The sequence below is a fragment of the Myotis daubentonii genome, chromosome 3, assembly GCF_963259705.1.
Source record: "Myotis daubentonii chromosome 3, mMyoDau2.1, whole genome shotgun sequence".
Classification (NCBI taxonomy): Eukaryota; Metazoa; Chordata; class Mammalia; order Chiroptera; family Vespertilionidae; genus Myotis; species Myotis daubentonii.
In genome coordinates, this window is record NC_081842.1 from 72,100,936 (window position 1) to 72,245,114 (window position 144,179).

Below are 144,179 nucleotides of genomic sequence, written 5' to 3' on the forward strand. Positions count from 1 at the left end.
GAGTCAGCATATAAAGCAAGACACTCCCAGAGTCAAAATTACCTCTGAAAATTCTTTAGGAAAATCTCTTAACACATAAGAAACAGACAGAAGCATCCTGAGTTCATCAGAGAGTTTGTCTTTTGGGGTTTTATTTTTTAAGCACGGAAACAGATTTCGATTTCTTTAGTTTAGATTAGTACTTTTCAATTCAGAGCCCAACCTAACTGGCTTGCATTGAGGGGATATATGGCACACAAAAAAAATCTATTTAAAAGCAATATGTCCTTAATCACTATGAAATAGTTGTCCTCAAAATTTTGCAGCATGACTTTTGGAAAGTCACAATGTGTGGTTTCAATTACCTGTAAAATTGAAACAACACTTGAGGTCATCCTCTACTCCAGGCTCTGGTCTGTGAGATAGGGCCATTTCTATGTGGAAGAAAGCAGTCAGGAAGTATTGATCAAAATAAAGAAAACAGAAAACCCCAGGGCAGAAGGCTACAGTTTGACCTATCACTACTAAGACACTAGGTCAGTACCCACACCAATCATCTAAGTCTGAATTCATAGTTTGGATTTTTAACTCAACCTCAGAACTGAAGATCCTCTGACACAGGGCTGAGTCAATAGTTTGGGTCAGTTTTGAGTATAAGCTTTAGCAAATGAGAGACCTTCATTTGAACCTCAGAATCATTTTTTTAAAATAACTTTTTATTTTGAGATAATTGTAGATTCACAAGCAATTGTAAGAAATAACACAAGGAGATCCCATGTACCCTTTATTCCAGTTTCCCTGAAAGGTAACATATCTTGTAAAATTGTAGGTAATATTATAAGTAGTGCATTAATTTGTGAGGGCTGCCATGCCCACTATCGGTGGGTGGCTTGAACACATCAATTTATTTCCTCATAATTCCGGAGGCTGGAAGTCCAATATCAAGGAGTCATCAATGTTGTTTTCTTCTGAGGCCTCGAGGCCTCAGAAGCTGAAATTCAGGGGAGCTGAACACCTCAAGGCCTTGGCAGGCTTGATTTCTCTTGATTTGTAGATCACTGTCTTCTCGCCATATCTTCCCACTATCTTCCCTCCATATGTGCCTGTGTCCAAATTTTCTCTTCTTATAAGGAAACCAGTCATATTGGATTGGGGTTCACCCTAATGACCTTATTTTAACTTACCTCCTTAAAGGCTCTATTTCCACATATGGTCACATTCTGAAGCTTTGGTGGTTAGGACTTCAATATATTAATGGGGGGTGGACATAATTGAGTCCATAACAAGTCAATATCGGTATTTATACAGTAAAGATATAGGACATTTCCATCACTACAAGGATCCCTCACAGTGACCTCGTATAGATAGACCTCCTCTCAATCCATTGACCCTGGGTTTCACTAATCTTTTCTCCATCTTTATAATTTTATCATTTCAAGAATGCCTTATAAATGGTATCAGACAGTATATAACCTTTGGGATTGACTTTTTAAAACTCAGCATAATTCTCTAGAGGTTCATTCAGGTTTTTGCATGTATCCATAGTTCTTTCCTTTTGATTGCTGAGTAGTATTCCATGGTATTGATATATTACCATTTGTTTAATCATTTAGTAGTCAAAGGACATCAGGGCTATCTTCCTTTTATGACTGTTACAAGTTGGGCTGCTATACATATCTATGCACAGGTTTCTGAGTGAACACAGGTCTTTACTTCTCTGGGATAAATACCTAGGGATGCAATTGCTGGGATATTTAGTTTTTAAAGAAACTGCCTCACTATTTCCCAGAAGGGCTATACCATTTCTATCCCCTCCAGCAATAAAGTGATTCACTAGAAGTATGAGTGATCCAGGTTTTCTAAATCCTCACCAGCATTTGGTGCTACCACTATTTAGCCATTCGGATACATGTATAGTTGTGGTTTTAATTGCATTTTCCTGATGTCTAGTAATATTGACCATCTTTTCTTGTGCTTATTTATCATCTGTATATACCCTTGGGTGAAATTTCTGTTCATTTTTTTGCCCATTTTCTATTGGAATTGCCTTTTCACTGTTGAGTTTGGAGAGTATTTTATATATTCTAGATACCAGTCCTTTGTCAGATTTGTGGTTTGCAAATTTTCTCTCAGTCTGTGGCTTGTCTTTTCATCCTCTTAATGGAGATTTTTGCAGAGCAAAAGATTTTTATTTACAAGACTCTGGATCTTATTTCTTTATTGTATTTTAATGGCTTTTCCTGTCACAGCTCCAGCAGAGAAGGCAGAGATGCCATCTCATCACTACCAACTGGGGGTGGAAGTCCAGACTCCCCAGATAGTCTCCACTGATGCTTGGGGAGGCAAGATTTGCCTTACTGCCTAGGAGGGATGAAAGTCCCAGTTTCCAATGTAGCTTTCCAGTGGGAGGGTGTGGTACTTCCTTACAGTCTCTAGAAGATCGCAGTCTAAGCTCACCACCATAGCTTTTCTGTAATGTTTGGTATGAATAGAGAAGTTATTGCCTAAAAGTTTTCTGTCTCATCCTGACTGGCGTGGCACAATTGGCTGGGCATTGTCCCACGCACTGAAAGGTTGCTGGTTCAATTCCTGGTCAGGGCACATATCTGGGTTTGGGGCTCCATCCCTACCTAGTGTTGGGCATGTAGGAGGCAGCCAATTCATGTTACTCTCTCGGCCTCCCTTCCCTTCTCCCTTCCTCTCTCTCCAAAAATCAATTTTTAAAAAATCTAAAAGTTTTCTGTCTTGCTAAGTTTTCCCCTTCCTGATCTTCCTAGTAGAGAGAGAAAACGTTTGTTTGGGACTTTTGGTCTATGCCTGTTGGAATTTCCTGTTTGCCAGCCTCTTCAACTCCAAGTCTGGGATATGTGAGGCTAAAGGAAAACCCAGGGAACTAACTCCTCAGTGTTTTCTTCAGGACCCGGGCTTCCTAGCCTGTTGGCTTTCTTTTCTCTATTTTTCAGAGCCTTATGTTTATTTTCCATACAATGTCTGGGATTTTCACTCTACTTAGTGGGAGGAAAAGAGACAAGCACTTCTACTTGGTATTCCTGGAAGAAATTGAGACTAGCTACTTGACCTTTATACTGCAGTTTCTTCATCTGTGAAGTATGGAAAACATCTACCTCATAGGGTGGTGCAGAAGATTAAACAAAAACGTACATAAGGCATTTGACTCATTGTAGACACTGAAATATTGGCTTGCTTCTGTTTTCAGTGAACTATGAATTAATCACCTGATTTTTCAAGTGCTTATTATAAGACTTCCTCTGACTCATTTAGTTCCAAAAAGATTCAATATCTGCCAGACCCCTCATATCCTCTCAATACCATTAGGACTATTCCTGACTTCCCCCTTGGAATTGGCGATTTTGCTCTGTACAGGAATGTGATTGCATTAGCCAAGCCTCTAGCACATATTAGACTTAAATGTCTACCCAAATGCAAGTTCCTCCTAAGCTATTGTGATGTTATAGTGTGCTTCGGACCAAACCTCAGCAATATGGCCATTTTCTCAGTAACAGAATGGGATAACACCCAGACATCTATCTCATAGGAACAAAATGGTTTACATATGCAAATAACTCTCTTCTGAATAATACCCTCAACTTTAACCAAAAAGGGGGGAGGGGCTATTACTCCAATGATGCAATAACATCCCACCACTGTCATCAGTCTTGCCCTGTCTCTATTCCCAGTTTCTCATTGTTTTACAGCAGGGTGAACGAGAGTTATAGTGAGGTCAACAGAACAACAGGTGGACAATTATCAACAGAGTCAATGACTACTGCGTAAGGGAATTACAGCCACCACAGGGGAAACTCAGGCCTCCATTCTAGCAGTCACAAATCTGGCTTTCCTTTACTATAAAACAGCCATGTAGATACATAGCTAATGTAATGTACAAATATAGAGTCTTATTTCTTTTTTGTTAAATTCTTGGATGAGTGTTACGCATAAGCAAATCTAAATTATAACATTCCAAAAGCATATAACTTATTGGGTGAAGAATACTAACTTTTAGTTAATTTTAGACCTCTAAAACAATGGAGTACATGATAGATTCTTTAAATTATTAAGTGGTTCAAAGTTTTAGAGCTGGAGACAGGTGTAATGAATACAGTCACAACCCTAGGGTTAACTGGTTCAGCTTCTGTATATTAACAAGTAAAATAATCTGAAGGTAAAGATTCTTTTAGGCATTTGGGGGAACCTTTCAGTGGTCTGTGTAAATATTTAGATTTCTTTAAACATAGTAAATAAGTCTGTCTAACTTTAACACATCCAGTTTTCTTTATTTTTCTGTAATTGTAAAGTTTCCAGAGGGTCCTTCCCTATTTTGGAAGGGAATCACAGGATAAGATTCCATAAGAACAGCCTATTTTGTGTGAAGACCAGATGTCTTCCTCTGTTGGAATGTATTTTGTCTCTGCTTGTTGCAGAAAGCACTCCCAAATTCAGAAACATATGTTTGCCACCTCTGCATGAGTCAGATGTACCCTCGTATTTTCTCCTCCTATTCATCTGTAGAGGCCAAGTTTATCCAAACTTAGGTTACATATATTTCCTCAGATACAAGGGGATGTGAAGAATGTCTCAAATCACACGGAACCATTTACTTCTCTAAAGGTTCCATGAAGACAGGGGTCATACTCATTTACCTTTGTTACTTTAGCACCCAGGCTGCTCATTGCCTAGCAACTATTAAACAATTATTGAATGAAAGGGCATGAAAGTAGAAAACAACAACATACAAACAAAAGGAGATAGCTCAAGCATTTATTTAAAGGTTGCAACATATGAGTGCTCAAGTTGAATGCTCCAGGCAGAACAAGACACTTAAAGACTTTACAGGCTACATTAAGGAAGATCAGATTTCATTGTTCAAATTCTTGAAAGGTATGGGGAAACAGAGGTTGTGTTAATCATAGGACAAGAGGCAGGGACAACTAGATTAGGGCCATGACTTAGCAGCCATTGGTGGGACCACTGGGTTTACTGAGGGAAGTGACTAGTTGGGGCCAAGGTCTTGCAGGGGGGCAGTGGAAAATGTTTACTCCTCTAGGATCTTTCACAGGATTAATGTAAGTGGGATCCTTAGAATGGATGATTTTACTTTCCAATGGATTGAATGCTGCTCAAGCACAAGAGTATTAACAACAGAACATGGAATTTTGACTCTAGAGAAAACAGAAAAGAGCAGGTCAGAGAAGATGCTCTAGAAGTAGAGCAGAGTATGAGTAAACCAGAAGAGGGTAAAATTTTGTTAACATCAAGACTGTATTAGATAACAAAGGCAAGCAGCAAGCAGTAATAAATTAGTTTTATTTAAAGTATCCAGTTACCAAAATATACAATTTTACTTTATAGGGAGAAACAATTGAAAAAAAATTTAGGATTTCATTAAAACCATGACAGAAAAAGAGCTATGACTATTCATATTTTTAAAAGTATGATAGATTAAATATCCAAAACAACCCCTCCTAACTGAATCAAAGAGAACAAATAGAAATATAAAAAACATATTGTATAAAGTGTCAATAAGCTGATACAAAATTAAGGAATATGAAAGATTCCCCAAATTTTTTAAAGCCAGGAAGTTTAATGACAAGGCTCATATCAAACCAGTCTCTTGACCTGTCAGTTTCTGGTGAACCCTGGAGATTCCTGAGCTTCCTCTTTGTGAGCTAATATGAGAAAAATAACTAAACCTCATGTCCCATCCATTAGGGTACCTTGCATAAGATTTTAACTCCTTCAGAATATAAGAGAAAAAAAACATTGCCAAAAAATATGATATCAATGATGCTTAGTGAAGGGAAAAGAAAACAAATTTTTCCCTGAAAACACATAAGCACAAACTAGTCCTCAACTTTACTATTTACATTCAAGTTACGTTTGTGGTCCGAGAAAACCCCAAACACAGAATTTAATTTGCATTTTTCCTGGATTAGGCATACCTCCAGGATACTGAGAAAAGAAAATACCAATCCTCTCTGAGAAACTTAACAACAAGCCAGAACTCTAAGAATTTCCACAGATAAAACTCCAAGGAAACTGAGCAACTCCATACATACAACAAAATACAAGCCACAAACTAATAATGAAAACATAATACAAGTAAAAACCAGCAGAAGTAGACTCACAAACATTCCAGATATCAGAATTATCAATCAGAATAAAATAAAAAATATGTTTTAAAAAATGAGATCCTTGAGGATGACCTGGGAAGGAGAGATTTTTAGAAAAAGAACAAACAGATTTAAAACATAACCAAATAGCCCAGTCAGTATGGCTCAGTGGTTGAGCATCAGGAGGTCATGGTTTGATTCCCAGTCAGGGCACATGCCTGGGTTGCAGGCTCAATCCCCAGTGTGGGGTGTGCAGGAGGCATCCAATCACTGATTCTCTTTCATCACTGATGTTTCTATCCCCCTCTCTCCCTTTCTCTCTCTGAAATCAATAAAAATATATTTTAAAAAAATTTAAAAAAAAGTAACCAAATAGAATATGTGAAAAGAATAATACAGTACATAAAATGTAAAATTTATAGTATGAATTTTAAAAATGATTAATTTTATTTGGCTTTGTGTACACTGGAAGTACAATTTGAAGAAAATTTCTGCAATGCATTGATGTATAAATATAAAAGAGAAGGCAAGAGACGCGGAGAATAAAATGAAAAGTCCGTTGCCTACTCCAACCCCCACAGTACAAGAGCATTGTTCATTTCTCTACCTCCCCAAAATATGTATTCCAGTACATTACTGTCTAAAATTATTCAAGGATCCCTTGAAAGAACAAACCCAAAAGGCTTCAGCCCTTGAAAATTTCTGACTTTGCAAGCATCCTATATAATAAAAGCCTAATATTCTAAGTGTCTGGTCATCTGGTCATCTATTCAACCAATCAAAGCATAATATGTTAATGATATGTTAAGGCCACTCAACTGCTCGCTATGATGTGCACTGACCACCAGGGGGCAGATGCTCTGACTGGTAGGTTAACTTGCTGCTGGGGTCCGGCCAATTGGGACTGAGTGAGATGGGCCAGATATGCCCTGGAGCCCTCCTGCAGTCCCTCCTCAGCTGGCCAACCTCCTGTGTTCCTCCCCAGCTCTGATCATTCACCAGTGGGGTCCCTTGGCCTCGCCTGAACCCTCTGATAATCTGGGACCCCTTGGGCCAGTTTCGGAGAGCCAGTTTCAGCCCAATCCCGCAGGCCAGCCTGAGTGACCCACTGGTGCACGAATTCATCCACCAGGCCTCTAGTATTTTGATAAAAGATGGGTTTGCCTACTTATATATGCTTTATACCAGAGTGAAAGGGTCAGACAAGAAGGCAAACTATATGAAGTTTATCCTCAAGATTGCTACAATTGTAGCAAAGGAAAAGAGAGATACTCAATATTTTAGTTTTACATACTGATGTTTTAGATTTTTTTATTCATTTAATGGTACTTTACCATGCTATATTTGGTAACTGACTTAGAAATATTGGATCTTAAGAGAAATTGAACCAATTAATTGTCTTCTAACTCAGTAACACAGGGGAATATAGTCTAGTAAGCAGCAGGAGCTCCCAATTCCCAGTTCTATTAATTACTCATCTTGGAGACAAGAATGCCTGGATCAGTACACAAATAAGTACTTAGAAGGAGGTGTTACCATAACAAAAATATCAGGTTATTTGGTTTAAGAGTTAGACAGCCAGAAAATAAATTTTGCAGGATGGAAGAATAGAATGAAAGGGAAGAGAAAGGATTCAGAAAGTCTAAGACTTGCAAAGTTGGGAGAGGTATTGCTTCTTATCCCCAGTTGGTAAAAGCTAAAAATAGAGAGGCATTTTAGGAAAAAAACACACAACTTATTAGAATTCGGCCTTGCAGCAAGAACCAAATTGAAGGCAGGCTGTAGCTTAAAACTTCTGAATGTTTTGGTTATTTCACAGCACAGATCTAGTTAAGGTTACAGTACCCACTACATCATTTTAAGAGGACAAAGTGGCTCAGTTTTAAAAAGAGACAAATTCATTTTCCCACTAATTCCTTGTAGGTTCCAGCTGGGTATTTAATTAAATGTAACCTAGTATTTAAAATAATGTGGATGTGGCCGAAACCGGTTTGGCTCAGTGGATAGAGCGTCAGCCTGCGGACTGAAAGGTCCCGGGTTCGATTCCAGTCCAGGGCATGTACCTGGGTTGCGGGCACATCCCCAGTGGGAGATGTGCAGGAGGCAGCTGATCGATGTTTCTCTCTCATCGATGTTTCTAACTCTCTATCTCTCTCCCTTCCTCTCTGTAAAAAATCAATAAAATATATTTAAAAAAATAATAATAAATTAAAAAAATAAAATAAAATAATGTGGATGTGTCTTTTGGCATATGCTACCGATTAGAATCAAACAGATGAGAACCCAACTTGTAGTTATAGTCCAAACAACAACAAGATGAGACCAAAATTTGGTGACTTTTTTGAAACTTAAACTGACTTGTGGGCCCTAAAGAACAAGCTGAGAAAACTTCTCAAGCCCTAAGGAGGGTATGTTCTACAAAGCGTTCCTCAAATATAATCAAGGAAGATAATGGAGAAAGAAAGAAACACCCAGGCCTGATGTCAAGGACCTTGGAAAATGATAGACTAGGAAGCCCAAGTTCCTCCCGGGAAGTAGAATTAAGTCCTACTTAGAAACATCCTCTACTCACAGCATAAAGGCCCCTCACAACACATTCTCAGAGTGATTTTAAACATACTATTGATTCCCAAATGTCCCTCTCTTTTCAAATCAGAATGACATTGTTGTCTCAGTTATTTTTTTTTATTCTACCAAAGTATATTGGGTAGGTGAGAAACAAATACCTTGTCATCTTAAGTCTTAGGTTTCCAGATAATTCAGAACCACACCTGGATCTGTTATAAAAATTTTCATCACAGATGCTGCGCTTTGAGTTTGATATACTGACTGGAATTGACTTTTGGGTTGTATCTCTAAAGAAAGGTCAAAGTGTTTGGGATGCAGGAAAAAAAAGTGATGACCTGCATATTTGGTGGCTAGAAGGGCAGATGTGATTTCTGCTATTTGTGAAAGAACAAAGCAGAACTGACTATCCCCATACTTGTAGAGCTGGGTCTTCAGCCTGACCCCCTGCCCACTAGGGAGTGACCACAGGAATGCCAGAAATGTCCTAACTCCCCCAACCACCGCCTGAGTGGACCAATGAAGCTCAAGGAATGCAGCTAAGGTCCTAATAAGGCTATACTATAAAATGTTCCCTATGCGTCGCTGTTGACCAATCAAGACGTAGTGAGGGATGGCTCAAACCTTAGAATGTGTTGGTCACTTCCTGACCACTGTGCTGTAAGACCCTGCTGAAAGACCCTGACCAAAGTGACCAGTCTCTGTAACCCACGTCACTTACCTAAGCCCACCCAAATGACTAGCCCTATATAACCTTTGTTCTCCTGGGGCTTGCTCTCTTGTCTTGCTGCTACATCGGTAAAGAGGCTGGGAGCCAAACCCGGGTTTGAATAAAGACTCTATGTTTTTGCATCGGAAGAGGCTCCCTTGTGGTTGATTCTTGGGGACCCTGAACTCTGGGCATAACATTTGCATCTCTCTCTTTCTTGTGCAATGGCAGGATTATACTCCCTGGCACCCTTGAAAATGAGTAAGTCCTCATGACTACTCCGGAAAAATGAGTTGTGGACAACAGGGGTCACTCCCAAGCCAAGTACTTAACTGCCAGTCCTAGACCCTCCAGAATCCTATCTTTCTCTTTGTCTTAGCGACCAGCACAGCTTCATGTGGTGGCTGATCCATCAGTCCCTGAGCGACTGTGACAAGCAGAACTCCTCTGCTCATCCATAGTTGACATGTTCATTTCTCACTCAGGCATGCTGTCTGTTTTTAAGCCACAAAGTTATGGGGATGTTTAGCATTGCAACATAATCTAATCCATCTTGACTGACAAAAGAACCAATAGGGAGGGTGGAGGGCAAGGTAATGGGCACAGTTTTCTTCTTGGCATACTATGAACAAAAGATATGAAATTACTGGCTTCTAATTTTAGGGCCTGAATATTTAAGGTACTTACATTTGTTTCTCCAGATAAATTTTCAGCATATGAAATTGACCAAAAAACATATAGAGTGTATAATGCAGAGAGAGGAACTCTACAGGGGAAAAAAAAATATCTTTGTGAAGTATATACCCACAGGTTACTTATGGGAAAGAAAACCACAAGCTAGCAAATATATAACAAAATGCTCAAACTCATTAGTAATCAAAGAAATGTAGATTAAGAAAATATATGATTTAATACCTGGAAATAGATAGCCAGATAATTTTCAAGTATTGGCAAGAATGTGGGAATATGGGAATCCTCAAGAAATGTTGATGGGAAAGACTAGTGAAGTCTTTCCAGGGGACAACTAGTTACAACATAGTCAAATTAAGAATCCATAAAACTAATTCTGGGTGTACAAGGTATAAAATAGAATAAAATATCCAGAGTGAGACAAAATCATTTCTGTAAGTGTATATATATATATAGAACAGTACACATTTTCAAAGAACCTAGACATAAGTATAAACATTTTCTCAATTAAAATGTTTGCCAATATCAGCAGAGGGCAATGGGAGTAAAGTAACGAGGGTAAATGGAAATAGCAAAAGCCTTAATGATAATGATCCACAAACTGATTTACATCACCATCTGCGCAGGAAATCTTTTCCCAAATAAGTAACTTCGTTACTTGCCTCATCCCAACTGAAAGTGGGTTATGGCAAAGGAGCAAATAATTTTCTCAGTAGTTGCCAAATGGCCAAAGATGTCAAGCCCCAGAAAAATACCCTGAGACATTCAAGATCTTTTGAGCATCAATAAGTGTCAATGGCCAGAGTGGAACCATTTTATAACTTTTAAACAGCAGTATGCAAATAAATGTTTAACAATTAACAATTGGTTCTGGGATGGGGGAGTAGAGTCTCAAATGTTCCCATCATAGCTGATTTCAAAGTATCAAGGATTTAAAAAACAGATGGCAAAATTCCTGAAAATTTAACAATCGGCCCTAATGAGCTTGTTCCAGATGACTGCCTTTGACATTCCAGAATTACAGCACAAGACCCACTGATTTAAATATAGATCTTGCCAAGGGTGGTACATAAAGTAAACATTTAAAGGTTTTCCGTCCATAATCTCTCAAAAAGTAACTCATTTCATTGAATCTTTAATCTGAGCTAAGAGGAACTTCTCCCATCTTCCAGTTTGAAATCTCTAATTATCACAAAAAAACCAGACCCCATTATTCAATGGGGGGTCTAGCTACAGCTAGACCTGGATTAAAAGGCTAAACCTTTGGTGGTGTATTCTTGTTGGCGCTCTTGTCCCAGCATCAGAAAGGGCTCAGGAATCTGGAGAAGGCTGTGCGTAGATGTTAAATAGGAATCCAGAGACTAATGAAGAGTCCAGAGACGAAAGATAATTTTGAAAGCATTGGGGGTCAGAGGAGCTTAGCTAAAGGAGCTAAGATCCAATATCTTAAGTCTAAGGCCTTAGGTTCTCTTTGTCCCCAGGACCCCATGCTTTTTATTAACACAACTTGTCCTGAGGCGAGGCAGAGATATACACCTCAAAGGGTCAGGGTTTGGTACAGAGTCCATTGTCAGAAGGGGGAATTAGTTCAGGTGTTTGGCCAGTAGGAGGCAATAACATGTAGATTAAGATGCCTTTTAGCTGTCTGGCAGCCACGAATCAATTTAATGTATCCTATTCAGGTTTGGGGAAATGCCTTCAGCCATTCCCAACCCTGTTGAATCTCCAAGTCTCATCAACTTTTTGATGAAACTCTTGAAATTATGACATGCTGGAATTGGTTTCCGGCATATTCTGTTTCTGCTTAGGGGATAGTCTTACCACTTGGACAAAAGACCTTAGATCAGGTTAGGTGATAGAGAGTTTCTGGACCTACCATTTCACAAAGGCTTTCTATTTTCCCCAAACACCGATATCTTTCACCTAATGAGCCTGCTTGCCTATTTAACAGCATGAGTATTCAAATCTGTTCTATTTCCAATGTCCAGTTTTCTCCTTGTTCCTCGTTTAGCAGATACTCTTTTTCAAGAGAGGCAGGAAAAGTTACATAATTTCTCAGGATCCCAGTTTCCTCTACTATTAAATGAGAAGAGTGCAACCTGCTCAGAGCTTTTATGAAGATTAGATGTGGAAGTATCAATAGTGCAATACATGCTTGCATTTTAGTTTCCTTTTCTTCTTGATTCTCATGCCCTAACCCAGTTTGGACAAATTGAGAGCAAAATTAGTTTCTGACCTTACTTTCTTCTTTGCTAATAGTCAGTTTACTCCTGTAGGGCATTTTTGCACCCAACTTTGCAATATATGACATTTAAACATTTCAACTCAGCATTAAAACTCCCATGTCATGAAACACATGATGGCCTCGCCAGTAACCAGGAAATAATTACAAAATCTATTTGTCCAGACTTCACTCTATAGGCTCAAATAGCAGAAACGTATAATACTCCTCTTAAGTGGGCAGAAACCATCAATTTAGTTGAGGTTCTCAACAAGGCAGGTACTCTAGCCTAGGGTACCTCTTGGAAACATTTAAAAAATGTTGTTATTGATTTTAGAGAGAGGAAAGGAGAGGGAGAGATAGAAACATAGATTCTAGAGAAACATCAATTGGCTGCCTCCTGCACGCCCCCCTACTGGGGATTGAGCTCACAACTGGTTATGTGCCCTGATAGGAAATCAAACTGGAGACCTTCTGGTGCTTGGGACAATGCTCAACCAACCGAGCCACACCATCTGGGCCATGGCAACATTTTTGCTTGTCTGATGATTGGGGACAGAGACATGGAGTCTTAGGGTCCAGGGATGTTACATATTCTAAAACACACAGGACAATCTCACAAAGAAAGCATCTTCCTGAACACTTTTTTAAAATTCATAACTGATTTTATTTTTTCCCAATATCACTATGTTCTGTTAAAAGCAAAGGAACAACAACTGGAGGAGGGTAAACAGCTTTCTTCCACGATCCCTGAGGGAGACAATGAGCAAGGAGCCCAAATGGCCACTGTCAGGGAAGGTGTAGATTACTGACTAGGCTGCTGAACAAATGTTTTATATCCATGGTGCCAATCTCACTACAAGTATAAATTAATAATACTTTAGTAGATGAGATACTGGAAATATTTTACATATGTTTATACAAAAAGTCAACATAATTTAAAAGAAGCATGTTATAGAAAGAAAAGCTTAAGTGGGACAAAGACTATTCTAAAACTATTGAATGATTTACTTTCTCTTGACTTTTCTATCCACTAAATGCTTCATAGCACTTCAAGTGCAGGCGCTGGTGCCCGGGGTCACGGGGCAGACGGCTTGTCCCTATCCCAGGCCGCAGGCACAGGCGCTGGTGCCTGGGACCATGGGGCGGGAGGCTTGTCCCTCTCCTGGGCACAGCCTGGCTGGTCCCCATTCCTCTCTCGTGGGCTCATTTGTGCCTGGCTGGTCCCCATTCCTCTCTCCCCAGTGTTGAATGTCTGAGCCATTACAGAGTGATGGCAATTTGCATATTAGCTCTTTATTATATAAGATATATATATATGTATATATATATATATATATATACATATATATATACATATATATATAGAGAGAGAGAGAGAGAGAGAAAATATATATAAATATATATATATATATATATATATATATGGGTAAGGAGAGAGAGATAGAAATGTGAATGATGAGAGAGAATCATTGATTGGCTGCACTGGGGATTGAGCCCAAAACCCAGGCATGTGCCCTTGACCGGAATCAAACCTGAGATCCTTCAGTCCGCAGGCCAAGACTCTATCCACCGAGCCAAACCAGCAAGGGCTATATCCTATTTAATAAAGAGGGAATATGCTAATTGACTCTCACGCTGTTGCAAAGATGGCAGCACCCACAGCCAATAAAGAGGGAATATGCTAATTGACTGCCCCAACCTCAATGATGGTGGCGCCCACAGCCACAAGATGGCCAGCTGGGGAGGGCAACTGTGGGAAACCAGGCCTGCAGGGGAGGGCAGTTAGGGGTGATCGGGCTGGCAGGTGAGCAGCTAGGCATTGATCAGGCTTGTAGCGGAGTGGTTAGGGGGTGATCATGCTGGCAGGCAGAAGCATTAGGGGCAATCAGGCAGGCAGGCAGGTGAGCAGTTGGGAGCCAGCAGTCCTGGATTGTGAGAGGGATGTCCCAGATTGGAGAGGGTGCAGGCTGGGCTGAGGGACACCCCCTTCAGTGTACAAATTTCATGCACTGGGCCTCTAGTAAATATGTGGAATCTAATGAACAAAATAACTAATAAGCAAAATAGAAACAGATTCTATCTATGAGTCTGTGTGACAGCTGTTGGTGCGGTGGTGGAAGGATTGAGAGGAGAGAAAGAGAGAGAGAGAGAGAGAGAGAGAGAGAGAGAGAGAGAGAGAGAGAAAGAGAAACTCCTGGACACAGACAATAGTGTGGTGATTGCCAGGGTGAGAGGCAGTGGGGGGAGGTGGAGAAGTGTATAGGGGAATAAAGTGATGGATGGAGACTTGACTGGGCATGGTGAGCACACAATACAGTGTACAGATGATATACTATAGAATTGTGCAACCGAAACCTGTAGAATTTTGTTAACCAGTGTCACCCCAATAAATTCAATAAAAAGGAAAAAGAAGGGTTTCAGTGCAGCAGTACAATTACAGTGCTACAGAAATGAGGAGGCAGTCTGCAACTATGTAATAGCTTTGGGACTCCTTTTAAGATACTTGATGCCAAATATTACTAAATTAGCAGAACATATGGGGACCTCACTACATTTCATTATAAAAATGTTTTTTAAATTTCACAACCTTACCATCTTACATTATTTTTATAGTACAAGGACAAAAACTTATGTGGTGAAAATAGCATTGTAATTATTGTGGGGTTGCCTGTTCTCAGCTCTTACCACAATGTTGTCCCTAATGGTTCATTACATAATGTCCCTATAGCTTCTTGTTTTACAGTTTATTTCCAATCCTTCTTATAGTCCCTATTGCTTATTGAGGAATATAGCCTCCCAGGCCATTTTCACTGAGACTGAGCATATGCCCCAACAGGTAATGGAATTTCAAAATAGGATGAGATGTGACACTATGTCACTATCATATCCTATGTCATAAGATAGGAAACTTTAACTCCATAGTTGGATTGTTGAGCTCCTTTGCAAAAATTACATATCCCCTACTGTTTTCACTTTAATAATATGTAATTTATTTTAGTACTAGAGGTCCAGTGCACGAAATTCTTGCATGGGGATGGGGGATGTCCCTCAGCCTGGCCTGCACCCTCTCACAATCTGGGACTGCTGGCTCCTAACTGCTCACCTGCCTGCATGATCGCCCCTAACCACTCTGCCTGCCTGCCTGATCATCCCTAATAGCTCGCCTGCCTGCCTTATTGCCCTTAACCCCTCTGCCTGCCTGCCTGATCACCCCTATCCCCTCTGCCAGCCTGCCTGATCATCCCTAACAACCTCTGCCTGCCTGTCTGATAACCCCTAACCATTCGCCTGCCTGCCTGCTCACCCCTAACCACTCTGCCTGCCTGCCTCATTGCCCCTAACCACTCTGTCTGCCTCATCACCCCTAACCACTTGCTTGCCTGTCTGATCACCCCTAACCACTTCTGCCTCGCCTCCCCTCCCCCACACCACGGCTTCATCCAGAAGGGCCTCTGGAATGACATCGAAAAGATTGTTCAGCTGTCCAGTCTAATTAGCATATTATGCTTTTATTACTATAGATGTTATTCCTGCTTCAATTGGGGCTGTTCTCTCCCATTATATATAAATAAGTTCTCGTTCTCTTAAACACAAGAGTAACACTAGCTTTTATTCTAGTGTCCACCAGTATCACTGCTTCAGTTTCCCTATACGTCTTACGTGGAATGACTCTGATCTTCTCACTCACCTATTCAAGAAGGTTCTAATACTTAACAATTTCATTGTCTGTTAATGCAGTCATTACTGAACATTTTATGTGTTGGAATATATAATTTATTTTAAATTTAAAAAAATTCTTCCTTATATTAAATTAAAAAGTGATAGCCAGAGGCAAAAGTGGGTGGGGAGTTGGTGGAGGTGGACCAAGGAGTGGGGAAATGGGGACAGAAAAAGACTTTTCTAGGAGCAATGGGTGCATGATATAGTGAGTTGTACACTTGAAACTTGTATGGTTTTGTGAACCACTGTCATCCCAACAAATTCAATAAAAAACTATTTAGTTAGGTTATATTACTGGTTACTTTCATTTTAGCATAGAAAAGAAGGCATTACAAACATTTGTTGTAATGGTAGGGCATGATAGGGCTAAGAACTATGAATTTAAGGGAGCGTTTACAAACATGGGCTCTCCTGGATCTTGAAGCAAATTTCTTAGCAGTGAGACCCCTCTTCAATTCTGTGAAGAGGTAAAGCCAATGGTTATTAGTGCTTTAATTCTCCTGCCCTGCAAAATAACTGTCTTCCAGTATATTGTTTTAAATGAAAATATACACATCTGCTACACATCTGTTATAATGGCAAATTTTTTTAAAAAAACCTGACAATACTAATTGCTTGTGAGGATACAGAGCAACAAGAATACTCAATCATTGCTGGGGGCATTGCAACAAGGTACAGTCACTTTAGAAGACAGTTTGGAAGTTCCTTACTATACAATCCAATAAGCAAACACCAAGATATTTACTCAACTGACCTAAAAATGGATGCCCACAAAAAAATGTACTCATGAATGCATATTGCACATTTATTCACAGTCACACACAAAAACTGAAAACAACCAAGGTGTCCCTAACTAAGTAAATGGAAAAACAAGATGTGTACAACCATACAGTGGAATATTAGGCAGCTATAACAAGGAAAGGAACTATCAAACCAACAAAAGACATGGATTAACCTTAAATGCATATTACAAAGTGAAAGAAGCCAGTATGCAAAGGCTACATACTGTATGATTCCAATTATAAGAGATTCTGGAAAAGACACAACTATATAGTTCATATGTAGATCAGTGGTTGCCAGGGAGGAGGGAGAAGATGGAAGGTTGAACAGGCAAAGCACATGCATTCTATATTATAATGTAATGGCGGATACATGAAATGATGCATTCGTTAAAACCCATGGAACTCAATAACATTACAGAGGAAACCTTAATCTGTGCACATTTTAAAAAAATCACTTGGAAGTACAGGGATTCCAGGATGGAATGCACACTGTGACAAAACAATCTAATTATACTACAAATGCATGAAACAACTTCACTGATGGATGTGGAGGGAAAGGTGCTGATTTAAATAACTCTGGAAATGAGTAGAGAATCTCTGACACTAAAGCTAAAGAAACCATATATAAGAATTATCCTCTAATAGATAAGTTGTTTCCCACTGGGGTACAGATGAACAATTCTGATACCACTATGCATGTATACTAGAACTGAACAATTAAATACATAGATGATTGATGATGAATGTCATATTTCCCACTGTTGGAAATTTACAGATAAGCCAGAATAACCCATATGTTAATGGATTAGAGTTAGAAATATTACTATAAACTTGGGTTTAGCTTAATATAGCTATAGGTGGTTACAGATAAAAATATTTATAGATATGTACAGGAAAATTTTAGTACATGCTTTAGTGTAACACATATTTCCTTGCTCTGTAGGCCAAGAGGACCTAAAATCAATGACACTCCAGTAACCAATCCACGTATTACCTAGGTCCTTGGTTTCTAATACAATTCTCCAATAAAAAAAAACAACCAAACAAACAGAGCTCCGAGGACAGAGGCAGGAAATATCCTAGAGTGGTTGATTTTAGTATTGAAGCAAAAAATGAACTTGGACTTATATATAAACTGCAAACCTGTAAAACTTTTAGAAAAACATATAAGAGAAAATCTTCAGGAATTAGAGCTAGGGAACTCTAATTCTGAGATTTGACCCTAGAAGTATTCTTCATAAAAGGAAAAAATTTACAAACTTGACTTCATCAAAATTTTAAACTTTTGCTTAGCAAAGACCTTTTTAAGAGGATGAAAAGACAAGCTACAGACTGAGAGAAAATATCACTAATGCAATCTCTATAACCAGACCAGTGATAAAAAAAGTCACACATCTAACAAAGAAGTTGTATCTAGAATACAGAAAGCATTTTTAAAGCTCAACAGTAAAAATGCAAAGAATCCATAAGAAAAATAGACAAAGGACATTAAGAGACATTGCATCCAAAAGGATATATAGAAAGCAAATAAGCACATGAAGAGATGCTCATCATTAAACATGAGGGAAATGAAAAATTAAAACTACAATAAGATAATCACTATACAAAGAAAATTTAAAAGAAAATAAATAAAAATTAAAAAATAGTGACCACTAAAGATTAAAAAAATAATGACAATACCAAACACTGGTGAGGATATGGAAGAACTGAATCACTCATACATTGCTGATGGGGACATTAAATGGTAGAATCAGTTCAGATAACAGTTTGGCAGTTATTGTAAAAATTAAGCATGCAACTATAATATGGCTCAGAAATTGCATCCCTGTGAATTTATCCCAGAGAATGAAAACTTATGTTTACACAAAAACCTGAAGAGTAATGTTCATAGCTGTTTTATTTGTAACAGTCAAAAATAAGAACTAACCCAGATGTTCTTCAGTGTTACACTGTGGTGTATCTATACCATCGAATACTCCTCAGTAGTAAAAAAGAACTAATTAATCATACATACAACAACCTAAATGACTCTTAAGAAAATTATGCTGAGTTTAAAAAGCCAATTCTATTATATAACATTCTTGAAATGACAAGTTACATAAAGAGAGAATCTTTTCATAATTGTCAGGAGTGACATGGGCAGGGAGTGAGGCGGATGTGACTACAAAAGATCAACATGAGGGATTCTTGTGCTGATGTATCTTGACTGTATCAATGACAATATCCTGGTGACCATATCTACACTAATAAAAGACAAACATGCAAATTAACCATATCTTCTCTATGCCTTAAGCCACACCCACCAGCCAATCAGAGCAATTATATGCAAATTAACCCAACCAAGATGGCGGCCGGCAGCCACAGATCTAGAGCAAGCAGGAGGTTTGGTTGTCCCAATGATGGAAGGAGCCAAGCTTCCCACTTGCTGCGGCCGGCTCTGAGCTCAGCAACAAAGTTTCAATTATAGAAGGTAAATAAACCCCAGATACCTGCTTTCAGCCAGCTGTGGCCACGGAGCTGGAGCAAGCAGGAGGCTTCCCTCCTGCCCGCCCTGGCCGGCTCTGAGCGCCTCTCAATGCTACAAAGTTTCTATTATAGAAGGTAAATAAATCCCAGAATAAAAAAGAAAAAAGAAAAAAAGGAGAGGCTGGGAGCTTCCATTGCCAGGGGGGCTTGGCCAGCCTAAAATGGCCCTCAGCTCCTCATCCAGACTGGCCAGACACCCCAGTATGGACCCCCCATCCTAAAGGGGGTGTGGCCAGCCTGAAAACAGCCATCAGCCCCTCACCCAGGATGGCTAAACATCCATGGGGTGAGGGTCCCCACTGGGGAGGGCTTGACCAGCCTCCAAACAGCCATCAGCCCCTCACCCAGGCTGGCCAGGCACCCAAGTGGGGACCCCCACCCTGATCCAGGACACCCTTCAGGGCAAACCAGCCGGCCTCCATCCATGCACCAGGCCTCTATCCTGTATAATAAAAGGGTAATATGCAAACTGACCCTAACAGCAGAACAACTGGGAATTACTGGTCACAATGACACACACTGACCACCAGGGGGCAGACACTCAATGCAGGAGCTGCCCCCTGGTGGTCAGGGCGCTCCCACAGGGGGAGCTCTGCTCAGCCACAAGCCAGGCTGATGGCTGCCAGTACAGCGATGGTGGTGGGAGCCTCTCCTGCCTCCTCAGCAGCACTAAGGATGTCCGACTGTAGCTTAGGCCTGCTCCCCGCTGGCAAGTGGACATCCCCCAAGTGCTACCAGGCTGCCAGAGGGATGTCTGACTGCAAGCTTGGGCCTGATCCCCCAGGGAGCAGGCCTAAGCCAGCAGTGGACATCCTCCGAGGGGTCCCAGACTGCAAGAAGGCATATGCCGGGCTGAGGGACCCCCTCGAGTGCACAAATTTTTGTGCACCAGGCCTCTAGTTCTATATAATAAAAGACTAGTATGCAAGTAGACCGAACATGGAACCGAACAACCAAATGACCAGTTGCTATGATGTGCACTGACCACCAAGGGGTGCATGAACATGGCAGGTGTCGGCAGCAGGTGGCAGAGTGCAGAATATGGCGGGTGTCCGACACGGTGGGTGGTATGGTGGAGCAGGTGAGTAGAGGCACCAGACCAAGGCGGTGCACCAGTCGTTGTAATCGAGGAGAGCCTCTGATGGTTACTGAAAATTATTTGAGCCCACATGCCATGGTCCCACCTAGTACTCACCCCTGTGCCTTCACCGTAGCCCCCGATTGCTCAGTGCCATCAGCAGGTGCGAGCTGCAGCTGCTGGCCCCAATTGCCCCTCAGGGCTTCTCCACCTCCTCCTGCTCCTGAGGGGTGATCGGGGCAGCAGCCACCACTCACAACTGCTGATGGCTCTGGCCCCAATCACTCCGGGCCATCAGTGGGTGCAAGCAGGGCTGGCACCATCAGCGCATGGGAGCAGCGGCGGTGGGAGTGGGGCTGCTGGCAGACAGGGGACCAGGGGCCACAGCGGGAGGGGCTGAATGGGGGTGCAGAGTATGGGCCGAGACCTGCCTCTGTGCCCACCGCAGCCTCACGGCCCACAGTTCCTTTCAAGGTGCATGAATTCTTACACTGGGCCCCTAGTTGTACTATACTTTTGTAAAATGTTACCATTCGAGTATACTAGGTAAAGGGTACATAGATCTTTGTAACATTTCTTACAACTAACTGCATGTGAATCCACAATTACCTCAAAACAAAAAGTTTAATTTAATTTAATTTGAAAAATCTAATTGAAGGCTGGGTAATGGAGAAATTTTATTATAGACACAAATAATACTGCTAGGGGCTGCTATATTATCCAAATGCTATCGGGCAAGCATGGTACTGTTCATTTTGTAATGGAAAAGAAAGATTATGAGCTTTGGTCAAATATAGCTCACCTACATATCAGTTGTATGACCTGGGACAGTCTCAGCTTCCATGTCCTCATATATAAAATACCAGATTTGTTTTAAGGCTTTAGGAGGTAGTGCCTAAATTAGATGAATAAAATGCTGTGTACTTCATACCCTTGACACTGTGCCTAGCACATGGTAAGTACAAATGCTAGCTATCATGAAGGAGAAAGAATCAAAACTTTATTTAGCAAGCAACTGTTTCCTCTGTCCCAATATTATACCTGATAAGTGATCATAAAACAGATTCTAAAACAAGATGTGAAAGTGATAGAGAACCCCAACAAAGCAGTCATCCACTAAAGAAGTAGATGATTTTAAAAAAGGTCTAATAACAACTTTTTCTTATTTCTAAAGTCATATATGATTATAGAGACTTTGGAAAATTAAAAAAAGAAACAATGCAATCATTGCAAAATAACCTTTGTTAATCTGATTATTATTTTTTGTATGCATATATTTTTAGAATATATTATGTTCTTAGTACACGGTTTTCAAACCTACTTTTTGACTGCATGAGTATTTTCCCATGCCATTAAATATCTTAAACCATCTTTGTTTGAGATTGCCTAAATTAGAGCTCAGTATACAATGAAGTATTAATTATATTAATAATGGACTTGTCCTCATGGTGGCAAGATGGGCAAGAGCAGTTCTAGGCCCAAATGCTCACAGTGAAGTCCAAGCACACATCCTGTCATGCTCATTGGCTCTAACTAGCTCACGGGACCATTCTTGGGACAATCAATATGTCTCAGGGAATATAGTGCTTGGAATGCCCAGGCATGATCATATGGTCACCCCAAAACTTTGGATGGGTAGAGACGGAAGAGGGCACAGAGACGATAAATGGTGATGGGGAACAAGAATCTCCACAAGGACTTCCTCCAGCTTCGATGGAGTGGACCATGGATATTAATTCCTGCATTGCAAGGTCAAAAAGTACTGATCCATGAATTTATGTTTTTCTTTTTAAAAGGCTCCCAAAATTATACTTCATTCACTTGATTGAACACCCCAGTCTATTGGAGACCTCAAATTAGACTTAGCCAGAGCTTGGTTTTTGCCTTGACAGTTTTACATTGAATGGAATGTCTTATCGTTGAATCTGTATTTATCTTGCTGAAAGAGATCAGAAAATGTTCTATTTGGTTGGTATTATTTCTTAAGTAACTATTAATACCAATTTTATAAATGGATATAATTAACTAATAGACTGGCAGCTTTTCTTGAAATTCTCTCTCTCTTCTCCTTTCTGAGCTTATGCTAATCTCTGACTAGAACTTGTAAACATCTGTCTAGAATGGATGAAATGAGCCTGTTTGGATCCCAGTCAGCTCAGCAACAGAGACCGTCATGCTTAGGAGCTGAGTATCATGGTTATAAGGTAAAAGTAACAAACTAAAGTGTTGTAGAGGGAAAAGCTCACAGACTAATCCCTCTAAAGATGCTCTTTACACAGAGCTGAGACTTTAGGAGGGAAGTGTTAAAGGAAAATAATTACTAGAATAATGTGTACATATGATTAAAACACTCGAACTGAAAGAGCGAGGTTTCTTTGAAGATTAGTTTGATACATAATACGCCAGAGGCTCCCCCTAAGTGTCCTCAAGCCTGCCTGCTCCCTCTGCTTCCAGAAAGGGCAGAATTTGCCCCAACGTATTACCTCGCCCTTTGTACCCTACAGAAATTCTTTCATCCAGAGGTTTCAGTGTGTTTGCGAATGTAAATTACCAAGCCTCATCATCATTTCTCTCCCCAGAAATGGCTCATTTAAGTAACACAGAAATTTACCCAAATGGCCAGCTCAAGGTCACCTGAGAAGTCCTCTGTGTAATCTGTCAATGGATATTCCAAGGGTAAAAATATGTTGCAGCCTCATTGCAGATCAAAATTCATTGCATCCTTTGGCAAGTACCACTGAAGGGATGAATCCTTTCCCTTTAATCTTTACAGCAAGACTCCTACCATTGGCCTTTCCTCAGCCTCAGGGGATTCACATCAGGAGGGTACCTAGCAGCTCCAAGGTCTTCAGAAGCATCTTATCCAAAACTAGAGGCCCGGTGCACAAAAATTTGTGCACTCGGGGTTGGGAGAGGAGGTCCCTCAGCCTGGCCTGTGCCCTCTCACAGTCTGGGACCCATCAGGAGATAAGGACCTGCTGGTTTAGGCCTGCTCCCGGGTGGCAGAGGGCAGGCCTAATCCTATGTGTAACCCCTGGTCGGGCTCAGAGCAGGGCCCATTGGGGAGTTGGGGCCCCGCCTCCTGTCATGCACAGAGCAGGGCGGATTGGGAGGTTGCCATGCCACCCTCAGTCATGCTCAGGGTAGGGCCGATTGGGGGGTTGGGGCACCACCCCCTGTCACACTCAAGGCAGGGTCCATAGGGAGGTTGCAGCGCCACTCCTGTCATGCACAGAGCAGGGCCCATCAGAGGGTTGGGGCTCCGCACCCTGTCACACTGATCCCGGTGCTGGGAAGCCTCGCTGCTCCGCTGATCCCAGGGCCAGGACGCCTCTCGGCTCCCCTGATCCCTGGCCCGGAGGCCTCTCGGCTCCGCTGATCACCGGGCCGGGAGGCCTCTTGGCTCCCCTGAACGTGGGGCCGGAGGCCTCTCAGCTCCTCTGATCACCAGGGCGGGAGGCCTCTCTGCTCCGCTGATCGCGGGGCCTCCGACTCCGCTGATCATGGGGCCGGGAGGCCTCTGGACTCCGCTGATCACCGGGGCTGGGAGGCCTCTCGGCTGAACACCAGGCCGGGAGGCCTCTGGACTCCGCTGATCACCGGGGCTGGGAGGCCTCTGGACTCCGCTGATCACCGGGGCTGGGAGGCCTCTCGGCTGAACACCAGGCCGGGAGGCCTCTGGACTCCGCTGATCACTGGGGCTGGGAGGCCTCTTGGCTGATCACCGGGGCCGGGAGGCCTCTGGACTCTGCTGATCACCGGGGCTGGGAGGCCTATGGACTCCGCTGATCACCGGGCAGGGAGGCCTCTGGACTCCGCTGATCACCGGGGCTGGGAGGCCTCTGGACTCCGCTGATCACAGGGGCCGGGAGGCCTCTCGGCTGATCACCGGGGCCAGGAGGCCTCTCGGCTCCGCTGATCACCGGGGCGGGAGGCCTCTCGGCTCCGCCGATCGCGGGGCCTCCGACTCCGCTGATCACCGGGGCGGGAGGCCTCTCGGCTCCGCTGATCACCGGGGCGGGAGGCCTCTCGGCTCCGCTGATCACCGGGGCTGGGAGGCCTCTCGGCTGATCACCGGCCGGGAGGCCTCTGGACTCCGCTGATCACTGGGGCTGGGAGGCCTCTCGGCTCCGCTGATCAACGGGGCCGGGAGGCCTCTCGGATCCGCTGATCACCGGGGCCGGGAGGCCTCTCGGCTCCGCTGATCCCAGGCCCTGAGGCCTCTCTGCCCTGCTGCTTCAGGGCTGTTTGGCTTCGCTCTGCTTGGAGCCTGAGTATGCAAATTAACCGCCATCTTTTAGCTTCTATAATTGAAACATTGTATCTTTTGGAGTTGTTGCTTCAGGAGCTCAGAGCCCCGGCAGCTGCGGGGATCCTTGACTTTCTCCATCGCTGGGGCAACCAAGCCTCCTATTCTCAGCTGCCTGGCTGCCAGCCGCCATCTTGGCTGACAGTTAATTTGCATATCTCACTGATTAGCCAATGAAAAAGGTATCGGTTGTACGCCAATTACCATTTTTCTCTTTTATTAGTATAGGATACCTGCTGAGCTTGGAAGACTGCTTGGCGCCCCCTGGAGGTCAAGAGGAAGTGCCCTCGCTGTGGGTCCACCCCTCAGCCCCCACCTGAATAAAACTTCAGAGGCTGGACTTTTTCCTGGGTCCCTTTCCTCCCCTTTGCTCCCATGTTTGTGGGGCTTATTAAAGTATTTGGTTCTCTCAAATTTTGTAATAAATTTGATGCTCCAGAAAGAAAAAATAATAATAATTGTTAGTTGATTCCATTTTTTTTCTATTGTAGAAATGAACAGAAATATTCTATTTACATAAAACTTTGAGTTGACTATTGGTGTAGGCATGGTTCCTTACTGAGGGGATATTGAAAAAAATATACTCTAAAATGCCTGACAAATACTTCTGAAATGATGAAGCAGGATTTTTAAGAAGCTGCTTTTCTGGAAGAAAGTATTTGCTTCCCTTGAATTAATTTCACTCTTACCAACATAAATTAATGTGTGGGTTTTTTTTGAAGTAGAAGTAGAAACTTCAGGAGAAAGTGAAAACACCTCAGAACCTATTTCAACCAAAGAAAAGAACATCAAATACATTGTGAAAAGTACACCCGATATTAGCAAAGTTTATTTCAAAGCATTCAGAGCATTCACATACCAGACAATCTGTTATTGTGAAAGACAGTTTGGGCCTGATGAGAGGCTCAAACTAAACTCTGAATCATTTGGGAGGCAACAGAGGGAAGAAAAAGGGAAATATACATAAATTCAACAACTCAGATTATACTTTCAGGGGATAGGCATATAATCAAAAAACAGTAAGAGATTGCATCAGGAAGTCGAAATTCAATTGGCAAAAGAAAGTAATAAAGGCAGGCTAGACTCCACTGCTTGAAGAATATAATTTTTAAAAGCAATCATTCTGTTGAAGGCAGAACTACTTAATTTTGGTTTATTTCTTCTTCATAAAGGAGAAAATCTTTACTTTAGTAGAACAGTATTAATAGGAAGTTGAAGCCCAAGATAGATAGAATGAAAGGATAACTAAGGGAGGAAAATTCACATTCCAAAATGTCACAGGGCAGTGTGGTTAACCTGACAAGCAATATTTTGTGCAAAATAAAGAAGGTAGTTCTGAATTTTTATCCACAGAAACCTGATTGAAGATGGAAGCCACTGCCTTGGTTTGAGGACTTTCCTGAGAGGATGATATAACTACTAGTTGCATTTCAGGTTCAACTGTGGAGATTTTACTTATTTATTATTATTATTTTAAATATATTTTTATTAATTTCAAAGAGGAAGGGAGAGGAATAAACATGATATAGAAGCATCAGTGATGAGAGAGAATCATTGCTCAGCTGCCTCCTGCACGCCCCACACCGGGGATCAAGCCCACAACCTGGGTATGTGCCCTGACTGGGAATCAAACCATGACCTTCTGGTTCATAGGTCAACACTCATCTACTGAACCACACCGGCCAAACTGGGGAGATTTTAAACACATAAATGCACAGGTCTCATCAAATTGCAGTGAGTCAGAATGTTCTTCTTGGTGGGGGATGGGCACCTTCAAAGCAGCGTAATTGTTGTTCAGTAAACTAATTTTTGATATAAGAGGATCATGTACACCACACATTTAAGAAGACACCACATCGAGTGTTAGTTTTGATATCTAAAAGGATTAATCCAGTTAATTACCTTGACTTTATAGCCAGAAACTACCAATGACATATAGGCATCACAAAATACATATATTATTGATGTGTATTGAATGATTATGCTCTTTTAAGACTCCTGTAAGTTCAATTAACCTCTCAAACTAAAACAATCTTCCCTTGCCCTGGCCAGGAGGCTCAGTTGGTTGAAGTGTGTTCCATACACCCAAAGGTTGCAGGTTCAATCCGGTCAGGGAGGCAGGCAATTGATCCATGCTTCTCTCTCACATCAATATTTCTCTCTCTCTCTCTTTCTCGCTCTCTAAAAATCAATGAAAACATAACCTCGTATGAAGAATTTTTTTATAAAAAAAAGGAACTTCTCTTTAGTTTTGTAGTCTTAATTGAGATCAGACATCCCTCACTTCCCCTTTCTCCATAACTCTTAGAATTGGTCTCTAATCAGGATATAGGTATCCAATCACATCTTTCTGGATTCATGCTACTCTTCTCTATTATTTTAAGCTTTTAACTCAGTAGATTTTATGCTCAAACAAAATTAAATACCTACCTCCCATCTCCATATACATATTCCCTCTGTGGCCAGACCTGCCAGAAGTGAGATGGAGAGTGAGGAAGCAGTCTACTTTGCTCTACAAAAGCCAAAGGGAATACAAGAAAGACAAAGGTATATTCACACCAATTTTCAGTCCCAACTTCAATAATTAGATTCTATACAATTCAAAATAAACCTATTGCTTCATCAGATCAATGATGAAAAATCATGGATTGTCAGGAAAGCTGTTTCTAATGTCAATGGATATTTGTTCTCTTTAAAATTCTGTAAATTTTTTTCTTAAGTTACCAAGATATGCAGATTGTCACAGGCAAAATAAAAGTCATAAATAAATGGGTATCTATTGCTGCACAAGAATGAAATAAGAACTTTATCTTCATGGATAGGTCAAACCAAGTTTCCAATAAGGATTTCATTCATAATATAACTTTGTATTGAGTTTTAGCTGGTCTCTGAGCCAATTTATTTTAAATGGTGGATTTTATCTTCCCAACTCATTTTAGTTTGGAAAAACCGCCTTCACTCTGACACCTCTGAGTTCTCCAAACAATACCACAAATTAGCTGGCTCTTCATGTATAAATCACATGGAGATTAAACAAACTCAAGGGTATTTTGACACAGCCATAGCTATAGTTTGGTTTGATCTTGTTCATTTCCCTTTTGCTGCTTCTGTTATTTTGCACTTAACCACTATGCAGATAGAGTTGAAATAATCTAATCCATTTTATTATCTAAAATTTTCTAAGGAAAATAGGAGTAGGGAAAGGTTAAAGAATTGTTCTGAACGTCCTTCTTCCTAATTCTCTTACAGTTTTCCTAATTGTTTTCCTAAGAATGCTGTCATTCTTCCTTCGTCTCTTACAGTTTTCTTACAGAGGTAAACACATTCACTTGAATGTACAAAGGACATCTTTCAGTCATTAATTACTTATTAAGGCCATTTAATTGCCTTTGGATAAGAAGTCAGCTCCCTAATTCCCAGTTAGAAAGGCCATTTCAGGAGGCAAGTTAGGATTTTAGTATTTTGGAATTACAGATCAGACTGTAGTTGGAAGAATCCTGAAATAGCTCTCTATAGTTCATTATCTGGATAATTCCTGGTGTTCATTAACCTGAGTTTAATTAGGAGGAGGGATAAAAGAAGACTTAACTCTTATAGTACAACTTGAACCTCATAAACTTTATTGTAATTTTATTGTCCTACATTGTTACTAGTTTATATGTTAGTTTTGCTCCCAAAGTAGGTTTCAGGAAGGAACAGTTAACTGAATGCCTATTAAGCACCTGTGTGCCGGGTGCAGGGGAACAGGAAGACTGAAACAGAAGTAGACAGGCAATTACAAGTTGAAGAGTGCTATGATGAGTAGAAATCCAGAAAGCTAGCAATGGCAATATATTGAGCTGTGGGTTTTCTACGGCCTCCTTTACAGAAACCAACTGACCAGTTGTGGTTTTAAAAAAAACGGCCAAAAAATTATGTTACTCCTCCCATCAAAAGGTGTGGGGGGAGGGGGAGGAGTAGGGAGGCTGTCCCCTCCCCATGAGACTGGATGGGCTTGTGACTGCTTTGACCAATACAGTACAGTAGAGGTTGGATCATAAAAGGGGTTCCTTGATCACTAGAATGTTTACCCTTGGAGCCTCAAGCCACCCTGTAATAAGCCTGACTACCCTGAGATAGTCATGTTGCAAGGAAGCTAGGCCACATGTAAAGGTCACGTGTAGGCATTTAGCCTGCCCTAATCCTCACACCATCCCAATCCAGGTGCCTGTTATGAGTGAATTACCCTTCAGAGGAATCCAGCCCTGAACCATGGAGTCACCCCGGCCTTCAAGGGAGGCCTGAAACATTCCGGAGCAAAGACCAGCCACGCTTGATATGCTCTGTTTGAGTTCCGGACCCATAGAATCTACTGCCCAAAGAAAATCCAGAGGGCATTACTTGATACGAACATTTTACTGCAAAAACAACAAACTGTTTGCAAATAGGGTGACAAACCAAAATCAGTATGAAGCTCAGGACTCAGCTGTTACAGCTCAGTTTACAAGTCATGGATGAGAAAATACAGTTTTCTATTGCAATTGGTTACCAGAGACTTACATTCCTTTCAGGGTGTAACACTGTGTATGTTTATTTGTAGCTGATTGGTGAGGAAACTATCAGGCCACCCTGACATGAAACTCAAGTTTTGTTTAATGTCAGAGTCAGCATTTTAGGGAAATCGGGACGGTTTAAATTTTGAGTGTTTGGTCTAGGGCAGTGGTCGGCAAACTGCGGCCCCTTGAGTGTGGCTCTTCCACCAAATACCACGTGTGGGCACGCACGTACAGTGCGATTGAAACTTCGTGGCCACACTCAAGGGGCCAAAGAGCCGCATGTGGCTCGCGAGCCGCAGTTTGCCGACCACTGGTCTAGGGGTATATTCAAGTTGTGGTCTCCAACTTGGAGTACAAGCATAATAGAATGGTGCCAAGCTGCTAAGCTTCGGTGTATATTGTTATGCATAAATAGTAACTAAAACACATTAAGCCATGGTGGCCATGAGAATGAGCCAAATTGACCAAAGGCTCTGACTGCTGCCCTCTGAGAACCCACTGCCTGGTTCGTGCAGAGGCGATGCTTCAGAAGGGCTGCTTCCAGGCAACGGCGGCGTGACCTGGGAGACATGGGACTCCGGGTCGTTTGGTCTGGGTTTGAGGGCTTCTTGATGGCCTTGCTGAACCTTCCTCAAGTTGGAACCACATGCTTCCACTCAAACTTCCTTCTGCTCCTCCTCACTCAGGTCAGACTTGCCCATGTGTCAGCTCTTCTAGTCTTTTCCATCTCCCTCATTCTTTTTTCTCATACAGGCATTTTCTCTAATAAAATCCTTTTATATTTAATCCAGTCTTGATTTATTTTTCTCAGAGGACTCCAATGAACACCAATGGTACCAGGAATGGTCCAAAAAACAGGCTGCAAGATGGGGGTTTGGTAATGACTTACCCCCTACCAGGCAGTGACAAAATTGCTGGACTTCAGGGACCTCTCACCCAGGTGTTCCCGAGGGCCTGGTGCATGGTGTGCTCTTTGGAAAACGTTCAAGTGGAGGTGAATACTGTGACATGAGGGGATGACACGGGCATCTGAAAAATATGACGGAACAATGCTTACAAAGAGAGGGGAGTTGGCTGGTTAGTACTAAGCTGTACTGACACCATGCAGAGGGATAGTAGGAGATGAGGGCTAGCAGTTAGGAGCTAAATATGAGATCCAGAGAACCCAGGTAGTAGCTTACAAAGAGGCCCATCTCCTGCTGGGAGGCCAAATTTGTGTGGAGCACCACAGACGCTTGAATTCTCAGCCAAGGAAGGTCAGTTGTGTGATGGTCAGGGATGCACTGGTGAGAGGGACACCAGCACCACTAAGAAATTCTGTGGTGCCTTTCCTCTTCCGGCCAATGATGTTAACACTGGGAGCAGTTACATAGCTGGACTGGTTGCTATCCTTGGAGACGATGGGGCATTGGAGTAATAGAGGCCAGGTGGCAGGTGGCAGTGCTTGTCTGTCAGGAGCCAGGAGGCTATAATTACCGTGATGACTGGCAAGGCCAGAGGGCAGCCGAGGTTGCTTGACCCACAGGGAGTTGTAAAGATAGAGCATAGTGTTGGTAGGGACAGGTAACAAGGGTGGTGTTGCTTAATACCACAACCAAAGAAAGACAAGAATGAAGGAGTAGGATGCTGAGAGTGGCTGTCCAATCACTTGCTCATTTCCAAGACCAGGACAAAGGTTCACATCTGTAATCCATTAACTAAAGAAGGGATTAGAGCTCTGAAAGGAAGGACACCATGGCAAGTATGTGCCATGACGATACTGTGTCTGTATGCATGATTCCAACTGATACACTTGATAGTTGGAGCAATCCCCACATTATGTCCCTGGTCTCTGGAATAAGAGCCATCATAATGTGAACAGTCAAATGAAAACCTCTGAAACTGCCTCCACCAAGATAGTAAATCAAGAACACTATCATGTCCTATGGAGGGTTATGGCAAATACAAGAACCAATATTAAATATCTCAAGGATGCAGCAATGGTGGCTCCGATCATATCTCCATTAAACTTGATTCTCTGGCCTCTTCAAAAGCCAGAAGGATCCTGGAGAATTACTGTAGAATGTCACAATGTCAGCCAAGATATATCTTAATTATAGCTACTATACCAGGCATAGTATGGTCAATAGAGCAAATTAATATAGCATCAGATACACAATATATAGCTTTAACCTAGTGAAGATATTCTATTCAATCCCAATCAGGAAAGAGGATCAAAAAGAGTTTGCATTCACATGGTTGGACAACAACATCCATTTAAAAATTTCCCTCAGGGCTATGTTAACTCTTCTGCCCTCAATTTTAGTCTTAAAGGACATCCCACAGAACATCACACCTATCCATCACATCCATGATATAATGGTGACTGCCTGGCAGTGTAGAGTGAACTCTTCCATTCCCTTATTCTTCACTTGGGGTCTGTCTTGTGCCCCATGTTTTGCAAGCTCCCTTCCCATTTTCCATCCCTGGCATATAGCCTAATAAAATTCTTGCATGTCTAATCCCATTTCTGCCTCTGATCCTTAGAAGATGTGGACTAACACAAGTGCTTTAGAGAAAAGTCACCTAAAGAATAAGGAAATATTACCATCTTTAAAAAGTGGCTCTAGAGCAGTGGTTCTCAATCTTCCTAATGCCGTGACCCTTTAATACAGTTCCCCAATTTCACTGTTACAAATTGAACATAATTAAAGCATAGTGATTAATCACAAAAAATATCCTACCTAATAATAGACAAACATGGTTAATTAACCATACCTCCGACACGCTTCCCATTGGCTAATCGGGGTGATATGCAAATTAACTGCCAACCAAGATGGCGGCCGGCAGCCAGGCAGCTGAAGCAAACAGGAGGCTTGCTTGCTCCAGTGATGGAGGAAGCCAAGGTTCTCCGCCTGCCGCTGCCGGCCTCTGAGCTGGACTCTAAGAAACAATGTTGCAATTATAGAAGCGAAACAAACCCAGATACCTGCTTTCAGCAGCGGAGGTCTCAGAGCTGGAGCCGAGCCTCAGAGCTAAAGCTGGCTCTCAGTTCCAGTGACAGCCATAGAAGGTAAATAATCCCAGAATAAAAAAAAAAAAATGAAAAAAAGGAGAGGTTGGGAGCTTCAGTCACCCACCAGCCTGAAAACGGCCCTCAGCCCCTCACCCAGACTGGCCAGGCACCCCAGTGGGGACCCCCACCCTGAAGAGTGTGTGACCAGTTGCAAACAGCCATCATCCCCTCATCCAGGCTGGACAGGCACCCAAGCGGGACCCCCACCCTGACCCGGGACACCCTTCAGGGCAAACCAGCCGGCGCTCACCTGTGCACCAAGCCTCTATCCTATATAGTAAAAGGGTAATATACAAACTGACCCTAACAGCAGAAGGACTAGAAATGACTGGTCACTATGAGCACAATGACCACCGGGGGCAGACGCTCAATGCAGGAGCTGCCCTCTGGTGGTCAGGGCGCTCTCACATGGGAGGAGCTCTGCTCAGCCACAAGCCAGGCTGATGGCTGCCAGTACAGCGATGGTGGTGGGAGCCTCTCCTGCCTCCTCAGCGGCGCTAAGGATATCTGACTGCAGTTTAGGCCTGCTCCCCGCTGGCAAGTGGACATCCCCCAAGGGCTGCTGTGCTGCCAGAGGGATGTCCGATTGCCATCTTAGGCCCAATCCCCTGGGGAGCGGGCCTAAGCCAGCAGGTGGTCACCCCCGAGGGGTCCCAGACTGCGAGAGGGCACAGGCCGGGCTGAAGGACCCCCTCTCCCCCCCGAGTGCACAAATTTTTGTGCACTGGGCCTCTAGTGTCATCATATAAGTGTTTTCCGATGGTCTTAGGCGACCCCTGTGAAAGGGTCATTTGACCCCCAAAGGGGTCGCGACCCACAGGTTGAGAACCACTGCTCTAGAGGAAATAAAAGGGAGAAGCCGAATTTACACAGCTATGGACTTAATATTCTCCTACTGTGGTGACTATAAAAAGGGCTCAACATCACTATCTCAGGTTAGGAAGAACCACCCTGGTCATAGGTAGCCACCTGGTCTTCTGATATAATCAGAGATCTCTACGCTAACAGTGATCTAGAGTATGAAAATACGTGAAAATACGCCACATTGGCATAAGAATTATTTTGAGTTGAAGACAACTGAGAAATAGCAAATACCTCAAAAAAATCTCTGCCCTCCCCCACATTTGTTAAAGTCAAACTTAGACTCTTAATCACCAGAGACTCTTACCAGCCCAGAGACAATACTGGGAGAAATCTACATAATAGGCCTTACTAAAACAATCCTTATTTTCCAATAGTTTCCCCTATATAGTTATCTTGGAAGCCTAAAACCCTTTTTCTTTGTCTTGCTACTTCTCTACACATTTATTGTTCTTGATTAAGATGCTATACATTATAAGTCCAGGTCCTAACCACCCCTTTGAGTTACTACGCATCACTGAGTAGCCCCACAAATAATCTCACTGTACTTATTAATTAATAAACTGTTTGTTTGTATTTTGTTAATCTGTTTTTTTCCAGTTTAATTTGCAGGGCTTCAGACATAAAATGTAGAAGGGTAGAGGGAAAAAAAATTTTTTTTTCAATTTCAGTGGGTTGGATACTTTATCTTGGTCATTATATATTGACCCAGGAACCTCATCTCATTTGGGATAAACCAATTCCCTTTGTAGAGGAAGACAGAGCAGGAAATTAGTGACATTATGCTCCAGGGAGCCTCACTTGCATTGTCCATTCAAAGGCCCTTTAGCTGATTTTGAATTAAAAATTTTGCATTTATTCTTATTAAAAAGGACCCCCATGCCTAATTGCATAAGCTTCAGGTCCCCCAAAGCCTGGATTTGTCCCTGGAGGCCTATATAGCGGGATAGAAAATTTGGATGTTTTCCCAAAATGGGGATCCATGTATGAATGTCAGATAAGCCGATGACGTGTCCACATTTGCATTTTAGAAAGATTACTCTGGGAACAACGTAGACAAAAATATAAAAGGGGACCAGATCTGCTGGGAAAACTGTAAAGAAGCTGTCATTGTATTTCAAGCAAGAATAAAGGCCATTTTCATTTTATTTCGTAAAAGGACTTGGTGTTTCCTTTGAAAGAGCAAGATCTTCTGGGGCAGTTCTAATTTTACTTACAAAAGCTCCAGCCTACCATTTCAGAAGTATTATTCTTCCTGTAAGAAGCTGAGGAGATTCAAATCTTTTGCAGTGTAACAATCTGTCCTTGCCTTCAGAAAATAAAATATGGAGTTTTCATACTCAACAGTGCTAAGTTACTAGCATAAGAAAAATAGCAAGAATTTCTGTTTAAAAATCGACTGTCAGATTAAAAATAGAAAAGTTTTTCAAAGATATTTTTAACCCAATAAGAGATTCAAGTAGAGTATATGCTATATCCCTGGAAGGTAAAGTCAGTATTACAACACATATTCTAAGAATACATATTTGAACATTAAATAAACTTAGAGTTCATCTGGAGGAACAACTATGTGATAACCAAGAAGATTGAGAGGATTAGAGAAGTGGCTTGTTCTATCAGAGTAAGTCTTATTTTTAAAGCCACACAAACAAAAACAATTTAACAGGCATGAGAATAAGGAAAGAGATGACTGTTCAAAGTTTAAAGTCTGGAAATGGACCAAATAAATATAAGCATTTCACATCAATAGGAAAAGAACGGGCTGGTAGATGGTTAGTCATTTTTTCACAGCACTATGGGGTGAAAGGAAAACCATTAGTTCCTAGTCTCTGGGGGAACAGTGGGGAAGATCTTTCCTTCTTCCTCTGGGCTTAGACCACCACACAGTCTATGTTCCAACAACGGTCTACTGTTCCTCAGAAAGTAACTAGGACAAATCCACACTACGCCTTGGGGTACTGGGGAGAAGGAAGTAAAGTTTTACACAGAGTTTATGAGTATTCCTCTGAACTCTAAAGCTAACATTAAAAAAAAAAAAAATGTATACTAGGCATATAGATCAAGCACAAAGACTTCCTGAAAATGGTAAGTTGTTAGAAGGTAATAAAAATAATGTTTAAGCTATGTTCTTGGTTTAGGGCTATTTTAGGGTGAGTTCTTTGTAATGAACTTAAACACATTCCAATTTGAATTCTTAGCAGATGGGCCCCAGATGCATATTCTTTCCAAGATTCTGGAAATTTCTGACTATATATGCAGACCCCTTGCTAAAGTTCATAGGCAGAGTTAGCTTAGGCTCCTGCACACTAAAAAAGCTAAAGGGCATCAGCCCTCACATTAGATACAAAGGAGAGGAGCCATCATCTTCACTCTGAAGCTTGGCTCTCCAGGTAAGAGATCTACCTTAATAATATTGGTGTCCCTAACTAATTCTTCCTACCCCTTCAGAGCCCAGGAGAAACATGGGACTCGAGAAAGAGAAGGTATAATAGACTATGGGGATACAGAAGAGGCCCAAACAACTGGGGAAGGGTAGGAAGAAAGTCTGGAGAGCCTTCCTCCAAAACACATGTATACCCCGCATTAGAGTATGAGTACCCCGCATTAAGCACAGACACCAGGCTCACAAGTCTTTGTAGCACCAGGCCCAAGAATAGTGCCTAACACATTATATGGACTCAAATATTTGCTGTGCAAAAATCTAGAAAATACTCTCTGTGGTTGTCAAAAGCAAAACACTGATCTCTGGATCTAATAGTTTGGGCTTTCACATTCACACCTTCAGAAAGAAAAAAGTTTTCTCATTGTCAAAATCTCACTAGATGCAAACAAAGGCAGAATGGGTTCCTTGTTCTATTCATGAAGCAAAATATGTAGGTATGGAGTATGAAAGCACCTCTACTAAATAGTGGGAATAAAAATAAGGCATTTGGATTTAATGTTTTATTACCATGTAATAGTCTGGGCAACAAGTTCCAAAGCCTCATGCCAAGGTTCCAATAAACATTTGGGAAACAGGCCATCAGAAAGCCTGGTGTACTGTGCACTGAGATGCAGAGTTATGTCATGAAAGTGGAGCATCGAGCAGATTTGGCTTTTATTAGGCTCAAGCCCCATTAAGAAATCTTTTTCTTATAACATTTATTGTTTAGTTTCCATCTCGAATCTAATTTTTCCTTAGGAGAAAAATGCCATCCTAGACTGTAAAATAAATTGAATTTTTGTAATCTAGCCCTTAAAGAATAAACCCATTTCTGTTTAATCTTCAAAACTCTGACAAATAAGATCAATTCTTTTTTGTTAGTACCAAATATGTATCAAACCAAAGTGTTACTAACATATATATGATGGAATAGAGCTCTCTTATCAAGAAACTAGAATGAATGTTTCAATGTATGCAGTTACTTATCTGCTATTTCCCCATATGATACTGTACTGTAACTGATCAATGGTTTATACTTTTACAAATCTCCCTTCCTTCCTTCCTTCCTTCCTTCCTTCCTTCCTTCCTTCCTTCCTTCCTTCCTTCCTTCCTTCCTTCCTTAGCTTATTTTATGGCCATCTTCATTACTTCAGTACACATCCCACATAATGAAACTCAGATGTGTGACAGTTTAATGTCAACTATTATAGCAAAAGCTGCTGGTGTCTACCTAGATCTCCTTTTACCAGGCTGATGTACCAGTTCCCCAGTTGCTATGAGTACTGACTGCTCAGTATTCACAGCTGTATCCATCTCCAAAAAATTACCTGGGGCCAACAGAAGCAACCTCACCCAGAGGTGCCTGAGGCAGCCTACAGCCAATGACTGAGTGGGATGGGGCATCAATGCCCCAGAGAACATCTCATGGTGCCCATTACTAAGTTCTGTTGAATTTCCTTCCTAATTTCTACCATTTTTTCACTATTCTAATTGCTACCTCCTAGTTAATGAGATATCACCTAACTATTCAAATTGCCTTCTGAATCAATTTTCACCTTACTATCTACTCTCTCTACTATACTGCCAGAACACGCTAAGATGCAAATTTAATAATTGTCCACCCCCATACCCTAAACACACACACACACACACACACACACACACACACACTCACACCAGTACTTGAAACCTTTCACTAACCATCCTGAATCACTTGCTAGAGGCAGTAAGCTAAACGTAGTTCACACATGCACTTTGCTTCTCTACTCTCCCCTCAAAAATGAGGCCATGAAGCAAAACAAAGCCTTGAAATATGTACAGTATAATTAGATGGCATTCTCCCATGACAGCCAGTTAGCTGAAGCAGTTAACTATAATTTTAGTGGAGTGAGAAGACTTTGATTAGTAGAGAAGAACTATAAAACAAAGTAAACCTAGGAGAATGGGCTACAAAACTAGATCCCTTTCTAATTTAGGGGGTTTGTTACAGCAAATTAGGGCTTAGTGCGTCCCTTTGGTATTTCCAGCAAAAATCTCTTCTACCTCTGGCCCAGGAATCTCTTGGTATATTGGATGGCAAACTTCACAGGTTCAGGTTAGGATGATGAATAGTTCCAGGTGGGTGACTACATTTTGATCCTGGAAAATTGCAACACTAAGTACAAACCCACTAAGTACTAAGTAATGATAAAGTCGAGCCCATGGTAGTAATAATTATGTTAAATAATAATTTGTGCATATTTAGTACTTAAGTATCTAATATTTGAAAATTTGGCCTATCAGAGAAGCAGACTAACTTATGATTCTAATTTATAATATGTAACTGAATAACTAATTTAGACAGATTTGGTTTTACATTGACATCTATGTTTACAAACAGTATTTGAATACTTAATAAATCTTGTTCCTTTCTCCTCTTACTTTTTAAAAAAAACACTTTTAGCTTCAGGAGATTTAACTATCTGGAATGGTTTGTCAACAATATTAAAACAAATTAGTCAGTTTATGAACAGTTTTAAACCTCTACAGGAATTTAACTTGTAAATTCCCATGCCCCCTTAAACTTGACTCTAACAAACTTACAACATTTACAAATTGAATACAATTTTAATATAAAAAGGAAAGTGAAGAACAAGCGTCTCAATTTTGAACTTCAGTGTATTAATAAATCAAATATCTTTAACAACTAAAGTAGCTCTGAAATAATATTTTCTGTGTAGAAAGCTCATTCTCAAGTATATTAGCATTTTATACTGACATGCAAATCTAGGTTCAGATCCTTATAAAATCATATGACAACATTGGCCAAATTCTTGCATGGCAGTAATGCCCCCTCTTTGAAATGGTGCATTAATTTTCTAGTTCACCATAGTCATTCCTTCCTCCCCCTCTACCCCCTTTCCCTCAGTCATTAATTTACCTTTGCATTCCTGGTCTTTATAAAGGCATTTGCATTTCAACTCAGGCATCTAAAGCAGTGATTCTCTACCAGGGGTGATATGTCCCCCAGGGGCCAGTTGGCAATGTCTGAAGATATTTTGGTTTATTACAACTATGGATGGGTGCTACTGGCATCTAGTGGGTAAAGGCCAGGAATGCTGTTAAACATCCTACAATGCACAGAACAGGCCCTAACAATAGAAAATTATCCAGTCTAAAATGTCAATAGTGCTAAGGCTGAGCAATGCTCACATAGAAACAATTCTAAATTCCTGTGTATCCTGGAGACTAACCCACTGACATTATATGGGTCACAAATGACTTTTTTTTCCACTTTTTATGAGGGAGGAAATATAAGACAATTGGGGGGGAGGGGCTAGCAACCTGAATCTGTGCCAGTAACCAGTATTCTGACCCACATTCTTGCTAGTATATTTAAGCCCCATTCTTACATATAAAGCTTGTCCAGCTTTTCAGAACCTGTTTCCCAGAATAGTCCCATTTTATAGAGGCCATAAACCATGGTATACACAACCAGGCCTTTGGGTGTAATCTCACTTCCCCCATCCCAACCCATGGGGGACTGAAAAGCCCACAAAAAATTTGGAAGCCTGGTTCATATCTGGGGGACAAAGAAACTAAGGGGATAAAAGGAAAGCTTCCTCCATATTCATCATTCAGGCTTTGGAGAACGACTCCCCTGAGTCACCACACTAGTGCATCTGCAAATAAAGAGTTTTTCCTGAATCTTTCGAGTACCCTTTGTGTGTTTTCTGGTCGCCTGATAATTTCGGCAACATTTATAGAGTCCTCTTTTGTATCTAAGTTCTTAAATTGTGATGAGTTTCTCTTTTCTTTAAAATTTGTTCCTTCTGTCCTTCAAGAAATCCTTCCCTACATTGAGGTTTAAGATACTCTACTTTGTTTCCATCTACACATCCTACCAGTATTTCACATTTATGTCTTTAATCTATCTGGAATTTATGTGCTGGCATTAGAGATATAATTTGGTTTCCACATGAATAGCCCATAGCTTCAATAGCATTTATTGAGTAGTTCATCTTTCTCTACTAATTGATAACACCAACTTTGTTGTATACTGAATTTTAAAATAAGCTTTCACCTATTTCCAGGCTATTTTCTACTTATTCCTGTGATGTCATTTTAAATTACACTTTTATTAGGAAACTTATTAATATCGTGATTCCTTCCTCATGCTTCTTTAAATTTACTTTTATGTATGAATTTCAGTATCAGCCCTCTTGGAATTTTAGTTGAAATTGTACTGAGTTTATAGATTGGATAAATATAACTGATTTTTCTCATTCATGAACATTGTATCCCTATTTAGATTTTTCCATGACTTTCAGGAAAGTTTAACAATTTCTCTCTAATGATGATAGACTTATTACTGGGTGCTATATTTGTTTTGTTTTTGTTTTCCCAGTGACTTTTCTTTAATTTGGATCTCATATATGGCACAGTTGCTGAGGTATCTGAAGCACTTGTCTATAGATTCTCTTGGATTTTTACTTAATCTTATCACATATCATAGTTTTTTCTGCAATACTTACTATTAATTTTTGTCTCAGTGTACTGGCTCTGATGTTCCGTTTCAAAGAGTGCATGCCTTTGTCTTGTTTGTGGCTTTACAAGGCATTGCTTCTATGTTTCACATTTAAATATGCCTTTTTTCTTTCTATATTTTTGGCAAATACTTTTTATTAGGTTAAGGAAGTTTTATTCAATTAGCGGTTTTCTAAGTTTTTAACATACCGACTGAATGGTACTAAGTCATTTATAACAAAAAGCAGCTTTGCTCGTTAAGTCTGCCCAGTCTTCTCGGAGGACTTGTTCTTATATTTGGAGATGCAACTGGGAAGCTGTCCTCCATCTTTGAACCTGCTTCCTTTTCCTCCGCAGCCTTGCTCAGCATCTATCAGGGAAAGCCCTTTAACTTAAATCACCTTTCATTGAGATGCTGTTCAGTTTTCAGAGATTGGCCCAATCACAGAAAGATCATAAGGGCCTTAAAAATTACTTCCAATTATTTCACAGTTTGCAAGAGGTCAAAATCAAAATCAGAAGCCAGACTATAATTGTGGTCAACACACAGATGAAGGGATAAAGTTCTCTCAAGATTCTTGAAACCTTAACTAATAATAATTAAAAAAAATAGAAAAAAAAAGATTCTTGAAAAGAAGTGTGAACATGGCTCAACATTCCATTCTCTTCAAGCTCTTATCTATCTCCTCAGTCAGTGGTTCTCAACCTGTGGGTCGCGACCCCTTTGGGGGTCGAATGACCCTTTCACAGGGGTCTCCTACGACCATCGGAAAACACATATATAATTACATATTGTTTTTGTGATGAATCACTATGCTTTAATTATGTTCAATTTGTAACAATGAAAATACATCCTACATATCAGATATTTACATTATGATTCATAACCGTAGCAAAATTACAGTTATGAAGTAGCAACGAAAATAATTTTATAGTTGGGGGTCACCACAACATGAGAAACTGTATTAAAGGGTCGCGGTATTAGGAAGGTTGAGAACCACTGTCCTTAGTCAACGTATGAGCTCATCCTGCAAAAATACTAACAAAATGTACCCTAAAGCTTCCAAGAGGCTGAGACAGATGGAAGAGAATTTGGGTGTACATTCTTACACATGTGAAGAAAAATACTTCCATCAGGGAAAAGACCTCTTAAAGTATTAACGATTATGGACTTATGAACAAAGATTCAGCAAAAGTAATTCCTGGGGCCTTATAAAAATGAAATGACATTTCAGTGTTCTTTCTGTGGGAAACGCAGAGCTGAACAGTTGGCTTTTCCTTCATTATTTCTGTGCCACAGCTACTGGAGGACACTTTATATTTTAGTCTTTTTCTTCTTCTTTACAGCAATTAAGGGGGGAAATAGTTCTTCATACTGCTTTCAAGACACCTTACATCACTAGGGTACCTGGGAATGGAATGGCTAGGTTGTGGGAGAGTTGTCCCTTCCCCCACCCCCAAGACAAAGTACATGTTGTTGGAGGATTCCTCTCAGCCAAAAGACAATGCTTGACTATTTCATCCTGAGTGCTTTATATAATTTCGGAAATGTCAGAACGTCTTATGTAGGCAGCATCTCCCTGTGTGTAACCAATTAACCTGTCAAGTCCAACACCTTTTCGAGAGTCATTTTAAAGCAAGATTTAGAACTTAAAATCTTTTTCAATCCTAAAAGGTTGTACATCTTCTTGTACTCTGAAAGTTATACAGGCATGTCACAATGTGGTGGTTGGAGTGGGGATGTATATGGGGAAGAAACACCGTTCTAAGGAGGCAAAGAAAAAGACCAATTCGGCAAGGGAGTGCAGTCAAATCCAATTTTCCCACTCATCTTTATTAAAAGCAGCTGGTTAATGACTTGTAGTAAGCAAATAAACAATGTCATTTATTTAAAAAGTAATTCTCAATGGCCTTCCCCTTTGGGTTGTTTTCTACACAAAGTAGTTATTTTATGTATTTCCTTTCATAAATAGAAAGGTATTTGCCTTTCCGATTTTTCACTTTGATACCTTTATTAGTATCAGAAACAAGGTAGGTCTAGTGCACTGGTTCTCAACCTTGGCTGCACATTAGAATCACCTGGGAATCTTTTTAAAATCCTGATTTCTGGGCCTCATCCTCCAGAAATTCTGTTTCTTTGTTATGGGGTGGGGCCACAACATTAGTAACAAAGAAACAGAACTTCCAGAGGATGAGGCCCAGAAATCAGGATTTTAAAAAGATTCCCAGGTGATTCTAATGTGCAGCCAAGGTTGAGAACCACTGGTCTAGAGTCTGATATTAAAATGAAAAGTGCTCATCTGCCCATTTTTTCTAACAGAACCCAAGAGATATTACAGATAAATTTCAAACTTCGGCTACGTCCAAAACTGTGACTCTTCTATATTCCCTAGTAGCAGTATAGGAGATCAGAGATGCTTCAAAAACCACATTATAAACACAAACACATGCTCAACTTCTTGCCATAAGTTTTCTTCTCCCAGGAAACCTCCAAGCATCTACTACTTACCTAATTTTTTATGTAGCTGTTGGGAAAACTTCTTGAGACACAGGATTTCTTGGAGAACTGTAAAAGTGTGGTGAGATTTGTCCCCTATCTTGTATTTTCTAGGTCAGTAGCTGCCAAGCACAGTAATAATACTGTCTTTAGCCACATTTAGAGCTATAGCGCAGGGAAATAAATTCAAGATTATCCCCTCTATTTTAACAAGGAACGCCAAAACGTTATACTGCCTTGTAATGGGCTTGACACAGGTTAGGAGCAGAAGGATGTGAGTTTAGAATTCCTGTTTCTGAGGTAGAACAAATCCTTCCGAATGGCTCCTTTTTTGCTCATCCTGTGCCATTCTTTCCCCCCACCGCCTCCCAACCAACAACCCCTTTCCTAGCCCTGGAGCAGTACTAGCCGGGGATGGTCTAGTCCTGTAATACACTGTGAAATCAAACACAGCATTCCCTCATGAAAGACTAAGTTTAAGGGGAAAAAAAAGACCCTCCTTTGGAAAGTTGCTGTGTGGTAAAGGGGAGCATCAGGGTACCGACTATCTTTACAACTGAAAACTTTCAACGTTGAGAAGAAACATAAAAAAGCAAACAGTGGGCTAGCACAGCCTCCAATACCGCTAGTCTTCCTGGTTCTTTAATCTTTTAAGCTGCTACCAGTGGACTCAGACGCCCGCTCAGCTGCCCTTGGTAACCACCAGGTCTAGCCAGCCCCAAGCCGACCAAGGGCCGGCGGGAAAGCCCAGCAGACACGGCAGCCGATCCTCCTCCGCTTTCCAGCAGCAGCAGGAGGAGGCGAGGCACAACGTGGGTCGCTGGACGCCACGCCCCCACGAGGGGCGGGGCTGCCTCCGAGCCACTTCCTCCGCCGGGGCCGGGGAAGGGGCGGGCCTTGCGTGACGTAATCCAGAAAGCCCGCTCTGGTTGGAGGACATTTAGTAGCGATCTGGGCGGGAAGGAGGCGGAGTCTAGTTTCCCGGGGGACGGGTTGCTTGGCGGTCGCCTAGTAACCGGTCGCGGCAGTCCAGGCGGCGGCGGCGCAGGCCGCGGAAATCTGTGTGCTGGAGCCCACGCTGGGCTCTTTCTGTCTGTGGTGCGATGGCGGCCGCCGCGGCAGTGGTCACGCCGTCGGGTTTAGAGGACGCGGTGTCTCGGTCCCATGGCGAAGGGGCTGGGGAGGCGGTCGTGGAGCGGGGGCCCGGCGCGGCCTACCACATGTTCGTGGTGATGGAGGACCTGGTGGAGAAGCTGAAGTTGCTCCGCTATGAGGAGGAACTCCTCCGGAAGAATAACCTGAAGCCCCCTTCCAGGTGGGTGCCCTCGTCCCTGGCACCTGGGTGCCGCCTGGGAAGGTGCCTCCCTCCTCCGGCCTTTTGGGGAGCGCCTCGCGCGGGTTAGCAAGCACTTGCCTCCATCTTCCTATCCTGGAAGGCACTTCACCCCAAACTTGGCGACGCAGGGCCGCCGTGGAACTCACGGAGTTTTGACTTGCTTTTTAGTAGAAAGAATAAAGTTTTGAAACAGCAGAAAGGATTGGGAGACAGCTTGCCTGGTCGTTAAAGCACAAACGCACCTCCACAAAATAACAAAGTTTTTTTTTCTGGTTATAAAAGTAATAAAATACATTGTAGAGAACTCAGAAAAACACAAGTAAATTTGTAGAAAAATACCAAGATCACCCGTAATCTCATTCCCAAAGATGAAGGCCGTTATCGTCTTAGATCTCTCGTTTTTGTTTTCCTGGAAGAACCTACCCCTGCAGCCGGTAACCATGGTACCCAGGACCTTGCTGAGCACTTTATGTGCAGTTTAGTGAACTTGTTGACTAATTGTTGTGGTCGAAAGGACCGCTGCCTTCGCAATAACAGTACTCTCAGAAACTGAGAACTGGAAAGACAAATGAAATGGCAACGGCTGGAATTGTCTCTTTGTCGTAGAACCTAAAGTTCTGTCGTTCTGGTGGGGAAAAGTTCATCAGATGCTGAAGCCAGTGCCCTTGGTTGCTGAGGATAATGGGCAGCTAGCACTTTGTCCTCCCATCGATGTAGCTTAGCGATTGACGGATAAATAAGCTTTATAGCTTTTCCTTCTCATTAACACATGCTTACATTTGTTTATTGTATAATAGACAATTTAGGTTAAAACTCTGTAGTACTTTCTCTTAAGGGCCATAGGTAGGGTCACATAGTTTCCCTTAACAGTTTTGATCTCATTCCCTGCTCTCTTTCAATAACTTGAATAAGATGAGCAGGCTTTAGGTAAACTGTCCATATTGCCAAGTCTGTCCATAATAGAAGAAAAGTTAGAGGGAGAGGTAGTATTGTTTGATCCATGGTGGAAATTGTAGAATTGGGAGTTATTACGTAAATGAATTGATCAGGATAATATAAACAATCAACATTTTATGCTAAAAAATGCATATTTTCTCTAGTATATTTTTTAAACTAAAAGAAGATGGCCTTAAGGTTCTTATTGATAAAACCTCTGCTATTTCCTCCGAAGTACCCTTGAATCATGGATTTGCATGGAGATATCTTGGTTTAATGATTCTCAACATGTGGTCTTCAGGGCAGCAGCAGCAGCACCTGGGAATTTATTAGAAATGCAATCCCCCAGGCCCCTTCTGGGGTCTCCTATATCAGAAATTCTGGGGGTGGCACCTACTAGTCTGTGTTTTGACAAGTCTTCCAAGTGATTCTGAGCGTGCTGAAGTTTAAGAACCACTGCCATAGGTCAACAGAATGTGTCAGAATCCATTCCTCTTTTCTGGAATTATCAGGCAATAAGAAAAAGATGAGTTGTTACCAGTAGGTGCTTCAAAAGGATTGTAAACGTATACCTGCCAGGACTTCATGGGGTTACCTGCACAGATTTTATGACCTTTATTTCTTCACGACTTTCTGCTATCTTCGAGAACATTTATACTTATCCTGCAGGAAAAAAATTGGGAAACATGAAGTAGACTTCTGAGTCTTATGAAAGATAGCTATAAATACAATTAGAAACATAATAGTAACAGCTGCACATAAAAAAGCAAAATAAGGTCTTTAATTAAACTGAATTGAATATTTTTGCTAGCAAATTTTATTTCTAACATGTTTAGATAGAAATCATATTGATCCTCATAGTACTGTTTTTAGTTGGCTAGATGATGTGGCAAAAGTCAACAAATGTTTCTTAGATTGGGGATGTGATATTCAGTGGTTCTTAATCCTGGCTATATCTAGATCTCTCTAGGAAGGTTTTGAAGTATACCAATATTGGGGCTTCACTCCCAGAAGTCCTGATTTAATTCATGAGAAAAGAACTGTTTGGTCAGGTAGCAACAGTTTGAGGAGTTTCTTGGATGACTCAAATATGCAGCCAAGATGAGAACAACTGTTGAATGGAGCTGATAGAGTAGAAACAGTAAGTAAAGTTACCAGTGACATTGTAAAAAATGTAAAAATGCATAGTGAATAATCATTAAGGTCTTGTTTTAAAATTCTGAGATTCTCTTAATTTCAAATTACCATTTTCAGTAAGTACTCTCATTAATTATTCCTGACATAAATTATTTTGGCAAACGTTCTATATGCTATGTTTTATAACATGCCCTGCATTTTCTGGTGTACGGTTTTTGATCCAGTATTTTTTTGGACAGTAGTTATTGTCCTAATCCTGTTGATTAAAAACTTTAATGTGAGTACTGTGGATTCCTAGAAACTTCAGAGTGTCTTTTGATTTTAAAGCCATTTGAAAAAAAAAAAAGTCTTTTGGCAATTTTGTACTCCACTATTTAGATGTGTGTGTATAGATAGATTTTGCAACATTTCATATTCCACCCTCCCCTCTTGTTTTGAACAGACATTATTTTGCACTGCCTACCAACCCTGGTGAACAGTTCTACATGTTTTGTACTCTTGCTGCTTGGTTGATTAACAAAGCAGGACGCCACTTTGAACAGCCTCAGGAATATGATGACCCTAATGCAACAATATCTAACATATTATCTGAGCTTCGATCATTTGTAAGTGTAAACAACTCTCTTCTTTCTGCATGTTCTCAAGTTATGAATTTTAATATTGATAATTCAACAACATAAATGCTAGCCTTTTAGATGAACTCTCTGTGAAAAACTATCTGTCTATACACACACATTTATATGCATACATAAATCCATACATATAACATTACATCTGGATTTATTTTCAGGTAAAACCTAAGAATAGTTGATATTATAACAACGCCACTTCTAAAAATGCTTAGCATATACCCTTTATAGCCCAAAGTAATAATATTTTTCTTAATCTTGATATGTCTCAGAGATAAATTTGTGGATACTTAATTCTCCTTAAAAATGATTTTAAAAACCACAACTAGGAAGCTGAAATACTATGTTGAAAGAGAACTTTGATTTAATAGACCATGATATCAGTTGTACTTTCCATTTCTGACTTTTCTTGGGTACTCTTCACTTCTAATTTTTTCTGGGGATAGGCAATAAGAATTTTTGTCAAACATATTATGTGTTTTTGACAAGTGAATCACTCTGTCCTGCATATGGTTGTTTGATGATATGATACCAAGCTAGTAGTTGTATTGGTTTTTACCCTAACAATATCAATGGTTTGTTCTGCCATGATGAGGTCTTAGTGCCTTTTAACTTGATACTTTGACAATAAAAAGTCTTCATTTTTCTTTAGTGTTTTATGCACGAATGGCTATAGAGATGGATTTTTAAGAAACAATGTAATTACAGTTATTTTTAATCATATTTGTAAAATAGAGAAATGATTATTTTATTCAGTAGTACTTTGCTTAAAATATTTTGACATTTGGGATATAAATAACAAGTAATATCCTGTTTATCTTTTGTATTTCAGGGGAGATCTGCAGATTTTCCTCCTTCAAAATTAAAGTCAGGTTATGGAGAGCATGTATGCTATGTTCTTGACTGTTTAGCTGAAGAAGCATTAAAATACATTGGTTTCACCTGGAAAAGGTAAATATTAACCAACCTGGCAATCATAGTTTTATGTGTATAGCTTTTTCCAATAAGGGTACATAGTTATTTAATAGAGCAGGTAAGAAGTATTTCCTCTAAACAATTCTAAATTGAAAATGCCACGGGTGATTAGAAAAATCAGTATAGACAAAAATTGGAATATCTGGTGTCTTCAAAGCCAATTCTGATATTATTGCATCCCTCCCCTGTTCAAATATACAGTATAATTATTAAAGGTTTAACTGTTAACTGTTTATCTTTGTCAATTTAGGTGTTTTTTTTTAATCCTCACCCAAGGATATGTTTTTTTATTGATTTGAGAGAAAGAGAGAGGGAGGGAGGGAGGGAGAGAGAAAAAAACATCCATGTGAGAGGGAAACATCCCGTACTAGCCCTGACTGGGGATTGAACCCCCAACCTAGGTATGTGCTTTGGCCAGGAATCAAACCTGCAACCTTCTGGTGTATGGGATGGCACTCTAACCAGCTGAACCACCCAGCTAGGACAATTTAGGAAATTTTTTAGAAGTCATTTGCATGTATTTATTTCTATAACCAAACATGGTATATGTATACAGATAACTGATAGCTGCAGATTTAAGAAAAAAAACGGAAGTCAATATAGTACTTTAAATGGGATTTTTTTACCTTAGCTTAAAGTGACTAGGCAAGAATAATACTGAAGAAGCCAACTGATACTGTTCTTAGACATTGTTCATTGCTTCTTTCTCTGACCTGAGACTGTTTTGTTTATATATCTATTATTGTAGTTATCAGATAGTATTCATGTGTACTCTATGGCTGGTAGCATAGTGCTTGGTATATTATAAATGCTCAATAAATGGATGAAAAAATAAAATATTCTGAAACTAAATTTATATGGTTATAACTAGTATATATAAATTTATTCTGATGAAGATTGAGATTATTCATAGGTAGAAATTGTGGAAGGCATTATTCAGGTAAAACATGAGCAAACAGTGATTTTGATTAGAATTAACTTCTGCAGAAAGGTGTATATTTTGTTTCCTGTTAACAGTTTAATGTGTATTCAATTACATTCTTTCAGGTAGATAATCTATTCTCATTAATAGATACTTTTAAAAATTTACTCGAATTGGTTTATCATCTGGTTGAAGTATATGAAATTACTGATATTCATTTATTTTTTAACTAAAAATGGCTATTTCAATTCTCAGTCCAAACATTACCACATAGTACAACATAAAGAATGACTACATGATCCACATTACTTTTTTTGTATTCTCACGCAAGGATATGTTTTCATTGATTTTTAGAGAGAGAGGAAGGGAGGGAGAGAGAGAGAGAGAGAAACGTTGATATGAAAGAGAAACGCCAATTGGTTACCTCTCTTATGTGCCCCAACTGGGGATCGGACTTACAACCTAGGTATATGCCCTGACTGGAAATCAAACCTGCAACCTTTTGGTATACAGGATGATGCTCCAACCAACTGAGCACCTAGCCAGGGCACATTACTTCTTTATTAGAATCCAAGAAGTTGTAAGTTGTCTTGCTGCATTTAACATTTTTTTTAAATATATTTTTATTGATTTTTTACAGAGAGGAAGGGAGAGAGATAGAGAGCTAGAAACATCGATGAGAGACACATCGACCAGCTGCCTCCTGCACATCTCCCACTGGGGATGCGCCCGCAACCCAGGTACATGCCCTTGACCGGAATCGAACCTGGGACCCTTCAGTCCACAGGCCGACGCTCTATCCACTGAGCCAAACCGGATTCGGCATGCATTTAACATTTAAAAAAATTATTAAATCTATTGCCTGGTGTATTCTAAATTGAACAGAAGCTATTGATTTCTCATCCACAGTTTAATTTTGTACTTCCTTTGCTTTTGGACATATCTTATTCATGGCCATGTATTGTGATTTGGAATATATATATATATGTGTGTGTATATATATATATATATATATATATATATATATATATATATATACACACATATATATATGGAAATATTGAAAATAGGAAGTAGGGAATATATCAGCTATGTAATATGTAAATTATGTAGAAGTTACATATTTACAGATGATTATTTTCTGTATCTAAATATACCAAAATAAATCCTACAAGAATATTGCTTATGAGATTTCTATAAAAAAATAGGAAATTAATTGTTTTAGAAGATTGATTTGGTTTTCAGTAGTTTACTTTCTTAATATTAAGTGTTGATTTTTATATTTTGTTAACCTGTTCAGATATGAACTTATTTTAAAATAAGTTTCCAGTATTTTTAATATGGGAATACATATTGTTAATCTTGATGGAGAAATAATTGTCCAATACTTAATGTTAGGACTACTGATTTGATTTTGGAAATAAGAATAAAGCTGGAGCCCTAGCTGGTTTGTCTCAGTGGATAGAGTGTTGGTCTACGGACTAAAGTGTCCCAGGTTCAATTCCAGTCAAGGGCACATCCCAGGTTGTGGGCTCAATCCCCAGTTGGGGGTGAGTGGGAAGCAGCCGATCAACGATTCTCCCTCATCATTGATGTTTCTCTCTTTCCCTCTCCCTTTATATTTAAAAAAAAAGAATAAAGGTGGAGCTCTTATTCTACAGAAATAAATTTCAGATCAATCAAAGATGTAAATATGAAAAATGAAACTATAAATGGTACTACTAAAAGACCAAAGGGTTGTGGCATGTGTTGTGTGATTTTAAAGCTAGAATCCATGCACAAAAAGATTGCAAAGTCAATGTAATAAGAATTGTAACAGTTGTAAATAGCCATGATTATCCTATACTAGAGGCCCTGTGCACGAAATTTGTGCACTAGGGGAATCCCCTCAGCCCAGCCTGCACCCTCTCCAATTCGGGACCCCTTGAGGGATATCTGACTGCCGGTTTAGGCCCAATCCTAGGGATTGGGCCTAAACCGGCAGTCGGACACCCTTCTCAAAATCCTGGACCACTGGCTCCTAATTGCTCACCTGCCTGCTGGCCTGGTCGCCCCTAATTGCCCCCCACTGCCAGCCAGGTTGCCCCTAACTGCCCCCCTGCCACCCTAGTCGCCCCTCACTGGCCCCCTGCCAGCCTAATCATCCCCAACTGCCCCTCCTGCCAGCCTGGTCACCCCCAACTGTACCCCCTCCCCTGCTGGCCTGGTCACCCCTAACTGCCCCTCCCACCGGCCTGCGGCCTGGTTGCCTCTTACTGCCCCCCCTGCTGGCCTGGTTACCCCCACCTCCCCCCCTCTGCCAGCTTGGTTGCCCCCAACTGCCCCTTTCCTGCTGACCTGGTCAACCCCAACTGCTCCCCCTGCCAGCCTGGCCACCCCACACAGCCTGCTGTTCAGTTGTTTGGTTGTCCCTCACTAATCTCCCTGCTGACCTGGTCGCCCCATGCAGCCTGCTTGTTTAGTCGTTTGGTCATCCCTCCCTAATCTCCCTGCCGGCCTGGTGCTAGGCAGCCATCTTTTGAGGGTGTAAGGGTTAATTTGCATATTACCTCTTTATTATACCTACTAGAGGCCCGGTGCACAAAAATTTGTGAACTCGGGGGGGTGGGGGGTCCCTCAGCCGGGCCTGTGCCCTCTCACAGTCTGGGACCCCTCGGGAGATAATGACCTGCTGGCTTAGGCCTGCTCCCGGGTGGCAGAGGGCAGGCCCAATCCCTAGGTGCAGCCCCTGGTCGGGCTCAGAGCAGGGCCGATTGGGGAGTTGGGGCGCCTTCCCCTGTCATGCACAGAGCAGGGCAGATTGGGAGGTTGCGATGCCACCATCAGTCACACTCAGCGTAGGGCCGATTGGGGGGTTGGGGCACCGCCCCCTGTCACACTCAAGGCAGGGTCGATGGGGAGGTTGCGGCGCTACCCCCTGTCACGCACAGAGCAGGGCCCAACGGGGGGGTTGGGGTTCCGTACCCTGTCATGCACAGAGCAGGGCCAATCAGGCAGTTGGGGCGCTGCCCCCTGTCACGCACAGAGCAGGGCCCATCGGGGGTTGGGGAGCTCCCCGCTGTCAAGCACAGAGCAGGGCCGATCAGGGGGTTGAGGAGCTCCCCCCTGTCACTCACAGAGTAGGGCCGATAGGGGAGTTGGGGCACTGCCCCATGTCGCACTCAGGGCAGAGCGGATCAGGTGGTTGGGGCGCTGCCACTCTCACACTCAGGGCAGGGCCGATGGGGAGGTTATGGCTCTACCCCGTCACACACAGAGCAGGGCCCGCGTGTGTGTGTGTGTGTGGGGGGGGGGGGGGTTGGGGCACCGCACCCTGTCACACACAGAGCAGGGCCGATCAGGGGGTTGAGGCGCCGCACCCTGTCACACACAGAGCCGCAGGGCGATCAGGGGGGGCGATCAGGGGGTTGGGGAGCTCCCCTCTATCAGGCACAGAGCAGGGCTGATCAGGGGGTTGGGGTGCCTTCCCCTGTCATGAACAGAGCAGGGCAGATAGGGAAGTTGTGGCCCCGCCCCCTGTCACACACAGCCACAGGGCGATCAGGGGGTTTGGGCGCTGCCCCCTGTCACTCTGATCCCGGTGCTGGGAGGCATATTACCCTTTTACTATATAGGATAGAGGCCTGGTGCATGGGTGGGGCTGGCTGGTTTGCCCTGAAGGGTGTCCCGGATCAGGGTGGGGGTCCCCACTGGGGTGCCTGGCTAGCCTGGGTGAGGGGATGATGGCTATTTGCAGTTGGTCACACACCCTTCAGGGTGGGGGTCCCCACTGGGGTGCCTGGCCAGTCTGGGTGAGGGGCTGAGAGCTGTTTTCAGGCCAACTGAAGCTCCCAACTGCTCCTTTTTTTCTTTTTCTTTTTTTATTCTGGGCCAGCTTTAGCTCTGGCTCCAGCTCTGAGGCCTCTGCTGCTGAAAGAAGGTATCTGGTTTGTTTGGGTTCTATAATCGAAACAATGTATACCTCCAGCTCTGAGATCCCGGCTTGCTGAAAGCAGGTTTCTGGGGTTTTGTTTAGCTTCTATATTTGTTACAATGTTTCTTAAACTGCAGGCTCAGAGGCCGGCAAGGCAGGCGGGGAACGTTGGAGTCCTCCGTCACTGAAGCAAGCAAGCCTCATGTTAGTTTCAAGCTGCCTGGCTGCCGGCCGCCATCTTGGCTGGCAGTTAATTTGCATATCTTCCTGATTAGCCAATGGGAAGGGTAGCGGTCCTACGCTAATTACCATGTTTCTCTTTTATTAGACAGGATGCTAATAAAAGGGTAATATGCTAATTAGATCAGAATTCTTCTAGATGTCCTTCCGGACAAAGCCACAGTGGCAGGGGCCAAGGCAGAGGCAGTTAGGGGCGATTAGGCAGACAAGCAAGTGGTTAGGAGCCAGCGGCCAGCGGATTTCAGATTGGAGAGGGTGTAGGCCAGGCTGAGGCATCCCCCCCACCTCCTACCTCACCCCCGCCCTGCACGAATTTCATGCACTGGGCCTCTAGTAGGATAATAAAAGGGTAATTGCAAATTGACCCTAACGGAGGAACAACTGGAAACAGCCAGTCTCTATGATGTACACTGACCACCAGGGGGCAGATGCTCAACACAGGAGCTGCCACTTAGTGGTCAGTGCACTACCACAGGGGGAGCTCTGCTCAGCCACAAGCTGGGCTGATGGCTGCGAACTCAGTGGCAGTGGTAGGAGCCTTGCCCACCTCCTCCACAGTGCTAAGGATGTCTGTGGCTTAGGCCCGCTCCTCTTGGGTCTAAGCTGCAGTTGGATATCCCCTGAGGGCTCCCAGGCTGCCAGAGGGATGTCTGACTGTCAGCTTAGGCTCGATCCCCCGGGGAGTGGGCCTAAGCGGGAAGGTGGACAACCCCCCAAGGGGTCCCAGCCTGCTAGAGGGTGCAGGCTGGGCTGAGGGACTCCTTCCCCCCCTCCCCCCGCCCCCCCCCCGAGTGCATGAGTTTTTGTGAACAGGGCCTCTAGTATATAATAAACTAGGAAAATATTTTTAATACAGTTTAGGCTATGCATTAATTTTCTTCATATATAAAAGTTCAAAGGATATAAATAGGCCTTTCCCTGAAAAAGAAACACAGATAATCAATTAAAACATTAAAAAGTATTCAACCACTTCAATGTAATTTCACTTAAATGATTGGCAGATATTAAAGTTTGTTTACCACATTGGTGAACATATGGAAATGGAGTCACTGTTGTTGGAAGTGCAACATTATAGCAATAGTTTTTGGCAATATTTATCAAAACAATAAAATGTACAAAGTTGTTGATCCAGCCATTCTACGTGTACAATTTATTCTAATGATGTAGACAATGAAAAATATACAATGATGACCTTAGTAATATTGTCTAGTTAGAAAACTGGAAACAACCCTAATGTTCAGCCATAGGTTGTTAGTTAAGTTAATATTATGGTACTGCTGTTAAGTGGAATACATGCAGATAATAGAGACAGGGAGAGATGTATGTATAGGTACTTAAATGTGGTATATTAGTAAATGAAGAAAGTACATTGGGTAACAATATGCATGGTATTAGCCTATTTGTGTAAATTTATTCTTTAAATTTGGAGATAAGTATTTTGCATCTTTACATAGAAAGTTTCAGGAAGAATACATGAATCATTTAACAGTGATTTTGTAAGTGGGGTGGAAATGGACAAAATCTGTTGTAGAGGAGATCCTTAATATTCATATTGTATATACCTTTTTGTCCTGCTAGAATGTTTGTTTTCAATTCTCAACTCATATTAGCTTTATTATTTTAGACCAACATACCCAGTGGAAGAATTAGAAGAAGAAACTGTTCCAGAAGATGATGCAGAATTAACATTAAATAAAATGGATGAAGAATTTGTGGTATGAGTGTTACTGAACTTATTGTTCATTTTCACCTTTGAATTCTTTTTTCTTCTTTTAATTCTCCCAGGCTTCCATTTTCTGACATATATTTTATTTCATTTTTTGAGAGACAAGAAGCTTATACAGTACCATGTTCAGTTGTTTAGACCTTTGGTTAAATTAATGCTCATGTTCTCTACTGACTGAGATCTAGATTTTAACAGATGTTCCTAAATTATAGACAGGAAATAAATAGTAGACCCCTAGTAAACACTATTCACAAGTATTCATGATCTTAAATAGGTCATAAATAATAAACAATTTAAAACAGAACAATAGACTTTAAGATTAATACATTCTTCTTAAGAACACCATTCATTTCTCAGAAACTTCATTATGCTTCTAAAATAAGGATAAATACTAATATTAGAACTTTAAAATTTTAAATGCAGGAAATTTAAAAAATACTCATAAATACCAACATTATTTAAATTGTTGGCAGCATCTGGGCTTTTCCCCAGTCAATATTCTATCCATAGTGTGAAACTAAATGATCAAGTCTTTAGAACAGACTAGACTAATAAAATGATAGAAGCAAAGGGCTCTTAAAATCAGAGTTGGATTAACCCTGGTTTTTAGGAAGTATAGATAAGATAAAAAATTAAAATGCCAGTGTATTTTATTCTCATAAACCAGTTGAATTTTCCAGGTGATTGTACAAATCTATATATATGTAAAAGCCTACGTGACTGAATGACTGATCAACTGGTCGCTATGAAGCGCACTGAACACCAGGGGGCAGATGCTCAACACAGGAGCTGCTCCCTGGTGGTCAGTGCACTCCTACAGCCAACCTCCTGTGGCTGGCCAACCTCCCGTGGTCCCCCTCCCCCTGCTAGCCGGCCTGATGACCCTGATGGGGGCCACTGGCCAACCTACCGCGGCCCCTCCTCCTGGCCATCCTCCTGCGGCCCCAATCAGCCCCAATCGCCGGTGAGGCCGAGGGACCCCACCTGTGCACAAATTCATGCACCGGGCCTCTAGTTAATATATAAGAAGTATATTTTATATTTAAAATTAAAGTAATTTATTTAACTAGTTTATGATACAAAGATAATAGTCACTGCATTGTTTTATCAAGTGCCAGAAATAAACATTAAAGATCTTAGGTTATATCTAAATAGTAGAATATAATGTCTCCATGAAAAAATTTTTAAATATATATTTTTATGGATTTCAGAGAGGAAGGGAGAGGGAGAGAAAAAAACATAAATAATGAGAGAGAATCATTGGTCAGCTGCCTCCTGCATGCCCCACTGGAAATCAAACAATGACCTCCTAGTTCATAGGTTGAAGCTCAACCACTGAGCACACTGGTCAGGCTAAAATTTTAACACTTGTGAAGAAGTGTAAACTTCCAGTTATAAAATAAGTTATAAGGATGTATTATACAGCATAGGGCAGTGATGGCGCACCTATGACACGCATGTCAGAGGTGACATGAAAACTCATTTTTTTGGTTGATTTTTCTTTGTTAAATGGCATTAAATATATAAAATAAATATCAAAAATATAAGTCCTTGTTTTACTATGGTTGCAAGTATCAAAAAATGTCTATATGTGACACAGCACCAGAGTTAAGTTAGGGTTTTTCAAAATGCTGACACACCGAGCTCAAAAGGTTTGCCATCACTGGCATAGGGAATCCTCCTATATAATAAAAGGGTGATATGCAAATTGACCCTAACAGCGGAACGACTGGGAACGACTAGTCTCTATGATGCGCACGGACCACCATGGGGCAGATACTCAATGCAGGAGCTGTCCCTTGGTGGTCAGTGTGATTCCACAGGGGTAGCACCGCTTAGCCAGAAGCTGGCTCATTCCTGGCCAGCGCAGCAGCAGGGATTGTCTTCAGCCTCCACGGCAGTGCTAAGGATGTCTGACTAATGGCTAAAATTTTAGCCATTGGACATCCCCCGAGGGCTCCTGGGCTGCCAGAGGGATGTCTGACTGCCAGCTTAGGCATCCCCCGGGGAGTGGGCCTAAGCTGGCAGGTCACATCCCCCAAGGGCCCCCTGACAGAGAGAGTGCAGGCTGGGCTGAGAGACCCCTCCCCCACTGAGTGCATGAATTTTTGTGCACCAGTCTCTAGTATAGTTAATAATATCATAACTATGTATAGTGACAGATGATTCCTAGACTTACTATGATGATTTCTTCCTAAGGTATGTAAATGTTGAATCACTATGTTGTACACCTGAAACTAGTATACAGAGTCCTCAGGTTACATTGGACTTGATATACGTAGTTTCGTGGTTACATCACCATCTCCCATTTATTTATTTATTTACCACAAGTAAAGGTCAGGAATTGTTATCTTTCCTTTAAAATTTTTTTTACTGTTTCACTTCATTACTGCTGTTTATGTGCTCCATATGAGTGATGTAGGTGCTTATGTAGGTGGGTTCCGACTTACGGTGAAAATCACGTTACGGTAGGAACAGATGTCTGCGGTAACCCGAGGGCCTACTGTATTATTGTATCTATATATATATAAAAGCCCAGCGACTGGAACGGTGGAATGACCAGAATGGCCCTTGGCTCTGAAGTGCACTGCGGCAGCCAACCAGCCTGATCCAGGCTCAATCAGCCACACCCCTGGCTGGCCATGCCCCTGATCGGCCCCCAACACCAACCGCCTGAGGCCCCTCCCCCTGGCCAGCCCTGCCCCTGATCGGCCCTCAACACCTCGATCGGGGGCGGGGCTGGCTGGCCAACCACCCGCCGCCCCTTCCCCCCCGCTGGCCTGGCCCGATGGGCCCCCATTGGGGTGGGCCTGCTGAATTTCACCCGTGCATGAATTCATGCATTGGGCCTCTAGTGTCAACTATAAAACCACTAGGTACATATTGTCAAATTGCTGGGTTTATAAGTCATGTGAAATTAAATACTTCTTCACTGTGTGGCTATTTCACAAGCTGAATATACATTTTTTAAATAAATAAACACTATTGAGTTGAAAAAAATTGTTTACAAAGAAATGTTACTTATATGGGGATGATATTATAATATATATAAACTCAGCTATGAAAAATGTGCAAATAAAGACAAATAATATCAGTATGTTAACATTAGTTATATATGAGTAGCAGGATTATGAGTAATAATTTTATTTTCTCTGTTTTGTATTTTCAGATTATTTAACATGTTTTATAGAAGGAAAAAGACCATTGTAAAACTAACCAATTTAAAAGATTATTTTTTCACAAGCATTCTTATATTTTAAAAGTTAAGGTGAAAATGTATTCATTCATTCTACATGTATTTATTGAGCATCTTTTATGTGGCAGGCACTGGGCAAGACTCTAGTAGTACTGCATGTACAAAAGCTCTGAGGCAGGAAGGAATTTATCCTGATCAAGGAACTAAGAGAAAACTTGTGGCCAGATCTCCTGAATGAGGGGTGGGGGAAGGGTGGCTTAAGATGAACTGGGGAGCTAGGCCAAGTCCTTATCATTTGAGGCATTTTTATGAGTTTAGACTTTATTCTTTCTGTAATAGATCTTTTCATTCAGATTTAGAAAAATTTAAGCATTCACATATTCCCAGTTGTTCACTTCATTTATTTTACTCATTATATTTCTCATCTTCTTTTCTTTTCTTTTCTTTTAAATCTTTATTGTTGAAAGTATTACATATGCCCTCCTTTTTCCCCATTGAGCTCTTCTAGCTTATCCTGACCCCCCATCATCTTGTCTTCTTAATAACTGTTTATTAGTTATTAGCTTATTGACAGATACCTGGTCCTAATGCATCAACATTTAGCTTTAAAGATGTATAACTTGAAACTGCTATTAATGTTCAGAAAAAGTATAAAAACATACTCATCAGCCCTGGCCAGGTGGCTTAGTTGGTTGGACCATCATCCATATACCAAGAGGTCGCAGGTTTGATTCCCGGTCAAGGCACATATTTTGGTTTCTATTTGATCCCTGGTTGGGATGCATGCAGGATGCAGCCGATCAATGTTGATGTTTCTCTCTCACATTGGTGTTTCTCTCTTTCGCTCTCTCCCTTCCTCTCTCAAAAATCAATAATAATGATAAAAATATATCCTCAAGGGAGGATTAAAACAAACTAACAAAATGTACTCCTCTGAAAAATAACCCCATGAGGGCAGAAATAATTTTGTGCTTTTTTCTTTTCTTTTTCTTTTTTTTGCATCTCTAACTTATTGTGCAGTTCCTGGTGCATGGTAGGTGTTCGTTAAATATTGGACCACAAAATCATCTGTCAGCACATTGCTGTCTAACTTTCAAAAATGATAGGTTTTTTTCTGAGAACCCGTCAAAGTTCAAAGCAGCATTATTAGGCCTGTAAATTAGAGAAACAAACTAGAAAGCAGCCCAACTGTGAGGTAAAGACCTTCTACAGTCATAAGACCATACTCAAGGCTTTCCTCAAAGGGTTGCCTCTGAAGCTATTAGTTCTCTCAGTCATGTCTCTTGAAGTTATTTTTCTTTCCTTCCTTACTGTCATATTATTTTAAGGGGTCGTCTTACCTCTCCCAATCCTCTGGCTAGCAGGGGTGGGCAAACTTTTTGACTCGAGGGCCACAGTGGGTTCTTAAACTGGACCGGAGGGCCGGAACAAAAGCATGGATGGAGTGTTTGTGTGAACTAATATAAATTCAAAGTAAACATCATTACATAAAAGGGTACGGTCTTTTTTTTTTTTTTTTTTTTTTTTTAGTTTTATTAATTTCAAAGGGGCCGGATCCGGCCTGCAGGCCGTAGTTTGTCCACGGCTGGTAAGGAGAACTGCATCATCACTAAAAAGCCTGTGGGCCCTGGCTGATGTGGTTCAGTTGTCCCGAGACCCAAGGGTCTCGGGTTTGATTCCCGGACAGGACAGGGCACATACCCAGGATGTGGATTCAATCCCAGGTCGGGGTGTGTATGGGAGGCAACCAATCAATGTTTCTCTTTCTCCCTTCCTCTCTCTCTACAATTAATGAAAAATATATTCCCAGGTGAGAATTAAAAAAAAAAAAAAAGCCTTTCGGTGGTTAGATATTACTTCATTTTGTCTCCAGAGTTCTTGGGGTGGCTCAAGGATGGATGGTAAAGAATTTCTGACAGAATAAAGTTCTGCTATAATCATCTAGAAACTAGAAACCTTTAGTTCTAGCCTGTCCAAATCATGATAGGGCACATTGATAACTGTTAAAAAATAAAGTAAGTATTGGTCACAGTAGAATATTCTCACCTGCTATGTATAATCATATCCTTAGTAACTGGCAGTAAGAGAATTAGGAGGGTTCATATTGGGCAAGGAAAAGATAGGAAATGGTGAGTGCCTTCTAAATTACTGAGATTAGAATCCTCAATTTATTTTAAAGCTATGTTTTCTGTTTATATTTGAATTCCTTTTGAATGCTCCCTTAATAATGTTTAGTAACGTGAGTCTTCTTTCCCTAGTACCTACTACTAAAGATTTTTACCTATTAGTGCTCAATCCGGTAAAATTCAACAAGTATTTATTGATTGCCTATGTAAACTGTACTGATTAGGTTACTGCAAAAACATAAACTTGGTCTCTTCTTCCATGGGTGCCGAGTCATTGGCATTTCAATCATTTACTCTCCTTGTTAAAAAGACCATCAGTGCAAACATAGAATAGACTGAGCTACTTTTCAAAAGTGTGCATCTGCATATATGCTTAGGATTTAAGATGTAAACAAATCAGTTTTATCTACACCTCCATGCCCCACTGCCCCCCTCCCTAAAAAAGTAAATGTCACTTGAGTGTATGGAAACTTTATATTGTTTTATATTTTACTAAAAGCTTTCCAGTTCCCCAAAGATTAGCATAGTTCTCACATCTAACTTTAGTGGCCCTGCCCCCAGAGATTCTGAGCAGATCGAGGATGGAGCCTTAGAATTTGCATTCTTACAAGCTCCCATGTCATGCTGATGCTGCTGGTCTCAGAACTACCTTTAGAGAACAACTGTCTTACATACTTTTCCATTCTTGCAGATAAGGATTATCTTTGAAATCTTCCATGCTGCTTTTGTATAGCTGCATGTGGAAGTGCCCACTGAATAACACCCTTTTTTTTTTTTTATAAGACTTGAGGACCAAGTTTCATTGGCTTTATTACGTATTCTTAAGCTTGGGATATTCTTGTTAAATTTGTTTCACCTAGTGTGTCACTTGTCACTACAAAGACATTTGAAGAGAAAAGGGAGTTAATGTTTTGTCCTTATACATGTTTATAGAACCTGCTCAGATTCTGTATTTACTTTATATTTGGGAAAGGATTACCTCTCAAATGGCCACTTCTGACCTCACCTTTCATAGCAATTGGCCCAGGGATCAGGACCAGCTTGGAATCTACCTGAACTATCCTTTTAGGTCAGGGTGGGGAACCTTTTTTCTACCAAGGGCCATTTGGATATTTATAACATTCAAGGGCCATACAAAATTATCAACTTAAAAATTAGCCTGCTGCCCTGACCGGTTTGGCTCAGTGGATAGAGCGTCGGCCTGCGGACTGAAGGGTCCCAGGTTCAATTCCAGTCAAGGGCATGGACCTTGGTTGCAGGCACGTCCCCAGTAGGGAGTGTGCAGGAGGCAGCTGGTCGATGTTTTTCTCTCATCGATGTTTCTAACTCTCTATCCCTCTCCCTTCCTCTCTGTAAGAAATCAATAAAATATATTTAAAAAGAAATTTATCTTTATTGTTGAAATTATTACAAATGTTTCCCTCCCTCCCCCCCCCTCCCCCCATTAACCCCTCTCTGCCACACTGCAATCCCTCCCCAGGCCTTTACTGCACTATTTTCTGCCCATTTTAAATGGCACCATCAAAACCTCAAACAACAGATGAGCTGATAATAACTTTACACACATTACTAGGCTTTTAAATACATTTTCCTGCATTAGTCTATATATAGGGTTTAATATGTATGTGGAAGTTGGAAATATATTTTTAAATTGTAACTTTATAATTATTAACTTTTAAAACTCTTTATTTTCCTAAGGAAGAAGAGACAGATAATGAAGATAACTATATTGACCTCAATGTTTTAAAAGCTCAGACCTATCGCTTGGTAAGTTGCATGGTATATACACAGGACGAACAAGCAATATGTACACTTTTTCTGCTGGGAATTGAAACAAGTAGAAACCATTGTTGGCCATTGTTTAATGCAGGAGTCTGAAACCTTTTTTCTGCTAAGGGCCATTTGGATATTTGTAACATCATTTGAGGGCCATATAAAATTATCAACTTAAAAATTAGCCTGCTATATTTGATCAAACATTTAATTATCTCACCACTCATGACTTGGCAGGGCCAGACCAAATGGTTTCTCAGGCCTTATATAACCCTCCAGCCAGCCTTCCTCACCTCTTCCTTAGTGTGTCATTTGAAAAGTAGATCTGAAAATGGCTATTTTCTATATAAGATGCAATAGCAAATACAGTGGGGCCTTGACTTACGAGTGTCCCGACTAATGAGTTTTTTGAGATACCAGCTGTCTTTCGGCCAATTTTTTGCATTGAGTTGACAGAGTAATTTGAGTTAACGAGCTCCTTAATGAGCTCCTTAATGAGCTCCTTCACGAGCTCAGTCTCAGAACGAATTAAACTCGTAAGTCAAGGCCCCACTGTATAAAAATCCAGTGGTGCAAGTAGGGCCAGAAGCCTGCTGTCTATACTATGGAAAAGCAACACAGCGCTTCTCTGTACACTGAAAATAATTTATTTGCCTTCTGTCATTTTTTATTATGGAAACATATATTATTTGATTTCAAGTTATTTTTCTTAATAATGGACCAGTGTTGAAGTGTTGAGAAGTTGATAATAGGAAAATTGCAATTAAATGGTAATTCTTTAAAATGAAATGAATTATATTAAGATTGTTATATAGATACATAGACATTGCTGTAAGTCAGTTTTTGCTCTATTTCAATTAGGAATTAAATCCAATCTATAAAAGAGAATCTATGAATGAGATATTTCACAAGTTAATATGGGATTTTTGTATTTTCCTATATGTATATTATATTTAAACTAGTGCCCCGGTGCATGGATTTGTGCACATTGAAAGGATATTACTAGTAATTAAAAGGTGGCTGGTGGGGCAGGACTGGCTGAGACAGGCCAGACACGCCCTGGAGCCAACCTCCTGCTGTTCTTCCCAGGCCAGCTGCACCTGGCTACACCTGGGGCAGCACCATGGCTGGAATGGCATCTGTGGAGTGAGCGGGGTTCTTTAGCCTGGCCTGTGGGGATTGGGCTGAAACCAGCTCTCTGACCTCCCCCAAGGGGTCCCAGATTGTGAGAGGGTGGTTGTCGGGTGATGCACCCCCCGGAATCGAGCTCCCTCCTCTCTGGTTCCAGAGTGCATCACCCAAGAACTACAGCTGCCACATCATCGCAGCTCAGCAGCTCCTGCATTGAGCGTCTGCCCCCTGGTGGTCATTGTGTGTCATAGCTACTGGGGGGACAGTCGCATAGTCTTATATATACATCTATCTACACTAATAAAAGAGAAAAATGGTAATTGGCGTACGACGCTACCCTTTTCATTGGCTAATCAGGGCTATATGCAAATTAACTGCCAACAAGATGGCGGTTAATTTGCATATGTAGGCACAATGCAGGGAGGCGAAAGGGAAAGCAGGAAGAAGCCCCCTGCCACTGACAGTGATCGGAAACCCAGGGGGGAGCTAAGAGCTTGGTGGCAGGGCAAAGGCAGCCCTGGGGCCACCTTTGCCCTGCCCCCCAGCCATGATCAGAGAATCAGGTGCCTTTTCCGCCCTGGCCAGTGATAGCAGGAAGTAGGGGTGGAGCCAGCGATGGGAGCTGGGCACAGTCGAAGCTGGCAGTCCCGGAGCCTGCAACCGCGGGAAGCTGGGGGTCCCCTGCCCAGGCCTGAAACCTCTGCCGGAGGCCTCAGGCCTGGTCAAGGGACCGATCCGGTAATTGGTGATCGGAGGGTGATGAGGGTCAACTCCTCTGGCCGAGGCATCAGGCCTGGGCGGGGGGCTGGGGGTCCCCTGCCCAGGCCTGATGCCTGGGCCAGAGGCATCAGGCCTGGGTGGGGGGCAGAGCCGGGAATTGGGGGGATATGATGGTCCCCTTACCCAGGCCTGAAGCCTGGATCAGAGGCGTCAGGCTTGGGCGGGGGGTGGAGCAAGCGATCAGAGGGAGATGGGGGTCCCCTGCCCAGGCATGATTCCTGGGCCAGAGGCCTCAGGCCTGGGCGGGGGCCAGAGCCAGTGATCGGGGGGAGATGGAGGTCCCCTGTCCAAGCCTGACACCTCTGGTGAAGGCGTCAGGCCTGGGCAAGGGGCCGATCAGGTGATTGGAGGGTGATGGGGGTCTACGCCTCTGGCTGAGGCATCAGGCCTGGGTAAGGGGCAGAGCCAGCAATCGGAGGGGTCTGGGGGTCCCCTGCCCAGGCCTGATGCCTGGGCCAGAGGCATCAGGCCTGGGCTGGGGGCAGAACCAGTGATGGGGGGAAATGAGTGTCCCCTGCCCAGGCCTGACGCCTCTGTCAGAGGCGTCAGGCCTGGGCAAGGGGCCGATCCTGCGATTGGAGTGTGATGGGGGTCAACGCCTGAGGGCTCCCAGTATGTGAGAGGGGGCAGGCTGGGCTGAGGGACACTCCCCCCCCACACACACACACACCCAGTGCACGAATTTCGTGCACTGGGCCCATAATATAGATAGATAGATAGATAGATAGATAGATAGATAGATAGATAAGGTGAAACCTATTGCATGTTCAAAAAATACATACAGAAAATAATATTCTTGTTTGTCCTTTATGTAATTTTAAATCTGAACTTTACAAACAAGGTTAGATCTAGTTTGGAGTTCTCATTGTGATGACTTCCTTGGCCACCTCACCCCAGAATGATGGCTTCCATTTATCATTTACTGCCTTAGTATTGTTAGTCAGCATCAATTATGATTAATGATGTGTGTGTGTGTGTTCTGCCAACTTGAGATGTAACACAGAATAAGAATATAACTAACTTGCCTGAGCCGGTCAGTTGACTCTAATATTTTTAATACTTACTAGGTGTCTGACCTTGCGCAGGTTTCCAAACTGCCTGTGCCTGTCTTTCTCATCTATAAAGTGAGGACTAAAATATTACCTTTTTTATAGGGGTTTTAAAGATTAAAAGAGATACTTCGTGTAAAGTATTTATTACGATGTCTGGCACATAGATAGTGCTGAATAAGTGTTGGCAAAAACCAAAACCACATCTTACCTTCCCCCTCTCTGAAAACAGGGATAGCTATCATTTTTATATTCTCTATAGTGTAACACAGAAGATACTGAATAAATAATTCCTAAATGAATATATTTTTATTACTCAATTCAAAATTATCTCAAAGTAATGTTAACATTGAAATCTAAACAAAAAAACTCCAGTTGTAACAATACATTTGCAGATCACTTTTATAATTTTCAAATTACTTCAAAACATACTTTTACTGACCTTGTGAGGTAATTGGATGTTGTTATCTCCATTTTACAGATACAAAAACTGAAATTTATAACCTTAAGACAATTCATCTTTTAAAAAGCTAATAAATTACAAAAGCTAAGTTTGAACTCATTTTCTTCAAACTCTCAAGTCTATTGTTTTATCCCCCCTTTGTCTCATAGTAAGACTTCAACAGAGTAGGTATGTTTTGATTTCTGCCTTAAGCAAGGACACAGTGGTGCTTGGTGTTCCTGTGCATGTTGAAGACAATGATGACAAAGTTCTCTTAAAATATGAGGAAGGAAACAAAAGTAGAGATGCAAACACAGTTATTCTCAAAAAGGAACTGTCATTTGTATTATTCATTTACTAGATGCCCGATGCATGAAGATTCATGCAAGAATAGGCTTTCCTTTCCCTGGCTGCCAGCACCAGCTTCCCTCTGGCACCCGGGACTCGGGCCTTTGCTTTGACGGCCGCCTTCTGCCTTTGCTCTGGGCCAGAGCTGCCTTCCACCTTCGCTCCAGCCCTGCCGCCCTCCTGTAGCTCCCTTCACCCTCCTCTCCCTCCTTCGTAGCAAGTGCACGCTGCCCAGAGGCCTGGAGCAGCCAGGGCAGGGCGGAAGCCTGCGTCATCACCGTGGCAATGATGCAAGCATCCCGACTGGTCGCTGCCATCTTTATCGCGTCAATTTGCATATTCCCTCCTTACTGGCTGTGGGTGCCACCATCTTTGTCTGAAGTGACGGTCAATTTATACATTCTATCTTTATTAGATAGGATATTGATGATGTAATTGGAGGTCTATAAAGGCTATCCTGGGATTCCCTGTGGACCAAGTGGTTTTCACTATTGGGAGCACAGTAATTTAATTTGCCTCTACCACTACTCAAAGTCACTAGTGGTCCTGATTTTGAATTTTCACCTGAATTAAGCTATATAAGGAAGGGTTTTCTCCCTACCCATATCTTTACAAATTATCAAAGTATTAGGTCCTTTGGATAAAGATTATGTAATAAACATGTATTATTGTGTGTGTTTTTTTGTTTTAGAGAGAGAGAGAGAAAAACATTAATTGGCTGCCTCCTGCCTGCCCTCTACTATGGATAGAGCCTGCAACCCGGGCATGTTCTCTGACCTGGAATCGAACTGGTGACTCTTGGTTCATGGTTCGACACTCAACCACTGTGCGACACCTGCCAGACTAATGTATACCCTTTTGAATTAAGACTATGTATGGTTGCATTTTCACAAGAGGAAGAAGTTTGACCAGGTGTTTGTGAATGGTCAGCCATGAAGTACTAATGAGGCATAAAACCCTTCATATTTTAAAAAATCTGGCAAGCTTATGATGTTGCCCATAAAGCCATCTGCCTGAGACAGCTGTGTCTGACCATAGCTTATGATATCTCAGGCTGCTCTTTCTCTGAGACAGATCTGCTGGATAGGTTAGTAACATAGAACTAAGATTTTATGTTTCATGCAGCAGGTGGACTTACAATGCAGAAATGTTATTTTAGTAAAGCTGAGTGTGATGAATTCTTCACTAGAACAGGAATGATGTATACTCTCTAGGAAATTGATGTACTAAGTGTATATGTGACTGTGCCAACCCAGCGATGTGTGGATTACCGCAATCCTCTCCACCTGTGGCTATGAAACAATAGATGCTTCTGCAGTCATTCTCTATCCCCTCACCCTGCTTTATTTTTCTACACAGACCCTGGCATTGTATTATTTTCTGATTTGTTCATTGTCTTTTTGAACCACTAGAATGCAAACTCCTCCAGAGTAGCAGCCTTTTTCACCTGTGCCTGGTGTGTAGAACGTGCTCAGTATTGAAAAATGTTGAATGAATACATATATGCACAAATGCTATTTTATATTTAGAATTTTACAGGCAAGGTATATTTTGATCTTTTTGGAGAAAAAAAAAAACTTCTCCACACTAATTGTTTCTCCTATGCACCATGTAGGATAAGGCAGGGAAAATCTAGTTATATTCCTTTCTTTCATTAAAATCTAGAACCTGAAAAGTATGTTCTTAAGTATCATGATAATTCCAGAAAATAGATATGCACAAGCATTTTTCTGAGATTTGTGGTAAATGGAGCAAGAGAGAATGTAATGAAAAAGATGTATGTTGCACATTGTGGCCTCTGGAATTGGACACTGAGACAGTGTTTGGGGTGCATGACGTTTACTGTACAAGCGGGAAGAAAGCAGGATTGGGCCAAGGGAGAAGTGTAATTGATTTAGGCCTGACATAGCCTTGGCCAATGTGGTGAGGAGCACTGGAGAAAGTGTTGCCTGCTTGGCTCAATGGCTGGAGGCAGGCTGCCAGGGGAGGACATAGCTCCAGGTAAGGTGGCTCTCTGCAGGTAAAGCAGAGCCTGAGGAGCTGACAGCGGGAAGCTCTTTGCTGGCCACCTTCCCTGCAGCGGAGCAGCAAGTTCTTCCTTGAAAGGTGACCTGGTGGTCCGTCTTCCTGACTTCGGAAACATATGTGAAGCCTGTAACTGCTAACGTGAGGAATTTGTAAAGAGACAGTGTGTGGCCATTGACTAAACTTTGAAATGTCTTCCTAATTGGATCTGGACACAGCAGTAGTGTTTCATGAACACTGAAAACTGTTCTAAGAAAATAGTTCCTCCTATGGAAGTGAATGCTTACAGTGATTAAATTGGTTTGTTTTGAAAGCAGGTGGTTTTCAAAACATTTATTTATTTTAAAAGTTAAAAAAAAAAATACAGGGTGAGGCAAAAGTAATTCTACAGTTGTCCTTATGGAAAATAGTATAATAATCAATAAATGATACAAGAATAAACTGTGTTTTCTGTTCTCACAATTGTAAACCTACTTTTGCCCCACCCTATGAATTTAAAACCATTGTTATTGTGTGGTTTCCCCCTCTAATTCTCTTATTCCAATTACGGTTTTCCCAAATGTAATTATCAAGAAGATAACTCCTACAATTAGTGAGGGATAGTTTTATCTTCCAAAATTTCATTTGCAGGTTAGTTATTTGAATTTTGATATAGCTTTTCTTAGAAAAGTGGTTCTCAACCTTCTAGCCCTTTAAATACAGTTCCTCATGTTGTGACCCAACCATAAAATTATTTTCATTGCTACTTTATAACTGCAATGTTACTACTGTTATGAATCTTAATGTGAATATCTGATATGCAGGATGGTCTTAGGCGACCCCTGTGAAAGAGTCATTTGACCACCAAAGGGGTCACACCCCACAGGTGGAGAACCACTGTCTTAGAAGGAAAAAATATTATGGATGGATATTAGGCTTTAAGGCTAGCCCAGAAAGTTTTATATTCACTCTTTCCCTCTGATTGCTACATGTTTTTGAAATCTGCATTTAGCCAAAGCCTCCCTCAGTGATCATGGGGAGAACACTGGCTCGGTATTGAAGCTCTACAGTTGGGCAGGGCTTGTGATGGTTAGGGGTGCGGTAGAATGTTCAGAGACATGAAGGGTGGGGGCAGGGAAGGGAGGCTCTGGTGATAGGGGGTGTGCTGATCATTTCTCTTTCTAACTTGAGTATGTCTACTGGAAACGGCCTGCATGTTTGGCAACGATGATGTAATTATGAGTGGTCTTTGTAGCTCCCCTCCATTCTAAAGCTCAATAGAATCACAGCAACAGTGTTCTGGCAGCTTCACACAGATGTGTCATTCTCCTCCCCCAGTGAAGGATGGGAGGAAAGCTGTGCGCTCTCTGAATTCTATTTTTAAATGCCCATCACTTCATTTCAAAACATTTTTTTTAAACATGCCATAGATACCATTCTTCCTTGAGATGCTAAATTTGAGGTTTTAGAAACCAACTTCTGAGTTAGACAGCATAAAACCAACTATCTGCAAAGGTTTAAGCACAATTGGTTTTTAATTACTTAGCAAAAAATGCATTGTACCAAGAATGAGAGAATTTTTAGCTTAAAAAGCAAAGCTGTAAGGAAGTAAAAATCTGGGCTTAGAATAAAAAGTGTCATTGTAGCAAGTCTGCAACATTGTAATAAAAAAGGGGAAGAAGATGGATCTACTTTGCTTAATATCTTAAATACTTTAAATTTTCTTCATTTTACATATTACAATTCTTGACAAAATGTCCTTTCTGAGTAATATAGGGGAAAAATACTGTTCTACAACATAACTTGCTCCATAAGTTAGCTGGTTTGGGTTCCTGCTTAAGGAAAATGTTTTGTTTTTTTTTCTTCTTTCCTAAAACAGCTGAATGTTAGTCCTACTGTGAGAAATCTATTATTTCCCAGGGGAAACAATGAAAACATGATATGTTTAAGTGTGATGGAACACAATATGCCTGAGTAGGTGCTTTTATTTCTCTAGTAACTAACCTGCACACCATCAGTTGTACATCTGGAGGTGAATAGGAAACGTAGGTTAGAGGGAAAAACCTGTACTCACTGCTCAGAGGAGGCTCAAACAGCAGCTCTTACTGGGTGTAAAAGAGCGTTTTGCTTGATCTTTAGTGTCATTTTTAAACCTACACTTGAAATAAGAAAGATCCTTATTTTCATCCTGATTTTTATTGCGAGTCTATCAAGAAGTAGGGCAAGGGCTTTTCAAGGTTCCTTCCAAATAAGTGTCCATAACTTCAAGGTTTGTAGATTCTATGGCTGAAATAGTAGTCACAGATGAAATCCTGACTGCATAACTCTAGTCACATGACTAGAGTAAATTAACCTCTCTATGATTCTGTTTTCTACCTGTAAAATGGGGACACGGTTCTTCCCAGAGTTGTTTAGAGATTACCATAATAACTTGTGGACAGCACCTACTATGGGGCTGGCATAGATTGTATCCTTGATGCATTTCTTATTTTGTGTAACTTTTCACCATTCCTGGAGATTGGGATTACTGACGTTCTTATTGCTATCCTATCTAATAAAAGAGAAAAATGGTAATTGGCGTATGACGATACCCTTTTCATTGGCTAATCAGGGCTATATGCAAATTAACTGCCAACTAAGATTGGCAGTTAACTGCCAACAAGATGGCGGTTAATTTGCATATGTAGGCACAATGCAGGGAGGTGAAAGGGAAAGCAGGAAGAAGCCCCCTGCCACTGACAGTGATCGGAAACCCAGGGGGGAGCTAAGAGCTGGGGGGCAGGGCAAAGGCGGCCCTGGGGCCGCCTTTGCCCTGCCCCCCAGCCATGATCGGAGAATCAGGTGCCTTTGCCGCCCTGGCCAGTGATAGCAGGAAGTAGGGGTGGAGCCAGCGATGGGAGCTGGGCACGGTCGAAGCTGGCAGTCCCTGGAGCTAGGGGTCCCTTGCCTGGGCCTAAAGCAGAGCCCACGATCGCGGGGCCGCTGCAGCTGCGGGTCCCCGCTGCCCGGGCCGGATGCCTAGGCCAGAGGTGTTAGGCCTGGGCAGGGGCGGAGCCTGCAACCGCGGGGAGCTGGGGGTACCCTGCCCAGGCCTGACACCTCTGCCGGAGGCCTCAGGCCTGGTCAAGGGGCCGATCTGGTGATTGGTGATCGGAGGGTGATGAGGGTCAACTCCTCTGGCCGAGGCATCAGGCCTGGCCGGGGGGCTGAGCCGGGGATTGGGGGGATATGATGGTCCCCTTGCCCAGGCCTGAAGCCTGGGTCAGAGGCATCAGGCTTGGGCGGGGGGCGGAGCCAGCGATCAGAGGGAGATGGGGGTCCCCTGCCCAGGCATGATTCCTGGGCCAGAGACCTCAGGCCTGGGCAGGGGCCAGAGCCAGTGATCTGGGGGAAATGGGGGTCCCCTGTCCAAGCCTGACACCTCTGGCGGAGGCATCAGGCCTGGGCAAGGGGCCGATCAGGTGATCGGAGGGTGATGGGGGTCTACGCCTCTGGCCAAGACATCAGGCCTGGGCTGGGGGCAGAACCAGTGATGGGGGGAAATGAGGGTCCCCTGCCCAGGCCTGACGCCTGTCAGAGGCATCAGGCCTGGGCAAGGGGCCAATCCTGCGATTGGAGGGTGATGGGGGTCAACGCCTGAGGGCTCCCAGTATGTGAGAGGGGGCAGGCTGGGCTGAGGGACACTCCCCCCACACACACACCCAGTGCACGAATTTCGTGCACCGGGCCCCTAGTAGAAGAATAAAAAAAGCCCCAGTCTCTTAATACTAATCAGTTTCTAAATTGCCATGAGTATTTTTGTGTTAGAAACTTACATAAGATGTGAGTTACCAAGAAGTTTGATTTTGATGTAAATTAGGAAGCTCTGGTGATGTCATGATTTTATTTTCATAATCTGTGACATGGATTTTTATTGAAGGCCTACTAGACTAAATCTGCTGTCACGTAAGGTCTCCCCTACAGAAATAAATAAGGGGAATTTGAAGAAAAGTGATATAATGATTTTCCCCAGCAGTTATTTGAGAGTTGTCACTTTATGAATAGATAGGTTATATTTCCAAAATCAACACTAATTGCAGATATTTATTATGTAACTCAACATTTTATATGGGCACCCAGAATATGGTTGTTTCTTTTCCAGTCCTTTATAAACCTATAATCTTTAAACCCACACACACCCATCACCACTCACCCCTACCAGTGTTAGTGCTTTGAATGTGTGACTCATGATTCATTTTCATCCAGGAGTTGTAGCCACTAAGACCTATGGATGCTGCCTTTGAAATTTCTCTCATATCCATCCCTTCAGCTGTCTTTCAAAGTCAGGTCCTCTTCCTCTCTGAATTGTGTAATAGTAATGTCTCAAATGGTCTTTAGTCTTTATCCTTTAATCCTACCTTCCCACCACACCCCCTTTATTGAAAATATATTTAACCATACTCCTCTGTCTTACCAAAACATGACTTTTATCAGGGCATTCTGACTTCAGTAACTTCTGATAGTTTTCAATGCCTACAGGTTCATTTATCTACACTAATAAAAGAGAAACATGCAAATTGGCATCACTCCGTTATGCCCACCAGCCAATCAGAGTGACTATGCAAATTAATCCAACAAAGATGGCGGTTAATTTGCATACTCAGGCACGGAGGGAAGACTGAAGGCTCCGGCTGGATTGAAGACTGAAGACTGAAGACTGAAGAGGCTTGGCTTCTCTGCTGTGGCCGGACCGTAGACCTGGGTCCTGGGTGCCAGAGGAAAACTGGTGCCGGCAGCCAGGGGAAGGAAGGCCTATTGCGTAAATCTTCGTGCAATGGGCTTCTAGTATAGATTATAAAACAATAAATTTGGGGTGTGGCTTTCAAGAGCCTTTGCAATTGAATAACTGTCCACATAGCCAACCTTATTTTTTTCCACTGGAATAATTGTATTCCAGGTAAATAGATCCTCTCAGAGGTTTCCAAACACCTCATGAACACATCTCTTCCCATTCATCCCATCTTATCCTTCCTTTTTTTATCTCTTATATAAAACTAGTAGCCCGGCGCACGAAATCTGTGCACGAAGCGGGGCTTCCCTCAGCCCAGCCTGCACCCTCTCCAATCGGGGACCCCTTGGGGGATGTCTGATGGCCGGTTTAACATCCGGCATCGGTCATCCCTCTTGCAATCTGGGACCACTGGTTCCTAACTGCTCACCTGCCTGCCTGCCTGATCGCCCCTAACTGCCCTCCAATGCCAGCCTGATCCTGCTCTCCCCTGCTGGCCTGATCTTGCCCCCAACTTCCCTCCCCTGCTGGCCAGGTCTAGCCCCCATTGGCTCCTCACAGTTGACCCAGATTTGGTTCTGATTGGTCAGTTTCTATGCCAGTCAGTGTCTCTGGGCCTATTAACAGGGCCTGATCAGAAAGACGGGGCTGCTGGTGGCCTGGAGAGAAATGGAGGCATGGCTGCTGGCCCAGCCTGGAGAGAGAGGGGAAAATGCTGATCAACAGCTGCCACACAGGCTACGGATCAGACCCTGCTTCTCTCTTCAGGCCTCTCTCCAGGCCTGATTTGCAGCCCCCTCAGCAGTCAGTGCTGGTCACTGCGCCTGGTTGCCATGGCAACCCAGTGTTGACTGCAGGACTGACTTCCAGTTTGCCAAGCCTCTGGTCGTGACGGACCCAGGGTTTTTATATATTAGGATGCCTTGACATCATCTCTGTACCCAACTCATAAATGTTCAAGGTTTAGCTCAAATTCTTCCTCTTAAGTAACATCTTTCTTTATCACCCCAATCCCATTTAATTCTATGACCCATAAATCTTCATAAGACATCACTAGAATGTTTTTTATGAGAATTTTTGTCGTTTTATTTCCTGTCCTTAGAATAGAACAGTACTTGGGTTATAGTAGGCACTAAATAAAGATCTCTTGCATAAAAAAAGGCATTGCACCTTCCTTATGAGTCTTCTTTGCCTCCCCTCTGGCTTAGAGGACAATGTTCACATTCCTGAGCCTTGCTTCTAAGGTTTTTCACAATGTATTCAACGTTCTTGCTCTGCAATATTTACCTTTCTAAGCCCCTAGTCTCTCCTCATTGTGATCTTCACAAGCCATGTTTATACCTATTTTGGCTTATGATGCTTTTCTTGACTATAAACACTTGGCTTGTCTCTTTTCTACCTATCGTTCCATACATCTTTGTGAAGTTACACGGAAACCTCATGTTGCCATTACAATACACTTCTGTCTCTTACTCAAATACTTATAGCATTTACCACCTGTGTCCTCTAATTTTTGGTTGATCAAACTTATAATTTTACCTGCTCTTATTGAAAAAAATGTACAAAAAAAAGTGAAAATTTCCACAAATATCAGCATCCAGATGTGAGCATTATGTCCCTTTATGCATAATTGCTCTGAGATTATGTAAGATGCTACTATTTGGTGAATCTGATGAAGGATATATGGGAATTTTTTTGTTCTATTCGTGTAATTTTTTTTCTAAGTCTCAAAAAACATTATACACAGAAATAGATTAATGAAATAGTGCAGAGTCCATAAAATAATCCAATTGTGCAGTGATATTAATACATGAAACAATGCAAATCATTGTGGAAAACTAGACTATTGCATTAAATGGTTATAGGATAACAAGCTATCAATTTGAGAAAAAAGGTGGACTCTTCCCTCATATCTTACACACAAATAAACCCCCATAGATCAACAAATTAAAAAATGATGAACAAAAACAAAAACATGAGTGACAAGTGTTATATTCATGAGTTGAAATGGGCATGATGAAGCATGGCAAGAAAACCAAAAACCATGAAAGAAAACTACTGGTAAATCTGAATTACATAAAAATTAAAACCTTATATATAGAGGGGTGTGTTGGGGTGGGGAACAACATAAAGTAAATGATAAGAGATAAACCAGGGGAACATAGTTGTAACCTATATGGCAAAGGATTGATAGGCATATAGAAGATGTTTCAGCATCTGTGCTCTATGGTAACATAGCCTACTCCCTGACACTAATGATGTGACATTGGGAAAATTCCCTAACTGCTCTTTACCTCACTTTACTCATTTGCAAAAATGGGTATAAGACTCCTCTGATTCATGGTGTTATTATTGGCCACCTTACCCATATGTGAAAGTAAGTACCATGCTTGGCATATAAATAATAAGAATAACTGCTTTAGTATATTGGGGGTATGCTATGTATTAGGTACTGTGCAAGCCTTTTACACGCATCATCTACCTTAACACATCGACCCTTCCAGTGAGGAGGGTACTAGTATCATCCCCATTTTACAGACAAGAGCCCTGAGATTTAGAAAGGTTAAATAACTTGACTAATAGCTAATAAGTGATGGAGGAGGGATTTGAGCAGAGATGGAACCCATCCTCCTACCATTTACACCATCCTGTGGTGATTCTCAATTCAACTTAATTTCCTCTTCCTTGCGTCTTGGGACTACATATTTAATCTTGACAGTTGGACTTTTATGTCCCTTTCAGAAGGTATATTACTTGAGCCCAAAGGCATTTGGGCATTGATATATCCATGAAGTTGCCATTTCAAAGAAAACAAATTTTATAGAAATTAAGGCCATAAATAATTAAACTTATTTTGCATAATCTACAAAACCAAGATAATGTCTATAGTAGTTTCTCCATACATACTTCTTAAGATACTTTATTTTGGTTTTGTTTTGAGAAAAGTAAAAATTCAGAGATGATTTCACCTTACCACTAAGTGTACATTAAAGTAGCTAAAGTAGTAGCAAAGGTTGGTGTTGGATAAATTAAAGAGAAATGATATTGGAAGTTAAATTCTCATTCAAAAATAATTTCAGATTTCTTAATGGAAAATTAAATTGATTTTGTGTGAATTTGGGGAGTTTTATTTTTATTTTTATTTATAGGAGCATAATTTATTCAAATATTAGTTCACATTATAAGTCAAGTTTTTTTATAGTCTTAAAATTGAACTTAAAAGACCTTTATGAACTTCATATATTCACAGACAGAAGCTATCATCTATTTCTTTTGATAGATCATAGCCAGGGTTTAATTTAGTTATTCAGAACAAATGTGAAAATACTTTTTGCATGGTATTAAACATTTTTCTTCATAGTAATGTTATTAAATCATATAAAACCTAATTTGGAAAGATAATAGTGAATCACACTCATGAGTTATGCTGCTTTAATCATGAAGAATAATTAACTTGGAGGGACGTGAAAGGAGTTCACTCTCTGCCTTAACTATGATTTGTTAAAATCATGGGATTTTGAGGGAACACTCATATTGATTGAAAGAACTGTGGTTTATCCCTCTATCTGGCTTATCTATATTTTCTCTCATTGATAGACTAGAGGCCCGATGCACAAAATTCGTTCAAGGGGCCCTTGTAGCCTCAGCTGGCCCTCACTGCGTCTGGAAGGTTGTCCAGATGGTCATTCTGCTGTTAGCATGTCTAATTAGCATATTAACTCTTTATTTTATAGTATGCTAAAGAAAGAGGGACACTAGATACCCTTAGGAGAAATCCTGTGTAATTTATGGTAATACCATATATACTGTATTTACTTCTTAGCGTCTTGGCCACCTATCCTATCTTTAACAAAGCATGACATTAGGAAGAATGCAAAAAAAAAAAAAAAAAGCCTCTGAGCAACCAAAATAAGTATATATAACCACTTCCATTTTTTAAAATTTCTGTGAAGAGTCCCAACTTGTCAAGCTCTCACTTTCTGCCCTCTCCCCCTGTATTCTTACTTTACCTAAATTCTAACAATCCTGGATATTAGGTTTCCACCAAACCCACAGCTGTTTAGGAGGAGGAAGAGCTACTCTAGGCAATCAAGGAAATATTCAAAGGTGATCCCTTGGCTATTGGAATACTTTAAAAACAGACAAGAATGCAAAACGTTGTGGCTGTCTGTTATCATTTAGTCTGGGATCGATCATATCCAGTATCCAGTCTGACAGTGGTGCCTCATCCTCCTAAGAGATAGGGATGGGCTTGGTAATTAAAGACTCAAGCATCTCCACTTGCTCTTGCTTCTCTACTAGTTTAGTGCTGTGATCTTCTGGCCCTCCCTTCATCTCCCATTTTTACCTGGAAGTCTGTGAATTCTGTTTCTATCCTGGCCCTTGTGATCTAGATTCTACTGGCCAGGCTCCCACCTGAACTTGTGATTTCTCTGTAACTTCCAACTTGGGATCTTCATTTCCAAGGAAATGTCTTCTCAAGAATGAATGAGTCTTGAGCTTCACTCTTGGGTTCACCCTTGCAGCCATATATATCCCCTTTACTAACACGGTGTTTCTCAATCAGTGATCTAGGAAAGTGTTATAGGGTATTCATAATTAGACAAGTTTTAGAAATACTTTAATTTATGTATGCATACACACACAGAGAACATAGTATTTCTTTAGATGCTCAATCATCCCATTAATATTACCTGGGAAAAGAGGAGATTACTTACTGGAAAGGATTCTGAGCAGACCACTAACACTGCATGCCTGATTTTTGAACATGCCCCACTATTGCAGTCCAGGGTTGTTATGGGATGGTTTACACTGTTGTCTTTAATTCTTCCTTTGGTGGTATTAGAGTCAGTTCTCATCAGTTTCTTTTTCTTAGGACCAATTTTTACCCCTTAACCAGTCTCAGACTCTTCCTAATAGGCTGTAAACTCTATGCAGGCCTGGATTAAATCCTGTTATCTTTCCACACTGAGCACAGTGCCTGGATTCTCACCTTGCATGTTATGGGAGCTTAACAAATGGCTTATTGGTAAATTAATTAATTATAAATGAGACTTCTGGATAGCCTGTGTATTATTGAGCTTCTAATTGTTTCTTCAGCAGCATTAACTGGAAAACGCAATTTCCCCAGAGCTATTCTTTATCTTAGTTAATGTTGTTTCAGAGAGGAACTGTGTCATGATGATATAAAATTTTGATTAAATGGAAACAGCAGTTTGTTTCTCTTTTACTAATAGCTTCACATAAAATACCATTTGTTAAATGGGGAAACAATTGGAAAGGAAAGGTTTTCCCAAAGTATGTATTATAACCAAGGCATGCTATATAGCTTTAAAATGATTTATACTTTGTGTGTAGGGCTTGCTCAGTTAATGTATCCACTTATCAGGCACTAGGAAATTTTGAGTGAGGAATGAGGTTATGAAATAGATGTGTAACATGGAAGTAGAAAGAAGCTATATAGGTTGAATCAGTTAATGCTGCTCTATCAAGCTTAATGTTCTCTTTTTGACTTTTCTTCACTTAGTAACTGGGCTATTTCCCTCAGTGTGTTACTGTGGCCTAGGAGTGAAGAAAACTCCTACATCAAAACATTTTAGAACATTGGGAATAGGAGGTAGCAAATCATTGCTTAAGGGACCAGATAATAAGCTAAAAAGGGTAAATGTGACTTACTAAAAGGCCCCATATAGAAACAAAGAACTTATACACAGGGATATCTTAATGGAGTGTTTGATCTCCATGTATCCTACTCTTAGATTATGAGTCAGATTCATACAGGGTCACTGCTAACCCGTTTGCATTTGTGAAAATTAGGGAAATGTGCCCTTCCTTGAGTAAAATTTTTGAGTATGTTATGCCAACTTGAACAATTCTATGTTTAGGCCTGAAGAAAGTGAGAATGTGGGTTGGTACCCTCTCTGGCCTAGTTTGGGGATTCTGGACTTCACCTTCCTGTAAGGAATGAAAGAAGGAGAGGTGGGAGTGAGGGCGTGGGGTTGGAAGCATTGGCTCAGGGGATTTAATCAGTAATGACCAACTTCAATTTACCCAAAGAGTGGCTCCGTACATCAAACCTATTTTTTCTTTTCTGTTTTTTTAAGACCTGCAGTCAATTTTTAGAGAAGAAGGAAGAGGGAGAGAGAGAAACATCAATGTGAGAGCAGAACATACTGTAGATTGGCTGCCCCCTGTACACCCCTTACTGGGGATCAAGCCTAAAACCTGGGCATGTACCCAGTCTGGGAATTGAACCAACAACCTTTCAGTGCATGGGACGATGCCCAACCAACTGAGCCACACCAGCCAGGGCAGATAAAACTTATTTTTAAATCAGTGTTTAGAATATCTACATTCTGTTAAGAATCATACAAACCTGCTGCTCAGAGGATATGCCCCTTTGGTTTAGCCTGGCTCTGTTGGATTGAGATATGGGGGTCCATAATCCTGGCAGGAGCAAACCTGTATATATACCACACACCTGCACCAAATGTCAGACTTACATACCACTAGCAGTGCATACATCCTCCCACCCCTATCCCTATAAATCTACCCTGTTTGCTATAGAAAATGAGCCAGTGAAAATTCGGCTTCCTAGAGCCGGGAACAAGTAGTGGGATGTGCCGTTAAGTTGCAATTACCTGGCTCCTCAAAATATATGCATGCTCAAGGGTGTCAATGTGGAGTTAACATGACTAAGACCTTTTGCCATGGCTTTACGTTTCAACTGGGAGACCCAGCATCTCTTCTTCTGCCATCACTATATTCTCATATAACTTCACACATGTCTACTTAGTGAATACTGTCACCCCTTCCCAGCTGTGGTGCTCTTATGCTACCCTGGATTCAATTTATATAGAGACATACATAGCATTCTAATAAGTACTCAAAATAATACAATGTTTCTGTATTTAAAGGAGCACTGAAATGTGTACAATAGAATAGTGAACATTTTTTATTTAGAGTTTCCACATTCTACTTTTCTTAAATCTTTTATTTTTTATTCTTCTGGTGTTTAAATAGAATAACAATGAATTCAGACAACATGGTGTAAAATGTAAAAGCATATATTAGTTATACATCTCTTAATTGTGTGGTTAGAACTGTAAGCTCCCTGAATTTTTGAACTAAAAGTAATATAGGTCCCTTTGAAGGCTCTGAATCTCTAGAACAGCCGTGGGCAAACTACGGCCCGCGGCCGGATTCGGCCCGTTTGAAATGAATAAAACTAAAAAAAAAAAACCGTACCCTTTTATGTAATGATGTTTACTTTGAATTTATATTAGTTCACACAAACACTCCATCCATGCTTTTGTTCTGGCCCTCCGGTCCAGTTTAAGAACCCATTGTGGCCCTCGAGTCAAAAAGTTTGCCCACCCCTGGTCTAGAACCTGCTAATCTGAGCTAGGAGGTAGAAGAGAGAGGCTTTCTTGTCAGCAGTGCCCTGGACACTCAATTGGGAATGAGTTCAAAGCCCTGAAGACCTCAGGCTCCCACTAAAATACAAATTCCAATGTAAGTTTATTCTTGGACTTAGTTTTAGACTAGATTAGAAAGATTTGTCTAATGAGCTTTCATTTGAGAAGTGTGTTAGTGACATAAATTAACATTGGGAATGTAATTGCACCATGAGGTTATTGATATAGTATATATAGTCTTTTATTTTTAAATTTTGTATTATGGTATATTTCAAACATATACCAAATTAGAGAGCATATGATAATGAACTCCTGTGCAACATTACCCAGTTTCAATGGCTAACATTTTGTCAATTGTGCTTCCTCTAAAGCACCCCCTCCTTTATTTGCCCCATAATTTTAAAGTAAATTTCAGACATCTTGTCAATTCACCTGGAATATTTCAGCATTTATTTCTAGTTTATAAGGCCTTTTTAAAAACAACCACCATGACATTATCATATCTATAAAATTAATAGTTCCTTAATATTGTCTAATATTCTTCCACATTAAAATTTCCCTGATTGCCGAAACCGGTTTGGCTCAGTGGATAGAGCGTCGGCCTGTGGACTGAAAGGTCCCAGGTTCGATTCCGGTCAAGGGCATGTACCTGGGTTGCGGGCACATCCCCAGTAGGAGATGTGCAGGAGGCAGCTGATCGATGTTTCTCTCTCATCGATGTTTCTAACTCTCTATCTCTCTCCCTTCCTCTCTGTAAAAAAATCAATAAAATATATTTTAAAAAAAAAATTTCCCTGATTGTCTCAACAACGTCTTTTTACAGATTGCTTGTTCAAATTAGAATCTGTGTAAGTTTTATACACTGTATTTGGCTGCTTACATCTCTTGGGTTTCTTTTCTATATTAATAGGTTTTCATATTTTTCCTTGCATTTTCTTGTAATTTATCAAGGGAGCTTAAATGGAAAACTTGCTACCAAAACTAATGCATTAGGCTTTATCTTTAAATCATTAATTTATATATTTTTTACTTTTTCAGATTTCTACACACTAGGTGCTGAAATTTGAAGGGCTGAGAAAATGGGGAAGGGGGGAGAATGATTTTCTTTTTTATTCAAAAAACAGGAATGAATTTATTTTCTTACACTCAGCAGCAGAAACCAAGTGCAGAAATATGGCCCCACCCTATTTGAGTCAAATAGGTCTGTATTAAATCACATTTGTAAGCTGCATTATAGTTTGACCTAACCAGAATATTGCTTTAATTCTGAATCCAAAGTCTATAAATGATAAGCCCTTTGCCTCTGGGATCTTATCTTTTTTGTCTTTCAGATTTGGTGTTGTATTGTCAGTAAGACAATGTTTTCTTACCAAAAGTGTTTGTATCTCCTCTACTGTTACCAGTTAACATACTTGCACGGCTTGTCCATTTGAAATTATTTCCCATTGAGTTCACTCTGATATCTCAAAAACATTGTCCTTTGTAAAAATAATTGAATCATATATTTGCATCTTTTAAAAAATATTTATTTTGCTATTCTACCAAGTTGGTGCATTATTTTCTTTCAACATAGATTAGGACAGAAAAGAATTTCTTCTGTCACTGTAATTTTAACACTACCCATGCTTGATATAAATTGTGTAGTTCTGCTAAAATGCCTCAAAATTTTACCACTTCTTTTTATAAACTCTCAATCTTGTGATATCTTTCTTTTCTTAGGATTTGAACGAGTCTGCCAAACAAGAAGATATTTTAGAATCTACAACAGATGCTGCAGAATGGAGTCTAGAAGTGGAACGTGTACTACCACAACTGAAAGTCACGATTAGGACCGACAATAAGGTATAGAAGAGAGAACACATTTTGTTCAAATAGAATTTTATAAGGCAATTTCAGGGTCAAGTGTACTCCCATACTAACAGAGATTTAAGAAGGGTGTTAGGGTTCAGTTTCCAGTGTTTTGTCTTATTAAAGATTTAATAAATTGTCATTGAATGAATAAAAAATAGTGTAATAGGTCTTTAAAATGATTTGGAAAACATCATGTTTCCCTGGGATTGAAAGTTATTTTCTCAATATATTTTGATATATGTTTTTTTGCAATCCAATTTTATTTACATGAATAGTGAATGAAATTGAGATTTCATGACTATATACCAACTGAATAGAGTTAGAAGATCATTAAGAACTCTGTTGAAAGACAAAATAGAAGACATCCTAGAAGCTGCCTTACATTTTCTATTAATTATATGTGATTACAAGTTAAATATTGAAATAATCGAAAAATCATATGCAATACTAGTAAGATATGGGTATTAAGCCAGATGAACTGGCCCATTTAATGAAGGTTCTGCTTCCCTTTTTACCTTCAATTTATAAGTAACAACTTCAGAACAAGCTAATAGCTGACTAGACAATACTATTCTCAGTTGTACTATAGTACAGTAATCTTTACAAAAGGGGCTAGAGAGACATCTGGGTAATGAAATGAAAGAATTTTCATACTTGGAGGCTGGAGATGAGTCCCAGCATTATGCGGTGAGATTCTAGGGAAGGTGTCACTCTGAAAATGAGGTCCTGTGTCTGCCCCCAAAGTAGAAACCTACAAAGATTGCAGTTTTCAGGGTGCCCTGGAAGTTAATTCATTCTTAGACTGACTGGGTTTGGGCTTGTGAAACTGTATCCTCGAGAAAGTAAAAAGTAGACTGGAATACTAGAGCAGTCTTAGAACAGGAGAAGGATGGATGGCAGAGGTATAACTAGACTGTGAACAGCTGTGGAACAAAAACTTTATCTAAAACAAGTGGGCAAGTCTCATAGCCTGTTTACCCTATATTTATTCAGTCATTATGGAGGACAGGTATTAGTTGACTGCATTGGGGGTGAATTAATTTTTTATATATCTCTTACCTATAATACACATTAATAAGAATTTCTTCACTGATTAGATCTCTGCTGAAAGTTATAATTTGCAAAAATGTATTTTTTACCTAAAAAGCCCATTTCTGATTCTCTCTTTTTGTCATAACAAAGTCTCTTCATAAAATTAAAAACCACTGTTATTGTGGATCTAGTTAGAATGACATGTTAAAATAATTGTGTGGTTGGGAACTCTCAAGTACACCTTAATCCCACAAGGAACAAGTTTAATTTGTTTACTTTCAAGTTAAGTAAACTCTTGAAATCAAACATCTCATTTAGAGCCTAATAGGTTTTTTAAGTAAACACTGGTATTGATTTCTACATAATGGAAGTAACTGAATAAAGAAAGAGTGTAAGTGTAATTGCCAGCACGCACATTTTTACAAAACTAAGTGTAGGTCAGATTCTGTTATAAGCCAATATATACTATGGTAATCAAAATCATGGATTATTAAAGAATCAATGTTCTGTTTTGGAGAAGAATGAACCAGTTGAAAGTTGGACTCTTAGTCTCATGCCACATGTTACCAGCCTTAATCTTATGAGGACATATGGTACCAAATTAATTATACAATCAGACTTTATAGGCAACATTCCAAAATGTCAGATAAAGTTTTGGGTATTTTTTAGAATATGTGAATATCACTTTGAATTTTTGTGGTAAAACATACTGATCTAAAGTCATATAGTATTGCTTTTTCAGAATTCTCCAGATCATTTGATCTTTGTGTCTGGTATTTCACAAACTTATTTTTGCTAAGTATTTCAGATGTAGCAAATGGGAACTATAGTTTTAGGGTCAATTTTTTATTCAGCTTCATTAAGAAAAATAAAATTTTACATTGAATTGAGAAAATAAGGTACTACTGAATAGAGAAATGTTTTTTATGTCTCAGAAATAAAAATAATCTACTTACATATGAGGTTTCTCACGGAGTCATTACCCTCATTCTTCAGAGGTTGACCTCAGCATCATGGTATATCCCATTCTTCCTCAACTCTTCACTCTACCAAAACCAAACTCTCTCCTTTATTTTGGCCAAAACAATAACCTTTCACTCAAAACAGGCTGTTTTGGGACATACAGAGATTTCAATTTTGTGTTTGAGGGGAAAAAGAAATTATTTTCAGATCAATATGTTTTACTAATCACTGTTAGATTAATTTTGAAGGAGCATAGATATGTCAGAGATAAGTAATAAAGGCCCTTCATTATTTAAATCCATTATAAATTTATTTTAAATGACCTCATGTTAGTAGTAAATAAATCCCATATTTATTTGGGACTAAATCAAATGTTTGTTTTGCTTTTTTTCTCTCTCAAGTTCAGTTTATTCCTTATATGTTTCCTAGCAGAGAACTGCAGAAAAGCAAATCTCGTTTTCTGTGGGGTTTGTGTGTGTGTGTGGGGGGGGGGGCGGGGGGGGGGGTGTTGTTTGTTTTGTTTTTTGCATATTATACTCTGTACAATTTGATGCGATCCTATGATATACCAATATTTTATTTTGTATATTCTCCATGAGGTTGCAGTAAGGTTTTTATTGTAGACCAGATTGTCCCTGTTTCTGGCACCACTTCTTACTGTTGCCAGTTCTCAAAGAATATAAACAAATTTTAATATTAGCTTAAACAAATTGCAATTAGGAAAATAAATATGCTGCCAAAAATACAAATAGTGTTCCGAAATGGAGATAAAAAACTTTTGTCATATGCTAGCTTGAATGGACTATATTAGTAGTTCCCTCTTTAGGGTTGCTTATAAGGAATACTCCTGGTGATTACTTATAGAGTAATTATACACTCAGGGACCAACTCAGATGTGCCCCAACTAGGAATAATGTGGCTAAAGATACAGTAAGAAGTTTTTGTGAGAGTCAATAAATTTAGCCAAATTCTAGTCACTCCATTCTAGTTAGTGCCTCAGTTATTGCCAAGTGAGTAAGGCTCAGGAATAAATGCCTTAGAAGGGCAGTTTGAGGACAACTAGAGTAGATGTTGGTACCACTTAATAAAATCATCTACCAGAATTGTTGCTACACTGTGATCCTGTATCTTGTACTTTTGTTCTTTCCTTCCTTATTTTTTACGGTTTATTTCTCTTACCCTTTTCTACTGTGTGTGTTTTTTTTTTAATCTTCTGTATTGTTCTTTGATAGACCGAATAGTGCTCACAAGTGTTACATAACTACTCTGGTGGAATTTGAAACTAAGAGCAACCATCTGTGATTATTATCAGACTAGATTTAAATCTGTAACTAGTCAAGAATTATTTTAATCTCTGAGTCTTTTTAAAATACATTTTTGTGCCTGGAGATTGTGGTTAGGTTCCTAGTCAGGGCACATGCCTGAGTTGCAAGCTCAATTTCCTATAGGGGTTGTGCAGGAAGCAGCTGATCAATGATTCTATCTCATCATTGATGTTTCTATTGTTCTCTCCTTCCCCCTTCCCCTCTCTGAAATCAATAAAAACATATTAAAAATTTTTTAAATATACTTTTCTTTTTAATTATAAAAATAATATGAAAGCATTATTTCAAAGGAAGAGGGACCAGTCAGTATGCTGTGAATTAGAAGGTACAATTACACATTTAGTCCAACTATCAATTTCTGATTTATTCAGCCAAAGTTTTAGAAACTTAGCAGAAATGTGGTAGCCATAAAGACCCAGAAAAGATGTAGCCTATCTCACACACTTTCTCTTGGCACCCAGAATTTATATTTACATCACTTACTAGTTGCATGACCCAGGGCAAGCTATGATACCTCTCTGTTCTCCTTTCCCCATGTATAAAATGGGACTAATTATATTACTTACCTCACAGAGTTGTTGTAGATTACCAAGAACAATGTCTGACAAATAGTTAATACCTAATAAATGTTAATTATTGTTATGTTACAATATTGTTACGATAATATTGCTTTCTATCATTGCCCTCTTATATTCAGTGCCTATATCAGTATTCAGGAAGAATTCACAAAATTTCTTCCAGAAATTTTGTTTCCATCCCTTAAGGTAATATTTATAAATATCAGCCTTATATTCTTACATGTAGATATAATCAGATTCATATTATTATCACTTTGGTCAATCTTCCTAGTTCTTTCTAGGTCTAAAAGTACATATAATACGATGATAATAATAGTAATAACTGACATTTACTGAGTGGTCACTGTGTGTCAAGTGCTCTTCTTAGCACTTCATATACCTTAGCTCATTTAATCCTTTCCACTGCCCTTTGAGATGCAGATACCTTCTACTAAAGATAAAGAAACTGAAACACAGAGAAGTAATTTGCTTTTGGTACTTGAACCTACAACCCAGGCTCTTCCCTATTTGGTTAGTAGCAATATAACATACTGGTTAAAAGAACAAATTCTGAGTCCAGCTTGCTTGAGTACAAATTCTGGCTCTAATTCTTATTAACTGTTGGATTCAACCACTCTGTGCTTCAGTTTCCTAATCTATAAAGTGGAGTTCATTATAAAACCTACCTCAAAGAGTTATTAAAAGGTTTAAAGGAATTAACATACCTAAAGGACTTAGAATGTTGCCAGAAGACTTACTTAAAATATTTTAACCACTATTTCTCTGTGCTTTTATCTATATGGTTGAAATTATACCTCTTTTTGTGACATGATGTGACATCATGGGCATTTCCACACATCCTTAAAAATTATAAACCATAATTTTAGATGCTGTCTATAGTGCTGAAAGGTTACTATTAATCTCCAGCTGAGTACCAGGTGGCAGAGATGGCTTGGCCAACCTCAGCAGGTTGGCATCAGAACAGGAGGTCCAGGGTCTGGGTACAGGAGTGACAGGGTAGAGTCATGGTTAGAATATTGGCAAGCATATTCTAACCATAAGATCTGAGAACACATACCAAAGGCAAGAAATGGAATCTGCTGATGTGTCTTTTTAGAGAAAAAAGTGGTTATTGAAGGTAGAAGTCCTTTTGAAAGGTAAAACATGGAGAGCAGGAAGCAGAAATGAAGATTAAAATAAAATTAGATTTAGAAATCTCATGTAATTACTCATCACTGCAAGAGTTTACAGTCAGATTTGCCTGTAGGTTGTAGCTGCTGTTACCTTTTCAACCATGTGAAATACTCTTCTCCAGGGTATTTTATGACAGTTATTGAAGGATAATATTTTCCTACATGATTGAAATATTCTTAACTCTATAATAATATTATTTTTTTTAACTTTAAGTGAATCATTGACAGTTGCAAAGTTGAATTATAATACTAGTTGAAACTGAGCTGCTAAAGAATTCTACATGTCCTCTATTTCTGGGGCAATAGAAAATGTGGAGTATATATATATAATTTCACTTTTTGTATTTGATTAACTTTGAATCACTAAATATTAAATGCTGTTTCTTGAGGGAAATTATTCTGTCTCTTTGAGTTTTCTTTTTACTATGAGAAAAGCCTTTATATGACTTTGTGAAAATAGAGACCACCTAAATGAGAACAAGCAAAGGCTTTTTATTCAGAGCTTGCTATAGCAAGGGAGCCAGCCATCTTCACTTGGATTTGGCAGAGACTCAAAGGCAGACAGGAAAATTTAGGTGGGGGGGGGGGGGCGGAGGAGGAAGGAGAGGAAGCTTCTGATATGTTTAGATGGCTGTAAATTTGGAACAGGCTAATCTAGAGGCAGGACCTCCAATGTGATTGGTTAGGGGAGGATATGTGGCTTTGTCTGATTGGTTTTACACTGGACATGGGGGTAGGGGAAAGCTGGCAGCTATTAAGTCTTGACTGTTTTGGGTTGATTGCTACAGACTTTGGCTTCCAGGATTAGTTGCTGCAGATTGTGGATCAGAATTCTGTTTTGAATAATGGTCTTGCTGTTGTGTGTTGTCCATTTGTATACAGTGAGGTGCCTCATAAAGATGTTTTAGTAAATGATGAACTTCATAGAAGATGGTGGCCCCATAAAATTACAATGGAGCTAAAAATTTTCTATCGCCCAGTGACCTCGTAGCTGACAATAGAGAGGAATGTTCATGATGCATTACTTGCTTACAAGCAAATATATGATGAAAAGGAAAAAACAAAGCAAACCACCATGGACATATTTCTGAAAAGAGTGACACCTTCTTAAGAAGAGCCTCAGGCATGTCCTTCAGGTTTTCCAGAAAAGCACTGTTATCATAGGAGATGATAGCTCCATGTGTGTTACTGCCCCTGAAGACCTTACACTAGAATAAGATGGAAAGGTGGGAGACATTGATACTGATGATCCTGACCTTGTATGGAGGCCTAGGCTAATATGTGTGTTTTTGTGTTTTAGTTTTTAACAAAAAAAGTTTAAAATGTAAAAATAAAAAATAGAAAAAACTTATAGAATAAGAATTTTTATTTAAAAAAAATTTTGTATAGCTATACTGTGTGTTTCTGTTTTAAGCTGTATTATTTCAAGAGTTGGAAAGTTAAAATTTTTTAAAGTTTATAAAGTAAAAAGTTATAGTAAGCTAAGGTTAATTTACTATAAAGAAAAATACTATTTTTATCTTTATTGTTCAAAATATTACAGATGTCTCCTTTGTTTTTTTCCCCATTGCCCCTTCCAGCCCACACCTGCCCCTCCCAGGCCTTCACCACATTATTGTCTGTGGTATAGCTTAATTGTACAGTATTTATAAAATTTGCTGTAAAACAGTATGTTATGTTACATCAGCAGCAGCCTCATACATCTTGCTCTTGATTTAACCTCATGTTATTTTGTAAACTTAGTGTAACCTAAGTTTACAGTCAGTATTCATAAATTGTACAGTAGTGTACAGTAATGTTCTAGGCCTTCTCACTCACCACTCACTCCAGTCCTGCAAGCTCCATTTGTAAGTACCCTGTAGAGGTATATAATTTTTTATCTTTTTTATCATATTTTTACTGTACCTTTTCAATGTTTAGATACACAAATACCATTGTGTTACAGTTGCCTACAGTATTCAGTACAGTAAAATGCTGTGCAGGCTTATAGCCTAGGAACAATAGGACTATACTAGATAGGCTTGTGTAAGTGCACTGTATGATGTTCACACAATGATGAAATCCCCTAACAACACATTTCTCAGAATGTGTCTCTGTCATTAAGCACATCAAGACTATATATTCAGTCTCTGAACTTCATGCATTGAACCAAGGGAAAGTGACTTCTTAAAATAATCAACCTTATTAGTCTTTATCAGGAGAATGAATTTTTTCAAGGCCAGGGTTTTTACCATTATATAAACCAAGTAAACATTAATATATAGTTATTTCTCTTCCCCAGAAATAAGAGCAGAAAGTGTGAAATCAGTTTTCAACTAAACCTTACATAGGTCTCTTTCTTCAATTATACAGTATTTAGTCCTAAAATATTGTATAATGATTTAACATTAGGTATTTAATGTAATGAACAAATGTTCTATCATGCTTTAATGCCCTATGGATATTATAATTAAATTTTTGATTAATGACTTAGATTTTTTTCCAAATTATAATTAAATGTTTCCTGCTTTGTTGTTTTAAAAGACAGTTGGCTAGGTACCTCCTTCTTTTCACCAAAAAGTCTAGTCATTATGTAAATCTTTAGCTATATTATAGGGGATTTAAATTGAGATTTTTTTTAAGGCTTTGGAAGTACCAAAGCATGTGTTTCTAATTATTTCAAGCCTTTGATTCACCGAACAGCTTTTTTTTACATCCTTACCTGTTCTTCAATGTCTGACTTTTTCAGGGTGCAGTTGTAAAAAGAACCTTAAATTTTAAATTTCAACTCTAAGCAATTGGATTTTGTTTTAACATAAATAAACTGTACAGGTAGTGCCTTGGGTGATTCACAGCAAGAAACCTTTTGGGAAGAGTCATTGTGCTAAGGAAGAAATCATTGCAATAGTCTTGAGCCTTTGGGCTCTCTAGTCACTTGGAGAGCTAAAGCCTAGGAGGGAGGAGCGAGGCCTTCTTTAATCAGCAAATGGAATTCCATTTGAGCGAACCTGGAGGGACCACGGAATTGCTGTAGTAGATCTAAGACTCTTCAAATTAGAAGCCAAATCCTGCAGAAATGTACAATGGTAGGCTTTCTCTTTTTACTATTGTAGACAAATCTATATCTGGAAGAAATAGAAGATATTTTTCTCACTCCAAAACACTGGAGAGTAACTTGCTTTGACCTTCTCCCATCACTACGTTTGGATGCAGTATAAGAAGAGTGATAATAAAATTTAGCTTTCTTAATATTTCTGACCTGTAGTGATTTATAAATTGTTACAGTTTGAGCATAAAGAGTATTTCTTAAGATTTGTGCTCTGGTTGTTGAGTAGGCTCTATTGATAGGATTCTTGTATCCATGAGCAAAAGATATAATATATTGTGTGGGCTAGGATACAGGAATACATTATATATATACATTATATATACATATTCATATAACAGAGTCTGATTATATATATATATATATATATATATATATATGTATATATATATATATATATATATATATATATATATGTCATTGCAATCAGATTCTGTTATATGATAATGGAGAAACTATATTTATCATTCTTAGAGATTTTCTAATAGACCTCTCATTGAAAAATATGACATACTTTTTAAAGTAAGGCACCATATTTAAAAAAACAACAACAGCTTTTACAATTACCAGTAACAAATGTAAATACAGGTGGTAATATGTTGGTCTCCATGAGGCTCCATGCAAGAGTAATAGCTCCAATTACTGTCATAAATGTTTATAATTATATCTATTGCTGCCTGGCAATAAATGCTTTTTAATATAGTAAGGCCATAAATGTACCTGCTGCTGTTGTTTAAACAAAATACAATTTTCAGCAAATTTATCCTTGAAACACCTGCTATAATCAAAAAGAGGTGAATGCTATCAAAATAAACTGCCTAAATTAACTAGACACACATACATTTTTAGAGCAGTCTGCATGATTACTCAACTGCTACATCATCTCAGAGAATGAGGGGAAATAGTCACTGATGGACTTATGCAAGCAAGCTCCCTTTAAAGGAGACTATACAAAACAAAATACTGTTTTGGATTTTGTATTCTTTTTAAAATATTGTGTCATTTTGTGGACTTCAAATTGTATTCACAAGGTCAGCTGTTTTTTTTTTTTTTTCCTTTGTAGCATGTGGGTCAAGGACAGATTTCAGAGCTGTAGGGAAAAATACTGTGCTTAAAAATTATACACATAAAAATACTGCAAATGGGTGCAGAAAAACCCAGCCATCCCTAAGTAATTGGAAAGGATTTTTAGCTGCTGCTGTCACAGTCTTGTTGAACATTCAGGATATTCTGTGTTTAAAGGTAGTTGATGATGCCTTCCTTGTTATTTACCCTTGTGTGATAAATGTTGCAACTGGATCAGGGAAAGGTTTCATTTATCACAGTGGAAATAGAACAAGTGTTTGTGCTTCAGAGATTACTATTAGCTCTAACTAAAAGAACATCAGAGGTAGCAGATTTTAAGAAAATAACCAGTAAAGACTGCATGCTATATAAATACTGCAGAGGGGAGTTACTAATGCCTCATAGTAGATATACCCCAAATAGACATTTGTGATTAAGAGCAGTGAATTAATACATATTGATTATAATTAAAATTTCTACACTGCCTAAATATTTCATTATTGCAAAGTATAATTTAATGTTTCCTTTAAATTACTTAATATAAAATATGAATTGAAGCAGAAACCATTTATCATTGGACCACCTTATAAAATGCACTTTTTAATTGGCTTGATTCATTTTCTTAATCAACGATATAGAGTAGTTCTCACTATCACTGTGTTTTATTACAAATTTCTTATAGGGTGTCCCAAAATAATTATACACACTTTGAATAATTATTAATTCCAGTGGGTTAAATCTGAAAAGAGAAACATCAACTGAACTATCAAAAATGTATGTCTATACATATATATATGGACACCTTATATTTGGACAAATTTTGCTCCCATAGTTTTTATCCCATTATATTTGTTAACTTATGCCAAGGTAAAACTTATGTTTCTTGGTTCTTCATATACGCAGATGACTTTTATATTTTAAGTCTTTTGTTTGTTTTTTGAGTATCAGTGTGAGATCAAAGTTTTGATTAGTAGATTCTTGAAATTGAGAGGAACTGTCAAGGTTGTTCCTTCTGTAACTGGACAAACAAGGGGTCCAGGCTACCTGTCACTACTTGAGCCAATTAATCAGAGACAGGATTGAATCATATATGAGCAGGCAGTATGGGAGAGCAACAAATCATCCACAAAAATCTGCTCTGACCCCCCCTTATCAGTTGGCTAGTTATATACAAACGAGGGAGAAGGTAGCTATATGCATCTGGGAGCTGCAAGTGTAACATGGAAAGGGAGGGTAGAGTCTGCAGTCTGGCCTTCAGGAGCTCAAAGTCCGATAACAAGGTGGCTAATTTATGATGTTACAGAGAGCTCAGCCCATTCCTGGGATTGGAGATTGGTCAGCATTTTTGAAAAAAACTCCCAGAGGGGGGTCAGGGTCTTGGCACAGCAACCAAATCAAAGCGTGTCCTATCCTTGGGCTATTCTCAAAATGTATTTCTTTTCTGAGTAATGGACCCATCAAGGCATCTTATCTTTTTACAGCCTTGTTTCATCCTCCAGTTTCCCAGGGTCTGTAAGAAAACTTCAGCAAGGTGAATAATTATTAGGCAACTGTGGCTCTATTCTCATTACATGCCCTGCCCTTTCCCATTATCATTTCCAACTGTCCGTCATGGTTACTCACCATCCTGTGAAATAGTTACATTCTGCCTTGTGCCTGCATTCTCAGAAGGAAGGCCCCATTCACTCCCTGTCTGCCTGGCCAGATCTCTTCTCTGGCATGTGACTCCTAAAGTCTAGAAAGCCTCACTCAGAAGATTTGTGGTCATATAAAATGGGTGTGTATGGAATAAGCATGAATAATAAGTCTGAGTCTACATATGAAAACGCTTTAGTAACAGATGGTAAATTAGAAATGTATTTAAGTAGCAGGGTACTTTACTTAGAGATTATGGATCTCCAGTTTTAGGTCAATTATAGGCAGGTGTGAGAATACCAGTGATTGTTATGATAGCCTGTGCTTGTAACTTTGTGCACACTGTCTTATTTTCCTCTACAACCAGAGGGATATCTGGAAAGCAGGAACTTTCCTAAGGAAACATGTATTTGCAGCAATCATAATTCCTACTCCCCTCCCCTGCAACAAATACACACATACAACATACACCACACAAACACACTCAACTCTTCTTAAGTCCTATGTTTAGCTCTTTGAACATTTATAAAGAAAAATCATGCTTTCACATCACAAGTGTATGCCACAGAAGTATTTAAGCTTCTGGCAATGAAAGAAAAATGTCTCATTTAAAAATTCAGAAAGCTACAATCTGTAATTATCCCACAACCTGATGGGCATTTTTCATTAAGAAAGTAATTCAATCTCATGAAAAAGTTATTTAATTTAATGGACAATCTCTTTTTCTCTTTCTCTCTCACACACATACATACAAATGTAGAAATGTGAGCAGTGATGAAGCTGAAAATTAATAGAACAAGAAGAGGTTGCAAAACTGTACAAAGTGGCAAAAAGGGAATACAGGCAATGTTCTGTTACTAGGAAAGGGAGTGTTCTCCATGGAGGAGGGAAATATATATGCTACTTATATATTTGCAGAAAGCAGGACCTGTCTCAGAAATATTTGCTATGGTGAACTTAGATATGCACTACTTCCTTTATCAAGCTATCTTCTCTGCCTCTTTCACTTAACCTGATTTCCCGCCATCAGATTTCCGAAGAATTTTATCATTGACTGTGTCTGGGGTGTTACACATGTCACAGGAGCAACAATATTCCACATTGAATCTTGAGAGTGATCACTTCTGGACTGCAGCATGCACCTGGCCTTACCCCCCTATTATTGCAGCTACAGTCATAATTTTAATCACTGGTTGAAACATGTGAACTGTCCAGATACCCTTATAAGCAAGTACTTGCTGCCCAGCCGTAGAGAGTATAGTTAATAGACAATCTCCAGCTGTCTGTGCCTACAGTGGCAGAGAGTTGCCTAACCCAAGGTCATGCCCTTTCAGAGTAGCCTGTATCTGGACTTACGTGAACTAAAGTTTGGGACTTACTATAAATAATACTGCTTTGAAAATTCTTGGACATATCTCTTGGTAAACATGTACACTACATTTCTACTAAAATTTCTACCAGAAGTTGAATTGCTAAGTCATAGTGTATGTGTATATTCCAAATAGTGTTTGCAAGTGGATATACAAATTTATTCTTCCAGCAGTGTATGAAAGTTCCATTTGTTCCACATCTTTATCAACATTCAGCATTGTCTTGGTCTTTTTTATTTTGTCATCACAGTAGATACGTTGTGATGTCTCCTTGTCATTTTAATTTACATTTCCTGATGACCGTATCCCATATGCTTATTTTGCATTTGGATATCCTCTGTGATCTTGTTATTGGATTGTGTGTTTTTTCTTTTGACTTATAGAAGTTCTTTATATATCCAGGGTATGAGTCCTTTGTCTGATATATGTATTGCAAATATCTACTCTTTAGCTTCCCTTTTCACTCTTATTGCTATATTATGATAAACAGTGGCTAAACTTTAATACTATACTCAAATGGGGGGGGGGATTATAGCTTATATTTATGATTTATTTAAGAATCTTTACCCCAGTGCTAGGAAGATATCCTCCTATGTTTTCTTCTTTTTTAAAAAAATATATTTTTATTGATTTCAGAGAGGAAGCGAGACGGGGAGAGAGACAGAAATATCAATGATGAGAGAGAACCATTGATCGGCTGCTTCCTACACACCCCACATTGGGGAAGAAGCTCACAAACTATGACCTCCCGGTTTATAGGTTGACGCTCAACTACTGAGCCACGCTGGCTGGCCCTATGTTTTCTTCTTGAATTTTTACTGTTTTACCTTTTGCATTGATTTCTGCTTCTAGCACTGATTCTTATATATGGTGTGAGGTAGAACTTAAGATCTATTTGATTTTCATATATATGTATGTGCAATTTACCCAGTTTACAGAAGAGTGAACAGTGTACTACTTTGTCATAAAAAGAAGCATGTATATGGGGATCTATATCTGGACACTGTTTTATTACTTTGGTCTATTTGTTGTTTATTATTTTGGTCTACTTCAGGGGTCCTCAAACTTTTTAAACAGGGGCCCAGTTCACTGTCCCTCAGACCGTTGGAGGGCCGGACTATAGTTTAAAAAAAAAACTATGAACAAATTCCTATGCACACTGCACATATCTTATTTTGAAGTAAAAAAACAAAACGGGAACAAATACAATATTTGTATTTGCATGTGGCCTGCGGGCCGTAGTTTGAGGACCCCTGGTACTTGATGCTATTAAATATGGTATCTTTTTAGATTTTATTTTTGTTTATTTGTGGCTGGTATATAAAAATGCAATTATCTGTGCATGTGTGTGTGTGTACAGTATACATACACATCTCCAGCTAAATTCACTTATTCATTCTATAATAGGCTTATAGATTCTTTTGCATTTTCTGTATGTATAATTATATCATCTGCAGATAAATCATGTCAATTTTATTTATTTCTTCACAAGCTTTTCTCTCTTTCTTATTTATTTTATCTTACCTAATAGATTGGCTAAGAATTCTATCTTGGTAATAAGTGGTATTATCAGGGGGGAAGACTTTCAGTATTACAATTTTATCATTATAATGATGTTAGCTTTATGACTTTTATAAATATCCTTTAATAGACTATAGAACTTCTGTTTTGTTTCTAATTTGCTAAGAGTTATTATGAATGGATATTAAGTTTTTCAAATGACTTTTTCTTAACCTATTGAGATGATCATATGATTTATCTCCTTTTCTCTCTCTCTTGTTATGGTGGATTATATTGATTGATTTTTGAATAACTAATCTTGCATTTTGAATAAATGCACCTTAATCATGATATAGTATCCTTTTGATATATTACTGGATTTGATTTGCTGGTATTTTGTTGAGGATTTTTATACTTATCTTTATAAAAGATATTGATCTGTAATTTTTCTTGTGTGTTTTTTTAAGGTATCTTTGTCAGGTTTCAGTGTAATGCTATGCAAGCCTCATAAAACAAGTTGGCAATTGCTTCCCCTCTCCCCTTTTTTTCTGTTTTCTGATAGAGTTTGTATAGGTTGTTATTTCTTTCTTAAATATTTGGGAAAATGCACTGATGAAGTCATCTGAGTCTAGATATTTCTTTGTGAGAAAATTTTTAATTACATGTTTATCCTAAAAATGCTTTAAATTCATTGTTTCATTATACAATTTATACTTAAATATATTATTGTAAAAATTCAAATACTACAGGTAAAACTAATGTCTCCTTTAACCATCACCCCTTCCAAATTTTAGTTATACTTTACTACATTCATCAGGGAAATGATACGTTATGATATAGCAGACTTGGGCTCTACCACACATTTGCCTATGTGAGCCTGGGTAGTCTACTGACAAGTAGCTATGCATCAATTTCCTCATTTAGTAGAGTTTTTAAGTGAATTATATGTGATGGTGTATGGATAGTGCTTCTTAGCATAGTGCCTGACACTAAGCATTCCTTGAATATTAACATTGAAGTTATTATTATTAGACTTTAAAAGATCTTAGAGTAGATGTGTCTATTGGGGGACTACTTTGTACCTAAGCCAGTGGAACCAGACAACCAAGGGTTCTGGGCTGCCTGTCACTACTTGAGCCAATTAAGCAGAGACATGGTTGAATCATACATGAGTGTTTATCCCAATAATGTGGCAGAATGGGGAGAGCAGTTGGTCACCCACAAAAATCTACACTCACCCCCCTCACCAGTTGGAGAAGATAGCTACATGCAGCTGGGAGCTGCAAGTGTAACATGGGAAGGGGAAGGCAGAATCTGCAGTCTGGCCTTCAGGAGCTCAAAGTCCCATAGCAAGGTGGCTAATCTTCTATGATGTTACAACCTGCTGAGCCCATTCCTGGGACTGGAGCATGATCAATGTTCTTGAGAAAAACTCCTGGAGGGGGTCAGGGTCTTGGCACAGCAACCAAATCAAAGCGTGTCCTGTCGTTGGTCTGTTCGCAAAATGTATTTCTTTTCTGAGTAATGAACCCATCAAGGCATCTTATCTTTTTACAGCCTTGTTTCATCCTCCAGTTTCCCAGGATCTGTAAGAAAATTTCTTATCTATAGTTAGTAAGGTGAATAATTATTAGGCAACTGTGGCTCTATTCTCATTACATGCCCTGCCCTTCCCCGCTATTACTAGGAGCTAAAAAAGGTTTCTGGTAGTCAAAATAGGTATTACAAAAAATAGTGTGGTAAAGCTCATGCATTTTATTTATAGGAGAGCATTCCCCCTCTAAATCCTTCTCTGGAGCTTACATGTACTTTTTTTAGAGATTACTCTAACAACGTAGCTACCTGGATTCTTCGTCCACAGAAGATTAGAAGCAACAAATCTCTATAGCATCTAGGCTTTAGCAAAACAGCCAACCTAAGAAACATTTATTTAATGTGCAAACTTGAATTGGGAGTTGTCAGAGTTTCTTGTGTCTCTCACTGAAATTGGGTGACAAAGTAAGGAAAGAAAAGTGGCAGTTGTGTAATGGAAAATCTGTAAGTGAGAGAAAGGATGTTTGGTTTCCTATTTATTTTGTGATTGACACTGTAAAAATCACACAATCTCAGTTTGCTCCCCAATCTGTGAAATGGAGGTGCAGGGTTTTCTCCCCAGAGTGATCTTGAGAATCCCTAGAGAAAGTGAATTCAGAGTTGAAACAAGGGCCTTATGACAAAAATGGGGTTAAGTATTTTAAATGGAGGAAGCCCATAAAAGCCTTTGTATATATTTTATATTCACTAAAATAAGACTGTAGGAACATTGAATTAAGATTTTATTAGTAATTATTCATAACAAAATAGAGAAAGAAACAGTAAGAATAGAGGAGAAAGGTAGAGTAGATGGTGAAGTAACATTTCTGTGATGTAAGCAATCAGAGCCATGGGCCTTGCTCTTGGGAGCTGGAGCAGAAGGGGCCAGTAGCCGGGAACTGCTGGAGTCAGTGTGCTCTGGCGTGGACTGCTCCTAGGCCAGGAAGAAGCATCCCAGTGCACACAAAGGTGCCTGTTTTCTACCAAGAGTCCTTTCACACTCTGCCTCTCCACCCATGAAGAGGCTCAAACTGGGTGAAAAATATTGACAGCTTGACATTTTAAAGTTGTAAATTAGTGAAACTTATACAGAGAATAAGTTCCACTTGCCATCCCTAGCTCATGTTTCAGTCTCTCTTTCCCTGCAGATTCAGAGGAGCTTTGAGTCTTGAGTTGGTGCTTTAAACAAAGAAGCAAAATGTCTGCATATGCAAAGGAAATCACTCAGGTGTTATTCTGTTAAAGTAAAACCCAGAGACCATATAGTCCTGCCAGTCACCTTAACAGCTGCAAGTAGATTTCATACATATTGATTTTATGGTATGCTGTGAATCACCATCTGCAGATATATCATCACATTTCTCCTGTTTCTGAAAAAGAGATTTATAATTTGGTGCTAAAGAATTGGGAGTGGGGAGGAGCTTATGGTTATGTTGTCTTTGCTACCTACCTCCCAAGTGACAGAGAGAATTATACATGAGATTTTGCATGAAAGGATTTTGAAAAATAGAAAGTCTGAAGAAAGGATATTCTGTGTTATTATTAGTCTTCTCATTTCCATAGAGAGGTGAAAAACTCAATTTCAATAGAAAGGAGAAATGATGCTTAATAAACACACTTAGAGCACTTTGGAATAGGTGACCAGTAAGCTCCAGTGACCAGTGGGGTCTCACTTGATATATAACAAAAAAAGAATTTTTGGTTTACCTTAGATACTGTTTGATAATTCATTTTCATACAAAGAACAACAGCATGTAATATGTGGAAAATGCACTGGTTTGGGAGTGCTTTCCATTTCCCAGACCTGAAACTTTGGAAAGGTCATTAACCTGATTCTTGGCTTTCCTATTGTAAAATTTGTATACATGTTCAGTTTTTTTGTATCACAAACAACCTCAAAATTGTAGTGGTTTATTTATTTTTATTTTTTTAAATATATTTTTACTAGAGGTCCGGTGCACAAAAATTTGTGCACTCGGGGGGGAGGGGAGCCCCTCAGCCCGGCCTGTGCCCTCTCGCAGTCTGGGACCCTTCGGGAGATAACGACCTGCTCCCCGGTGGCAGAGGGCAGGCCCAATCCCTAGATGCAGCCCCTGGTTGGGCTCAGAGCAGGGCCGATTGGGGAGTTGGGGCGCTGCCCCCTGTTATACACAGAGCAGGGCAATCAGGAGGTTGTGATTCTACCCTCAGTCACGCTCAGGGTAGGGCCAACTGGGGGGTTGGGGCACCATCCCCTGTCACACTCAAGGCAGGGTCGATGGGGAGGTTGCGGCGCCACCCCCTGTCATACACAGAGCAGGGCCAATCAGGGGGTTGGGGTATTTCCCCCGTCACTCACAGAGCAGGGCCCATCAGGGGGGTTGAGGCTCTGTACCCTGTCACGCACAGAACAGGGCCAATCAGGGGGTTGGGGCACAGCCCCCTGTCACGCACAGAGCAGGGCCCATCAGGGGGTTGGGGCACCACCCTCTATCACCCACAGAGCAGGGCTGATCAGGGGGTTGGGGTGCCGCCACTCTCACACTCAGGGCAGGGCCGATGGGGAGGTTATGGCTCTACCCCATCACACACAGAGCAGGGCCCATGGGGAGTGGTTGGGGCGCCGCACCCTGTCACACACAGGGCAGGGCCGATCAGGGGCATGGGGCGCCGCACCCTGTCACACACACAGCCACAGGGCGATCAGGGGGTTTGGGCGCTGCCCCCTGTCACGCTGATCCCGGTGCTGGGAGGCATATTACCCTTTTACTATATAGGGTAGAGGCCTGGTGCACGGGTGGGTGCCAGCTGGTTTGCCCTGAAGGGTGTCCTGGATCAGGGTGGGGGTCCCCACTGGGGTGCCTGGCCAGCCTGGGTGAGGGGATGATGGCTGTTTGCAGCTGATCACACCCCCTTCAGGGTGGGGGTCCCCACTGGGGTGCCTGGCCAGTCTGGGTGAGGAGCTGAGGGCTGTTTTCAGGCTGGGGGTGACTAAAGCTCCCAATGGCTCCTTTTTTTCTGTTTTTTTTTTTTTTTTTTCTGTTTTTATTCTGGGCCAGCTTTAGCTTTGAGGCTTGGCTCCAGCTCTTAGGCCTCCGCTGCTGAAAGTAGGTTTCTGGCCTTTGCTTACAATGTTGCGATCCGGCTGGCTGAAGCCCGGCAGGTTTCTGGGGTTTTGTTTAGCTTCTATGTTTGTTACATAGTTGCTTGCAGCTCAGAGGCTTGCAGCGGCAGGCAGGGAACGTTGGAGTCCTCCGTCACTGAAGCAAGCAAGCCTCATGTTAGTTTCAAGCTGCCTGGCTGCCGGCTGCCATCTTGACTGACAGTTAATTTGCATATTGCCCTGATTAGCCAATGGGAAGGGTAGCAATCGTATGCCAATTACCATGTTTCTCTTTTATTAGATAGGATAGGATTGATTTCAGAGCAGAAGAGAGAAGGATAGAGTGAGAGAGAAACATCAATGATGAGAGAGAATCATTGATCGGATGCATGCCCCACACTGGGGCTCGAGCCCACAACCTGGAAATATGCCCTAACCAGAAATCAAACTGTGATCTCCTAGTTCATAGGTCAGTGCTCAACCACTGACCCATGCTGGCTGGGCCATTATTTTTACTTAAGATACATGTCTGCTGATGTGTGGCTCAGCTGCAACTCTACTCCAGCTGTGTCCCATATTTCTTATTCCTAGACCCAGACTGAAAGGATAACCCTATGGGACATGCCTGCTATCATGGCTGAAAGAAAGGGCAGGAGAGCTGGTGGATGCTTCTTATAGCTTCTGCATAGTCCTGGCATAGGCCATGTCCTATGCCACCATCATTCCATGACCAAAGAGAATCACATAGCTAAGGACAGCATTAGTGGAGCAGGGAACTACACTCCTCCCACCACCAGCCAGCAGATCACATAATCCTCTTAGAGAGAAGGATAGAGGTGAAAAAGAAGCATGGTATTGGTAGGACAGATACACAGACCAATGGAACAGGAGTAAGAGCCCAGAAATAAACCCACATATAATAAGGCAAATAATTGTCCACAAGAGCCAAAAACATACAATGGAGAAAAGAAAGCCTCTTTAATAAATGGTGCTGGGAAAATTGGAAAGCCATATGCAAAAGAATGAAACTAGATTGCTATTTGTCACCATACACAAAAATTAACGCAAAATGGATCAAAGGCCTAAAGGTAACACCTGAAACAATAAAATACATAGAAGAAATCATGGTTACCAAATTTGGACCTTAGTCTTAGAGAGAATTTTATGAATTTGATCTCAAAGGCAAAGAGAGTAAAAGCAAAAATTACTGAATTGGACTATATCAAACTAAAAGCTTCTGCACTGCAAAAGAGACTATCATCAAAACAAAAAGACAACCAACAGAATGGGAGAAGACATTTGCAAACAACACCTTTGATATGTCCAAAATATATAGAGACCTCATACAATTCAACAACAAAAACAAACAATCTAATTAAAATGGACAGAGGACCTGAACAGATATATACAATGGATTAATACTGCCATTTACAACAACATGGATGGAACTTGAAAATATCATGCCTTATCATGAAATAAGTCAGACAGAAAAAATCCAGAACCATATGATTTTACTCATGTGGTATATAAAACTGAAAGTAACAAACAATACAAACAAACAAAAACTCATAAGTACAGCATTATGGTGGTTACCAATGGGAAAGGGGAGTGAGGGGATGGTGGAAAAGATTAAAGAGAGTCAAATATATGGTGACAGGAGACTTGACTTTGGGTGGTAAACACACACTGCAATATACAGATGATCTATCATAGAATTGTACATTTGAAACCTATATAATTTTATTAACCATTGTCATCCCAATAAATTTAAAATAAATTTTAGAAAGAAAAGCAAAAAAAGAAGAAGGGATGCATATGCCTACTTTGTGGTTATCAAAGAAAGAACGATATATGAAAGTGTGTTGTAACTTAATGGATTCTCTACTAATGTAAGGTTATCATTGTTGAACAGTTTCTTTTTACTATTACTTATTTGGGGGATCAATTCCTTACATGTCATTAAAACCCATCACTTCTTCATTCTTATCACAAACCTTTATAAAGTTTTTAACCATTTCAGTTGTAGTTTTTTTTAAAGCTGTATATTTTGCCTTTTTATATTCATGTTTTTAAAATGTTACAAAGATAGCCCTATCTGGTTTGGCTCTGTTGATAGAGTATCGGCTTGCAGACTGAAGGGTCCCAGATTTGATTTTGGTCAAGGGCACATAGGGCTCCATCCCCAGTAGGGGTTGTGCAGGAGGCAGCCGATCAATGATTCTCTCTCATCATTGATGTTTCTATCTCTCTCTCCCTCTCCTTTCCTCTCTGAAATCAATAAAAATATATTTTAAAAATAAAATGTTACAAGTATAATTATTTATATTTTCCACTATAACTATATTAAGCCTCTTTCAAGAACTTCTTGGGTATCCAGAAGGTTACTGATTTTTTTCCCTTCTGATTAAAGTGATAAAGTTCTCTTGTAGGAAATTTGGAAATTTTTGGAAAAATAAAGAAGAAATTTAAAACAACAATATTCAACTATCTATCTTAATACACACATACATATAGACATATAATATACACAAATACTAATTTTTACCAAATTGGCCACCTAATAAATATACTCTTTTGGGAATGTTTTTCCACTTTATGATATGCTGGTAGCATGTGTTTTTGTATATTATTAAATACTAGAGGCCTGGTGCACAAATTTGTGCATGGGTGGGGTCCCTTGGGGTGGCTTGTGGAGATCAGGTCCTAGCTCGCATCCCCAGCCTCGCAGCCCCGCCACTCCCCGCCTGGCACCTCACCTTGGCCTGGTGCTGTCCCTTCATCAGCTCCACCACATCGCTTGCAGGGCGATCAGCAGGGTGATTGGGCCTCTGCTTGCACCTGCCTTGACCTGGCACTGCCCGCTCACTTGCTCCACCATCCTGCTGTAGTCCCGCTCTCATCAGGGCCCATCAGGGCCGGCAGTGCCCCACTGCCAGTGCCACGTCGTCGATGTCCACATGTTCCGCACCACCCCCTGGTGGTCAGTGCACATCATAGTGAGTGGCCAAACTCCAGGTCTAACTCCGGGTCAAACGACCGCCCAAGGGGACAATTTGCATATTAGGCTTTTATTATATAGTATTTTTTGAAAACATGAATTTTACATTTTAATATGCAATACATACATAATTATGAAGTCCAACATAAAGCAAGCATTCACGCATGCACTACACTACCCAACCTGAGAATTAGGCAATTACAACACCCTGGAAGTCACCTGTGTGCTCTGCTGCTGCCCCTTCCCACCCATGGGGACCCCTGCCTCAAGGTTGTGTATTGGCAATAGCTTTTTATTGTGTGTGTGTATGTGTTCACATATATATCTCTAAACAGTATATTGCTATAGCTTGGTTTAGAGCTTTATACAAATGGTATTATACTGCATTTATACTTAGCAGTGAAATGAGTATTACAAAATAGTTTAAACTGTCCTCTACTGTTAGGTATTTAGAGATTTTTCTGCTTTTTTATCTTTACAAAGAAGTTATTCCTGTGTGTGTATACCCAATTATTTTCTTGGGAATAATTTCCAGAAATGAAATTGCTGGGTTAAAGTGTCAACACTTTTAAGGATTTTTTTATAACTGTACATCAGAAAATGTGTCCATGTTGAAGATTTTAATAAAACAAACATTCAGACTTACCTGGCAGATAATTATACCAGTACATCCTAAACAGCTTTCCATTTTAAATGGCAACAAGAAACACAAATGTCTCAGTGGCTTATCAAATTAAAAAGTGCAAAACAAACTTCCTTAGTATGTCTGACTCCCTGAAATATATTCTGTTCTGTCACAGTGCGATGTTACTATCCTCTTAGTTCCTAAGGCTAGAAACCTTAAAGACACATTCTCTCTACTTTCCACCTTCATTTCAGCCTCCCCACATTCTCCTCAGTCCTCAAGTCCTGCTAATTCTGTCTCTACCGTGTTTCTCGAATCCATTCCTTCCTTTCCATTCTTACAAACATTGCTCTGATTCAAACTCTGCTAATCTATCATGTGGACCATTATGCAGCCTCTTAACTGGTCTCCAACCTGTCTTTAGTCTCATGCCTCTCTAATATGTCCTTCATGCTGTTACTTTCTCAAAACACAGACTTGTCTTTAAAACTGATACCCCAAATCTCTGATAGCTCTCCATTATCCACATGATAAAATCCATACTCCTTAGTTAAAGCCATTGATCTAATTTAACCTCTCTCCAGCTTGTGTCCTTGAGATTCACCCTCCCCACCCAACCCAATCTAAAAACTGTGTTTTATATTCTAGCCAGCCTGGCCTACTTGCTCCCTGTATATTTTCCTATTTTCTCCATGTACTTGTTTCTCCATCAGCCTACAATATTCCTCCTCTTCTATCCTCCCTGTTGAAATGCTACTCATGCTTCAAGGTTCCACTGAAATGCCAGCTTCTCCATGGAGTTTAACGTCAATGTAAGTTATCATAGTTATACATAGATGAGTCAGGCATGCTTGTGTCTCTTGAAGTACTTTGAATGTCAAATTGTGAAGACAATATTTTATTTGCTGCATAGAAAATGCTGGGTAGAAAAAGCAGAACACCAACTATTTTAAATACATCACTTACAATAAATAAAAAAACAAAAGTGTGTTTGTGTATATGTATATATGGACAGATACAGAGACTGATAGGAATACTTGAGTTACAATTCTTTTTGGAATCAGGCAGGATGAGTACTTTTAAAAAATTAATTATAGAATTATACTCATCAGGTTTATTTTATCTGTGAAGATGCTTGCTTGGACTTTAACAGATGTCTACTTTGAGACTTAACACCCATTTGGTCCAGCTGCAGGAGGCCAGCCTTTTGAGCCTCTTCCCTGTTCCAGTGTTGACTGCTGAGTTGGAGGGGCCTGTTCCTTGCCAGATCTATCTAGTCAAAGTGACAGGCGGTGTACAGTCCCTGAACCATAAAAGGAAAACACTGCACTAGATGACTGTTAAATGGATGAGTAGATGATCTGTAAGGTCCTTTCCAGCTTTCATATTCTGAGATACCTTTTGATCATGAGACAGAAAAATGCTTAAGGACAAAGGAAAGTACTGATTTGTTCTCTCTTCTAGCACCTTCACTGATGTCAAGTAGCCAGGTGTTCTTTTTATTAACTCTGAACTGCCAAAATGTACTGTGTGGGGATTTAGTACATTTGGCTTCGGACCCAGGTGTATCACTACCTGTGTGGCCTGGGCATGCCACTTTCTGTCATCGGGCCTCTATTTGCTTATCAGAGAAATGATAAAGGTGAGAGTAGATGCTCTGTGTGGTTCTTTGCAGCTTTCCTATAATTTTATAACTGGTATGTGTAATGTGCCCAAGGATTTTTTACCCTATAATCACTTTCCCATATTTCAAAGTTAAGAAATCAGAATGGGACTAGTCACAAAATACTTTTCTCTTCAAAAAATACTGTAGATAGCAAAGTGGAGTGGGTATAGGTGATAGAGGAGTATCTTGGTTCCATCACTTGACCTTAGTATAATATTTGTTCTCTTATAGTGGGTATTTCTCAAGTCTTAAAATTACTACCTGTGGTAAGGTAAACCAAAAATTTTAAAGATACCTTGTAGGAAATTAAGATTTTGGAGTATGTTTCAAATATGCACACTAATTCAGTCAGTCTAGTAGTAGTACAAAATATCTCAAAAATATATGAACTCTAAATCATTATAGACTTTCTTTCTTAAGACAGACTCCAAAGTCTTACTGAAAAAGAGGGCCCCATTTTATTTCCAAGGGACAAGCTAATATTAGATATATGAGTCTTGATTCCAGCATTGCTTCTAGCAAACATAATTGTTACTGCTTAAACAAGTATTTCTTTTCTAGTAATTAGATTCCTTTTTCATTTTGATGGATAGTCATAAATATTAACCACCAACAGTGCAGGAATAATTTACATTCAAATTGTCAGACATCACTCTGTGAACACATAAAATAATTTATACTTATTTAGAACCTTTTATTCTACAGTGTTCTATATGTATTTCTTTATAATCTGATTGCAATCTATATATAGGACTCCCACCTGAAATAAGGCAGCAACCAAAGTATTTAAAATAAAGTATACAACTTCAAAAAAAGTAGACAAAAGAAAGAAATGTTTTTCATTTGTTCCTATATGCTCTTATGCCTATAGGATTGGAGAATCCATGTTGACCAAATGCACCAGCACAAAAGTGGAATTGAATCTGCTCTAAAGGAGACCAAGGTATGTGAATATATGTTGACTCTTCTGTGGAACACCTATTAAGGAAGAACATGAAAGAAAAAAGACACAAATTTTGCCCTTTAGGAGCTTACTGATTTGAATGTATCATATTAATTTCCACAGCCCTAAACACTTAAACCAACTCAAGAAAGGTAACTTTATATAAAAGTGGTATATATATTATATTACATATATTAGATATATAGTTAATATATCTATATCTGTCTATATATATAATAATAAAAGCATAATATGCTAATTATACTGGACATCCTTCCTTCCTGGACATTCTTCCTTCCAGACAAAGCCGCGGCGAGCGGGGGCCGAGGCAGAGGCAGCAGAGGTCCCTGGCCACGGCGGCCGGCAACAGACAGGGGCCGAGGCAGAGGCGGCCACTGCAGTGTCAGGGGCCAAGGCCCTTGCACAAATTTTGTGCATTGGACCTCCAATATATATATATATATATATAAATAAAAGACAAACATGCAAATTGACCATAACTTCGCTATGCCTTAAGCCATGCCCACCAGCCTATCAGAGCGACTATATGCAAATTAACCCAACCAAGATGGCACCGGCAGCCACGGAGCTGGAGCGAGCAGGAAGCCAAGCTTCCCGCCTGCCATGGGGCTCTGAGCTCCACTGAAGGCAACAAAGTTTCAATTATAGAAGGTAAATAAATCCCAGAAGAAAAAGAAAAAGAAAAAAAGGAGAGGTTGGGAGCTTCTGTCGCTGGAGGGTTTGGCCAGCCTGAAAACCGCCCTCAGCCCCTCACCCAGACTGGCCAGGCACCCCAGAGGGGACCCTCCACACTAAAGGGGGTGTGGCTAGCCTGCAAACAGCCATCAGCCCCTACCCAGGCTGGCCAGGCACCCCAGTGGGACCCCCACCCTGATCCGGGACACCCTTCAGGGCAAACCAGCCGGCCCCCTCCCGTGCACCAGGCCTCTATCCTATATAATAAAAGGGTAATATGCAAATTGACCCTAACAGCAGAAGGACTGGGAATGACTGGTCACTATGACACACACTGACCACCAGGGGCAAGACGCTCAATGCAGGAGCTGCCCTCTGGTGGTCAGTGCGCTTCCACATGGGGGAGCTCTGCTCCGCCACAAGCCAGGCTGATGGCTGCCAGTACAGCGGTGGTGGTGGGAGCCTCTCTCGCCTCCTCACCAGCACTAAGGATGTCAGACTGCAGCTTAGGCCTGCTCACCACTGGCAAATGGACATCCCCTGAGGGCTGCCGGGCTGCCAGAGGGATGTCTGATTGCCAGCTTGGGCCAATCCCCTGGGGAGCGGGCCTAAGCCAGCAGGTGGTCATCCTCTGAGGGGTCCCAGACTGTGAGAGGGCACAGGCCGGGCTGAGGCCCCCCCCCCAGTGCACAAATTTTTGTGCACCGGGCCTCTAGTATATATATAAAGCCTAATATAATAAATGCCTAATATGCAAAGTGTCCAGTCATCGGTTTGCCAATCAACCAGTCAAAGCATAATATGCCAATGATATGCTAAGGCCACTCAACCGCTCGCTATGATGTGCGCTGAAGGGACAGACAGTTGACCAGTAGGCCAGTTGCTATGACATGTGTTGACATTTATCAGTCAGGGGACAGATACTCTGACCGATAGGTTAGCTTGCTGCTGAGGTCCAGCCAATTGGGACTGAGTGAGATCGGCCGGACGTGCCCTGGAGCCCTCCCACGGTCCCTCCCTGGCTGGCCAATCTCCCACGTCCCTCCCCAGCCCCGATCGTGGGTAGGTGGGAGGTAATCAACCAGACCATCTACACTAATAAAAGAGAAAAATGGTAATTGGCGTACAGCGCTACCCTTTTCATTGGCTAATCAGGGCTATATGCAAATTAACTGCCAACTAAGATGGCAGTTAACTGCCAACAAAGATGGCAGCTAATTTGCATATGTAGGCACAATGCAGGGAGGCGAAAGGGAAAGCAGGAAGAAGCCCCCTGCCACTGACAGTGATCGGAAACCCAGGGGGGAGCTAAGAGCTGGGGTCAGGGCAAAGGCGGCCCTGGGGCTGCCTTTGCCCTGCCCCCCAGCCATGATCGGAGAATCAGGCACCTTTGCCGCCCTGGCCAGTGATAGCAGGAAGTAGGGATGGAGCCAGCGATGAGAGCTGGGCACGGTCGAAGCTGGCAGTCCCGGGAGCTAGGGGTCCCTTGCCTGGGCCTAAAGCGGAGCCCACGATTGCGGGACCGCTGCAGCTGCGGGTCCCCGCTGCCTGAGCCGGACGCCTCAGCCAGAGGCGTCTTGCAGGGGCAGGGGCGGAGCCCATGCGATCGCGGCGCCCCCCGCTGCCATTGCGGGTCCCCGCTGCCCGGGCCTGACGCCTAGGCCAGAGGCGTTAGGCCTGGGCAGGGCAGAGCCTGCAACCGCGGGGAGCTGGGGGTCCCCTGCCCAGGCCTAACGCCTCGGCCAGAGGTGTTACGCCTGGGCAGGGGCAGAGCGGGAGATCGCGGGGAGCTGGGAGTCCCCTGCTCAAGCCTAATGCCTCGGCCAGAGGTGTTAGGCCTGGGCAGGGGCGGAGCCTGCAACCGCGGGGGGCTGGGGATCCCCTGCCCAGGCCTAACACCTCTGCCGGAGGCCTCAGGCCTGGTCAAGGGGCCGATCCGGTGATTGGTGATCGGAGGGTGATGAGGGTCAACTCCTCTGGCCGAGGCATCAGGCCTGGGCGGGGGGCTGAGCCGGGGATTGGGGGGATATGATGGTCCCCTTGCCCAGGCCTGAAGCCTGGGTCAGAGGCATCAGGCTTGGGCGGGGGGCGGAGCCAGCGATCAGAGGGAGATGGGGGTCGCCTGCCCAGGCATGATTCCTGGGCCAGAGGCCTCAGGCCTGGGCGGGGGTCAGAGCCAGTGATCGGGGGGAGATGGGGGTCCCCTGTCCAAGCCTGACACCTCTGGCGGAGGCGTCAGGCCTGGGCAAGGGGCCGATCAGGCGATCAGAGGGTGATGGGGGTCTACGCCTCTGGCCGAGGCATCAGTCCTGGGCAAGGGGCAGAGCCAGCAATTGGAGGGGTCTTGGGGTCCCCTGCCCAGGCCTGACACCTGGGCCAGAGGCATCAGGCCTGGGCTGGGGGCAGAACCAGTTATGGGGGGAAATGAGGGTCCCCTGCCCAGGCCTGACACCTCTGTCAGAGGCATCAGGCCTGGGCAAGGGGCTGATCCTGCGATTGGAGGGTGATGGGGGTCAATGCCTGAGGGCTCCCAGTATGTGAGAGGGGGCAGGCTAGGCTGAGGGACACTCCACACACACACACACACACACACACACACACACACACGCACGCACACACCCAGTGCACGAATTTCGTGCACCGGGCCCCTAGTCCTATATAATAAAAGGCTAATATGCAAATTGACCGAACAGCAGAATGACTGGTCGCTATGACATGCACTGACCACCAGGGGGCAGACGCTCAATGCAGGAGCTGTCCCCTGGTGGTCAGTGTGCTCCCACAGGGGGAACTCTGCTTAGCCAGAAGCCCTGAGCCAGGCTCACTGCTGACAAGTGCAGTGGTGGTGGCAGGAGCCTCTCCCGTGGAGAGTGGGCCTAAGCCATCAGTCAGACATCCACGAAGGGCTCCCAGACTGCGAGAGGGCACAGGCCGGGCTGAGAGACAACCCCCACCGCCGAGTGCATGAATTTCGTGCCCTGGGCCTCTAGTCCTATGTAATAAAAAGCTAATATGCAAATCGACGGAATGGTGGAATGACTGGTTGCTATGACACACACTGACCACCAGGGGGCAGATGCTCAATGCAGGAACTGTCCCCTGGTGGTCAGTGTGCTCCCACAGGGGGAGCATCGTTCAACCAGAAGCCCGGCTCATGGCTGGCGAGCGCAGTCACTGTGGCGGGAGCCTCTTCCACCTCCGCGGCAGCGCTAAAGAAGTATGACTGACGGCTTAGGTCATCAACCGTCAGTCATACATCCCCCAAGGGCTCCTGGACTGTGAGAGGGCACAGGCCAGGCTGAGGGACCCCCACTGAGTGCATGAATTTCATTCACTGGGCCTCTAGTATATAGAGAAACATTTCATCATTCTTTCCTCTCTGAATCCCAAGGAATAGCAGAGTGCCAGGCCAACCAGGCTTAGAATCCACAGCTTCCCCAGGCTTACTGCCCTGCCAGAAATAGGACTTTTAGAGTATACCACAAAGAAGCAAAATTTGAATGAGAATTTGTGGGTCTCAGACTAGAGCTATGTTTAATGATCTACTTCCAACTGGACTATTCCAGCCTTGTTTGAATTGTGCTAGAAGAAAGTCATGTTATTCCCCTTACATCTATTCTAGATATGCATAGAAATGAATGAATTGACTAACACTGCCAGGTGCCAGACAGTATGGAGTTTCCTGAAAATTGACTATATTTCTTACTACAGACTACTTTTGCTATTAAAAATTTCAAACTGTCTTCTTTAGTGGTTGAGGATTTGTGGGATGGATTGAGGAAGATTTAATCCATTTTAAACTTTTTTTTGAAAAATATGTGAATTTTTTTATCTACTAAAGTCACATGGAATTTCTAGGGATTTTTGGACAAACTCCATAATGAAATTGGAAGGACTCTGGAGAAGATCGGCAGCCGAGAAAAGTACATCAATAGTCAGCTTGAGCACTTGGTTCAAGAATATCGTGCAGCTCAAGCTCAGCTGAGTGAGGTAACTTAAGAATGATATCCAGGGATTTATTCCAATTAATGACCCTAATCCTTAAGCTTGACACAGCACTTTTCGTTGGAAAATTGTGAAATGTATTTCGCAAACATCAATGCAGTATGTCCATACTTAACATTGTTGACAGCTTCTTGGAAACTGCAATTTTAAGCAAAATGATGTGTAAACAAAACCAATTTTCACAATAGGCTAATTGATGTATGGAACTATGCCATAGAAGTTAACTCTTGTTTCTATCAATTAGCTTAGGGTAAAATTGGTTAAGACCATAGTGTTCAAGAACCTATCGATGGACAACATTAAGTGAGGACTTACTGTATACTGATTCTCTGCCCACTTTAGGAAGCCCAGTGATAAAACTTGTCATTTCCATATTACATGTGATAGAAATGATCTCCTAGAAGTCTTTAAATGAATTTCTTCATTTGATTTAAATAAATGAAGGCATATATTTGGGGGAATATGACTTAGAATAGGAACAGAGGGTCAGGACACCTAGTTTTGTTTCTATCTGCTGTTAATTTACCATATGAGTGGGAGGATAAAGAATACTATGCATTTACATATGTCAGAGGGAAAAGACATTCTTGCCATAATGACTTACAACCATGTAATAAGCAATATGAGAGTGAGACACGTTCAAAGACAAGCAGTTTAATTAATGAAATGAGCAAATTTTTTAATCCTTTCAAAGTTTTAGAATTTCAACCAAAAAATGAAGCCTTCAGCCTTTGAAAACAGCAGTTATTGTCCCAGAAGTGGGGATATAAAGGCTTTCCTTTGAGATTTATGCCCCCTCCTTCCTGATGTTGAAGAAGAATAGTAAGAACTGACTTGCAAATGTCAGTTGAAGGCATTTTTTTTTTCTTTCAGCAGACAAGGTTAAGGGAGAAAAATATGGAAATAAACTTAACATACTTCTGTACTTTCAGAATTTCTCAAAGACCAAGCAGAAAGTAATCTTTACCTTTTTATTGTTATTTGTTTAATTATTTCTTCACATGCACATCTATTCATGGATATTTTTACTTTTAAAATGCTGTAAAAATATGACTAAAGCCACCATGTATCTCTCAAACTTTGCTATTAAATAATTGATTGTTAAATTAGCTCCCAAAAACATATTGCATACTGTCATACTGTTTGTTAATCCTTATTAATTGCTGATCCTGATGCTCTATTATGATTGATTTTTGTAAAACTGGTTTTCTCTGCATAGGACGCAAATTAGATCGACCAAGGGCCTCTCTCCTAAACTGTAAACTAATGGCCGAGGACAGTTTTTATTGTGAACCATGCCCGTGCCAGTTACACAGACAGTATGTGAAGGTTAAAGTAGTTCATCATTTTATAGTGCTTTATTTAAATACATGGTGCCTATTAAGGACATAAAATAACTACAGTTAAATGTCACTTCCACAAATGTGTTCACAAATGAGTGGAGGGGTTGTCACAAAATGGTATGCAGAAATAGCACACACACAGAGGTCATATTTAAGTACTCTGTTTCTGTGGTGAATTTGTCATTAAACAAAATGTTTTCTCTCTCAGGCAAGGGAGCGATACCAGCAAGGAAATGGCGGAGTGACTGAGAGGACCAGACTGCTGTCTGAGGTACATGCTGTGTGCTCTTGCAGACTCCTCCTCTATCACCTGAGCCAGCTGTTCAGAGCCCTGATGCTTTAATACTGCTACACTGCGTTGTTTCAATAATTGTTTCTGTGGCTTTGAATTTTTTCTTTAGGAGAAAATTTCTAGTTTTTTAAATCAATGAATCAATTATGTATGTATATTCTACTTGTTTCCATAAACTGCCTGAAGTTCTATTAAATTGAACATAAAACCTGCTGATAATATTAGCAAATTTATAACCTTCCTTAACTTTCTTAAACATAATGATTATAATTGATATATAGAAGAGTAGGTAGAGCATTGGCTTAAATATCTATAACAGCTTTTAATATTAGTCTTTAGATCCAAGATTTGTTTTTAGTGATTATTGATAATGTGTATGTGATACTGAGTATTTCTCTCTCTACAAATTGGGAGTGGTGTGGAACCCTTGCCTTCTGAGAACTCCTGGAAAAAAAAAATATATAGTGTATTTATTTTCATCATCTTGAAAGAGAAGTAAAACCTAATATCTATTCCCATTTTTTCACTGAAGAGCTGAGAGAGAAAAAAAATACCTTTAATAAGGTCAGTAGCCAATGTGGGACTAAAATCCAGGATTATCTTTTATTACAATCAAGTATAATTTTCACAAACTTTTCTATATAATACAGTTAAGCTTCTTTTATAGACATTATTTGAGGAGTAAATGGTTATTTTAAAATATAAAAAATATAACTTTGAAAATATTTATACTTTAATCCTGTGGAGCTTCTAGGCAAATTAAATATTATATAGAAATGAAGTGCTCACTGAGGTTGAGTAAATTAACACTTGAAGGGAGTCCAGGGAGTCATTCAATTCTTTCAGAGTGGATAGTTATCCTCAGTTGTAACATTTCAGGTACTGGAAAAAATTAATTTGCTTTACTTGGATGAATACCTTCTTCCCAAGGAAGTTTTTACTCACTGGTATGATAAAAAATAAAGCCCACTAAGTCACAATAATTATGCTTAGTTCTAGATTATATAAAAAATTTTCATTTTTTTCAAGATGGTATTTCCTACCTATATCGATGCTATTTTGGATGTTTTTTAATAATAGTTGTATAATTTTGAGTATTATGTGGAGTACAGATAAGAACCAATATGATAGCAGGGTATGCCTCTTGGAGTTCATGGTTTGGATAGAGCAGATAGAATATTTTTATACATAGCCATATGGTATACACATTATTTTTAGTGTGCTATAGAGATAAAGGTGGCATATTCTCTTATAAAACTGTAATGTTAAGAAAGATATCTTGTAGACCTTTAGAAATTCAAAATCTTTTTAGAATGTTTATACTATTTTAATTAATAACTGATTATTAGAGACTGGCAGAGTAGATGCTATGAGATAACTATAAGGTTTGAGACAAAAGTTTAGTTTTTATTATTCTGTCATATTACCACCTGAGAAAGTTAATGAGGAAGTCATTTCGTGAACTTAACGTTAGGAGCACTCTCAGAAGATAAAAAGCTTTGTATGGCTGCATACTTTTTCTTACTCAAATTATGTCCAAAATACTCCTAATATCTCTGTAGTCTTTATGTGTATATTATTTCTAAGCTTTTTAATGCAGCATTTAAAATTTTTGAAAGTTTATTAAAATTCATTGCTCATGAAAAATTTTTTTTCAATGAAAGGTTACTGAAGAACTAGAAAAGGTAAAGCAAGAAATGGAAGAAAAGGGTAGCAGTATGACTGATGGTGGTAAGTACACACTCATTTTAAGAAGAACATGAGCAAGAGAAAATGGTCGTAATAAGTAGGGAGTCTGCTTTTTAAAATGAATGTGTTAGGGAGAGAGACATGGTGCCAAAATGATAGTCAGTATACTGTTTTCCTTGTAAATCAGCTGAGAAGAGCCATTTTAACTGTATGTAGGGTTTTTTTTCTATTCAAATGAAGTAGGAAATATTTATGCACTTTGTTGTGTCAATTTAAAAAAAATATTCTGGTCTGTTTTCATCAAATGAGCTTCATTATCCCATTTCATGTACAAAAGAGCACTAAGTGTATGCCCCAATGACACACGGGCAGTGATCTGATGGCCTCTGGTTTTTTTTTCCTCTTCCCCAGTAGACCTGACTGGGCAGAGGTCAAATAGAGAAAAATTAATAATCCTTCAGTAATCATCCTCCATCATGAGCTAGTTATTTTGACCTGGCCCAGTAGTGATTGCCTAAGGCCCTTCTAGACTCTAGAAAGATTTTCTAATGGTACTAGATGCCCAATGCATGAAATTCATGCAAGGGGCTCAGCCCTCGCAGCTGCGGCTGCCTTGGCCCTCGCAGCCCCAGCTTCGTCCAGAAGGTCATCTGGACAGTTGTTTTGCTGTTTGGTCTAATTAGCATATTAGCTCTTTATTACATAGGATATACTGAGCCATCTTTCAAAAGGGGATACATAGGGGTTTTGCACTATGGTTGAATGAAGCCGTTATATCTCAAAGATAATTCTTTCTTTTCTTTTTCTTCCGCTGTATCGCTTTCCCTTCAGACATATGCACCAATTCATAAAAAAATTGAAGACATCCCTAAACCACCTGTTTAGCAACTCTTTCCATAGAAAAGACAGGAAGTTCAGCCTCAGTACTTCAAATCCTGTATCATTTCCCATCTTGTAGATCTCAGGTGGTTAAAATGCCACAGCAAAATGGTGTGAATGTCAGTAAGTTGTTGGCTGTTCTTAACCCTATTTTTGGCTTAAGACCAAGTGGGGGAAGTGTTACAACTCTGTAATATGATGCTACTCCAAATAAATATTTTTATTCCATGTTATTTTCATTCTGCAGCTCCTTTGGTAAAGATTAAACAGAGCTTAACAAAGCTGAAGCAGGAAACTGTTCAGATGGACATTAGAATCGGTGTTGTGGAACACACATTACTCCAATCACAGCTGAAGGAGAAATCAAATATGACTAGGGACATGCATGCAACAATCATCCCAGAATCTACAATGGGTTCTTATTAAAACATATCAGTGTGGTTTTCTGTGTGTGCTTCTGATTAGTTGGTTTTTTGTATCAAATCATATTACATTCGCATGTTTCAAAACACAATTATAACTCTTAAAGCATGTTCAATGAGTATTTTTATATACACACACATATTGTATCATGGTGATTATGGACGGTTAAAGCCTTTAACATGAATATGGCATTTAATAAAGTAATGAAAAATTATCACTTTCAAAGCAGATTTCATTCATCATTAAACAAGTTCAAGTCCCCACTCGGTGGTTCGTTTATCTTGTTGTTCCTGTGTAAGCCGGTGTATGTGACCCATGTTTCTGTAGCTCTCTTGCTGCTCTCACCACATGGACCTTCAACACAGCCTGACCACCTCTGCAGCGATCACAGTGCGTGTGCACCTACAGGCAGCTAACAATGGCTGTGGACTCTTTCCAATACCCATTAATCCAGTTTACTCGGTTTGCTCTGAGGGCCCCCTCTCTGCCCCATAGAACACTGAATACCTCTAATGTAGAACTTACTGTACTACATTAGGTTTTGTAGTTACTTGAAATTACGTAAGAAAAAAAGCATGAGAAAAACTTCAATGTCCTTGTTAACATTTGAATTTATTACTTATCATGGGTGTTTTGTGACTAAAGGATTTATATTTTCTATGATTTAAGGCCACCTAATCAGTAAACATTTCAGTCATGTTGACTCTTTCTGATAGTGATAAGAAGGTATGTACATCTCACTTTGTTCTGTGGTGTTGGAATAATTTTGTAGTTGAAGGAGAGACAGCAAGTCACATGCAGATCAGCATCCTAGTCCTGGTGATGGTTACACACCCTACAGAGCAGCTCTGTAGACCAGGACTTCTAAATGGCAAAATAAGCAACATTAGAGTGAGCAGATTTACAACAAAGGGAAACTGGTAGAGGAGCACAACCAGGAGATAGCCCACATGTATTTATTTAGAAAGCTCTGATGGTAAATTTTGATAGGGATACTATGTATAGAACAACAAAAATAATAAAATCCTATTCTCATCCCTTATCCTAATGTTTTCTACCTCAAAATGTTTTTTCTTAGCCTTTACTTTCTAGACATATACTTGAACACTCTTTTTCTTTCCTTCAAACTCTAGTTTAAATTTGATAAAACCAATGTATAAGTTCTGTTAGTCAAGAGGGTGGTAATCAATACAATGAAAAATAATCTGGTTTATTTAATGTATAAAGAAGAGGGGGAGTCCATCACGTGATAATAGGCAGTTTGAAAAAGTCCAAACTTTTCCCCTTTCTTTGTGGTTTTTGGGAGGAGCATAGTAAAACGGAACTTAACTATGGTCCCACAAGCTAACATTGATTCCCCTAGAGTTTATTTGCATAAGTATTGTCATAGCTAAGCAGTTTTTCGGTGAATTCAGTCAACGTAGAAGACCCTTCTAAATACATCAGAGCTCTCCATAAAATGTATGTTTGCTCAGAAGCAAATTGCGTTCTTCATTTCATGCAAACACACAGTAATCTAAGCACTCTTCCAGTGAGCAGTGTGAGCAGCCCATTTTTACTTCCTTCTCTGAAATAATACAGTTTACTCGGTTTGCTCTAAGAGCCCCCTCTCTGCCCCCATAGAACACTGAATACCTCTAATGTAGAACTTACTGTACTGCATTAAGTTTATTTTTTTTCTTCTGTCCTCTCTTGTAGATTGATCTGCTTGAGTATAGGGAGAAAGTCTTTTTCACGCCCATATTTGTAGCCAAGTGCCTGGCAGATAGTGTGAGTTAGTAAGTGGATGGCTGTTCCAGAGCATCTCAGAGCTCCTATTCTGCAGCCTGGCAAGTTTAATGACTATGAGTTTGAAACAGTTTCAAGATAGTAATTATAAATGATCGTTTTTTCCCTGTGGTGGTGGATTGGAATTGGAAACATTATTATGAACTCATGTTTTTTTCATAGATATAGGTTAATAGAAATAACTAGAAATTCATGTACACATATATACATATATTTACTTTTGTCCTCTGAAGGCCTAGAATCAGTGACAGCCCAGTAACAATGAGAATACCTAGCATTCAGATCTTGTTTTCTAAATTTTCTACTTAAAAAAAAGGAGGGTGCTTCTTAGAAAAATTACTGATTCCTAGCCTGGGGCAGAGAAAGGACAAAATGAGCCTCAAATATCTTGCTCTGTTAAAAAGTAAGGTAATGCTCAAAGAATGATGGGAAAATGGCTAAAAAAAAAAAAAATTAAGATTGAGGTATATTCCACCATCTAATCTGGGATAATTAAGCATGAAAGTAAAGGATTACAGTAATGAATTCCAACCCATAGAATAAAACAAGAAACCATGAGTCTATACAGATAGAAATAAATGAATCAATGGGAGAAGAGAAGAATCTTACAATAGAAAGACAGCTAATGTAAGAGGAATACTATATTTAGAAATAATCATCTGGCAACTACCATAGTGGTAATTGTTTTAGGCATGAGTCATCAATGGATACTAAAACTAGTAGGTAAAAGTTTAATGGAAAGCTAAATATCTACATTGTCTCAAAGTAAATTGTACACATTAAAGTAGAAAAATCCTGGCAGGCACCACTTTAACTTAGTGATCAAAAGTTAGCATCACTAGTAGTGAACAAATAGGCATCACGTGTCTCGTGAAAAGGGTACACACTTGTGTAATTACTGCTGAAAGTGCATAACCTGAATCTCATCACGGGGAAGCATCGGATGAGTCCAGTGGAAGGACACTGTAGAAAATGGTCTGTGTTCTTAGAAAACGATAATAAGGTCATGAAAAACACAAAAAAGACAGAAACTCTCTCAAATTAGAGGAGACTAAAGAGACATTATTAGATGTCCTGTGCCAGAAAAAAATATATTTTTTGCTGTTATGAAGGGCATTCTTGGGACAATAGGTAAAATTTGAATAAGGTCTATAGATTAATAGTAGATAAATAGATTTAATAGTGTGAAATCAGTGTTAATTTTTTATACTTGTACTGTGGTCATGTAAGAAAGTATTTAGAAACAACGTAGAATTGTGTCAGCAGTATACTCCCAAATGGTTCAGGGAAAAATGTGTGTGTGTGTGTGTGTGTGTGTGTGTTTAACACATGTATATAGAGAAAAGGAGAATGATAAAGAAAATGTGGTGAATTGTTAATATTTTGGGAATCTGGAGGAAGAATAGAAATCCATTGCACATGTAAATAATTTTTTTAAATATGTTTTTGTTGATTTCAGAGAGAGGAAGGGATAGGGCAAGAGAGAAACATCAATGATGAGAGAGAATAATTGATCAGCTGCCTCCACATGCTCTCTACCAGGGAGCTACCCCGAAACCTGGACATGTGCCCTGCCCGAGAATTGAACTGTGATCTCCTGGTTCATGGGTTGATGCTCAACCATTGAGCAACACTGGCCAGGCTCCATTGCACATTTTAAAATAATTTTTTGTAAGTCTGAAATTATTTTAAAATGTAAATCTTAAAAAATAATGGTTCTTAGAAAGTATACACTCTATATAGAAGTTAGTCTCCCTCGATTCAAATCAACTTGTTGAAGTAATATGACTTTTAAAATAAAATTATATAGCCCATTGAATACATCTTAAACGTACAATTTTATAATCACTGATTCATTGATTATAAAACCAAGTAGAAACAATTTTTTGACAATTCTAAGGAAGTTTTTTCCTACTGCCCTTAAATTTATCTATGTCAGCATTTACCATGACTTTTACACAGAAGCAAAAGTTTCTGTAAGCAGCAAATTTGGGAAATGCTGTACAAGTTTCATTTTCTTCATGCCTTCCTGCCTACATTGTGAATCTGCAGGCAGCATTATTTTTTTTTACAAATAGGTAACCATGGACTCTTAACAATGGAGAATGCAGATTTAGATAAATAAGCGTGTAAAATCAGTATACAAATCTGAGATTACTTTCCAACCTTTTATTAGAACCAGCGGACCTACTTAGGAAGATAAGAGACACATGCCACACTGATTCATAACCTCCCTTGCTTAACAAGCAGGCGGCGATCCTTGAATGGTTGGGAAACTTTGTACAGAACCTAGGATTTCATGGCCAAATGTTTTTCTTCTTAAAACACTTCTATGCCAGCTCAAAAAATTGTTTGTATTTTCTCTAAGACAGTCTTTATTACAACAATGCAGTTAAATGTAGTTAGAATACACTGCCCTATTTTGAGGTCAGCTAGCATTGTCATAGCTATATATTTTTGAAAAGTTAATGTGACCAACAACAAGTCATTAAGCCTAAATTTTTTATATTTAAAAAGGAGGAATGGCATTTTAAAGGGTAAAAGAAAACTTGGATTCAATAGATTATTGGTGTTTTTTTACAAGGTTTTTTTTGTTTTTTTGTTTTTTTTGTTTTTTTTTACAGGAGAGAGGAGAGCAAGAACCATGCTCATCTTAATGTCTCCTAAATTACATATCTCAAGTATCTGTGATTCGCTGACTCACCATCAATGCCTTATTTCCGGGTCCCCTTAGGCCCCCTCCATGTCTTGTTCTTACACCACTAAGTAGTACTACAAGGACACCTCCAGTTGACAATCAGATCATACCTTACAGCCCACCACCTGCTCCTTCCCATCCCCCACTTGAGAAGCTGCCCAACAGTCTTAAAGCTCCATATATGTGGCCCTTTCTCTATGGGTCAGTGTAGTTAACAACTAGTTAATGGAAAGCATTCTCTAGGCTAGCAACTTCTGAAGTTCCTAACTCTGGTTGGGCATCACAATCAAATAGGAAAAAAATTTTTAACAATACCCAATTTCCCAGCACTCTACCCCCTCAGTTCTTATTAAAGAGGTTATGAGTGGGACTAGGGGGTGGTGTCAGAAATTTTAAAAAGCTCCTCTGGTGATTGCTCCAGCTAATCTAAGAATTCCTTTGAGGACCTACCCCTCTAGAAATTTTCTCTGGCTATAAGTACACAGACATAGCATCTTAGATCTGAAAATTTCTTTAAAGACGATCTAAACTAGTGTTAAAGTGTGGCCTACAGACTGTCTTAACAGCCCCACCTGGGGTGATTTTTAATAAATACCCTAGATTATTTAATACATGCTAGAGTTTGAGACATGCTAATATTAAAAACTGACACACACACACACACACACACACACACCCAAATCAATAGAAAGTGCCCCAAAAGGTTAGTTGGCCTGCTTACTTACAAACCAAAGTTATAAACCACATGGTTCTCTGTGCAGTTTATAGCAGTTCTGTGGGAATTTCATGTCCACAATACCTGTCACCCATTCTGTCCCACCTGCATCCCAAAGCAGTATGACACAGTCACGTTTCCAGTCAGGCCCAATGTTAATCCCCCCCCCCCATAAAGGCTTTGGCATAGAATAGTGCATGGGGAGTCCAGACACCTTGATTCCTCCCAAATATGCTAGGAACTTTCTGCATGACTTTTAGGAGAGCACTTATCCTCAGTGTCAAGATTTTTCTCCTGCAAAGTTTGGAAAAGACGAATATTTTGAATGCTTCCAGTCCCAAATTTGTGTCACTTAAATCTTTAGCAGGCTCTCCTCCACTGTTTGTAATAACTTGCAATGGAGTACCAGTTCCTAATTGCTGATTGTCAGAGATTCAGAAACTTTGAGAGCAGTTAAACTGTTGGTAGCTTAAATCCAGCCCATAATGAAAATATTTACACCATGAAAATAGGAAACCACTAAAAATTAGGGTTTAAAAAAGGCAAAAGCAAAACAGAGAGCTGATTTACCTGCATAATCCTATATAATAAAACCCTAATATGCAAATCGACTGAACAGAGGAAAGACCCGTGGCTGACACGCACTTACCACCAGGGGGCAGATGCTCAACACAGGAGCTGCCCCTTGGTGGTCAGTGCTCCGCTCAGCCAGAAGCCAGGCTCAAAGCTGGAGAGTGCAGCAGCGGTGGCAGGAGCCTCTCCCGCCTCCACTGCAGGCCGATGGGCGGCAGTAAGGAGCGAGGGGGATCCCGGACTGCGCAGGCCGAGCTGAGGGACTCCCCGGGACTGAGGGGCTCCCCGAATGCACGAATTGTGTGCATCAGGCCTCTAGTATGTATTATAATGTAACAGAGACCAGAACCAAATGTATTAAATATATAACGGAATGTTCCACCATAGTTTAAGGTAGATTATTATGGTACTAACTGAATTACATCAGATTTCCAAATTGTTCTCAAAATCGTTAAGTCTCCATTAAGCTACTCACTGTGTCACATGTACGTCCCCTGAACCATTTTATTGATGTTACTTGACTGCCTTCCTAACTAAACCCAGTTCCTTTTAGTGCTTCTCAAATCAATAGGCTAAAGCAGCCTGAGCGTCTTCCTACATGATAGACTCAAAGGTCATGCTTGTATGACTGAAAAAATGTGGAATGCACAGCTAGTTCAATTACTTGACTATAAAAAAACAACTAATTCAGTTCACTGCATCATTGATCCATTTAATTGTATAGCAGCTTCCTATTGATAATAGGAAATGTCCCTGAGCCAGCCATGCTGAAACAGAAACTGGCCAGTTTTCCACAGCCATAAATTTCAATAAGGATTCTACATAATACACAGGGACTAAAATCACAGCCAGAGTTTATTCGATTTTTTTAAAATTTCACTGACCTAATTCCCCTGCATGTGACCCAATTTCTCTTATGCTTCCTGGACTTTGTCTGTCATTAAATGTTAGCCTATACTTATGTTCATGCCTGGATGTTTTATTTCACGTAGAGATTGTGATAAATTTTAAACCATCTATTCATTGGGTTTTTGGAAACCACTCAGCAACCCATGAGCTTTACAAAAGGTGCTGCTGACCTAGAAGTGGTACCTTCAGTAATTTTTTTGACCTCTGGGTTTAGGCAGGTGCTATAAATTAGTACATCTTTGTAGGACAAATACAAAAATTTGATAACTACTATATTTTGAGCATAGTATTAATTACTGAGGGAAACAAATATAAATAAGATATAATAACCCCTCCCTCCAGGAGCTCACAGTCTAATGGGAAAGACATGTGATTTAAATAAAAGGTTATAATGGTAAGCTTCATAATAGAGAACAAGCAGTGTTTTTGAAGCTTGGTGAAGGAATAATTCTGACTTGGATAAAACAGAAGAATTTATACATGAATGAGTAAGATTCCAGTAGCAAAATAAATAAATAAATAAATAAATAAATAAATAAATAAATAAATAAACAAACAAACAAACAAATAAATAGGAAAGGCCATTCCAGACAGAGGAAAAGGAAACAGGACACAAACCCAGTCATGGGGAAGGGTATGCAGGCGTCCAGTGGTCAAGAGAAAGTGTTATGGAGTGTAGCTGTTTTTATGGCAATATTTATATTTATTTTTGCAATGCCTTGTATAAACCAATGTTGGGTAAAGTGTTATTTCCACAAAAGCATCCTCTTTCAAAACAAAAGTATTTCTGTTTCCCATAAGAGTTTAAATTACATCCTAAAACAGAGCTAATCACTGAGACAACATGAAACAATATCAGCAGACTTATAGAGCAAGACCAGACAATGAACTATATCATTAAACTAAGCAATTACACAGAACTAGAAACTGACTCATTAGTAAAATATATAAATCTAAAACTATTCAATTTGGTCCCTGGAGACCCTAGAGCAGTATTTATAGGAAGTATCAGGTTATTTCCTACTTTAGGTGAACACTGCTGTTGTAAAATGTTGGGTATCACAAGGAACAGCATTTTATTTACAGTCTCCTGTATTAAAAGTTATGTTTCCAGCAAACCTGGTGATTGCTACCAATACAGCTAAAAATTTGACACTAAAAACAAACATATTTTCTGTACTTTGGGATTCCTTATCTCTATAAATTGAAAATTTCTGTTAAAATGAATACAAAAAATACCCCTCATAACTCCATTCTTAGACATACTGTAAAATTCAATAACTTAATTCAAAAACAATAAGAGAATTACAATAAGTAAATTATAATAAGTTTTGCAAAAAGGCACACATTGTTAATGATATAAGTTTGGTAGCAGGATCCCATATCTTGAAAGTTACTGTCAGGTGGCCGGGGATGGGGGGGGGAGAACAACAACACATGAAAAACGGATTTTTCAGTCTAATCTTGGAACGAGGAAGCAAGGCTCAGATATGGACTTTCCTCTCTCCATGGTAAACTAAAGACTCTCAGCTCTCCGCTATGCTTCCATCTGGCCATGCTGCACCATTACTGTCCAGAAAATGAGCAGGTTCTCTTCCTTCCTGGTGCCCTCAAGGCTATAGAGAAGCTGATACTGCTCGATGTCAGCAACGACTCCTGGCCTCATCCACTTAATCGTCTTGCTACCTGGTAAACATCTATGGAGTTTTCTTTTACTAGTTGGTGCATAAGTGTTGTCAGAGCAAAAAAAGTTCCTGCTGTCATTCCTCCACGGTCATCGTGAATGATCGTGGGCCTGTCCCTGCTGCAGCTTCTTCTTTGATAACACTCAGAAGTTCAAAAGTTTTACCTAATGAGGCTATCTGGGTTTGGACCTTTGGGACACTGAAAAGGCCTCATTTCAAGTACATAACTGTCCACAATATAGCAGGCATTGATGTGGTCATCCCCAGCCAGGAATGAAATGCCCACCCTTGACCTTTCCACAGGGATGATGGAAGAGGTTCTGTCACATTGCTTTACTAGTAAACCCGTCGAACAGTCACTCTGCTGTGTGTTTGATTGACCCAGGAGCTCAAATTGTTTCTCTAGCTTTGTTTAGCCTGTGGGTCCAGGAATGAGGAAAGCATTAACATAGGCATGAATGTGACTCTCTGGCACCTCAGTTTCTTTACTAAGTATGGCCTCAACCAGAGCATCATGAATGAAGACATGCTGTTTCTCAGTTTGCACCAAATAGTTTATTTGCAAGTAAATGTGTTTTTTTGTGTGTGTGTTTTTAAAAATATATTTTATTGATTTTTTACAGAGAGGAAGGGAGAGGGATAGAGAGTTAGAAACATCGATGAGAGAGAAACATCGATCAGCTGCCTCCTGCACACCCCCCACTGGGGATATGCCTGCAACCACAGTACATGCCCTTGACCGGAATCGAACCTGGGACCCTTCAGTCCGCAGGTCGACGCTCTATCCACTGAGCCAAACTGGTTAAGGCAGTAAATGTGTTTTAAAAAAGCAAATATGTTGACAGTGCCTTTGTGTTGAATTTGCTGCAACATACTGTCTAGCACTGTGTATCTGCCTGTTCTTCCCACTCCAGCACGGCAGTGGGCAACAGCAGGCCCCACTGCATGGAGCCTGGTATGTGGCATGGGACGCCTTTCTCACGGGGGTCAGCACTGGCCGAGAGTACTCTGGTACTCTCATGTAGGCCATGCGTGTAGTGGCACCGTATAACCACGCACCAAATGGGTCTTCCTTTCTGGGAGCCTTTTTTTATCTTTGTGTTTCTTCAAGCAAAATTCCTCGCAGCATAACAGGCAAGCCTTTGAACACTCTACTGAGTGGCCAGGAAGCTCCCATGCTCTTCACTACTGTTGGCAGGCCAGTAATGCTCACATTCTCCTTCCTTTCTCCTTTCTCACAAGGTTTGTGATCATGGCAATGACTTCCACATTATGCTCCCATACTATTCTCCAGAAATTTTCGGCTGTGGATTCAGTGGACCTTCGCAGCAATATAAGCTTTAAGCCTGTTGTAACTATCAACATGATTGTCATTGCTGTAATCAGTCAGTTTGCTATCATTTTCAGCAAGTTGTGTAAGCTTAACCTTACTATGATCATCTGGTAAAACTCTTTCAGTATCCCAAATTCTTCAGGAAATCCACTACTTGCCTGTAAGTTTGCAACATGCTTTGGAAAGTCCTTTATTGGAATTGCTCCAATATAATCTGAAATTGGAAAGATAAGTGTTGGAGGTGTGGATATTACTCAAAGGGAAGTACTGTCCTCTAAGTAAAAGTATGCAGCCTGGGAGCATTTCCCTGAGCTCCCGTGGAGGGAGGGCAGAGAGAACTTGCGTCACATGAGGAGAATCTGGGGTTGGTGGCTCTGAGGGGAAAGCTAAAGGGACAGCTGCCAGGATCCCTGTGCTGAGTCACTCTCTCATACTGCAGATGTCATCTTTCTCAGGTCAAAAATGGAGTATTTTGAATACAAGAATAGAGTCAAGCAGGAAGAGTGGTAATTCAAATATGTACAAAACAAAATATAACAGTAGGCTGAAAGCAGTAGAACCCAGTTAAGGAAACATGAATTCACTGGGAGGAACGGGTATTTCCACCAGGCCTTTTAGAACTTTGCAAAATGGGAAAGAGGACAAACAACATTCTAAGAAGAAGGACTAACATGAGCAAAGGCATAAAGTCAATGGTAATGATCATTATCGCTGTGTGTGCCAGGCACTGTGCTAAGCATTCTATCTATATTATCACACTTTATTTTGCAACGAGTGAGGGAGATATCATTTCCATTTTACAAATATGAAGCTGAGATCCAGAAGAGCTAAGTAACATGCCCAAGGCCATATAACAGTAGACTCAGGATTTAAACTCATTGTACCAAAAACCTTCAATCTGAGAAAAGTAAAGATATAAGATGTAGTAACACAACAGTAAATCAAGTTATAATGTAATCTATATAATCATTTAAAAAATTGTAAAAGTCCTTTATTGAGCAGTTACTCCTTTGCAAGAAAGTTAATATATGTATTAAATCATCACAACAGCTTGAAGAAAACAATTGACCAAGGTCACCAGTTAATGGCAAAGTTAGAAATTCTTGTCACACAGAAAGGACAGAGGGAGCTGGGGAGGGGAGGAAGATAGAACGATAGTCATGACTTTCCAGAGAGGTATCAGTGGAGAGAAAGCAAGGAAGTTATGGCATCTATAAATGACATCTACATGATTATAAGCCTGCTGCCATTCACTTTCTTACTTAATTCACATAGAGAAGGAATGAGATTCAGGGTCTAGAGCAGCCGTGGGCAAACTACGGCCCGCAGGCCGGATCTGGCCCGTTTGAAATGAATAAAACTAAAAAAAAAAAAAAAGACTGTACTGATGTTTATGTAATGATGTTTACTTTGAATTTATACTAGTTCACACAAACACTCCATCCATGCTTTTGTTCCGGCCCTCCGGTCCAGTTTAAGAACCCATTGTGGCCCTCGAGTCAAAAAGTTTGCCCACCCCTGGTCTAGAGAAAGACCGTATTTGATTTAAACTGTTGAATTGGAAACATGTTCAAAACATCCATGTGGATACACTCAAATAGCCACAAATACTGGCAGTCAAAATTTGGTATGGGATATTATGTAATGAAGATAGTGGAAGAACCTGACTAGAAACTAAAATAATATAAGAAAATGGACCAAGCTTCTATTTCCTTATTGGATGGGGCCAAAATGGCAAAGATACAGTCTGCCCAGGGATGTCATGATTTAGTCCAACTTGGAATCAGGACATAGCAATTCTGGAGTTTCAGTCCAGGGGCCGCCAGCCAGAGATCAGAGCAGAGTTGATATGATACCAAGTGCTAGGCTAGGTAATGATGCCAAGTTGTGCAGAATGGCAGTAACATCTGGTCTTCCCAAGGCCTAGGGCTGGTAAGGAAATAAGACATAGGTAGAAATACTGAATGGGATCCTTCCTGCAGTGACCATACCTTAGAGGGGATCCAAAATCCAGGGCACAAGAAAACCACATGGCCCTTAGAAACCATTCAGCTCCCCTCCCTCCTTTTGGTCAGATTTCTGATCTCTTGGTATAGGGAAATGTTACTTAGTCCCAATTTCATTGGAATTCTGAAATGAACTGAAGTGACTCTGGCCCAACACATAGCCATTGATCATAAGCAGTGCAGCTCCACTCATTTATGTGTGCAGGTGGCAAGCTGGGAGCCAGCCAGGCTGGCATGGTTCTGGAATGTAGGACAGAACTGGACTAGAGATAGGAGCCATCTACCAGGAGGTCGTACCTCAAGCCTGCAGTTGGTAAGATCACTCAGAGATAGACTGGGAAAGGACCAAGGGTTGGAAATGGTTACCCTTAAGGACCAGTCAGAGAAAGGAAAGAAAGAAGGATTAATCAGATAAGTTAAAGGCAAGTGAGAAGAATAGCTTCCAATCTTCCTTTCTTTTAATTTTTTCTCCATTTCCATGTGAAACTTTTATTTTCTACTTTAATCAGTAATTGGAAAAAACCTTCAAAAAGAAAAGTCACTGCACTGTAACAGGGTGGTAATGGTTCCTCCCTCTGAGGATGTTGTGAGTATTAAATGGGATAATGTACAATTGCTCCACGTATGTTGATTCTCACCACCACGGGCTGCTGGCCACCCTTCCCCTCCCCTGGGGTTATAGGCCTTAGCCCCTAAGTCCTTTGATTTCACCATCAAAACAGAAACTGCTGTGATTAAAGTAGGTATGACCAATTTTTACAGACAAGCTTCACAGTGAGAGAAAAAGAAAGAACCAAGCTCTTGTTTTTCACCATGTATTGAAAAGGTGTTCTTTGGCTACCCCTTGTCATGAATGGGAAAATTGAAATAATCAACTGAACAAAAGTACCTACTCCAAAGTCATAGTTGTAGTCTGTACCCTGGAAGACTGTCTCTTGTCAGTTGCTTAGCATTTGGAAAATTTCAAGGATTTGAAAGAAGCAAGACAATGAATCATGTGGCAGTGCTTATCCTTCCAATGCTGGAGCAAACCAGTTCCCCAGAATCACCTTATTGGTGGTCTATTGCTTAGCTATTATATTTCAGCACTGCCATTATACACGTGCAAAAATGACGAATGGTGTGCTATTACTTTTCCCTTATTAGAAAGAAATAGATGGGTACAACATGATCAAGTGAGATTTACTACAGCGAAGCAAGGTTGGTACAATATCCACAAATCAATAAACATGATACACTACATAAACAAAATAAAAACCATATTATCATATCAATAGATGTAGAAAACGCATTTGATACAACCAAGGACCCATTTGTGATAAAACTCTCAATACAGTGTGAATAGAGGAAACATACCTCAATATAATAAAGGCCATATATGACAAACCAAAGCCAATATCATACTCAGTGAGCAAAAAACAAAAGCATTTCCCTTAAGATCGAGAACAAGACAGAGATGTCTGCTTTCATCACTCTTATTCAACATACTACAAGAAGTCCTAGCCACAGCAATAAGACAAGAAGAAGAACTAAATGTATCCAAATTGGAAAAGGAAGATGTAAAACTGTCATTTGCAGATTACAATCTATAATAATAAAAGCATAATATGCTAATTAGACAGCCAAATGACCTTTTGGACATCATTCTGGATGTCCTTCCAGGTGTAGCCATGGTGGCAGGGGCCAAGGCAGAGGCAGTCAGGGGTGATCAGGCAGGCAGGTGAGCAATTAAGGGCAATCAGGTAGGCAGGCAGAGGGATTCAGGGCGGTCAGGCAAGCCAGCAAGTGGTTAGAGGTAATCAGGTAGGCAGGCAGAGTGGTTAGGGGTGATCAGGCAGGCAGGAAGGCCAGAGGTTAGGAGCCAATGGTCCTGGATTATGAGAGGGATGTCTGACTGGCAGTTTAGGCCCAATCCCACAGGGATCCCTGCTGGATTGGGCCTAAACTGGCATTTGGAAATCCTCTGAGGGGTCCTGGATTGCAAGAGGGTGCAGGCTGGGCTGAGGGACCCTGCCTCCCTGCCCCCATGCATGAATTTTATGCACCGGGCCTCTAGTATTGTATATAAAGAACCATAATGATTCCATAAAACAAACAAACAAACAAACAACAACAACAACAAAAATGACTAAAACAGATAAATGAATTCAGTAAAGTAGCAGGATGCAAAATAAATATTCAGAAATCAGTTACATTTCTACACAGCAATAATGAACTATTGAAAAGGGAAACTAAAAAAATCACATTCACAAGTGCTTCAAAAAAATTACATTCCTAGGAATACATTTAACCAAGCATATAAAAAAGACCTGTAACTCATAAAATTATAAGACGCTGAAGAATGACATTGAAGAAGATACAAGTAGAAACATATACCATGTTCATGGATAGGAAGAATTAATATCATTGAAATGTGCATACTACCAAAAACAATCCATAGATTCAACACAATTCCTATCAAGATACCAATCATTTTTCACAGAAATAGGACAAATATTCAAAAATGTATTGACACCACAAAAGACCAAAATAGCAACAGTGCTCTTGAGAAAGAAGAACAAAGTTGGAAGAATCATGCTACATATAAGACCATAGTAATCAAAACATCATGGTCCTGGCATAAAAGCAGACACATAGATCAATGAAATAGAATACAGAGATCAGAAATAAACCCACAACTTTATAGTCAATTAACATTTGACAAAGGAGATAAGAACATACAATGGGTTAAAGATAGTTTATTTAAAAGATGGTGTTGCGAATATTTGGCAGGTAAATACAAAAAAATGAAACTAGACCACCTTCTTATATCTTCTTTACACAAGATTATACTCAAAATGAATTAAAGACTTAAATTTTAGACTTAAAACCATAAAAATCCTGGAAGAAAACATAGGCAGTAAAATTTTGGACATTTCTTGTAGCCATTTTTTTCTAATATACTTCCAAGGAAAACAAAAGAAAAATAAACAAATGGGACTGCATCAAACTAAAAAGTTTTTCCACAGCGAAGGAAACAACCAACAGAATCAAAAGACAGCCCACTTAATGGGAGAACATATTTGCCAATGATACATCTGATAAGGGATTAATATCCAGTATTTATAAAAACCTTATATAACTCAACACCAAGAAAACATACAATCCAATTAAAAAATGGGCAAGGGACCTGAATAGACACTTTTCCAAAGAGGGTATACAGATGGCCAATAGATATACTGTAAGACGTGAGCTCAGCATCACTAATCATCAGAGAAATGCAAATTAAAAACACAATGAGATATCACATCAAACTTGTCAGAATGGCTATCATCAATAAATCAAAAAACAAAAAGTATCGGTGAGGATGGGGAGAAAAGGGCACTCTTGCGCACTGTTGATGGGAATGCAGATTGGTGCAGCCACTGTGGAAAACAGTATAGAGTTTCCTCAAAAAATTAAAAATGGAACAGCCTTATTACCCAGCGATTCCACTTTGGAAATATATCCAAAGAAACCCAAAACACTAATTCAAAAGAATATATGCACCCCTATGTTCATTGCAGCATTACTTATAATAGCCAAGATCTGGAAGCAGTCCAAGTGCCCATCAGTAGATGAGTGGAGAAAAAGGCAGTGATATATTTACACAATGGAATAGTAATTAGCCATAAAAAAGAAGGAAATATCACCCTTTGCAATAGCATGGATGGACCTTGAGAGCATTATGCTAAGTGAAATTCTGTAAACCAGTCAAAGAAAAGTACCATATGATCTCACTCATATGTGGAATCTAATGAACAAAATGAACTAACAGGCAAACTAGAGAGAGACTCATAGATAGAGAGTAGGCTGACAGCTGTCAGGGAGAGGATTTGGGTGTGGGGAGAGATTGAGCAAAAAGAGAAAGAAAATCATGGACAGGGACAACAGTGTGGTGGTTGCTGGGAGGAGGAGGGGATGGGAGGAGGTGGAGGAGGCTATAGGGATGATAAATAGTGATGGATGAAGACTTAACTTGGGGTGGTAAACACACAATACAGTGTACAGATGCTATGTTGTAGAATTGTGCACTTGAAACCTGTATAAATTTGTTAACCAGTGTCACCCCAATAAATTCAATAAAAAGGTAAAAAGAGAGAGACCCCAAAGAGCTGTCTTATCCTTTCCACCATGTGAGGATATAATAAGAAGCCTGCTTCTTGAAAGAGAGCCCTTATCTGACCATATTGGCACTCTCATCTTGGAATTGTGGGTTCCAGAACTGTGAGAAATACAATTCTCTTGTTTATAAGCTAAAAAGAAAAGAAAAAAAAACAAAGAAAGAAAGGAAGGAAGGAAGGAAGGAAGGAAGGAAGGAAGGAAGGAAGGAAGGAAGGAAGGAAGGAAGGAAGGAAGGAAGGAAGGAAGGAAAGGAGAGAAGCCCATGTTTATGATTATGACTCATACAGTTTATCTTAGAAACTCACACAGGTTTCAAAGTCTAGTTCCATTGTCTATATGTTAACTCCTTTATGGGGGGGGGGGGCATGATCTTTAACAAACAAAATGGGGAATCTAAAACAAGCAATTCCAAAGTAGTCTTCCTGAACTGCCTGTCCCTAGGAAATTGATAGATGTTTAGGTCATGGCCCAGAAGCCTCTGTGCCCCCACTTTGGAGGTCGGGCTGAGCTCCAGAAGGAGGTGTTGTGATAGTGTTGCCACTGTGCTATGTTATAATTTTCTCCTGATCCTGCCTGGTGCCACCCTTTCCTCTCCACCTGAGGTCCAAAGACCCCCAGGGAGAGTTTGTCTCACATAATGATATGTGCATGTATGTGTGAGTGTGTGTATAGACGCACCTACACTCAAAAATGAGAGGATTTTACATAAAATGAAAATTTAGACCTCAACTAAGAATCAAGAGAATGCTACCACACAAAGCCTGCACTCCCATCCTGACAGTCAGATCCAGTGGAGTATGCTCTCCCTTGTGCTTCGGCCCCCACACTCCTGGTTGTATTCCTGAAATGAGTAGCTGTTCTACGTGCTAACTATGATGACACTGGAGTATAAGAATACTAATCTTGGCTGTCTTACTCATTTGCATTACCTGCTTGGCCCAGTAGATATTTAAGAGGAGACTGGTGAATTCTTGCTGCCTGCTAGACTCTAATTACCACAAGTACCAGCATCTCCGTCCCCCATTTGGCTATCCACTTTCAGGGGGAAAGAAATCAACAGGTTTATTTCCTCTCCATGAGTGTCCAGAGCTCTTGGAATAGAATCTGTTCCAGACTTCTAATGCCACCCAAAGGTTTCGGGGCAGTTCCCAGGGCTGGAACGCAAGCTGGCAGGGTGATGAGTTTGGCATTGGGCCCCTTTGTTACATCCTGGCTCTTCCAACTCCCCCCCCAGGACAGTTCAATGTGAGCCCACTGAAAAGAAGATATTTGTTGTTGTTGTTATTGAAATATTGAAGTCTATATCTTATATCCATATATGCATATTATAATCTATAAAAGCATACTATGCAAATAGACTGAATGACCAAACAGCGGAACAACCTTCCAGACAACCTTTCACATGAAGCCGGGGCTGTGAGGGCCAAGGTAGCCGCCAGGGCTGCTGCCTCGGCCTGAGTCAGCCAGGACTGCGAAGGCCTACTCTTGCATGAATTTCGTGCATAGGGCCTCTAGTATATCCATAAGCAGATTTGATGCATGTATAGGCCTATATAATTTTGAAATATCACAGTAGGAAATTTAGATCTGTTATTGATCTATAGTTCAGCTGAGGCGGGGAAGTCCTGGCCTCGGATGTGTGGAACTCATTTCCTAATATCTCCCTTTTCTTTCCAATTTGAGAAAGTGCCCTGTATAGACATTAATGATTGTAATAATCTTTAATGGGCCTTATTCTACTGAACACACTCGTACATACATTCTCATTGCGCTTCCCCATTCATCCACAGAGGTGATGGGGTAGAAATCATTACCCTGTACAGTGAAAGGGAAGCTGGGGCTCAGGGGACGTACGTGAGCTGCTGGAGGGCATCAGATAGGTGAGGTCGAGTCAGAAAAGCCCACCTCCTGGCCGGCAGCCTAGGGCTTTTTCTGAGGCTGACACCTCCATTAGAATCCAGTTAACATTTAAAACATATCCGTGACTGGATAAACTATCCACGGTCCTACGCATTTAGTGCATAGAAAGATAAAGCAGAATATTAAACAGACATGCACTGTACTGGAAGTTCCCAGGCATTGTATTGGAGTAAGAGGCTTAGAGCAGTTGTCAAGTTACTCTATAATGAAAAATGGTCATGGTTGGAATGTGCTCCTTTATCTCACTAATTCTATAACCCTCCCTTCCCCCCCCCCTTTTTTTAATCCAGGACCTCAGACCTGAAGAGCTCAAACTACATTTTGAAGCTTATCTAATTAAAATGCACCACCACACCCTCAAAGGGTGTAGGGCATGTATCAGTATCTGCAGGTTTCAGATGGAAATATGGCAGTGTGAGGAAGCCTGGCCATGTATGTCTCGGTTAAGGATTCGGAGCCTGTTTCCTTTTAGCACCATCATCCATGTCTGATTCGGCTTTGCCCTCGCCTGTAAGAAACAACACTGAGATCAACCAAGTGGGATGCTGTCATTTCAGCCTGATGTCCCCCGTGTCACCGTCTGACCAAATTAATAAGATCAAAGCCCTAAGGCTATGATGAAAATGAAAAGCTATGATGATAGGCAAAGAAGCCATTATGAATTGGCCTGAGCACTCAAATGTCCTTAGAAAAGTATGAAAAAACACAGATGTGAATATTAAACAGTAATGATTAAAACCAGCTTAGAGATCCAAGCAGTGGTTACACAAGAGCTGGAAATTTAGATTTCATTCCAATGTGATCTTTTGGCATGACCTTGGGCATTCATGTGTCAATTTTATGGCTTCCAACCCGGCTTAATGTTTCTCATTCTGCAAATCTCTCTGCATTTGTTTTAAAAGCAGGCCCAAAACACAGACACCTGTCATTAGTAACCCTAGTAACCACTAAAACAAACATGATCCTTGGCCAAGTGGCTTGGTTTGGTCGGAGCTTCGTCCCTTACACAAAAGAGTTGCAGATTTGATTCCCAGTCAGGACACATACCTAGGTTGCAGGTTGAATTCCTGGTCTGGGCGAACATGGGAAACAACCAATCTCTCTCTCTCTCTCTCTCTCTCTCTCTCCCTCCCTCCCCCAAATAAATGAAAACATATCCTTTGCCCTAACTGGTTTGGCTCAGTGGATAGAGTGTCAGCCCGTGGACTGAAGGATCCCAGGTTCGATTCCAGCAAGGGCATATACCTTGGTTGTGGGCACATCTCCAGTAGAGGATGTGCAGGAGGCAGCTGATCGATGTTTCTGTCTCATCGATGTTTCTACCTCTCTATCCCTCTCCCTTCCTCTCTGTAAAAAATTAATGAAATAAATTTAAAAAACAACAAAAAACAAAAAACATATCCTTTGGTGAGGATAAAAAAACAACAACAACAAAAAGAAAACCACACAAGAAACGTCATCATGGACACAGACAATAGCCTGGATGGGGCAGGTGCTGAGCGGAGGGGTCAATGGGAAATAAGGGGAGACATCTGTAATACCTTCAACAATAAAGATAAATTTAAAAAAGAAATGTCATGCTTGGAAATCTAATCAAGAATTCTGTCATCATTATCTGAGACATGTGGGAAAAGACATGGCTTCTTAAAAACTGGTGTTGCACTTCTGAGAATTTACCCCATAGATACAAAAATCACACAAGGTTATTCACTGCAGTAATGTTTGTGATAGCAAACATTTGGGAACAAACTAAGTGGCCATTAATAAGAGATTGGCTGAATAAATTATCTCTTGTATGTATATGTATATACATCCATACAATGGAACAGAACTCAAATTGGAAAAAAAAAGGTGAAGGGCTTTAGGCATCAATAAAGAAAGTTTCAAGGGCATACTGTGAAATACATAAAGTGAGATGCATTTAGACGAGTGTGTATGGAATGCTACTATTTGTTTTACAGTTGTGGGGGTGAATATATTCAATCACTTAATATACAGCGTGTCCCAAAAACATGTATACACACTTTAACAGCTGATAGCTTAATTGATATTTTTCTTTTCAGCAAGACTAAGCTTTGAACAAAGGAAATTCATCCTAAAATTATATGGGAAGTTTGAAAACGCAGTTGAAGTACAAACACTGCCTTTGTAATTATTTAAAGTGTGCATACATTTTTGTCTCCCAAAAATGTATACGTCGTTTAACAGCTGATAACTCAATTTTCACTCCTTTTCAGATTTAACTGATTTGAAATAATGGGTGAAGCCAGACTAAGCTTTGAACAAAACAAACAAACAAAAAAATCTATCCTGTAGATTTTTTTATGCGGATACATAAAACATAAAGTTTACAGTTCAAAATCGGCAACAGTTGATGAACTAGGGCACATAAATATCAAACAAAATGATTCTTGATGTTTGTGATTCCATTGCTTCAAATTATCAGCAGGGCCTGGACCTGAACAGTCATCAATTTGAAACAAGCATTGACAAAACAATGATTCATTTCTGTAGATTCTTTTAAATTTTGAAAATGATCTGTATGTTAATAAACACTGACTTAATAATCATTCAAAGTGTGTATATATACTTATTGAACACCTTCTATGCCCCAGGCACTTTTCTAGGTCCTGAGGATACGGTAGCTAACTAAACTCCCTGCCTTCAGGGAATGCATTCCTATTGCGTGAATGGACATTTTTAAAAATACTGGAAACAGATACACAGGAAATCCACAATAGCGATTACCTGTTTGGAGAGGTAAGGACTGGGCAGACATGAGACAGATGCAAGAGAGCAAGTTTTCACTGTGTGACCTTTCATATTTTCTAAATATTTAAATTAAATGAAATGTAAGTTTAAAAAGAACAGGAAAATCTTCAATGCCTTTCCTTATTAATCTGATAGATTTTTGCTCACTAATTTATCCAAACCTGTCTTCAACCTCTTTACCTACTTAGCCAAAGGATTATACTCCATAACATAACCTCTTCATATACTTACTTAACTTATGGAATTTAAATGAAATACCATCCTTTTTGTTTATCCTATAGGCATTTCACTCTTGGTTGCAAAACTCCACTTTCATCTAATATTCTGATATTAAATGAATATGTTTATGTTTATTGTCCTCAAACCATTCATTAATCTATAAGCATTAATGAAGTCTCCCCATTATCTTTGCCTTTTCTCACTGAAGTTCTCATTTTTGCTAATAAATTTCTTTTTTCATTCTGTTATTGGCATAAACCAGCTTCTTTGCTTGTAATTAAGGTAATTAGGACTCCAGTTCTTTCCCTACTAGAATCACCAGCCACCAGCCTCTCGATTCCCACGACTAGTTTTCACCTTCATTTTTATCCATGAACTCTTTCCCCTCAGGAAACATGAAAAATGATCATTTTAGAACACTTTCTTTTTCCAAAATTTCTGCCTAACAGTAAATTCATCTTTTCCTGTCCCGCTCCTCCCTCTAATTCCCAGTCTTCCACCTGTCTCTCATTTCCTGTATACCCTCACCATGGATGACGCTGTGCTGTGCACTCCTTGTTGAGTTCCGTGTTCCATCCCAGCTCCTAGTCCTATCAATCAATGTGCTTTCTGTCCCTTTTCTCTCACCCATGCCTCTAACTGCTGAACTAAAAGATGTTTCTCCTCTTTGATCACCCTCAGCCCTTCTGCAGTGTTTGAAATAGTTTTAAAACATTCATATCTGTCACAGGTCATAGGCTCTTACATTAAAAGTGTCGTTGTCTGCTTGTTGACCTCCAGCATCCTTGGCCTCTTACAGAGACACCTCTGGAGGGTCCCATGGACCCCACTCTCTCCAGCTTGGGGATAGTACTGCATCCACTGCAACACATGTTGTCATGCTCTGCCCATGTCCCCTGGGATCCCTTTCTAGGGTGACCAGCTGTTCCGTTTGTCCTAAGACTGAAGGGCTTCACAGGATATAGAATTGTCCATTTTAAACATGAATAGTCCCTGGCAAATTGGAATTAATTAGTTACCCTATCTTTACTATTCACCCGAACTGCTTCTCTGTGCACCCTCACTCCCAAATTTCAGCATTGTGTCTCCTGTTGGAGGGCTGCTGCTAACATCCCCTGCACCTGCTCTCCCAGAGAGCCAGAGGTGACTGGAAGTTGATGTCTCCCTTGGAAGTCCTTAACCAATGACTGAGGATACGGAAGTATAGGTTCCGCCGTGTCTATGACCCTGATGGGGACAATGCTGAATTATGACTGGCACTGTATCCAGATCTCCTTTCAGGATTAGCTCACACTTACCCTGCATGGGATTTTGCTTGGTGCCACATCCTTACTTGGTTGTCTTGCCTTTGCTGTTCCAGTTCACCATGTCACTTGTTTTTCCTGGGAACATAACCTAATAAATCACGTTCTAACCTCCAAATCTGCTTATGGGGATCATAAATGTTCTAGTTATCCATTGCTGTGTAGAAAACAACCCCCAAACACAATAGTTAAAACAACCATTTTTTTATTGCTCACAATCTGGTGGGTTGTTCAGTTGGGTGGGCGGTTCTTCTACTCCTTGTGATGACAACTAGGGCTGTGGTAACCTGGAGGCTTTGCTGGACTGTGAAGGCTGGACCTTCCTTAGCTTGCAGCTGCATCACTGAAGTCTCTGCCTGCCTCTGTCACCACAGGGTCTTCTGTGTGCTGCTGTTTTTTCACATGGTCTTCTCTAAGGTCACCAGGCATTGGGTTTAGGCTCTGCTAATGTAGCATGACCTCAGTTTAACTTGTTACATCTGCAAAGACCCTGTTTCCAAATAAGGTCTCATTTGCAGGTTCCTGTTGGGCACAGGATCCCTCCATCAGAGTAGTAGGACTTCTTGCAGGCAGCTCAAAGTTCCCAGAAACACAAAAATAGAAGCTTCTAGGCCTTCTTAAGACTTACCAAGTACTCACAATAAGTCTAGCACTGTTTTAAATACTAAGGTTATAGCGAAGAACAAGACAGGTACTTGTGACATACAATTTCCACTATAGTAGAGAGAATATCATTGACCATTTCCCTTGCCTGGAACTCTGAGTTAACACACTGTAGTAGTGTGGGAAGAATATTGAACTCCATCTGACACCTGGACTCCAGCTGGGCTTTGGATTCCAGACAGAATAGACCATAATATAGCCTATCTCCTGGCTTAATTGCATAATGTCCCTGGGCCACCATTTCCTCATCTGCATAATAGATGTGAATCAGACAATCTCAGGGCCTTCTGACTGAGGTCTCCTCCATTTACACAACTGCTTTCCTTTATTTGAACAACTTTCATCTCCTTCATAAGGTCTTTAGAAAGACTGAATGCTTTGGAGATAAGCAAAGAGGGGATGAGAACTTACAGAGGGGAAGAAAGAGACTGAGGTTCCTGGATAGTTGAAAACTGCCTCTCCTGCCCCACAAAATGTGTCCCATATCTGTGTACTCTTTCATTTAAATTGTGACACTTCACTAAATTATTAATACACATCTGCTCAAATTCTGGCTACCATCTCAACTGACCCATTTGGCAAGAGGGATGTGGGCTAATGCCATGTGATTTTTCACCATTGCTATCTCCAGCATGCACCTGTTACAGAGAACTCCAGGTGGTAGGCAACAGATGTTCCTGAGATTCACAAAGAAAAACAGGTAACTACTCTTCTAGGCTTCTTAGCATAAAAAAACAATGATACCCATTATATACTTTAATGGAAGGGACCAGAGGGTCAGCCCATGAGGTGGCATTTGTGTATCTTGTTCAAAGCAAGTCAATAGAGCCGAGAATACAGGGGTGTGTGTGTGTGTGTGTGTGTGTGTGTGTGTGTGTGTGTGTTTAGAGTAAGTGTTAACATTGCTCTGAATAAATGGTGTTTCTATGCCAGTGTTTCTTTCAAAGTGTAATACAAAAACTACATGCTTCAAAATGACTTGGGCTGCATATTAAAATGCAGATTTCTGGGCCCATTTTGGAGATTCAGAGTTAATAGTTCTGGGACTTAATCATTTCCCCCAAATGACCAAAAATAATGAATCCTACTAGCATCTTATCAAACAACTCCCAGCACCCCCTGTTCTTTCTTCTAGGAAGTTCAGACTCCAGATCAGATATTTGCAAATTCCCCTCCTGGCAGTGACCATAAATTAGACCATAAATTAAATCCGCATCACCACCACTACCTCCTCACCTCCATCTACTACTATGCCTGGCACCGGCTCCTACTAAAGCTGCTGGGACACAAACCTAAGGTTAAAATAAAAAATAGAGTCTAACGGGTCACCCCAACCAGGAGCCAGCAATAGGCTCCAACTTGAAGGCAAGGTAGCTGGGAAGTCCAGAAGGTTGGAGATGCATGGAGTGTGGTGGGAAGTGGAACAGTCAGGCAAATACCCCAGAGCAGCACGTTCTGGCTGCCACATACCACAATGGGGTCAAGTTTCAAGACTCAGGAATGGGTTTTAAGACCAGATTATATTCTTTTTGTTATATATTGAGATATTCAGAATGTGTTAAGAAGCTTATAATAGAAGAGGGAAGTTTTGAGTCAAAAAGTGTAACTATCTTCAAATCTAATATATGACCTATCACTCAACAGACATTTAATTTCTACCATTTAATCTGTTACATATAAAATTAATTCTGTTGTGTTTTTAGAGTCATTTGTCTTAATCATTCAATGAATATTTATCAATGCCTGCAGGAGATACAACATTCAGCAAAAACTGACTTGGTCCCTGCCCTTATTGAGAATATTTTGTTCCACTGGGCAAAAGAGTCATTGAATAAGTAATCACATAAACAAAAGCATAATTACAAACTGAGCTAAGTGTTATGACAGTGAAGTTCACAGTGTCATAAGGTTAGCATATTACAGGAGAACCTGCCACAGTCTTGGGGTGAGGGGTAGGAAAGTGTCTCTGAAGAATTGACATGTGGCCTGAGAACTAAAGAATGAGTAAACGTTATCTAAACTTGGGCAGGGGGTCAGGGGGGTGGTCAGGGAAGAGAGAGAATTTCAGACTGAGGGAATAGCATGTGTAAAGGCTCTGCATTAGGCTGAAGTTGCCCAAATGAAAGAAGGCAAGTGTCCTGAGTACAGAGAGCCAGGAGACAGGATCCATACTGGGCTGGAGCTTCAGGCAGAGGCCAACCTTTGCAGGCCCTTGCTGGTCATGCTAAGTAGATAACTCTTTATCTGACAATGAGAACCATGAAAGATCTTAGGCAGGGGATGATACGGTCACATTTACATTTTGAAAAGACCACTTCGACAGCATTGTTGAGAGCAGATGAAAAGGGCCAAGGCTAGATGTGAGGGGTCTAAGGCACTAGATCAGATGAATTACAGCAGGGGCTTAGGTGAAGGTGGAGCTGTGGAGGTGGAGGTAAGAGGATTGCTTTGAAACATTTCAGAGGCCTCGGTGGCAGTATTTAACAATGGATTATATCCAGGATTGAAGGAGAGGGATGAGTCAAAGGTGATGCCCAGGTGTTTGGGTAGTATTGCTAAACAGAAGATTGTGGGGAAATGATGGGGGAACACTTCAGAGAACTGGGTTTGGAGGGGGCAATAATTACATTAATCTTTGGATGTATTTAGATGGAAATTGTGTATTTTTTTTTGAGACATTCAAATAAAGGCCTTGAGTAGGCAACTGAAGTTTGGGAGTCATCAATGTTTTGATGGCAATTGAACTCACAAGTGTGAATGTGATCACCTAGAGATTCCATGTAAACCAATGGCTATATACAGCAGTGGTTGAAAACAGGAGTCCTGGAGTAAAACTACCTAGATTTCGGCCCAACTTTGTTACTTCCTAGCTGTACAATCATGAGGAAATTACTCAAATACTCTAAACAAAATTCTACTACCTACACAATAGAGGCAACAATATCCCCCACCTTATAATGCTGCTGGGAATAGGAAATGGCATGATGCATTAGGACCCAGGGCTAAGCCTTGATGAAATCCAACACTTAAGGACTGGATAAAGAAGGATGAAGGAACAAGCAAGCTATGGTCTGAAACTGTTCTGTCCAAATCCACCCACCAGAGAAACTAGGTCAGCATTTGTATCTGGAGCCTGCTAAGGTGGGTTATGCCTTTTAAAGCAGCTGTACAGCAATCCCAGAGTCTTGAAAGGAGCCCAAAGTCAAAAGCTTCAAGGAAAAAAGGGAGATAGAGAGTAGGGGACAATAAAGCAGAGTCAGGAACAAGCTGGAAATAGGCTAGAAACAGGGGAGAAACCAGGGAACTAGGGTCTGGGACATAGTTGTTAACCACAGGTTGCCCAGAGCATCCTAATAAAGGTAGGGAACCAGGATGGAAGAAGCCACAGAATTTCATAATATTCTTGAATGATGCCTGCTGCCTAGAATCAACTACCCTAGAAATATTGAAAATTGTTATATATATAAAAACAATGAAAGAACAGAATTTGATAGTCCTTGCAGCTAAAGAGTTTAACAGTATCTTATGTTATATACGTTTAGTCACGACACAGAATAAATTTTCATACTTACACATTATGTTAATATATTACTTTTAAATATATATCTTCTCTAGTATTCTTAGTGTATTGTTTGCAGATGTAACATATCAGACAGGAAACACTTACTTTATCCAAAACACTGTTGAGAGCAAAATGTTCTAAAATGTTCACTGATATGATGGTAATGATGATGGTAATCGTGGTGCCACCAATATCATTATCAATGTTTCCAATTAGGATCTTATCAAATGTGATATGCATCTTATGAAAAAAGCATAGGCATCATATGTGTGAAGAGAGAGAGAGCAGCATGCAAAGGCAAGAAAACTTAATTAAAAGCAAATTTGGACTGAGACCAAATAAATAGCAATAGAATTTGCATTATTAAAGTATTGATATTGGCTCATATTCCTAGAGCCCTGTTCTCATTATTACGATGGCTTCTATTTCTCCCATTAGATTGATGAATTGCTGAAGGAAGCAAAAAGTGAATTTGTCTCAGTAAGTGAAAATCATTCCATTGAGCATGAATTTCTTTGGTCCAGCCCCAGTACTAAAATAGTCACAGGTTGAATATTAAATGGTCTTTAGCCCAGACTATTCTCAGTCAAAGGCAAACATACACTGCTTGTTCAAAGAAAGGAACATTACTACCTGAAATTTAACAAGGATCTTGGGAAATATTTAAATAGACTAAATCTACCTTTAATTTTTTTTCCCCTGAGTAGAAATGTTTTTCTGAAAGGTCTTCAGGCTGACATGCTCTGTTTACTTATTGATTGCATGTTCCAACAGTGCCAACTGCATTCTAGTCCCTGGGATCATTTTTGAACCTCGCTTTTTAGTTTCTGTGTGTTTTTTTAATTAGGGCATTGTAATGAACTAAAGGCAGGCAGAAAGTGAAAAGTACCTGTCTCTCCACACACACCCACAGGCACACTTCAACAATCAACTCTCATTCCAGGCCTCCACCCCCAGTCTTCCTTTTGTTGCCCTTGCTTTCTTATTGGAATTTGGGGGCAGGATAAAAATCACTCATCCAATCACCACTTTCCAATTCCACACAGTTAAGAACTTGGCAAAAGGAGCAAGCGGAGAGAGGATCAAAGCACAGCATCGGCTTTACCATCAGTCAAGCTGGATTGGATAACACTGTGCGATCCAAGCACAGTATCAGCTTGATGTCATGGGCCAGAGAGCACAGGGCGCTTTGTTTAATTGTGTGGGAGAAGCTGATCTACTAGTTCTGTGCTCCATGTCTGCATCTGGACACCCACTGAACCCTGACAGATTACCCAGCTCCAAGTGCAGAAGCAAGAACAAGAGACCTAGCTGGGCCCACCAGTGACAAGTAACCACTTGGAGAGTTGAGATGGGCATATGCAGCTCCTAGGTGCGCTGCGTCTATGAACAAAAGAGCAATGGCATATCAATACTTAACTTTGCCCAGTAAAGGACTGTGGCCAAGTAGTGGCATGCTTTCCCCAGTCTCACCAGTCAGGAAAATCATCTTCCTCTCAAGGTTAAGTGAGAAAGGGCAGAGCTACCGCACTTTTCTCAAGGGGGCCGCTGACCATTCTAGATGCATATGGGGAAACTATTACACTTCATTATTTCTCCATTGGAAATAATACACTATATTTTCCTTTTTTATCAAGTACTGGTTATAGATGAACCAGAAATCCAAGAATGGAAATGACTTTATTGGGGTAAAGTTTATTCATGTTTACCATTTTGATGATTATTAACCTTCTTTTTCAACAAAGAAGTGGACATAGTTTATTGCAAAAGTGTTTTGTTCCATAGACAATAGTGCTGTGATAGAATAGTTAGTCCATGAGTCTGAATAAATGAATAAATCACACACCTGTTAAATTGTGTGCTGCTCATAATGAAGGGCTGGTGATATGTATGTGTGTGTGTGTGTGTGTGTGTGTGTGTGTGTGTTTAAAGCAAAATGTGGCTTCTCTCCATTTGCTTCTTTTAACCAATTTCTAATGTAATGTCTTTGTATCACCTCTTTTAATGAAGCTCAGAGTACTTCATGGTGCTTGTACATATGAATTCTAACTATTTATTCTCCTTATCAATTCTCAGAATTGCAAATAAACACTGTGATTTGACATATGAGCAAATTAAAATATACCAATATCCTGTACCAGTTTATATTATAAATCAAATATGGGAAAGTAGGAACAACAGAGTCTGAACTGGTGCCATGGGCCTGCCACTCACCTGGGTAGGTACCCTGTGGAAGGGCATAGGGGTACAGGATCCTGGAGGAAGCCACCAGAGCCTGGAAGCCTCAGGTGCTCTCCATGCTAGGAATATGGCCGTTGTGTCCACCAGCCCAGGCCAAGGGGAGAGAGAAAAGCATGAAGCTGCTGGGTTTTAAAACTTGTGCATGGAGAGCTTCCGAGTCTTTAGTTGTATCTGGTAGCTTTGCAACTCCTCTTCTAGAGCAGGGAAATGAACTCCATTATGAATGAGGATATGACATCTTTATCTAAGCTAAACCATAATTACAACATTGATTTTTATCCTACTTTGTACTTATTATCTCCCAAGATAGGCAAGGAGAAAAGTATAAGCTTTGGAGCCAGACCATTTAGCTTTAAATTCATGATCCACATTCTATTTGTTATTGGCCAACCTATTTAACTTATCTAAATTTGTTTACTCG

The 144,179-nt window shown here is 40.5% G+C and overlaps 1 protein-coding gene across 2 annotated transcripts; it reads left to right on the forward strand.

Annotated features, from left to right (window-relative positions):
* The first annotated feature begins 43,568 nt into the window (after window positions 1-43,568).
* On the forward strand, window positions 43,569-115,490 carry IFT57 (intraflagellar transport 57). Of its 2 annotated transcripts, none has more exons than XM_059687901.1 (11): window positions 43,569-43,904; window positions 46,441-46,603; window positions 47,460-47,578; window positions 54,302-54,392; window positions 61,424-61,492; window positions 81,158-81,280; window positions 105,829-105,900; window positions 110,455-110,586; window positions 112,153-112,215; window positions 113,901-113,967; window positions 115,052-115,490. In XM_059687901.1, exons 1-11 carry the CDS (start codon window positions 43,693-43,695, stop codon window positions 115,228-115,230), a joined length of 1,290 nt encoding a protein of 429 aa, XP_059543884.1. In that variant the 5' UTR covers window positions 43,569-43,692; the 3' UTR covers window positions 115,231-115,490. The 2 variants fall into 2 exon arrangements, with proteins under 2 accessions (XP_059543884.1, XP_059543885.1); XM_059687902.1 differs by lacking the exon at window positions 115,052-115,490 and adding an exon at window positions 114,757-114,935.
* Window positions 115,491-144,179: the final 28,689 nt, after the last annotated feature.

Excerpts from the sequence above, each read along its gene's own strand:
- IFT57 (XM_059687901.1), top strand. The coding sequence starts at position 43,693 with ATGGCGGCCGCCGCGGCAGTGGTCACGCCGTCGGGTTTAGAGGACGCG. Across the intron at positions 54,393-61,423 it reads AAATGGATGAAGAATTTGTG|GAAGAAGAGACAGATAATGA; the intron begins GTATGAGTGTTA and ends TATTTTCCTAAG. Across the intron at positions 113,968-115,051 it reads TAGCAGTATGACTGATGGTG|CTCCTTTGGTAAAGATTAAA; the intron begins GTAAGTACACAC and ends TTCATTCTGCAG.